Below are 138,309 nucleotides of genomic sequence, written 5' to 3'. Positions count from 1 at the left end.
TAGATTGAATAAGTGAGTTTGGGACCTCAACAGCTGTGCTCCATCCCCAGGACCCCAAAAGTGTAGGCTTTGGCCAGTTCTCCTCTGGCTCTGCCCTCCCTCCCCAGGGCCTCTTACACCTCTCCTCCCACTCCTGGTGGGCTGGGGAAGGGCCTCCAGCAGTCAGGTCAAGTGCTTATTTTAGCTCTTACTTCACAGCCCTCCTCCTCCTCACCCGCCCTTTCTCACTGCTTACTAAAGCGGAGCCAGAAGCAAGAGAGCCACCAGGAAGCCTTTGTGAAAACCGGCTGCTTCTGTGAATATACCTGTGAAGGAGCGAAGCCCCAGATAGCCTGTGACTGTAGGTGGCATGCCCTACTAAAGGCCTTTCTGTGGGCTCAGATAAGCAGGTTCTGCAGGCCCAGGACACTGGCTTTGCCTCTGTCCACACTGCCCTTCCAAGGTACCTCACTAGTTTTTAGATTGCTGCTTTTGGGGTGGGTTCTGCAGGCCAGAGGTGGGGTCAGAGGTTTGTCTGAGGCAGCAAGGGCAGTGGGACACCTCTTTTCCTATACCTTGGCTCTGTGACTCTGTGGTTCTCATGATGGTCCCTCTGAATTGCTCTGCTACTGGTAGGAGCCCATGTCTACACACCCAGGGTGAGCACAATGGAAAAGGAAGGAGTGTCAACGTTGGCGCCCCAGGGGCAAGAGTGAACTGAGCAGTCAGGAGGGGCCTGTTCTGGGCTGGGCTGTAACCTCATTTTCTATCACCCCTTGCAGCCAAGGCAAGGCATCTAATTCTGATCCTAAAAGAGGATCCTGGAAGGACGTATGCCTATCAGCCTAGACCTGCTGCCGGAAGCACCCACTCAGAGATTCTGAGGACTTCACTGCCGGTTCCTATGTCATATTTATCATGGCTTGTTTGGAGCTGTGGGTTCCTGGAAGGGCCTATGTCTATCACATATCTCATCGCAGTGACCAAATCCCTGACAGAGGAACTTACGGGAGGAGAAGTTTGCTTTGACTCATGGTTTAGAGGAGCCATGTTAGCTGGGGTAGCGCTGTTTGAGGCATAGCTTATTTACACCTTGCCAGATCAGGAAGCGGGGAGTTTGATCTGGAACCAGAAGTAGGTATCACCTTCAAAGTCCACCCCTAGTAACTCATTTCTGCTAGTTAGGACCCATGTCCAAAGTTCCTCAACCTCCCAAATAGCTCTATCAGCTACTGGCCAAGTGTTCAAACACGTGAGCCCGTGGGGAACAGTTTACATTCCAACATTAGTGGTGCTGGTCCCCGTTCCTCCATCTTCATCACGACTGTCTTCAGCCTTTAGCCCTGGTCCTGAAACTGCAGGTGGATTTTGAGAGTGGTGGCCGATGATCAAGAACTGATACCACTCCAGCTCTGGAAGGAGCAGGGCTCTTGGTTCAAGGGCCGCCACACACAGTTCTCTATCAGAGGAAGAGTCCAGAGCCCCGGGCACAGAGGAGTCCTCTCTGTGGGGTTCTTTGCTAGCCCTAGACAAGGAGACTTGGGCTAGAAGTGTGAGCAAAGCCCTGACTCCAAACAGGGCTTCACTTAGATGTCTTTCCTGAACCGGAAGTCTGCCCCAGCTGAGCAGAGCCTGGGGAAGGAAATGGCAGGATGGTGTCAGACCCCAGAACAGGAGGCAGGGGAGGGTGGTCCCTCTAGGGACCTGAATGAGAGCCTCTCGGCTGCAGGACCCATAAGGCCCCTGAGTTACAATCCAGTCCTTGAGGCTGGGGCCCTCCATCTCCCGGTGTCGTCCTAAACTTTGTCATTTCTGCGCTTTCTCGTCCTTCCCAGTCTTCCTCCTTTTCTGGCCCAGTGACAATTTCTCTACGGTTAAAGAAGAAAACCTTTTTAACTTGTCATTTGCATTTTGACTGTGTGTATGTCCCTGAGAAGTTTATAACTGGGGGGCAATATACCTGTCAGTTTTCCTCTTTCTGCCTTTGATAGCGTGCTTTGAAAGACAGGCTGGGGGAATGGCTGGTGGTACAGTGTTTAAATCATGCAAGACCAAGAGTGGGGTCTGTCTCCTCCCCAAGACTGGAGAATCATGGAAACACTCTCTGACTGCTCTTGTGTCTTCTGTCTGTTTCCTTCCAGAAAACAGAATGGCTCTGTCTGAACTGCCAAACCAAGCGGCTGCTGGAGGGCAGCCTGGGAGAGCCGGCCCCCATGCCACTGCCCACTTCACAGCAGCCCCCGGCAGGAGCCCCTCACCATGCAGCTGGAGCAGCCCCTCAGAAGCAGAAAGGGCCACAGGGGCTGGGCCAGCCATCAGGCTCCCTGCCTGCCAAGGCCAGCCCTCAGGCCGCCAAGGCCAGCCCTCAGGCTACCAAGGCCAGCCCTCAGGCCACCAAGGCCAGCCCTCAGGCCACCAAGGCCAGCCCTCAGGCCAAGCCACTTAGGGCTTCTGAACCCAGCAAGACCTCTAGCAGTGCCCAGGAAAAGAAGACAGGGATCCCTGTTAAAGCTGAGCCTGTGCCGAAGCCACCTCCAGAGACCACTGTGCCTCCTGGGACTCCTAAAGCAAAAAGTGGGGTGAAAAGGACCGAACCTGTCACCCCAGTCATCAAGCCTGTTCCAGAAGCTCCCAAGGGTGGGGAGGCTGAGGTCAGTTCTATTTAATTTCCAGGGATCCTAGCTTTCAGACAGTTTGAGGATGGGCTTGCATCCCTGAAGGTCTCAGGATGTGAGCCTGAGATAGAACTATTTGGTCCCGCAGAGACACCCCAGCTGAAAGGAGGTCTAGATTAAATTTCAGCAGATTGCTGGGTATGTTGGCTCATGCCTTTAATCTCAGCACTTTAGAGGCAGAGGTAGTCAGATCTCTGTGAGTTTGAGGCTAGCCTGGTCTACATAGTGAGTTCCAGGATAGCCAGAACTATGTAGAGAGACCAGACCCTCTCTCAAAAATAAGAACAAACAACAAACAAAAAGGTCAGCAGGTCTGGAGACTGTGAGAGTGAGACATGTCCCGAGGCTGGCATTTTGCCGATTTCCCACTCTTTGATCCAGTAAAGTTTCTCTTCGAAGACCTAGAGCTTCTTGGAGCTTGCTGTGGATCCGTAAGTTACTCAGAGAGAAAGAAAGCCCTTGGGAAGTGGAGGGCCCCTTCCCTTGTCCCCGGGATTGACAGAGAGGGCTAGGAGTAAGCATCTGCTTCTCACCCTACTGCAGGAACCCGTCAGCAAGCCTTACACTCAGGACCTGTCTCGGAGCCCACAAAGCCTCAGTGACACAGGCTATTCTTCCGATGGCGTCTCCAGCTCCCAGAGTGAGATCACAGGGGTCGTTCAGCACGAAGTGGAGCAGCTCGACAGTGCCGGGGTGACGGGGCCACGTCCACCCAGCCCCTCAGAGCTCCACAAAGTGGGGAGTAGCATGCGCCCTTCACTAGAGGCCCAGGCCGTGGCTCCCAGCGGTGAGTGGAGCAAGCCACCCCGTAGCCATGCTGTTGACGACCAGAAACGGCGTCCCCACTCCTTGTCCATCATGCCCGAGGCCTTCGACTCTGATGAGGAGCTGGGGGATATCCTAGAGGAGGAAGATGACTCCTTGGCATGGGGGCATCAGAGGGAGCAGCAGGACACAGCCGAGTCTTCAGATGACTTTGGCAGCCAGCTGAGGCACGACTACGTGGAGGACAGCAGCGAGGGCGGCCTGTCTCCGCTTCCGCCCCAGCCCCCAGCCCGGGCAGAAATGACAGACGAGGAGTTCATGCGACGTCAGATCCTAGAAATGAGTGCTGAGGAAGACAACTTGGAGGAAGAGGACACTGCTGTCTCCGGGCGAGGCCTGGCCAAACACAGCACCCAGAAGGGGAGTGCCAGGCCCAGGCCTGAGTCGAGCCAAGAGTCAGCAGCGGTGCCCAAGAGACGCCTACCCCATAACGCCACCACGGGCTATGAGGAACTCCTATCCGAGGGAGGCCCGGCAGAGCCCGCTGATGGCAGTGGAGCCCTTCAGGGAGGTCTCCGGCGCTTTAAAACCATAGAGCTCAACAACACAGGTAGCTATGGTCATGAGCTGGACCTGGGCCAAGGTCCTGATCCCAGCCTGGACCGGGAACCCGAGCTGGAGATGGAGAGCCTGACAGGCTCACCCGAAGACCGCTCTCGTGGGGAGCACTCCTCTACCCTGCCTGCTTCCACACCTAGCTACACGTCGGGCACCTCCCCCACCTCCCTGTCCTCACTCGAGGAGGACAGTGACAGCAGCCCCAGCCGCCGGCAGAGGCTAGAGGAAGCGAAGCAGCAGCGCAAGGCCCGACACCGGTCCCACGGGCCCCTGCTGCCCACTATTGAGGACTCTTCCGAGGAGGAGGAGCTCCGGGAGGAAGAGGAGCTGCTGCGCGAGCAGGAGAAGATGCGGGAGGTGGAACAGCAGCGAATTCGCAGCACAGCCCGCAAGACTCGGCGTGACAAGGAAGAGCTTCGGGCTCAGCGGCGACGTGAACGCTCCAAGACACCACCTAGTAACCTGTCACCCATCGAAGATGCGTCCCCCACAGAGGAGCTGAGGCAGGCGGCAGAGATGGAGGAGCTGCACCGCTCTTCCTGCTCCGAGTACTCCCCTTCCCCTTCCCTTGACTCAGAGGCTGAGACCCTGGATGGCGGCCCCACCCGACTCTACAAATCGGGCAGCGAGTACAACCTGCCCGCCTTCATGTCCCTCTACTCACCAACTGAGACACCTTCAGGCAGTTCCACCACACCCAGTTCCGGAAGGCCCCTCAAGAGTGCTGAAGAGGCCTATGAGGATATGATGAGAAAAGCTGAGCTGCTCCAGAGACAGCAGGGTCAGGTGGCGGGGGCCCGGGGGCCCCACGGGGGCCCCTCTCAGCCCACAGGCCCCCGGGGGCAGGGCTCCTTTGACTATCAAGACACCCAAGACCATGACTACGGCAGGGCTTCTCAGCCTGCTGCAGAAGGTACACCTGCAGGCCTCGGGGCAGCTGTCTATGAGGAGATCCTTCAGACGTCACAGAGCATCGCCCGCATGCGGCAAGCCTCGTCGCGGGATCTGGCTTTCACTGAGGACAAAAAGAAGGAGAAGCAGTTTCTGAATGCTGAGAGCGCATACCTGGACCCAATGAAGCAAAATGGTGGCCCACTTACCCCTGGAACTAGCCCTACCCAACTGGCTGCTCCTGTGTCGTTTTCCACGGCCACCTCCTCAGACAGCAGTGGAGGCCGAGTTATTCCCGACGTCCGAGTCACTCAGCATTTTGCAAAAGAGCCTCAGGACGCTCTCAAGCTCCACAGCTCCCCTTTGTCCCCCAGCTTGGCCTCTAAGGAGGTAGGCATGACCTTTTCCCAAGGCCCTGGGACTCCAGCCACCACAGTTATGGCCCCTTGTCCAGCCAGCCTCCCGCGAGGGTATATGACTCCAACCTCCCCAGCTGGCTCAGAGCGGATCCCGTCACCCTCTTCCACAGTACACAGCTATGGACAGACCCCAACCACTGCTAACTATGGGTCCCAAACGGAGGAGCTGCCCCAGGCTCCCAGTGGCCCTACTGCAGGTGGACGGGCCCCCAGAGAGAAGCCTCTGAGTGGGGCTGATGCTGAGGTTGGTACCCCCCAGCCTTCTCGGGGATATTCTTACTTTACAGGCTCTAGCCCACCTCTCTCTCCATCCACACCCTCAGAGAGCCCCACATTCTCACCAGGCAAGCCGGGCTCAAGGGCCACAGCAGAGTTCTCTACACAGACACCAAGCGCAACACCTTCCTCGGACATTCCGCGGAGCCCTGGCACGCCCTCCCCCATGGTAGCCCAAGGCACACAGACACCACACCGACCTAGCACTCCTCGATTGGTGTGGCAGCAGTCTTCCCAGGAGGCTCCTGTCATGGTCATCACGCTGGCATCGGACGCTGCTAGCCAGACCAGAATGGTACATGCCAGTGCCTCTACTTCCCCGCTGTGCTCACCTACTGACGCTCCGCCCACCTCCCACGGCTACAGCCAGACGACACCTCCAAGTGCGTCCCAGATGCCCTCAGAACCAGCTGGGCCACCCGGTTTCCCACGAGCACCCAGTGCTGGTGCAGATGGGCCCCTGGCATTATACGGCTGGGGTGCCCTCCCTGCCGAAAACATCTCATTGTGCCGGATCTCCTCTGTCCCTGGAACATCTAGAGTTGAGCCAGGCCCCAGGCCCCCGGGCAGTGCAGTGGTAGATCTTCGCACAGCTGTCAAGCCCACGCCCATCATCCTCACCGACCAGGGTATGGATCTGACCTCTCTTGCTGTGGAAGCAAGGAAGTACGGCCTTGCCCTGGATCCAATTCCAGGACGTCAGTCAACTGCTGTGCAGCCTCTAGTTATTAACCTCAATGCCCAAGAGCAGACGCACACCTTCCTGGCCACTGCCACCACCGTGAGCATCACCATGGCCTCATCTGTGCTCATGGCTCAGCAAAAGCAACCGGTGGTATATGGAGACCCTTTCCAGAGCCGCCTTGACTTTGGCCAGGGTTCAGGTAGCCCTGTATGCCTGGCCCAGGTCAAGCAAGTAGAACAGGCTGTCCAGACAGCCCCATACCGAGGTGGGCCCCGGGGAAGACCCAGAGAGCCTAAATTTGCCAGGTATAATCTTCCCAACCAGGTAGCACCTCTGGCCAGAAGGGACATTTTGATCACTCAGGTGGGCACCGCCCAGAGTGTTAGTCTCAAGCCAGGACCAGTGCCAGAGCCTGGTGGCGAGCCCCACCGGGCTACTCCTGCAGAGCTCCGGTCACACGCTCTGCCAGGTGCCAGGAAGCCACACACAGTGGTGGTGCAGATGGGAGAGGGTACAGCTGGCACCGTGACTACACTGCTCCCGGAAGAGCCAGCAGGTGCCCTGGACCTCACTGGAATGCGGCCTGAGAGCCAGCTGGCGTGCTGCGACATGGTCTACAAGTTCCCCTTTGGCAGTAGCTGCACTGGGACCTTCCATCCTGCCCCCAGTGCCCCTGACAAGAGTGTGGCAGATGCCACCCTGCCTGGCCAAAGCAGTGGCCCCTTCTACAGTCCCAGAGACCCTGAGCCCCCCGATCCCCTCACCTTCCGGGCACAGGGGGTAGTAGGCCCTGGGCCCCATGAAGAACAGAGGCCTTACCCACAGGGCCTTCCTGGAAGGCTGTATTCCTCCATGTCTGACACCAATTTGGCTGAAGCTGGTCTCAACTACCATGCCCACAGGATCGGGCAGCTCTTCCAGGGCCCTGGAAGAGATTCAGCTGTGGACCTCAGTTCACTGAAGCACTCTTACAGCTTAGGCTTCGCAGATGGGAGCTACTTAGGGCAGGGCTTACAGTACGGCTCATTCACGGACCTGCGTCATCCCACAGACCTTTTGACTCACCCACTTCCCATGCGGCGCTATAGCTCAGTGTCAAACATCTATTCAGACCACCGGTATGGCCCACGGGGAGATGCAGTTGGCTTTCAGGAGGCCAGCCTGGCCCAGTACAGTGCCACCACAGCCCGAGAGATCAGCCGCATGTGTGCTGCCCTCAACTCCATGGACCAGTATGGTGGGCGGCATGGCAGTGGGAGTGGTGGACCTGACCTTGTGCAGTACCAGACCCAGCATGGGGCTCCACAGGGTCTGGCTCCCCTCAGATCTGGCCTCCTTGGCAACCCCACCTTCCCAGAGGGACAACCAAGCCCTGGGAACCTTGCTCAGTATGGGCCTGCGGCAAGCCAGGGAACAGCACTCAGACAGCTGCTCCCATCCACAGCAACAGTGCGTGCGGCCGACGGCATGATCTACTCAACTATCAACACCCCAATTGCTGCAACCCTGCCCATCACCACCCAGCCTGCCTCAGTACTGCGGCCCATGGTGCGTGGTGGCATGTACAGGCCTTACGTATCTGGTGGAGTCACAGCTGTGCCCCTTACCAGCCTGACCCGTGTGCCCATGATTGCTCCTCGGGTACCTCTTGGACCAGCAGGGCTCTACCGATATCCTGCACCAAGTCGATTCCCCATCGCTTCTAGCATCCCACCTGCTGAGGGGCCTGTCTATCTGGGAAAGCCTGCTGCTGCCAAGGCCTCGGGGGCAGGGGGCCCGCCCAGGCCGGAGTTGCCAGCAGGGGCTGCTCGTGAAGAACCTCTTTCCACAGCTGCCCCTGCTGCCGTCAAGGAAGCCCCAGTCGCCCCTGCCCCTGCCCCACCGTCTGGCCAGAAGCCACCAGGAGATGCCGCTGCCGCGGCGGGTGGCAGCGGAGTCCTCAGCCGGCCTGGGGTTGAGAAGGAGGAAGCGTCTCAGGAGGAGCGGCAGCGGAAGCAACAGGAGCAGCTGCTGCAGCTGGAGCGGGAGCGGGTAGAGTTGGAAAAGCTGCGACAGTTGCGGCTGCAGGAGGAGCTGGAGCGAGAGAGGGTGGAGCTGCAGAGGCACCGTGAGGAAGAACAGCTTCTGGTGCAGCGAGAGTTGCAGGAGCTCCAGACCATCAAGCAGCATGTGCTGCAGCAGCAGCAAGAAGAACGCCAGGCCCAGTTTGCACTGCAGCGGGAGCAGCTGGCACAGCAGCGGCTGCAGCTGGAGCAGATCCAGCAACTGCAGCAGCAGCTGCAACAGCAGCTAGAGGAACAGAAACAGCGGCAGAAGGCCCCCTTTCCTGCAACCTGTGAGGCACCTAGCCGAGGGCCTCCCCCGGCTGCCCCTGAGCTGGCTCAGAATGGCCAGTACTGGCCACCACTGACCCACACAGCCTTCATTGCCATGGCAGGGACTGAAGGGCCTGGGCAGCCTCGTGAGCCCGTACTGCACCGGGGTCTCCCCAGCTCGGCCTCGGACATGTCGCTGCAAACCGAGGAGCAGTGGGAGGCAGGCCGCAGTGGCATCAAGAAGCGTCACTCGATGCCACGCCTGAGAGACGCCTGTGAGGCAGAGTCAGGGCCTGACCCCTGCACGGTCAGGAGGATTGCCGACAGCAGCGTTCAGACAGATGAGGAGGAGGGCGAGGGCCGCTACCTTCTGACCCGGAGGCGCAGGACGCGGCGCAGTGCTGACTGTAGTGTGCAGACAGACGATGAAGACAATGCCGAATGGGAGCAACCTGTACGCCGCCGCAGGTCTCGCCTTTCCCGCCACTCAGACTCGGGTTCCGACAGCAAGCACGACAGCACCGCCTCAGCCGCCGCCGCCGCCGCCGCCGCCGCCAGGGCCGTGAGCAGCGTAGGCATCCAGACCATCAGCGACTGCTCTGTACAGACGGAGCCTGACCAGCTGCCCAGGGTCTCTCCAGCCATCCACATCACAGCCGCCACGGACCCCAAGGTGGAGATCGTCAGATACATATCAGCACCAGAAAAGACTGGGCGTGGGGAGAGCCTGGCCTGCCAGACAGAACCAGATGGGCAGGCCCAGGGTGTGGCTGGGCCGCAGCTTGTAGGGCCAACTGCCATCAGCCCCTACCTGCCTGGCATCCAGATAGTCACCCCAGGACCCCTAAGCAGATTTGAAAAGAAGAAGCCGGATCCCCTGGAGATCGGGTACCAGGCCCACCTGCCCCCGGAGTCCCTCTCACAGCTTGTGAGCCGGCAGCCTCCTAAGTCTCCACAAGTGCTCTACTCACCAGTCTCACCCTTGTCCCCACACCGGCTCCTGGACACCTCGTTTGCTTCCAGTGAGAGGCTGAACAAGGCTCACGTGAGTCCCCAGAAGCACTTCATGACTGACAGCACCCTTCCACAGCAGACTCTGCCTCGCCCCATGAAGACCCTGCAGCGGTCCCTGTCTGACCCTAAGCCCCTCAGCCCCACCGCAGAGGAGTCCGCCAAAGAGAGATTCTCCCTCTACCAGCACCAGGGGGGACTAGGTAGCCAGGTATGGGCACAGGGGCTGGTCCAGGGTGGGACAAGGGTCTATTTCTAGCCTGAGGGGCCCCAGAGGGAGGGGTTTCTTCTGGGGTGGGAATGGAATCACCTCTGGCTCCAAAGGCCCAGGGGAAGGATTTGAGGAGTGAAGTTCCTCAGCGCACATCTGATAGAGTCCATAGCCCAGCAAGGCCAGCCTGGACGAATACAGACACACATGGCCCCCACAGCCGTCTACCCAGACACTCCACCAGAAACCTCAGCCTCTCCCCAGCCCCGTCCCTTCACTACCTGTACACTGTCCAGCTCTGTTACCTCCTTCCAATCCTCTTCAGTTCTCACCTCCAGTCTAGACACTTTCCACTCCAAGCCTTATTTATGGATGTTCTGTGAGAAATCAGTAACACGGTTCAGGCTGCCTTGTGCCCCACTTCCCATCTCTAGGTGGCTTCACTGCCCAGCCGTGGCCCAGCACTCCAGTCCCATCTGGAGGGCCACGTGCTTCATTGTAGTCCCTGTCCCACCTTCCTCAGTAACTGCTTCCAAACCTGTCTGTCCCACTAACACAGTAAAGGCTCCTCGTCTATGGCTTCAGTTTCCAGTCACGTATTAGAACCATGAGAGCGAGCCTGGCCATGGGCTGTAGTGGTGGAGAGCTGGAGACTGGGAAGATTTAATGCTAACCACTCTCAGTGCGAGGTTGAGGAAGGCTGGCTTTTCCTGAAGTCTCTGAAGGTTTGGGGAGGTGAACCAGAACATGGTGGGTATTTCAGAGTTCCCAGGATGCAATGCGGGCTGATAGGCCAAAAGAAGAGATCTCAGGGAGAGGAGATAGGAACCAGAGGCACTGTGAGACTTACTTGCTCATTTTCTGGGTGTATACAGAGGAAATTGGAGCACTGGGGTAAGTTTGTGGAGATGGTGATGGTTGTAGAGGTGTGTAGTGAAGGGTCCTGGTAGGGCTGGCAAGGACAGCAGGTCAAAGAGGCAGGTCCTGGTTCCAAGCACACAGGTCCCCATGGGCTAGCCGTGTGGGACCAGGATATTGATGGACACTCAAGGTGTGTGGCCAAAATATGAAAAGATAGATGATGAGGAGTTTAAAAGCTAAATGGATCCCACTAAAGGCTCCATTTGTTTTAAAATTTGAGATCAGGCTGTCATTTTCTCTGTGACACCTGTGAAAGGTGAGGACTTTTCATGGAGCTGCTTGGCAAGGTAATAAGTAGGAATCTTGGGGTCAGTCTCCAGTATATTTGGGGGATTTTGGTGGCATAGGAAATCCAGAAGAGTGGGGCATTCTGGAAGGTTGGGAGCTGGAGGTAAAGAGAATCCAGGGTGAGCACTCCATCAGCAGGGTCTTCAGGCAATGCGAGCGAGCCTCTGCAGCCCCGAGGAGGTGGAGAGAGCGTAGCAGGGGAGCCTGGAGCAGGAAGCTGTGCCGCTGGTACAGAGAGGTCTAACAAGAAACGAGAGGTTGGCTGATGGAGGGTTTGGGGAGCTGGGGCTGGACTGGAGCACAGCTTAGGTGTGGCAGAGGGTGGTGCAGGACGGTTAGGGCAGGACGGTTAGGGCAGGACGGTTAGGGCAGGACGGTTAGGGCAGGACGGTTAGGGCAGGACGGTTAGGGCAGGACGGTTAGGGCAGGACGGTTAGGGCAGGACGGTTAGGGCAGGACGGTTAGGGCAGGACGGTTAGGGCAGGACGGTTAGGGCAGGCAACCCAGCAGCATGCTGCTCGGGAGAGGAGCGAGGCAGGAAGCGTAGACTCGCGCCTATAAACAACCGACGCAGTTAGCACGTGCCCCTCCCTGTCATCCTGTTCCTAAAGGAGCCTGGTGGATCTAGTACCTTCCACTACACTCCTCCTTTCCTTGACTCCCACGGCCCTCAGCCCCCTAGGATGCTAGGTCCTCACCTCAGTGACAGGCAAGCCTACTGGAGATGTGCAGGGCTTCTTACAGCTACTGCGCACAACACAGAACGCAGTCCGACCCTCACCACCTACCTGCCCAAAGCTTTGGAAAGGACTGTAAAATGACCATAGGACTTCCCTTCATGGCAAAGCAGCCCAGACCAGAGGGTGGGCAGGGGAGACCCTGAGGCTGCTTGGTAAGCAGGGCATCAACAGTGTGGAGCCCAGCTCCTGCCTTGGAGAACCTCCAGACCTGGTTCTTCTACCCCATGCCTCAAAGTCACCCACACCTCGGGTCTCAGTGCTGCCCACCTTCCCTCTGTCTCAGGTGTCGGCGCTGCCACCCAACGGCCTGGTCCGCAAGGTGAAGCGGACACTGCCCAGCCCCCCTCCAGAGGAAGCGCACCTTCCCCTGGCTGGCCAGGTACCCTCACAGCTGTATGCAGCCAGTCTGCTGCAGCGAGGGTTGGCGGGGCCCACCACCGTCCCTGCTACCAAGGCCAGCCTGCTCCGGGAGCTGGACCGGGACCTGCGGCTGGTGGAGCATGAGTCCACCAAGCTGCGCAAGAAGCAGGCGGAGCTGGACGAGGAGGAGAAGGAGATTGATGCCAAGCTCAAGTACCTAGAGCTGGGCATCACCCAGCGCAAAGAGTCTTTGGCCAAAGACCGGGGTGGCCGTGACTACCCACCTTTACGTGGCCTTGGTGAGCATCGTGACTACCTGTCTGACAGCGAGCTCAACCAGCTGCGGCTCCAGGGTTGCACCACGCCCGCTGGCCAGTATGTGGACTACCCTGCTTCGGCTGCTGTGCCTGCCACCCCCTCCGGCCCCGCTGCCTTCCAGCAGCCCCGGTTCCCACCTGCAGCCCCACAGTACACCGCAGGCAGTAGTGGACCAACTCAGAACGGATTTCCAGCCCACCAGGCACCCACCTACACTGGCCCTAGCTCGTACCCAGCACCTACTTTCCCTCCTGGAACCAGTTATCCAGCTGAGCCTGGCCTGCCGAGCCAGCAGGCTTTCCACCCCACGGGCCATTATGCAGCCCCAACTCCCATGCCAACCACCCAGAGCACTCTTTTCCCAGTCCAAGCGGACAGTCGTGCCCCCCACCAGAAGCCACGTCAGACCTCACTAGCTGACTTGGAGCAGAAGGTACCCACCAATTATGAGGTGATCACCAGCCCTGCTGTGACCATGTCTTCAGCCCCCTCTGAAACTAGCTACGGTAGTCCAGCAGTGAGCAGCAGCTATGAACAGGGCAAAGCCCCCGAGCATCCGCGGGGCAGTGACCGAAGCAGTGTGAGCCAGAGCCCAGCCCCTGCTTATCCCTCTGACTCCCACTACACCAGTCTGGAGCAGAATGTTCCTCGAAACTATGTGATGATCGATGACATCAGTGAGCTGACGAAGGACAGCGCCCCCACTGCCGCAGAGAGCCAACGGCTGGAGCCTTTGGGGCCAGGGGGAGTCAGTGGGCGTCCTGGGAAAGAGCCTGGAGAACCAGCTGGCCTTGAGGGACCCACACTGCCCTGCTGCTATGGCAGAGGTGAGGAGGAATCTGAGGAGGACTCATATGACCCCCGTGGGAAATCTGGCCATCACCGGAGCCTGGAGAGCAATGGCCGACCAGCCAGCACCCACTATTACGGGGACAGTGACTATAGACATGGGGCTCGAGCAGAGAAGTATGGTCCAGGGCCCATGGGGCCCAAGCATCCCTCTAAGAGCCTGGCCCCAGCTGCTGTCTCCTCAAAGCGTAGCAAGCACCGGAAGCAAGGCATGGAACAGAAGATCTCCAAGTTCTCGCCTATTGAGGAGGCCAAGGATGTGGAGTCAGACCTGGCGTCCTACCCCACACCCGCTGTCAGCAGTAACCTGACCTCTCGGGGCAGAAAGTTCCAGGATGAAATCACCTATGGGCTCAAGAAGAATGTGTATGAACAGCAGAGGTACTACGGGGTGTCCAGCCGGGACACAGCAGAGGAGGATGACCGCATGTATGGTGGTGGCAGCCGGTCCCGGGTGGCATCAGCATACAGTGGGGAGAAGCTGTCTAGCCATGATTTCAGTGGCCGAGGCAAAGGGTATGAGCGGGAACGGGAGGCTGTGGAGCGACTTCAAAAGGGGGGCCCCAAGCCCTCATCCCTGAGCATGGCCCACGGCCGGGCACGGCCCCCCATGAGGAGCCAGGCCTCTGAAGAGGAGAGTCCTGTCAGCCCCTTAGGGCGGCCCCGCCCTGCAGGGGGCACTCTTCCTCCTGGGGATACCTGCCCACAGTTCTGCTCCAGCCACTCCATGCCTGACGTCCAGGAACACGTCAAGGATGGACCACGGGCCCACGCATATAAGCGTGAGGAGGGCTACATCCTGGATGATTCCCACTGCGTGGTTTCTGACAGCGAAGGTAATGGCAGCTGGGGGTGATTTCTGCAAATGCTCAGCACCTGGGGGTCTGCCTGCCTGTGGGACCCCGGGCCCCAAGATGTCCCAGCAGAGTCTGTCTTGGCATCTCATCTGTGGTTCCCGCTGCAGGTGGCCCTGTACCCTGGTTCCTGGTTGTTGGAGGGTGGGGACCTAGTGACCTGCTGGTGGCTGTGGTATCCACTCTTTGGTTCCCTTGCATGGCTTCAGCTAGGTCTCCTCTCCGGCTAGCCAGGGGCTGATGGTGTTCTGTTTTTGGTCTCTGAAGCGTATCACCTGGGCCAGGAGGAGACAGACTGGTTTGATAAGCCCCGAGATGCCCGCTCTGACCGGTTCAGGCACCATGGGGGTCATGCAGTCTCCTCCTCCCAGAAGCGAGGCCCTGCCAGGCACAGCTACCATGACTACGATGAGCCCCCTGAGGAGGGCCTGTGGCCTCACGATGAGGGTGGTCCAGGCCGCCACGCCTCAGCCAAGGAACACCGGCACCACAGTGACCACGGGAGGCACTCAGGCCGCCACGCTGGTGAGGAGCCAGGACGGCGTGCTGCCAAACCACATGCCCGGGACATGGGTCGCCACGAGACCCGACCTCACCCTCAGGCCAGCCCTGCCCCTGCCATGCAGAAGAAGGGTCAGCCTGGGTACCCCAGCTCTGCTGATTACTCACAGCCATCCCGTGCTCCGTCGGCATACCATCATGCCTCGGACAGCAAGAAGGGCTCCCGGCAGGCCCACTCGGGGACCACTGCGCTGCAGCCAAAGCCAGAACCCCAGTCACAGGCACAGATGCAAGGCCGGCAGGCAGCTCCAGGACCGCAACAGTCACAGCCGCAGTCATCCAGGCAGATGCCCTCAGGCACAGCATCACGCCAGCCACAGACACAGCAGCAGCAGCAGCAGCAGCAGCAGCAGCAGCAGCCACAGCAAGGTGTTGGGCAACAAGCTCCCCAGCAAGCTCCATCACAGGCTCGGCTGCAGCAACAGAGCCAGCCAACCCCCCGGGGCTCAGCGCCTGCTGCCAGCCAGCCAGCAGGGAAACCTCAGCCAGGCCCCACCACAGCCCCCGGGCCCCAGCCAGCAGGACTGGTGAGTTAGCTCCTGTGCCTGGGTCCCCGACTCCCCTAGGGCAGATGCTGAAATTCAAGTTTGGATGTCCCTGTGGTTTCAGGGCAGGGGTGGGGGTGAGCAGGATCTCAGCTACAGGTTCTGTGTTGCAGCCACGTGCAGAACAGGCGAGCAGCTCCAAAGCAGCAGCCAAAGCCCCCCAACAGGGAAGGGCTCCTCAGGCCCAGCCAGCTCCAGGACCTGGACCCACAGGTGAGCTATGCCCAGAACACTCAGACTGGTCTTTCCCTACACCAAACCTGTACCTCACTTCCCCCATGTTTTCACGAATCTCCCATAAGTACCCAGTAGACTGTGGAGCTCCTACCCAAAAATGAGCCTGGACCAGTGAGAACTCCATCCTCGAAGGCACTAGAGAGCAAGGACCAGAGCCATGACTTTTTTTTTTAGACAGGGTCCTACTATGCAGCCTTGGCAGACCTGAAACTCACTGTGCAGACCAGGCTGGCCTGGAACTCACTGAGATCTGCCTGCCTCTGCCTCCCGAGTGCTCGGATTAAAGGCGTGCGCCACCACCGCCCAACTGAGCTTCTTATTCTCCCCTTCCTTACCCTTCCCTCCTTTACTCTGTCCCCTCATCTTTCTCCGCCCGTTAACGTCTACAGTCTCCTCTAGTTCCTGCCCCTCCCAGTCTTTCCCCTCCTCTTATTCTCGTCTTCCTCTTTTTATTCCTCTAGCCCACCTTCTTCTACCTCCCAGGTTACCTGTGTTCAGATCCCTCTCCTCAGACCTCGAACAACGAGCCACGGTGTTGTTCACGACAATGCTTTCTTTCTTATAGGGGTGAAACCTGGAGCCAGGCCTGGGGGGACCCCAGGAGCACCTGCGGGTCAGCCAGGGGCAGATGGGGAGAGTGTATTCTCCAAGATCCTCCCCGGTGGAGCAGCAGAGCAAGCTGGGAAACTGACAGAAGGTATATACTGCCTGGGGTCGGGTTCGCATGGAGTGGGCACTTCTCGGGTGGAGGTGGGGGTCGGGTTTGCATGGGGTGGGCACTTCTCGGGTGGAGGTGGGGGTCGGGTTCGCATGGGGTGGGCACTTCTCGGGTGGAGGTGGGGGTCGGGTTCGCATGGGGTGGGCACTTCTCGGGTGGAGGTGGGGGTCGGGTTCGCATGGGGTGGGCACTTCTCGGGTGGAGGTGGGGGGTCGGGTTCGCATGGGGTGGGCACTTCTCGGGTGGAGGTGGGGGGTTGGGTCCACACGGTGGGCACTTCTCGGGTGGAGGTGGGGGTCGGGTTCACATGGGGTGGGCGCTTCTCGGGTGGAGATGGGGGTTGGGTCCACATGGGTGGGCGCTTCTCGGGTGGAGGTGGGGCATCATGTCACCAGGACACAGACCACCTGCTGGTACCCAGTGTTTCCTGGGTAGTCCTCTTTCCCTGGGCCTTACTGTGACCAATGGCCCTGACTAGAAGGAGTCTGGCCCAGTTCCCTGACGTCTCTCTCTGCTTTCTGTGTCACAGCTGTCTCTGCTTTTGGCAAAAAATTTTCCTCGTTCTGGTGATTGTGTCCAGAAGGGTGAGTGCTTTGCACCTGTCATATGTTGGGAAAGGCCTGAGTTACTGGTGGTTGGGGGACCTCTGAAATCCCAAAGCGGGAGTCCTCTGGGAAGAGTCCAGTCTTCAGTGGATGGTACAGTGAGAGCTACAGTGTACTCTCCTGGAGTGTGAAAGAGAAAGAACAAAGACACTCCACAGAGCTGCAGACATGGGGCCAACTCAGTACAGGTCCCCAGCAGAAGGAAATCAGGGCTAATGTCCCTTTGCCCATCCCAGCCCTCCCACAGTACTTTCAAAGTGATGGGCTATCTTGGGCTATAGGAAGCAGGCAATGCTGTGGACCTCACAACCTTCCTCTGTAATGCTCCTCAGGTTTCTGAAGACCTGAAGAAAGATGATATCATTGCTGTGGAAAAATCTCTGGAGTCAAAGACCTGGGCGCAGCTCTGGACTCTGCGTATAACAGTGAGTTTCAGGACCAGGTTAAGATAGCAAGAAAAGTTGCCAGGCGGTGGTGGCGCACATCTTTAATCCCAGCATTCAGGAGGCAGAGGCAGGTAGATCTCTGTGAGTTAGAGGCCAGCCTGGTCTATAGAGTGAGATCCAGGACAGGCACCAAAACTACACAGAGAAACCCTGTTTCAGAAAAAAAAAAAAAAAAAAAAAAAGATAGCAAGAAAAGTGGATGAAGGGCCCCGTTCTTGAAGGTATGAACTAAAAAGGACCTGGTATGCTTCTTCCAGCTGGGATGTGTCTAGCAACCCCCCTCAGAGGCAGTGTGGCTGGCATGGTAGTAAACCAGCTTTCCTTGGGAAAGGGCCCAGTGAAACCAGTTGTACCCCTACAACTTCAGGTCTGTATTCTGGACACTGAGTTCAAAGTCATTCTGGAGGACAGGACAGACTATGGCTCTCATTGTTGACATTAATGCCTGGTGCTGGTGTCTCCAAACCCTGCAGAACTTAGTGGTTTGGGGCACGAAGTCCAGACACTTAGATTCACGGGTTGTGCTTGTGTCTCACAAGATGAAAGAGTGATTGAGGGAGAGAGGCAGACAGAAAAGGAACACAAAGGAACAGCTGTCACTGGTCAGGTAGTCTCAGCCACGTTCTAGGTCAGCTCAGCAAGAGAATGGGAAGGCTCAGTCTACCTAGAGTGTAGTAGCCAAGGAAGATGGGATGCCCCCTCTTGGAGCCTGCCCTGATCCTGGCCTTGGCCCTGCCTCTGTGGACGGAAGAGGAAGTGCCTCATCCAGAATGGGGGAGAACAGCCAGGCTGTTGCCGCTTCTCCTTGCACAGCCAGGAGTCACCTATCATACCATGTGCATGAGGCTTTTCATCTCCTGCTCCTTTTCCAGTCTGGAGTTAAGAATCTGGAGATCTGTGGAGAGCATGGTGGGGGCGCACAGCCAGTCACTCTAAGGGAGCCTTGGAGCAGTAAGTGCCTTCCTTAGATCAGGCCTGCTCGTGGGACAGACGTTCCAAGGACTGCCAGTCATTTCAGGAGCATGGAGGCACTGAAAAGGTCCAATCTCTCCTTTATTTACTCAGCAAATACTTGTCAAGCCCCAGGTATGGCCAAACCCTGTTTTAGACAATGGAGACACACAGGAATCAGAACTCAGTCCCTATCCTTTTGAGACCGCAGTCCATTAAGGGAAACAAAGAGTAAGTTTCAAAATAAAGACAGTAAAAACTTAGCCACGTAAGGTAGCATACACCTTTGATCCAGTACTTGGAGGCAGAAGCAAACCGTCTCTGAATTTGAGGCCAGCCTGGTCTACAGAGCAAGTTCTGGACCAGCCAGGGCCACATAGTGAGTAAGTAAGTAAACAGATAAAATAAATAAATAAAAATCAGTTTGGAAGGAGCTTCTGGAGGTGGCAAGTGGTGTGAAGTTTCTGAAACAGTGAGAGCTGCCCTAAAGAAAGTCGTCAGAGCTAAGGTTTGAGAAGGCACAGTGCCTGCAAAGGCTCTGATATTGAGTGGAGCGGGTAGGCTTCAGGGACAGGCAAAGACAAGCACTAACAAGCCGAAGCAGAGGGGCACAGTGGCAGGGGCCATTTGGGGTGGGTACTGTAGGCCAGTGTAAGGAGCTTGGGCTTTCTGCTAGCGACAACCCCCCAGTGCAGCCAGCCTCCTCCCTGGCTCTGCTCTAGGGCAGTGGACACCGGCCACGTTCCCTCTCAGCTCAGCATTTTCTTAGCCTTCCCTGGAACAAATGTAAAATCTCAGATGGTACTCAGGGCAAGTGGGGGGGGGGGCATCCCATGGCTCAGGCTCAGGGCAGGGCCCAGCCTGGGTTTGGGGCCAGAGAACTACAAGAAGGAGAGGTAGCACAGGTGTACTTTGCTCCACATCTTGCCACGGTGTGGGCGGGCCACTGAGACCACGACTTTGTGGTTAAGATCTCCCTCTGGTTCCAGCACTAGGCCAGCAATTGGGCTAAGTGGTCAAAGCTGCTCTGTGTCCATCTCCTGGTGTCTTTTATGTCAGAGATGAGCTAGGAGATGCTTGTCTTTGAAACAAAATCTCATCTCTCTCACTCTTTTGTTTGTTCTTGTATTTTTGAGACAGGATTTCATTTGTAGGGCCGACTGGTCTATAACTCAATATATGTAGACCAAGCTGATCATCAACTTTTAGTTATTCTCCTGCCTCCATTGCTTAAGGCTAGGATTATGAATGTGCACTATCATACCTGGTTTCCTATACTCTTAAGCAAAACAAGAAGGAACTCTTCTTACAAAATAAATGCCAAGGGTCAGCAAGAGGGCTCAGAGGGTAAAGATGCTTGCTGCCAAAGCCCGATGACCTGAGTTTGAATCCTAGTTTGAATTCCACATGGTAGAAGGTGGAAGAGAACCATCTCCTGCAAGATACCCTCTAATCTACACACACACACACACACACACACACACACACACACACACTAAAAAAGGAAAAAGAAAGGGCAAGTTGGATGTGGTGGCACATGCCTGTGGTCCCAGCTACTCCATAGGCTGAGGTAGGAGGGTCACTCTCGTGTCATCTTGGGCAATACAGTGGGACCCTGTTGTCTCAAATAGGAGAGAGGGAAAGGAGGTCCTGTCTTGGAGGTCCGATTCTTCCTTCTTCTGATCCTTCTTTCTGTGGTCTTTAACTTGCACAAATACTAACCTCTCCATGCCTTGATGGATGGAACCGTCTGGGTGAAGAGGACCCTGGCTGTTGCACATGGCAATGGCTGAGAGCAGTCTGAGGAGGGTGGGAAACTATGCCCAGGGTTCTTAAAAAAAAAAAAATCTTTCTTTCTTCCCTCCCTCTCTCCTCTTTTCAAAGCATCTCCAGTCTGGCAAACCCTTGCCCAAAGCTTCACACCGGGTGGGCCACAGCAGGCAGGCCTCAGCAGAACACGGGATGGTTTCTAACAGCAGCTACCTAGGTGAAGCGTCTGCTGGACCAGTGGGACCGTTGGCTTGGGGGCCCTTCCATTGTCTTTCCAGAGACCTTGCCTTCCTCAGGCCAGCTGTCCTTGGGAGAGAGGAGCCCTCACCAGAACACTGCTGCTGCTGTGGCTTCTGCTCTTCCCACAGCCTCCTGTGGCCTGGCCAGCCAGGCTTCCAATGCGTTATACACAGAGTTTGGGTGCACACTGCCCTCCCTCTAAGATGCCAGAAGTTTTTCCACAGCCTTGGAGAGGGCCTTTGACTGAGGGCTGGGGGCCCTAGGCTCCGTTTCCTTCACATTCCAGCTGGCCCGGATCCCTCTGTGGCCATAAGGCCTTGCCCCCTTCACCCTGCCCTCTGGGTGACATTGGAGCAGACCTCCACATGGCCAGCATGGGTTTGGGAGAACTTTACAAACATTAGGACCTAACACTGTCTCATCGCTGAAGTAAGAGGCCATAGCACCGACAAGCAGCGTGGGCACCGGCTGAGGCTCCTCCCAGCCCGTGGATGGCGGCGTCCTAGGCATGCCTGCCATCATCTTAAAGCCATCCCCCCAGCCATTGTGAGCATCCCAGCAGCACCGCCATTGTCTCGACCAGCCGGCTCCTCGTCTGTACACCTGGGGATTTCTTTTGATTTCAAGAACAGCCTTAATCATTCCAGTTTGATTTACATGTATACCTCATGAACATTTATTTTTGTTTTCTTTTCCTTCCTCTCCCTTTCTTTTCTTTGCTTTTGTTCCCGTGTCTCTCCCCTCCACCACCTTGTGACTGATGGTTTGGTTTCCTCTCTGCTCTGCCCCTGCTCAGCACAGGGAGAAATGTTGATTTAGAAGCAATAGCAGGCAGCAGGCCACCAAGAGCACAAACCCAGGGCGAGGTCTGGGAGGCCCCTCAGCCCGCCTGTTTACTGTGCAATTCCAGTCCTTCTTAAGCCATCAGCAGTGGGTGTGCTCAGAGCAGAGGAGCCAGGACTTACGCACCAGCCAAGGGAAAGGCTCAGAGCCCCGTGGGGTAAGGGGAGTGTGATTCTGTCCATTCACCTGGTGGACTGGGCTGCATGCCTCCCCAAAGCCCTTCCCTTGGAGGCCTCCCTTCATCTCGGGCACAGCCACAGTCTCATCTCTAATGTTCTATGCAATGAAATATAAACCCTCAAAGACAACTGTTAATATTTAATAAATTCCGTGTTACATATAAGGAGTTAATTGCAAACACGCAGTTGAGAACCTGGATAGATCTGCTCATATCACCACCCCAACCAATCCTGGTCCCCACTTTCTGTGTTTGTGAGTGTGTATGTGTGAGACAGAGAAAGTGAGAGCATGCGTGTGTGTGCACGCGCGTGCGTGCGTGCGTGCGTGTGTGTAAATTCTATGTCTGTGGCATGTTTGACCTGTGGCAGGACTCGCTGCTGCCGGGTGAGTCACCGCCTGTCTCTCGCAGTGGAGCATGCCCAGCTCGCAGACTCTTTGCACGATTTCATTTATTTTTAATGCTCGACCCTCTCGCTTGGAGTTCTTTTTGCCTCCAATCCTCTCCTTCAGGAGCACTTCTCCCTGACTTCTGCACAAGCTAGTAAAGACCTGCCAGAACTACCTGAGTATGCCAGGCCATGGAGCAGGCAGTGAGGGCCCTGTACACCTTGCAGTTCTTTATCTGTCTATGATAGCAGATAAAAAGAAACCTCAAAATAGCCAGTGATAGGAGCCTGCATAGGATGTGTGTGTATGAATATTCTGTGGGTTGCTGTAGGATTTCTACTTGTATATCATTTTCCCCTCCTACCCCAGGCCTGAGCCAAAAGACTCCAGCCACCCCTTTGCAGCGGAACACCTGCTCAAGGGCAAAGCTGGGCCACATCTGTGGGAAGGCAGAGGTTGAGAGCAGAGCCTGGGTGTACCCTAGATCTTGACTAAATCTGCTCTATGCCTTTCCTCTGTGATGAGGAGTCTCAAAGGACTGTGACCCAGGAGATCTGGAGCCAGGGTCATAGGGTGCTCAGGAAGAGCTGGCTATGGGCTCTCTGCCTGAAAATATCCAGAACAACTACTCACATAACAGCATCAAGCTGAGCTCAGAAGGTTTCTCAAAAGCAAAACTTACTGAATGGCCTGTGTAGCCCTCTCTGCATCTGTCCCCAGGACTTGCCTACCCTTTCCTCTGAAGCATAAGTATTCCACTGTTATCAGCATCTCTCTGATCCAGGAGTAGGGCAGACAGTAACTGCCTGACCCATCAAGGTCTGACCTTCCTTCAGAGTGCTCTGGTCTGTACCATGCATTTCTCAGGGGTCCACATTTCTCATGCGTTTTTCAAGGCCTACAAATCCTTCAGAGTAGAATCCTGTCCCACCTTTGGCGGCTGTCGATGGGACAGTTGAAGCTGTGTCAAACTTAAGACCTTGAGTATCTGGGATTTGGCTTCCTTCATGCTATGGGACATCTTAGAGATCAGACCTGGGCTCTGCAGAGCCATTTGAGCAAGGGCTGAAAGAAGGCCACATCGAGGAACTCAGCCACACAGGCCCAGGTCTGGATGGGATGTGCCCATTGTTTAGACACTTGGGATTGTGGCTGTCACCCTTTCCACTCATAGGGACTGGACTAGGAGCTGAGAGCAGGCAGGATGTCCGCAGGTCAACCTCTGGCAGGCCCACTAGGCTCTAAAGTATTAACTTTTCAGCAAATTTCTTTTCTGGCCAAACTCTGAGTTTGACATTTCTGATATCTGCCACTACATCTCTGGCTGTGCCCCCAGGACAGATCTTTGCCCCTTTGTGAAGATGACTGCAACAGTCTTCTAGGTCATGGGTATTCTGGCCCTTGTGTTGACTCTGGGGCTATGACAGCCTGAGGCGGGTAGCTGCTGTAGGACATGGTAAGCAATGGGTGCATCTCCAAATGGGTAAGAAGTCTCTGGGTAGAGTCCAGACCTTCTCCATATCCCCTCAGTGTCCTAAGTAAGGGTACCCTCCTCTGCCTACCCAAGGCCTCAACAGGCTCACTTCATAGTGGCAGTTCTACCATTGCCTTCCTAGTTCTTAGGTAGGACAAATGGTCTCAGGGCCCACAATGAGAGAACAGCAGGGCGGCAATTCCGGCCTGTATTCTGGAGCCTTTGGGGAGTTTTTCAGGCAGGTCCTTTGCCATGATGGTACAGTCCTGCCCCATTAGCCCTTCTCCTCCCATGCTGTAAATATTTGTCATCACGGACTCCAACAGGGTCGGAGGGACAGATCTAATCAACTGAAACTCTTTGGAGATGCCATCTTTGTCTCCCTGGGTGCCAGCATCTTGCTACCATATGCACTGGGTGGCACCGGAGAGCCATAGAAGTCGTGAGATACTGTGTGTGTAAGCACGTGTACATGAATGTGTGTGTATGTATGTGTGTGTGTGTTTGTGTGTGCGTGCACGAGACTCATTCAGCCTCTGGGGTCAAATCAGCTCCTCTCCAAGTGTGGAACCCTGGAGAGTAGTGGCCATCTACATTTTTCCTCTAGCTTCCATGTCTTGTTTTTGCTTTTTCTTCCCTCTCTTTCCTTCTCTCCTTCTTTATTTGAGGGGAAGAGTGCTGTACAAAGTCAAACAAACAAGTTTACAGTTGTAAGTGCAATGACCCGAGTCCTCCACATGACCTTGTGAACTGTGTGCCGTCCTTCCGTGCTCTGTGAGAACTCGTGGTACTTCCGTGTCCCTCCCTGTATTGTGACAAGGTATTTCTGTGGTATCAAAATAAAAGGACTTGATATAAACAACCTCCGGACTGTCTTTGGGATGGCTTCTAAAGTGGGAATTCTTAACCAAACAAGCAAATACCCAAATTTGTGACAATATTCTCCATGGTTAAAGAAAAAAAGTGAGAAAGAGCACAATTTCAGAAGTGTTGGTACAACTGGGACTGAGAACACACCAAGCCATTTAAAAATGACCCTCCATGGCCGGGCGGTGGTGGCATATGCCTTTAATCCCAGGAGGCAGAGGCAGGCAAATCTCCGTGAGTTCGAAGTCAGCCTGGACTACAGAGTGAGTTTTAGGAAAGGTTCCAAAGCTACACAGAGAAACTCTGTCTCAACTCCCACCCCCCCACACACACACCCCTCAAGAATGACCCTCCATGAAGGTGCAAAGGTCAGTCCAAAGCCAATGCGTTCCCACGGGGCGGTTTTCAGGATCCTGCTTCTCAGGACCTAGATAAGCAAGTGCTGCCCCCTGGTGCTCCTAAGCAAGCTTTACATCTGCCTGCCTTGTTCCAACCTCAGAATTTTTTCATAGCTGAGAGACCTTAGTTCCCCATATAATCAAGAATAGTTCAAGCTGAATGTGGTGGCGCACACCTTTAATCTCAGCACTTGGGATGCAGAGGCAGGTGGGTCTCTGTGAGTTCGAGGCCAGGACTATGTAGAGAAACTAAATATAATTCAAGCATCACTAGAAAATAAGAAACAGAGATAAAACAAAAAGAATATCAATTTTATGGGCTGGAGAGATGGCTCAGAGGTTAAGAGCACTGACTGCTCTTCCAGAGGTCCTGAGTTCAATTCCCAGCAACCACATGGTGGCTCACAACCATCTATAACGAGATCTGGTGCCCTCTTCTGGCCTGCAGGCATACATGCTGTATACATAATAAAATAAATAAATCTTTAAAAAAAAAGTATCAATTTTGCTTTGGGTAAGAAGGAAAGCACTCATTCAAGGGGACCCGGAGCTGGTTTGAAAGACCAGCCAGGCTCAAGCTGTATGGAGGAGGGGAGAGACCTACTGTTGGCCAACTGCTCTTGCTCTCTGTTGTCACCTAAGTCAACCTAGTCCTGTGTCTGCCTAGGCTCTTCTTTCCACAGCATGCTCGCTGCTCTTCGGTGTAGTCTGACCCCACCAGGACCTCTGCTCTTGGGGTCGCCTGAGACCCAATATGCTCACGATTCGCAGCAATGAGCCACTGAGAAGGGCGGGTTAAGGCTGTGGAAACAGATAACTTTAGGGCAAGTCTGGTCATCGATAAGCCGGGGCAACACCCTGAGAGTTCAACCTCGCCCTTCTTTGCCAGGCGCTCCAGGGCTCCGCCCAGGAACCTGCGTTTTCTCCTCCTATCTGTCTGGCTTACAGTAGATGGGGAGAGAGACCTCATAATCGGCCCCAGATCTAAAAGAAGTCCGTGTGGATGCCCTGCCCCGCAACGTTACGGGTTTCACGGACCCGCTAGTCTCAGTGTTCGGTTCCCACCCTTACTCTCATCCTTAAGGAATCATTGGTGTTCCTCTGAAGCCCCGCCCTTCGAATGCTCAGAGCTTGCTCTCAGACCTTGCCGCTTTCAGCTCACAATCAGTCTTCCTTCGCTCCTCCCAGACCTCGCCTATCCCCGAACATCAGCTCTGTATTCCGCTGCCTCACTTCTCGGATACCCACTGCTCCCCTTCTCTAAAATGCCCCGGTCTCGACTCACAGGTTCCGCCTCCGTTTCCCTAGTCTATTTTCACTAGTTCACCGCCCCGCCCCTCGGGGCGGCTCCTTCGTAGGCCCCGCCCCCTGCCGACTGGCCCAAGCTTGTACAGGGCCCTGCCTGTCCCAGGTCGCCTCCGGGTATAGCGGAAACTGGGGGCCGCCCTAGGCCCCGCCCCCTAAGACTCACTTCCGGGCTTTAGCTGCTCCTGAAAGGAAGGACTATGGAGCGTCAGGTGAGGGCTCGGCCCGCGGCCCCCGTGGCCTCCGTAGCCCGGGCTGAGCCTGACCCTGGTGTGTCCCCTGCGCAGGTGCTGCTGAGTGAGCCCCAGGAGGCGGCAGCGCTGTACCGGGGCCTTAGCCGCCAGCCTACCCTGAGCGCCGCCTGCCTGGGCCCGGAGGTCACCACGCAGTATGGGGGCCTCTATCGGACGGTGCACACTGGTGTGTAGACCGAGGGAAGTGGGTGGCGACGGGCAGTGCGCCCAGATGGCGAGGTGGGGAATGTGGAGGGCTCGCTGCTTGACGGTACACACCAGTACGGGCAGGAAACCCGGCCGTAGTTCCTGCGCACAGGTGTTTTAGGGGGCTGTACTGGCCTTACTGGTTAGTAATGCCCGTGAATCAGTTGAAGGTGTGGGAGTGAAATTCAGACTTGGGTGCAAAGTGTGGACCTCGCAGGGCTCTCCAGCCTGAACACATGTTATGCTGCCCTTAAAATGACACGGTTGGTCCGTGGGTTCTCTCCAAGTGGCTGTCAGCCCAGGCTCTGGAAGCCTAGGCTTAGGTTATGTCAAGTGAAGAGTTGCCCAGGCTTTACTAGGGAAAGGTAGGCCTTGATTGGTGGGCAGTGACCCAAACTGGCCCAGACAAGTTGAGCACCCTCATGCCTCCCTTGCAGAATGGACTCAGAGGGACTTGGAACGAATGGAGAACATCCGATTCTGCCGCCAATATCTAGTGTTCCATGATGGAGACTCGGTGGTGTTTGCTGGGCCTGCAGGCAACAGTGTGGAGACCCGGGGGGAGTAAGTGTGAGAGAAGGCGTTTGGAGACAAGACCACAGCCACCTGCCATGCCAACCTTTCATGAATGCTCACCATGTGTCCTTAGGACGTAGAGCTCTTTACCTGTCCCCTTCAGGGACAACTTTGGGCAGCTTCAGTTCTTCTTCAAAGAAGAACCAGATCCCTGTTCCTTGAGAGCTTGTTTGGTCTCTGGAGATATGGCCTGATAACAACTAGAAGCTTCTTCCAAACTAGGTCCTGGTAATCTGGAGAGAGTCAAGTCACTAACCTAAGGAAGAGAGATAAGGCCAGCTAGCTTGAGGCTGGAAGTGCTTCATGGGCTGTTATGGGATCAGAGCCTCAAGAGTCTTATCAAGGAGTTAGCTGGGAGATAGTCTCCTGTGCTGCCTCCTCTGAGCTTTTAAGACTGATTTAAGGCTTAGAAAGAAAGGAAGGAGAGAGAGTCTCACCTAAGCGGTTGTGACCAGAAAAGGGGCAGCACAGGGCTGTGCTAGGGTTTGGCTTAATCCTGACCTACAACCCTGTACTCAGGCTGCTGAGCAGAGAGTCTCCTTCGGGCACCATGAAAGCTGTACTGCGCAAGGCTGGGGGCCCAGTGTCAGGGGAGGAAAAACAGTTCCTGGAGGTGAGTTTGCAAGGGATAAGGTGGCAGGCTATAGGCGACTTAGCCCCACAGCTAAGGCTCTGTTGAGGGGCAGACAGCCTGATGCCCGGGTGTCCTCAGGTCTGGGAGAAGAACCGGAAGCTCAAGAGCTTCAACCTGTCAGCACTGGAGAAACACGGGCCTGTTTATGAGGATGGTGAGGCACCTGGCTGGTAAGCAGGCAGGGTGGCAAGATGGGTCAACCATAGTGTTGGGCTCCCCCTAACCATCCCTCCCTGCATCCAGACTGCTTTGGCTGCCTTTCCTGGTCATACTCAGAGACACACTTGTTGTATGTGGCGGAGAAGAAGCGCCCCAAGGCTGAATCCTTCTTTCAAACCAAAGCCTTGGATGTCAGTGCCAGCGATGATGAGATGGCCAGGCCGAAGAAGCCAGACCAGGCCATCAAGGTGCTGTGGTGTGGCCAGGCCATGAAGGCCCTGCCAGGCTACCCTGTAACTCAGTGTCCTCCCCGAGCTACACCTGATGAACCTGGGGAGGCGCTAGCTTCCAGGAGGCAGGGCAGGGTTCTGTAGACACTCTGGGCATCGAGTGTCCTCTGTTCTCAGGGGGATCAGTTTGTGTTTTATGAAGACTGGGGAGAAACCATGGTTTCCAAAAGCATCCCTGTTCTCTGCGTGCTGGACATCGAGAGTGGCAACATCTCAGTGCTCGAGGGCGTCCCTGAAAATGTGTCCCCTGGACAGGTCAGCAGTAGCTTAGCCTGCACCCCTCATGTAGTTGGGGTTTCCTGCTTGAGCAGGTACCTCTTGCTTATACCTCCCTGTGGTCTTGTTTTCAGGCTTTCTGGGCCCCTGGAGACACAGGTGTAGTGTTTGTGGGCTGGTGGCATGAACCCTACCGGCTAGGTATCCGCTTCTGCTCCAATCGCAGGTGAGGAGATGGGGCAGGGCAGAGGGCCCTGCAGTCCGTCTGACCCTGGAGCTGAGTGTCTTTCTGACCATTCCAGATCAGCCCTATACTACGTGGACCTGAGCGGGGGAAAGTGTGGTGAGTGACTGGTAACCACATGTGCTTTCCCGACATACATTGCCTTTCCCTGTCTACGTGACACTCATATTTCTGTATGGCCTAGAACTACTCTCGGATGACTCCCTGGCTGTTTGTTCTCCTCGCCTGAGCCCAGACCAGTGTCGCATCGTCTACCTGCGGTACCCATCTCTAGGCCCTCATCATCAGTGTAGCCAGCTCTGCCTGGTGAGCTGGAGGCGGATGGGGGTAGAAGGATGGTTAGCTTCTGCCCTGGGGATAAGAGCTAAAGGATCAGCATCATCTCCCCCTCGGGTCTTCTCCTACCCTTACTGTATTAGTGGCCTGACCTTTCAAGGTAGGACCTTGAGGATTGAGTACTCTGAGGGCTCACCACCTCAAGAGCATCCTCCAACTACAGAGATGTTTGTCTCTTAGTTCCCATCCACAAGGAGCCAGGCTCTACAAGGAGCTAGGATATAGTGGGGAGTTACACAGTCCCAGCCCCTGCCCAAGGAGAGCTCTGAGTGTCTGGTAGAAGCCCAAGGTACATGCCTGTCTGAGACCCTTGTGGATATCTGGTCCGGGATACCATAAAGGAAATATATCAGTCCCACCTTTCCCCAAGGCTGTCCAGAGTTGCCATTGCAAGGGATAGATACAGAGCTCTGTGCCCTGAGATCCATGCTCTGGTGGGTTTGACCACTGTGTTCTCTTGCAGTATGACTGGTACACCAAGATGACTTCAGTGGTGGTGGACATTGTACCTCGGCAGCTAGGAGGTGAGAGGTGCCTGGCAGGGGAAATCAATAGAGCCTACAGTTCTGCTATCTGTTCCTCATCCTCCTTGCTGGTCCAGCCCTGTGCCCAACCCCCACAGGGATAGAAGATACTCCTGTGGGTAATAGTCTAATAGAAAGTTGTTGGCTAGACCAAAACTGAGATCCTAGCAGCCCAAGTTGACTTGGGATGAGTCTCAGGAAGTATACTAGTTTAGCATGTTCTGCCTGAGAAGCACTGGGTCTGAGGGTTTTCTGTGTTGCTCTGTATTCCACCCCACCCCAGCAACCTTTGTCCAGGCTAAGTCAGCTGCTCCTCTGGAAAGGTGGCTCTTGGCTAAGAGGTTTGACATCAGGTATTTACAGCTCTGCTTGCAATCCTAGGCCATCCCAAGGATATGGGGATGAAAGTCACCCAGAAAGTTCCAAGAGTCCAGTAGACAAAGTTGCAGGAATACAGAGGGAATATAGCCCAGTGGTAAAGTACATGGCTAGCATGTGCAAACCCTATATTTTATCCTTAGCACATGTCTTCTTTAGTTTGCAAGGACACAATACTAGAGACCTAGTCTGAATCTCAGTTCTACCCATTATCTATCCTTGGATAGTGCCCTGGCCTCCATGGGCTTCTGTTTCTTCACTTGTGGTTATCTCTACCTTCTGAAGAAGAAGATAGTGAAGGACAGGGCTTATCAAGATTCTATCTATGCTCAGCACTCCAGTGGACAAACACATGTAATCTTAATGTTAAGGCACTTAATGCTGCCAGAGCCCGAAAGAGAACAACTCATAGGAAAACATCCATGTTTGCCTCAGAGGCTTGGGCAGCTCTGCCTCTTCAGGTCCTCAGAAGTCCCTCCCGCTTCCCCTTCCACCTCCTACTTGGTAAACTCCTCATTGTAAGGGTGCCCTCATGTATGGGACTCGTTCTACCACAGATTTTAGGGTCCTGTGTGGATTCCCCAACGTCATAGTCTTGACCCCCAAACCTCCACTCTTAGATGCAACCCAAGCCCTCCTGTCTTTACAGAGAACTTCTCTGGGATCTACTGCAGTCTTCTGCCTCTGGGCTGCTGGTCAGCTGACAGCCAGAGAGTGGTCTTTGACTCAGCACAGCGCAGCCGGCAGGTAAGAACCCCGATTATATCGAGGGAACACCGACATTTGCTCTATGATTTCTGCCAAGGAGCCCAGGACCCGGGGCAGAGTGGATATATGTGCCTAGAGGAATGCCCAGCCCCGAAGTCTTACTGGCCCCTTCCAGCCTTTTCAACCTTCTGCTGGACTTGCTTTTCCTTGAGGGGATCAGATGTCATGGTGCCCCACAGCAGACCCCTAGGCCTGTTTTCCAGGTGGAAAACCTGGGCCTGTCTGAGATGGGTCCCTAAACACTATAAGGCCAGTTGATGGAGACTAGATGAGTTCTTCTTGAAGGATGACTGAGAGTACCCATAGTGTGCCACGGTCTTTTGGGTGTGATGTCATTTGTTCTTACATCCTCAAGTGGGGCTCAGTGGCTTCCTGTACCTTGCCTGGGAATATCCAGAAAGTTATGAAGGAACTGAGATTTGAACCTGGATCCAGTAGCCATCACCATAGGCCAAAGTGTCCCTAAGATTGTAGAAAGAAATAGGGATAGCACCCATAGGGCTGTTGGGTGTGGTACTACATGTGGTCTCCCCTCTGTTTAAGGACCTGTTTGCTGTGGACACCCAGACGGGCAGTGTCACCTCCCTGACAGCTGGTGAGCAGGACTTCTGCAGAGGGGGTGAGGGCAGGGTGGTGGATAGGCAGCCATGTGAGGGCTGGAGCTAGAGCTTGACATGAGGCAGCAGGGGTACTCTCAGTCATTCTTGAAAAAAAAAAAAAAGATTTATTTATTTATTATGTATACAGTATTCTGCCTACACACCAGATCAAATTACAGATGGTTGTGAGCCACCCTGTGGTTGCTGGGAATTGAACTCAGGTCCTCAGGAAGAGCAGCCAGTGCTCTTAACCTCTGAGCCATCCCTCCAGCCCCGCTCAGTCATTCTTAACACTGACTGTTCCACGGCCTTCAGGATCTGAGCGACACACTGCCGCCTTTACTCTGCTGCCCTTTTGCACTCGCCTCCCTAAGCCCTGGCCCCATAGCCCCGCCCCACCCCAGAGTCTGCAGACCTTTCCTGCCAAGCTGTCAGCAGTCATCCACCTCCTTCCCAGACCTTGGAGAAACCTCTGTTGGACTGATTCCCTAGCCTTCCACAAGTAAGCCTATTGTCTGCCTCTGAGACGGCCTTTGAGTGCCTGGCCTGCTCTGACTCTACATCCTCCCCCAGAAAGATGCTGTCTCAGTCAGGGTTTCTATTGCTGTGGAGAGACACCACGACCACGGTGGTGAGGAAAGCATCTAATTGGAGCTGGCTTACAGTTTAGAGGTTTAGTCCATTGTCGTCATGGTGAGGAGCATGGCAGCAGTCAGGCAGACATGGTGCTGGAGAAGGAGCCCAGAGTTCCACATCTGGATCAGCAGGCAGAGACACTGGGCCTGGCTTGAGCTTCTGAAACCTCAAAGCCTACCCCAGTGACACACTTCCTCCAGCAAGGCCACACCTCCCAATAGTGCTACTCCTTGTGAACCTATGGAGGTCATTTTCATTCAAACCACCACAGATGCCAAAATTTTGTTCTAATTCTGTATCTCTGGGTCGGGACATAGCTCATTGCTTAATATACATAAATAAGTAAGTGAATGAATAAACCTTAGATTCCACTATCCAGTCCCCTTTCTTATAGTTTTGGTTGTGAGCCTAGCCTTTAATGGCTGAGCCATCTCTCCAGGCCTCCAGTCCCCTTTCTTCGACCCCGTGTTTTGGGCTAGGCTGCCATCCTTTTTACACTGCAGCCATTGGAGTAGGTAGAGTACCATGGTAGCTTTCTGTGTCCCTAGGTCTGGCAGTTCCTGAGCATAGCCAGTGTCTGTCAGATAAACAAGGGATTGAACAGGAGGCTTACCCAGGACATGTGCAGTTAAGTGTTCATAAGAGGTACATCTCAGGGTTAAAGGCACAAAAGTGGTGGTCCCCACCAGGCACTTACTATCATCTGCTTCCTCTAGGGGGCTCAGGTGGAAGCTGGAAGCTGCTTACAATTGACCAAGACCTTATGGTGGCACAGTTCTCCACGCCCAACCTGCCCCCGAGCCTGGTGAGTATTGGTGAGTCCCAGGCTAGAAGGCAGGAGTTACGAGCTTCCGGGATAATAGAATTGAGCCCAAAGGCAGAACATGGCTGGTCAGCAGGTAGAAGGGCAGAGACTTGGATCCAGCCTAGTCCTATGATTCACTGGGCATGGCACTTGTGAGTAGGAACAAGGGGCTAGCATTTGTGCTGTCCTGAACAATGTGCCCACAGAAGTGCCCAGTCCTGTGGTATTAGAGTACAGGGAGACAGAAGAACCTAGAAGCCAAGAAACGTGGTAGTGGTTGGGAGTGGTTAATATGTGGATGTATACTGGCATATACCACTCACAAGAAGCTATGCTGTGCCCTTTAGAGATGGCTTCCTGAAACCTGGCCACCTGTGACATTTTCCTTCCCCTTGGCAGAAAGTTGGGTTCCTGCCTCCTGCTGGGAAAGAGCAGTCCGTGTCATGGGTGTCCCTGGAGGAGGCTGAACCTATACCTGACATCCATTGGGGCATCCGTGTGCTACATCCACCTCCAGACCAAGAGAATGTGCAATATGGTGAGCTGGGCCAACAGCAGATTTAACACCTTCTCCAGATCCCCAGCACACAGCATGTGTGGTGATCCTTCCAAGCTCAGGGTTTCTAGGATTTCCTTCAAAATGTTTCTGTTTTTATGGTCATGGGGAGTAGCATCCAGAGATCTGAGTACCTGCTGTGGTAATCAGCACTGGGTCCTGCCAAGGCATATTCTCTTTGGTGAGAAAACTAAGACCCAAAGAAAATAGGCCACATACAAGGCTTATGTGACTATATCAGAATGCTCTTTTCAGACATTGGGGTCTCTGACTAGGCAGAAAGATCACAAGCCTTAGGGGGTCCATGTGTCATGGTATGAGCTACCTTGGCCAGGCCTGTTTCTCTTGATCAGACTCATGCCATAGCTCCAGATGGGGCCTTGGCTGGGGAAGCTCTTGTGAAGTAGCCCTGGTCTTGCTGATTACTGCTTTCTCCCTGCAGCTGACCTTGACTTTGAGGCAATCCTTTTGCAGCCCAGCAACCCTCCAGATAAGACCCAGGTGCCCATGGTAGTCATGCCCCACGGTAGGTATCTACCTAAAAGCCCTTGCCTTCCTCCCACCCCTCCTAGCTGGCCCGTTCATCCTCTTTTTCCTGTCGCAGGGGGACCCCATTCGTCCTTTGTCGCTGCCTGGATGCTCTTCCCAGCCATGCTTTGCAAGATGGGCTTTGCAGTGCTGCTGGGTAAGAGAGGACCTGCGGTGTCACTCGGGTCCTGTGACGCACACGCCCGTGGCTGGGGAGTCACTCGTCCTCAGGCTTTTCTATAGCTCTTTCTTTAGAAACCACTACTAGGGCTGGGTGTGGTGGGGCACACCTTTAATTCCAGCACTCGGGAGGCAGAGGCAGACAGATCTCTGAGTTTGAGGCCAGCCTGGACTACAGAGGGAGATCCAAGACAGCCAGGGCCACACAAAGAAACCCTGTCTCAAAAAAATAAAAAAGAAACCACCACTAGAAATTGCCATGACCCAGGCTCTGGCTCCATAACGTGGTGATCATGTGGATTAACTTGATGCTTCCGTGGAAAGGATGCTGTGGACTCTGAGTAGCAACCTCTTATCTCTTGACTACTTCCCCTTGACAGCCTGTGATGCAGCTGGTCCCAGGACCTACTTCACAGATAGATGAATTGGGGTCCAGAGGGCTGAGAAAACTATCTTGTCTCCCACTTTTAGTGAACTATCGTGGCTCCACTGGCTTTGGCCAAGACAACATCCTTTCTCTCCCAGGCAATGTGGGCCACCAGGATGTGAAGGATGTCCAGGTAGCAGGGTGCTGGGGCTCCTGCACAGGGAGGGTGGATCCATGGCTCTAGTCAGCCGACAGGAAGCTAGCTGCAGTACACTCTGCCTACCCTTTAGTTTGCAGTGGAGCAGGTGCTTCAGGAGGAGCATTTTGACGCAAGCCGTGTGGCCCTTATGGGTGGTTCCCATGGTGGTTTCCTCTCCTGCCACCTGATTGGTCAGTACCCAGACACCTACAGTGCCTGTATAGCCCGGAACCCTGTGATCAACATTGCTTCCATGATGGGCTCCACTGACATCCCTGATTGGTGAGTGTGCATCAAAGGTCCCTGTCTGCAGGGCGGTGGTGGCGCACGCCTTTAATCCCAGCACTCGGGAGGCAGAGGCAGGTGGATCTCTGTAAGTTCAAGGCCAGCCCGGTCTTCAAAGTGAGTTCCAGGAAAGGCGCAAAGCTACACAGAGAGACCCTGTCTCGAAAAAACTAAAAAAAAAAAAAGGTCCCTGTCCTTCCTTCTACCCCAAATTCCCGTGGAGATCCTGCAGTCTGCATCAGCTTGGTCTTTTATAGGTGTGTGGTGGAGGCTGGCTTCCGGTATAGCAGTGACTGCCTGCCAGACCTGAATGTGTGGGAGGAGATGCTGGATAAATCACCCATCAAGTACATCCCTCAGGTACCCAGGTATCCTTGTGTGTATGCCACCTAGCCATCCAGAGCTCAGCTCACCATAGCTCCTTGCTCCCCAAAAACCTAGGTAAAGACACCAGTGTTACTGATGCTGGGCCAAGAGGACCGGCGTGTACCCTTCAAGCAGGGTATGGAGTATTACCGTGCCCTCAAGGCCCGGAATGTGCCTGTTCGGTGAGTGTCAGAGGATAGTCCTGGCAGCCCGTGGCAGGTAAGCAGGACAGGATCCTCCAATCTCATGTGTTGCTGCTCACACAGGCTCCTGCTCTATCCCAAAAGCACGCACGCGCTGTCAGAGGTGGAGGTGGAGTCGGACAGCTTCATGAACACTGTGCTCTGGCTGCACACACATTTGGGCAGCTGAAGCTCCACCCTCTGCGTGACTAGCCAGTCCGTTTCGCACTTTGCTCTTGGATCTGGCAGAACAGCCAAGAGGTTTCCTGGGCTCTGGACTCTGGATGAGTGGGCAGAGGAATATGGACTACGTAGTCATAATAAATAAGGACACAGAGCCTGGTTTGTGCTGGTACTTTGTACCAAGCCATCCCCAACCCCAGACCCCACCCTGGGGTTCAGAAACCCTTGGTCTTGGGTTTGATATCCACAGTGGATTCATCTCTGTCATCTGTCAGGAGCCATGAGAGACTCTACCCCATCTGTCCTGGCCGACTGGGACTGGTGCAGACCAACATAGCTCTTTCTGCTACAGTCTCATCTGTTGGAAAATGCTCTGTACTATCCTTGTGTTCCCAGAAGTGCCTCTGGAAGCTGAGTGACACCCTGCCCATCCACAGTACACACACTTTGAAGTTGTTCCAGGATCAGAGCACCTGGCCAAGTGTGTGCTGGTCTTAAACCACCAAGGCTCCTGCAAGGAGTCCCCAGCTCATTCCCTAGAAGCCGAGACTAAGAAGCACTCTGTACAGACAGAGAGAAAGGTTGCTTTATGTTTGAGAAGTCTTGTCATCACTAAGGGATCAAAACCAGGTCTACTCCAGCTGCATGACCTTGTTAATCCAGTCCACAAACACAGATACACGTGTGAAGATAGCTGGCCACTGGGGCCGTGCACACACTCTGTTAGGGATTATAAGTCCCTCTAGGACCCAGCAGTCATGGGTATAGCAGGCAAGTGGTCCCCCGTAGTCACCCTGGCAGGTAGGAGAACTGGTGAAGGCTCTGGACCTTGGCAGTGACTAGCCTCCCGTCACCCCCCACCTTGGTAATCAAATAGTATCATTCCCGCTCCCAATCCTTCCCAAACTGGCCCAAGAGCTCCACCACTGACCTCACAAGCCCCTGTAGGGACCATCAATCCCTCGGTGCATATCTCACTGTCTTGTACATGTCCTCGGTGTCTCACATTGCATTCCTGGTTGGAGATGACCTTCATCGAGGCCACATGAAGGACTGTGTTATTGCTTGTACCTGGAGTGAGGAGAATGGTAAGGGAAGGACCCCTGAGCCAAAACCAGTGCAGGGCCGCCCGGCCTGGAACCATCCCTGTCTATGCGCTGTGCTCTTACCTTTGGATTCACCCCAGCCTGCAACCTCACACTTGGTCCCTGGAGGTACCACATACTGCTCAGGAGGCAGGCAGATCCGGGCCACATGATGGTTCAGGGTCACAGGTCTTTAGCAGGAATGGGGGTATTCAGGACCTATGGCCACAGGGCCAGCCCCACCTCATACCCTCTCAACTTGTCCACACACCTCTCCAGCTTGAGCAGAACAAGATGGGAGCCTGCAGGTCCACAAACTGTCTTGGCCACTGGGACCCTCTGCAGGTTTGCCTCTCCAGGCTGTGGGTTCTGGTTGAGGGTACCCAACCATACCTCATATCCTGTGAGAGGTTCATGGCTGGGAGAAAGAGACTCTGCTAAACCATTCTTGCTCCTAGTCAGCTGTCCCAGTTGGTTTTGCTTGTTGGCCTTCCTAGGGACAGTGGCTGGGGTGGTGGGGACAGTGACAGGGAGAGGTAGGATGAAGGTAAGCTGGGAGACCCAGTCTCTAAACCCAAGGGAGGCTCACCATGACCAGACGCATTGCCGGGCAGTCAGTACCCACTGCTCCATCACTAGGGACCCCCCACAGAAGTGCTGGCCCTGTCTAGAGGAGTAGATTAGGAAAAGCAACAGTGAGTCCTGGGACACACACAAGACCTGCCATTTTGGCAAGGACCTCTGGGTGCAGGGCCAGGCATCCAATTCCCTGCTGGCACAACCACAGAGTTTACAGCCTCAGCTCCTTTCCTGAGGTAAGCACTTCTGCCTCACCTGTTCCGCAAGCTGACTGTCCATGGTGAGCTCCCAGGATGGCCCCCCACCACACGGAGTTTGTTGATATTATCAACCCTCTTGCCACACTTTTCAAACTGCACCTGGTCTGGAGGATGGGGCGGGATGAAGTTTTCAGTGAGGGCCAGGGTCAAAAAAGCTGTACCCACAACTGGCCCAAGCCTGTACCTGGGGGGTCCAGGATGGATGGTGGCTGGTCATCATCTATAAGACCAAGTTCATTCAGGTTAAGGGGGCCTGTCTTTGGAGGTGAAGTCTGAAGCCCAACCAAGGGAAGAGTCTTCAGCACTCACCACAGCGTTGTAGGGCACAGTAGTCAAACAGGGTGGCTGGATCGGAAGTATAGCACCAGGGCCCATGGCTATCCCCATCTGGGTTCCGGCAGAAGTTTGCCTCCAGCCCGGCCTGCGGTGCTGAGGTGGGTGTGAATCTAAGGGGTGGTCCATAGCAGGTCAGTCAGATCCTCTTCAGGCTCACAAACAAGAAGCCAAGGCATTTTGCCCTAGAGTTGGCATCCAATCTGGGTTGTGGGTGCACACTCACTGAGGCTTGTGTGGTGTCTCCAAGGACCAGTGCTGGCACTGAACGCCCTTGCGGGTCTTGCTGACGAAGCCGCGATACTGTTCACCTGAACCGTGATAGCAGCCTGCCATGGGTGTGCAAGGGCAGTGGTTAGCCCCATGGTCGGTTCCTGATTCCTGTCCCAGCTCTGTACCACCTGCTCCAGCCTCACCCTCTGGCACCACTTCCTCTGTACAGCGTGGGATCTGGTAGCAAAAGGCCACTCGCAAACCAGGTCGAGAGGTGAAGCACCAAGGCGCCTCGGAGCCATCAGGATTCCGGCAGAAATTCTCCCGAAGGTCCCTGAGCAAGCACTTCCCTTATGGTAGATGGAGTCCCACCTAGCCCGCCAGCCAACCGGCAGCAGACTGGAAACAGCTGACTCCACCCCCAGGTCGCACCTTCCCAAGAGCTCCACCCCCACCCAGGCGCACTCTCCTTGCTCCAGCCTGTCACCTCACTTGCAAGCATATTTCTCGGGCACAAAGCGGTGCTGGTGCGGACTCTGTGCATCCCACCGCTGGCAGGGCACACCCGCGGAGGTGGTGTTGGTTGTGCCTCGGTAATCTTCGCCTTTCCCGCGAAAGCAGTTAAAAGTTTTGCCCTTGTTGCGCCGGTGTGACTTGGATCCTCTGAGAGTCGGTGGCAGGTTGGGTCCTGCCCAGGAAAGCTGAAATTGGAGCTGCGCTTGCCTGTCGAGGGTGTCAGGCTTTGCTTTCTACACATGCCTAACTTCTCTACTACCTCCCCCAGTTGAGCCACGCCTGCCAGTTTTTGCCAAGTTCCTTCCTAGGCCCTGTCCCTGCAGCCTACCGCAACTGGGAAGGTCGCAGAATTCTCGTTTGATGTTTGGGTCTGTGGTGTAGCACCAGGGCCGCTCAGATCCATCCGGATTACGACAGTAGTTGTCGTTCAGAGCTTTGTCGAGGAACCTGAAGGTAGTAACAAGACTCTGGGACTCAGGCCCCTCCGCAGTAGGGCTGAGCCCCACCCTCAGCGTAAGGATTCTGCCCATATACTTGTTAGGATGGAAAGGGTGTGGGTGAGGGTGCTGCAGGTCCCAGCGTTGACACTCGCGTCCCGACTCTGTAACATCTACCTGGCCACGGTAATCCTCGCCATTGCACCAAACACAAACAGCTGGAAACATAGGGCCAGTGCGTTTCTGGGTGGGAACAGGCCTGTCCTTCCCTCCGTCCCTAGTCTTGACACTAGCTGCTTACCCTCCCTGCAGGACTGGATGCCGCAGCTCTGGAACCGCACACTACGGTTTGTTGTGTAGCACCAGGGACCTTTGGAGTCCCCATCAGGGTTTCGACAGAAGTTCTCTTCCAGGCCATTCTTTGGTGTGGGTGTATACCTGTAAGCAGAGAACCTCACTATGTGGTATGCTGGGGGAATTCTGCTTCAGGTCTAGTGGCAAGGTATCTGTCTCACTTGTGGTCATTGGGGAACCGGCGGCTCCAGGCTTGGCAGGGCAGGCGATCAGCTGTCCTGGCCACAGTGCCCCGGTAGCTGACCCCATTGCCCATAATGCAGGTTCGTACATAGTCTGGAAGCAAGAGAGGAAAGATCAGCAGGGGCTGAAGATTCACGCCTCTTATGCCTCTTATACTCACCCTGTTCCTTCTCACTCCCACTTGCCTTTCTTCTGGAAAAGGTCACACAGACTTGAATGGTGGAGCTGTGTGTGGGGCGAGTACTGAGTCCATGGCAGCAGCTGGCACCGGTGGCTACTCGTGTTGTAGTGGAAGGCTCTGGGAGCAGACGCAGGTTAACTGGCAACCCAGATTCTCATACCCTCGTCCATATCTAGGCTACTTAGCCACTCACCGACAGTCCAGAAGAGGCTCACAGCGCCTTGCACACTCCTCAGGATCCACCACGTCCTCCTGCCACGGTCCTGGCACCGCTGTGTGCAGGAGGTTCTTTAACTCTGTGGCCCGGAGCAGCTGGAAGTCATTCAATGGTGAGCGCTGCCCTGTGGGGTGGGTTCAGGAAAATGACTGGCATATTGGTACACGGATTTTAACAGACCCTATGTTTTGTTCACTTAGGGGCTCAAATAAAAGGTCTTTGGTGTGGGCCCTGTGTGTATTTTCAAGGGCCAACCTAATCCCCCCATATCCATTGAGTTGGGGAGGCAGGCCCAGACACAGTGATTTTATTACTAGTCTGATAGGCCTGGCATGGGGCTTAGGTCTAATACATTGGCTCCAGGAGAATTTGGGTGATGGTGTTTGCCCCCTGACACTTGCCCCATCGCATCCTTCAGATGAGAATGCTTGGACTCAGAGCTAAGACACTATCTAGGGAAGGCTCTCTCTTCAGCATTCTGACTCCCAAGTCTGGGCTTTCACCAGTATAAAGACTTACGTTAAGCTATAGTGATAGGTTAGGGTTAGGAGCCATGCCTTCTGTGTCTGTTAGCCTCTGTGGTCCCAAGACTGCCTCAGTGCTACAGCATGTATTCTAATGTAAACCTGATCAGACAGTGTGTATTGGAATTCGCAAGCCTTCTCAGCTCTGCTCAGCAGGCCAAGGTCACTGATCCCTGCCCAACCGAAAAGTAAACTCTTGAAGAGAATAGTCCTATGGGCTTGGGGTGAACTGTCGGAAAGGCAAATAGGGATCAGGGTGGGTGACACTCACCAAGGGCCCTCGAACACTGTGTCAGAAGCAGCAAAAGTGGGACACACCCGATACTCATAGCTGGAGGTGGCACTGTGACCCATCACAGCCCCATCCCGGAAATTGTGAAATGTGTCCCTACAGGATTGGGTGGCTCTGACCCCACACTCCCTCTCTGAACCTGCTTGGGCTTGACTGACACCAGGCCACAGTTGCTAGGTGGGGTCAGGCCTCAGGCTCTTGGGTCAACTGCAAGGGCCCTTTTAATGCAGCGAGATCCCCAGAGGCCTCAGTTTAGCAGGCAGGGCTTAGGAAGGTTCTGTGGGGACACAGTAGCATCCCTGAGGCAGAGCCCCTACCCTGTGCGGTCACCACCACAGCCAAGAGCACTCCATTGGTCTTCCTACTGCTGTCTATCCCTGAGGTAGCATGTTGTTGCTGCAGCTGCTCTGGAAACCGCATGGAAGTCCCCGGTGCCTGCCTCACTGTAGAGGTCAGACTATACAGGTGATTGAGTTTACAAAGTCGAAAACTGAAATTTTCAATTGCACTAGCCACATTTCAAGAGTCCAGGGATTACAGTGGCCTTACTAGACTACAAGGCACAGGTGTGCCGTCCGTCACCACGGACACTTCTATGCCAAAGACACTGCTGGCAGGAGCTGCCAGGATTTTCCAGCCCCTGTAGTATACTTTCTGGGCCTCAGTTCTCCCTGTAAGCGAGGAACATAAGTTCCCCAACCCTAGCACTGCCTCTCCCCTTTCTAACTGCCTTATCTGCTGAGTCCCAGCTGTAGGCTGGTCGGCCCACACCCCAGCAGCAGAGCCTAGGAACATCTACTACCTACTGGAAGTGTCATTCCGAGTTAGGTGAGCAAACTCTCCTATTGGATCTGGTGCAGGGAGGGAGTGTGCACGGGTGTGACAGCAAGTTTGCTGACAGAAGTGGCTTTTCAGGTATCCTAGGCTGCGTGTGAGTCAGGCCTCCAAGCAAGGTAGGCATTGAGACAGGTGACCTAGGGACCAATTAGAACATAGTCCCCTGCTACGGTTGGGCTAGGGAAGGCGGGGGTCGGAAACAGTTGGACCGGCAGGTGAAACAGAGGTGAATACTTCGGTGGGAGTCGGGGGAGGGCTTTCTGCCAGCAAGGGCCTGTTGAGGTCTGTGCGTATGCGCGTGCGCGGCTGGAGGAGCGGCGCGCGAGCGGGCACGCGGTTTGGCCCTGGACGGGTGCCGTAGCCGAAAAGCTGGGCGGATGTTGTGAGCCGGTCGCGGAGGCTGAGGCTGGGGGTGAGTGAGAGGCCGCCTGGCTGTGAGCCGGGTGGGTCCGGTGGCTCCCCTCGAGGCCCCGGGCCGTTCCAGTGCGACAGCGCTTGCCCCTGGGAGTACCGCGGCCTGCGGTCTAGGACTCCCGGCGGTAGCTGGCCTGACAGGTCCTCCAGAGCTCGGGGCCAGGCGGGAGCGACCTGGGGGAGCATGCGCTGCCCTTGGCGTCCTTGGCCACTCAGACCTAGTCGGTTCGGTTCCGAGCCTGGATCTCTTGGGAGGGCTGGGCAATAATGGAGTGACAAGGGAGCCCCGGGGCAGGCGCAGGTTCCGCCTCTAAATCCTCTACACCTGACACCCAGAATGGGCGTCTGGAAGGCTGCCTTCCAGATCTTCATAACTGCGTCCAATAAGTCCTGCAACTGTTCCGATATAAGGGGGACCCGTTGTGGATGTCCTTCGTGGGTCTCCGTAGGGAGGCACAGCCGCAGAATCTCCTTCCCGAGCCTGGCGTGGTGCAGGCAGGCAAGGGTTTGTGGCAGGAGCTGAGGGCCTCCTTGGGGTGCGGGAAGAGTGGGCTGCAGAAAAGAAATACTGGCTCAGGCAGTGACTGAAGGCCACGCTCCGGACAGGCGCTAATACAACTTTCTGCGTCGGTGGCGATGGCACACCTGTGCCTTGCAGTTAGTACAGTCACGCGTGGTCGCCGGACTCTTGAAACTGAAAATTTCAGTTTTTGACTTGGTACACTTAAGCACTCCTGTCTCCTGACTACAGTGTTGTGCAGCACACCGCTATAGTGAGGCAGGCACCAGGGACTTAGTGTAGTTTCCGAAGCAGCTGCTTCAGTTACTCAAGGGATAAGACAGTGGCGGGAAGACCAGTGGAGTGATCTTGGCTAGGGTGGTGATTGCATAGAGTAGAAGCTTGTGTGTGTGTGTGTGTGTGTGTGTGTGTGTGTGTGTGTGTGAGAGAGAGAGAGAGAGAGAGAGAGAGAGAGAGAGAGAGAGAGAGAACAAGAAAGCTAATGAGACTGGAGATAAGAAAAGAGAGGAAACCCGAGCTAAATAAGACATCTCTTACCTCCACTTACCTCTTACTTTCTTGGGGAGTAAGAGGGACTTGTGGCTGCAGGTGGCCAGACTGGTCTGGTCTATACTTGAGGGAATATGGTATAGGGTCTTGTTTTCTGGATATGAGCTGGGCTCCATGACTAAGGTGGGTGGATAAAGGAGTTTTCACTCCAGGCCACCTCACTTTGGACATGTTTATCTGATTTCCCCAGAACCAAGGCATTTAGTTATGGTTCAACAAACATACTTTGCACCTGGTCTCTGCTAGGTCCTGCATGGGGCACTGAGATAGTGTGGGACACCTTATTCCTGGCATCAGCCTAGATCCCATCTAACATTCCTGTGTGGAAAGCTGGAGCCCTTGCTTACCCCTGCCCTAGGTTAGAATGTGTGTGAATGTGTATGGTTCAGTCTCACCTGCTCCCAAGCCTTCCTACCATTGCAGGACTTAGGTCTGTGTGGGCTTTGACTAGCCTGGAGTAGACACACTCTGCATCTGGCTCAGCCTCCAGGACCACTGGCTGCCCATGAGTGACGAAAGATGGCATCCAAGGGGGCTGGCATGTCTTTTTCCCGAAAGAGCTATAGGCTGACCTCAGATACTGAGAAGTCCAGGGTCACAGGTAAGGGCTGGCAGGGCAGGGAGGCTGCTCTTTGTATTGGGGGAAGGAGAAGGAAGGGACAAATGGGCCAGGTCCGGCGAAACTACCTCTTGTTCCTGTGACAGGTTCTTCACCAGCACCCATGGAGCTGTACACCCTGTGTGGTTGCTCTCCTGACCCTTGTGGCTGGCCAAAGACTAGCTGTGTGTGGGAACAGCAGGGACCAAGAGCTGGTCTGACCATCTGCCTCTTTTCTCTCTTCTCCTCTGTGACCCAGGCATTGTGCAGGAGAAACTACTGAGTGACTACCTGGACCGCATCTTTTCCTCTCCTGACCATGGGCCCCCTGCAGCCACCAGCAGGTATGGTTGGGTGTGTAGCCCTGCTCCTCCCAGTTGGGCCTGATCAGAGGCTGGAAACTGCAGTGACGGGGAAGGGCAGCCTGGCTTGGGTTCTTTTCTCACTCTGTTCCCTGCTGTGAGACCTGTGCCTCCAGTCTGGACTCTGTTCCTCTCTCCAGACAGAGATAGCTTCTTCCTCCTGAGGATCTAGGGAAGGGTTCATGTGCACTTGACCTCCCTCATGCTCAGCATCTGGCCTGATGTGTATTTCTCTGTGTCTCTGCTCTGCCCTGGCCACTTGTGACCCCTGCCTGAACTTAACATAATAGAAACCTCAGTTGGATACATTTATTTTTAATCTCCATAAAAGTTACAAGTAGCAGAAACTTGAAAGCAAATAGAAGCCATGCCCCTGTTCTGTTGTTAGTTAGATGTGACCATTTGAATGTGATTCCTTTCTGGTTTCTTTATCTCACAGTGAGAGTTCACATTCTACAGAATATCAGACTTTAAAAAACCCTCAGAGCCCTTAGGGGTGGTGGCTCATGAATGTAACCCCAACATTCGGGACACTGAAAGGCAGGAGGACCCAAGTTAAGACTGATCGACAAAAGGAGAGGAAACACTGTTTTTCTTATTATTGTGTAATTGAAACAGTTAACTACATGCTTCTTAAATGTTCAAGATGACAAATTGCTTTTGTTTTTGTTTTTGAGACTGGGTCTCCCCATGTAAGACAGGTTGGTCTGGAACTCTCAATTTAGACCAAGCACCCTGGAGCTTGGAGGGGGTGGGGGTTCCAGCCTCTACCACATAAGTATTCAGATTATTCAGATTATACTGCCACCAGGCCCATAGTGCCACTAGGCCCTGCCCTTTTTTTTTTTTTTTTTTTTCTTTTCTTTTCTTTTTTTTTTTTTTTTTTTTTGGTTTTTCGAGACAGGGTTTCTCTGTGTAGCTTTGTGCCTCTCCTGGAACTCACTTGGTAGCCCAGGCTGGCCTCGAACTCACAGAGATCCGCCTGGCTCTGCCTCCCGAGTGCTGGGATTAAAGGCGTGCGCCACCACCGCCCGGCTTTTTTTTTTTTTTTTTTTTTTGAGACAGGGTTTCTTTGTGATCAGGCTGGCCTCGAACTCACAGAGATCCACTTGCCTCTGTCTCCCAAGTGCTGGGATTAAAGGTGTGTGCCACCACTGCCCAGCAAGCCCAGGTTTTTAAAATAGCAGGTTATAGTGTGTGTGTGTGTGTGTGTGTGTGTGTGTGTGTGTGTGTGTGTTTAAAACCCACGAAACAATCACTAGCGTCAAACTAATAAACATATTATTCATTTCTAAATGTTTATGGAAACTAGAATTCCTTTTTTTTTTTTTTTTGAGGCAGCGTCCCTCTGTGTAGCTCTAGATGTCTTAGAACTCACTGTGTAGACCAGGCTGGCCTTGAACTCACAGAGATCCATGCCTGCTTCTGCCCAGCTTTAGAATTCTATTTTTATCATCATGTTTATCCATAAATATTTTTCCATTTTATGACTTGATTTTAGTGGACACCTTGAGGGCAGAGTTCTTCCGTGGCCTATACCACTGTGCACGATGGGGAGGGTACGTTTACTTGTGTACACATGCTTTGAGGGTGCCCAGGGATGCTAAACTATTTGGCCTGTGACTCCTTTTTTTTAAAGAAGTGATTTTGTGGAGCAGTGGTCCCTCATACCTTTAATCTCAGCACTCTAGAAGGTAGATTCTGTGAGTTTGAGGCTAACCTGGTCTACAGAGTGAGTTCCAGGACAGCCAGGACTGTTACACAGAGAAACCCTGTCTGGAAAAAAAATTGTTTTTGATTTTGCTATATAGCCCAGGCTGTCCCCAAATTGGTAAACTTCCCGTCTTAGCTTCCCAGGCAACGGAAATACCATGCCTATTTTGCAATGTTTTTTAAGATTATTGCTACCTTAATTTATTTATGGGGCCATATAGGCTTTTCCTGCTGTGAAGCATGGATGTCCCTACCTGTGTGTTCCCAGACCATGTGGCTGTTCTATTTTTCACAATCTCTCCTCTTTGGGAAGCCCAGAAGACAGCCTTGTTACTGTTCTGTTTAAGTAGCAGGGTGGGCAGCAAGTCCCTGCTTCTGGAGGCCTACCTTCACTCCTGCTCTCATCCTGGCTTCTTCTAAGGGCCGTCTGATTCCTACCCCATGGGACCACTAGCAGATGCTCCTGCTGGTGCTGTGCTCACCAGGGGACAGAGCCGCCAGTCACTTGGTTGTGGAGATGTAGGATTCTAGACTACAACTGGGAAATCCCAGAAAGGGCAGGCAGGGTCTGCCCGGTGGGCAGTGCCTCAGTGGAGGCTCTGCGGTGTCAGAGCAGCTGCCCAGAGCTGTGTACTGTGTGCTGTTGGCACAGGCACAGGTGTGCATACACCTCCTGAACCATGGGCCTGTGAGAACTCTTGGACTATTCAGACATCAAGTTGCCTTCAACCTTCCCTGTTCCTGGCTAGGTAACTGTATTGATGGCTCCTGGTCTTGGCTTAGGGCTCAGCAAGGGTGAGAAGGGGCCTTTGCACATATCCACCTCCTGCAGTTTGGGTTCAGTCCTGTCTTGCAGCAGGGAAGCATGTGGTCTGTGAACCTGGGTCACGGCTACCTGGTGGGAGTTGGTGCTTTGGTTCATCTCGGACCCTTCCAGAGCCTACTGTTGGTAGACAGATGAGTAGTGCAGGTTCTGAGATTAGAGGAGGAAGAACAGGTGCTGCCAGTCTGTGAACTGGATCCAGATGGGTGTCAGCCCTCTGCCCTGCCAAGTCCTGCTGGTTGTTAATACACTGCCTGCTATTCTTAGGAGCTGAGCTCAGGTCAGGTCTTTTCACACGCATATACCAGGATCTTGCTGTGTGGCCCAGTCTGGCCTCAAACTGGCAATTTTCCTGCCTCAGCCTCCTGAGTGCTGGGATTAAAGGTATGGGCAACTATGCCCAGCCTAGTAGGCCCTTTGAACTCGGGGCATGTGTGCTGAGTAATCTTCTGGGCAACTGCCCACACAAACTTGCCCAGCCCTTTTAGCTGCAAAAGATTGTGGGCAGATGGGTCGTGTATTCTGCTGGCCATCCAAAGACAGGAAGGTAGAGGATAGGGCCAGGCAGCCCCTCAGAGGGCGAGCCCTGTGTACTCCCAGGGCATGACTGATCACCACTGTCTCCTTTGGCTGAGTAGGGGGGAGGTTGCTGCCAAAAGAACCATAGGTTTAGGGTTAAGGACTAGATTAGATAATCCTGGTGCTGGCCCACTTGGCAGCTGGAATTCCTCCCAGCCTCATCTTCTCAGCCAGAATCAACACAGATGTGTTTGAGAGAAGGTAGGTTAGGTCAGGAGCTACATGGGAGCACATGCTTTTTGTGGGAATCTTCTTGACAACTTGATGGACAGCTGGTTGTTTTCTTTTTGTTGTTGTTATTGTTTTGCATGTTTACAGATGAGGGAATTAAGACTTAGAGGGTTGGTGTGTGTGTGTGTGTGTGTGTGTGTGCTCACGCTGCACTTGGAGCGTGTGGTACGTGTGGAGACTACAGGATAGACTTCTGTATCAGTCCTTAGTTACTGTCCTCTCTGTGTTTGGTTTGAGGCAGGGTCTCTTACTAGCCAGGAACTTGCTAAGCAGGCTAGTTGGCTCACCAGTGAGACCCAGGGACCCCCTGTATCCTCTTCCCCAGTCCTGAACAGTGCTGAAATTATACACACATACCATAAGAGCCAACTTTTTTTTTCTTACATGGGTTCTTACTCTGGTCCTTTTGGTTGCAAGACAAGTACCTTCCTGACTGTGCTGTGCCCCTGAAGCTGATGATTTTTGATTTTTAAACAGTCCTGAGGTACACGTGCTTGTAAGTTTTAGCTTAGTGGCTAACGCCATCTGTTAGCTCCTAGAGTAGCTCCTGTTAGCTTACCAGAGTCTAGAGCCAGGTAAGTCCTGCCTCCAGAGCTTGCCAGCCACCAGCAGGGCTCAGGGTGATTGTTGTTTGGCCGATCTCAAGGACTTGTGGGCCCCCAGCATCCTCTCACTCTCCAGGAAACCCCTGAACTTCCATAACCTGCCAGAGCATGTGGAGCAGCTGCTACAGGTGGACAGTGAAGATGAGGAGAGCCAGGGTATGAGGCATTCTCTGGAGTGGGGTTGAGAGTGTGGTGCCAAGTCCTGGAGTTCTCTGCTGAACTCACGCCTCCCTTGTGTCTGTAAGACCCTTTGCCCTCCCTGACCTCACACATCTCCCCTTCTCAGAACAAGTTGAAGGGCGACTTGGACCATCTACTGTAGTCCTAGACCACACAGGAGGCTTTGAGGGGCTTCTCCTTGTGGATGATGACCTCCTGGGGGTGAGTGAAATGTGCAGTGGGCCCCTAGTTCCGCTCCTCCTAACAGTCCCAAGCTCTCCTGATTGGCCCTGTCGTCTGTGTTCATCCTGACGGAGCTAGCCTTACACCCATCTTGACACCGCTCCAGACCATGCTGTCCTTAGCCCTTCAGCCTTCCTGACATAGTCCCGAAACCTTGATACAGTCACTACTTCAGCCCCTTTCAACAAAGCCCTGGGTCCCATCATGCTTCTGCCCCAGAAGCTCTTGTCGTGGATACAGTCTCTCCCATCTCAGCCAGACACAGTGCCATGCTGGCCATGACAGACTTGTGCCACCAATGCTAACTCAGCTGGGGACAAAATGTGTGCCTGGAGAGAAACACTGCTTTCTTTGTCCAGGTGATTGGACACAGCAACTTTGGTACGATCCGTTCTACCACATGTGTGTACAAAGGTGAGCTCACACTCCGCTGAGGCTCAGAGAGTTGGGAGGAAATGGGCGAGAGGCAGCCTTCATTCACTTTCTGGGCCTCCCTCTGCTCTTCCTAGGGAAGTGGGTCTACGAGGTGCTCATCTCCTCCCAGGGGCTTATGCAGATCGGCTGGTGCACCATCAACTGCCGCTTTAATCAGGAGGTACACACAAGGAGAGGACTCTCCAGAGAGGTCTTGTGGTGCAGGCACCCTCAGAGCAGGAACAGCCCCTAGACCCGCTCAGGAGCCTGATCTGGGTTGCCCACTGGAGATGGAATATGCTTCATTTTACTCGAGGGCACCTAGTATAGAACCCTTCACTTCTGGCTCCTTTGCAAACACATCACACCCTTTCTCTAGAGCCATGAGGGCACTAGCTTAGTAACTGGTGGGCTCTGGCCTGCCCTTCCCCACCTTCCCCAGGCCTCACAAGCAGTTCCTTCCTAGGAAGGGGTTGGAGATACACACAACTCCTATGCCTATGATGGGAACCGGGTGCGCAAATGGAACGTGACCACAACGAATTATGGCAAGGTGAGGGCTAGGCTTCCGTGGATCACCAACCTCATAACCACCCTGTAGCTTGTGGTCTGGAGCCACAGGCTAGCCACGAAGGACTCTAGGTCCCAGGGAAGGGTCAGGGGTTTGGAGACTCCTGTCTCCTTGTGACCAGTCTTCCCTGGGTGGTCCTAGAAGTGCAACTGGGATGCAGGCAGGCAGGCTGCTCCGCTTCTTTGTGTCTGTAAAGCTTCCTTTCCTGGCAGGCGTGGGCAGCGGGGGACATCGTGAGCTGCCTGATTGATCTGGACGATGGTACTCTATCCTTTTGCCTGTGAGTCTCCTCTCTATCTACAGACTGGCCAGACTGCCCATTTCCTGCTCCCTCTAGGGGAGCCAGGCCAAGTTCAGTAGGCCAAGGGTGGGCAGCCATACCCGTCCTAGCACTGGCTTATAGATCTCCTTTTCCTCCCCAGGAATGGTGTGTCACTGGGCACTGCCTTTGAGAACCTCTCCAGGGGCCTAGGAATGGCCTACTTCCCAGCCATCAGCCTGTCGTTCAAGGAGTCGGTGGCTTTCAACTTCGGCAGCCGTCCTTTGCGATATCATTTTGGGAAGGTGGCTGTGGGTGGCTTAGCATCTAAAATGAGGGTCTCCTACCCCAGGAGCACTGGGGGCTGGTGGCAGGCCTCGCTGCTGCAGCGTGTACACAAGATGCATCTTAGTTAGGTTGGTCCAAGGACAAAAGTCCTTTCAAGGTGGGTGCCATTCACTGTCTTCATTGAGCAGGTGAAGAACAGGAAGGAGTTTTACCCCCTCAGAGACTGAGTGGGAGAATTGTGACGTAGACTGGGCCCCTGCTGTGCAGCTTGGGCCTCAGTTAGGCTCTCTGTGGACGGGAGGGAGCGGGGAGGGGTGTGTCTAAGCCTCAGGGTAGGCGTTGCTGGCTTAACTCTGTGGCACCTACCCAGTTGCGGGCTTCCGGCCCCTGCAGGACCCTCCATTCGCTGACCTGGTGCGGGCACAGAGATTGCTGGGTTGCTTCCAGGCAGTGCTGAGTGTGGAGCTGGACCCTGTGGTGAGCCAGAGTCTGGGCTGGGTGAACAGGGGTCTTAGCCCAGCCCACCTCCTCTCACAGTCTTCTCCCCCCCACAGGAAGGGCGGTTGGTGGAGAAGGAGAGCTCTGAGTGGCAGCTGCAGGGGCGGCCCACGGTCCTCCTCACCCTGGCCCACATCTTCCATCACTTCGCACCGCTGCTGGTGAGGGAGGAGCTGGCGGGAGGGAAGAGGGGAGCGTGCAGATGCGTCCGTCCATGGTAGATGCTAGGGGCTCACGTGAGAGCCATAGCATTTCCTGCCAGGGTTCTGTATAGCCACAGGCTCAGACCTTAAGGACAGCATCCTGGGGAGGAAGGGTCTTGATGTCACAGGGCTAAGGAAATGGCGTGACAAAGCCCTAGAGAGATTGTGGGCCAGCAGCTCCTCTTGTTCCTCAGTCAGACTCTGGAAAGGGCTCATCTCTGTGGTAAAATTGCTTGAAAGGCTCAAGATTTGGTGTCTGAGGCCTGCTTCTTGAGCATGAGAAGGTCTCCTGAGTAGAGCAGGAGGCCACAGCTTTACTGGTGCCCGCCCTCTGGTGCAGCGCAAGGTGTACCTAGTGGAGGCTGTGCTCATGAGCTTCCTGCTGGGCATCACGGAGAAGGGCGCGCCTGAGCAGGCACAGGCTGCGGTACACCAGATCCTGGACCTCTTGTGGCTCTTCATGGAGGTAAGACTTTGACTCCAGGCTCAGGCCAGCCTGTCAGACTCCATCAGGGCGAGGGAGGTATGGTTGGGTCTTGGAAAAGGCCCCTGTCATGGCTGCCCTAGCATCTCTTCCCAGGACTACGAGGTACAGGATTGCCTCAAGCAGTTGATGATGTCTCTGCTGCGTCTCTACCGGTTCTCGCCCATTGTCCCAGACCTGGGTCTACAGGTGGGAGCATCCGTCCCCGCCCCCAAACCCCCGAACCTTGCTTGCCTCTTCTGAGCACCGCTTCTCCACAGATCCACTACCTGCGCCTCACTATTTCTATCCTGAGACACGAGAAGTCCCGCAAGTTTCTGCTTAGCAACGTCCTGTATCCTCTTGGTGCTAGGCAGACCTGCTGTGTAGTGCCTCCTAAGGCCAGCAGAGGGCAGTGCTCATCAGGCCAGGAGTCTCCGGGAAGGTTCAGGAGGATCACAGCTGAGTCCTGACAGAACCGTGAAGGCAAAGGGGAGGGCTGCCCTTCAGTGCAGCTGAGTGGAGGTGGGGGGGCCCCTGCTGTCTTCAGCCTCATCTCTACCTTTGTCTGTGTGCACAGACAAGGTCTTCTCTGAAGAGGCGCAGCTCCTCCTGCTCCCCAGTGTTGTGAGCTGGCTGAGAAGCCTAAGCACAAGGCACCTTAGGCTGGTGTCTTTCAGCCTCCAGGAAGCAGAAACCATGGGACATAGGAACCAAAACTGGGGCCTGAGATGGACCAGCAGACCCATCCCATCTCTCTGTTCCTTTGACAAGTTTTTAATCAGACCTTTGCTGATTTGATAACTGATCTTTCGTGAGGTTCACACCCTAGGAGACAGTTACATGGTGAAATCGGCATCTTTGATGATGGGAGAGTTATGGCAGGCACATCAAGGTGGGCTTCTGAGAGAGGGCTCGTGAGGGTGTACAGCAGGTTCTTTGGGGAGCCAAGCTCTTCCTTGACAATTACCAGTTTCGACATGCTCCGGTCCGTGGTCTTCTTTTATATTAAGAGTCCCCTGCGTGTGGAGGAGGCTGGCCTGCAGGAACTCATTCCCACCACCTGGTGGCCCCATCGCTCCAGCAGGGAGGTGAGCGGACCTGGGATGGGAGCTGGTATAGTGAGGGACTGCCCAGTGTGCCTGGGCACCTGGACCAAGTACCTGAGGCCTCTTTTGCCCTGGTTCCTGAAGTCCTCGGGTGAGAGCTCTTCTGTGTGAAGTGGTCCTGGGTAAGTCAGTGCCCAGGAAACCTTGCTCTCGTCTGCCCTCTGCCCCTGCCTAGGGCAGAGACGGTAAGGAGGCAAAGGAGGAGACCACTGAGGAGCGGCAGCGGCGGCGAGCCTATGAGCGTGGCTGCCAAAGACTCAAGAAGCGCATTGAAGGTTAGGCCAGCCTCGGGCCTCGGGTAGGGACGGATTTGTGCATGCACACTTAGGAGCAGTTGGTGGGGACCATACCGAGGGTAGGCTTGGGGAACCCTGGTGGTGGGGGCCTGACACAAAGTTCTGCCTGTTCCCGTTCCTGGGAGCCTAAGGACTGTATTTCCTGCCCCATCCCAGTGGTGGAAGGACTACAGGTCCAGATCCTGAAGCTGCTGTTGGACAATAAAGATGACAATGGTGTAAGTGACTCAAGACTCCTGTGTGGACCCCTGGCTGGGAGGGATGCTGTTTCGGGCCCCGAGCCCCAGATAGCAGGGCCGGTTCGTGTTCCTATAGTAGAGCTCCCAGTAAGGTGAAGAATCGTCAGCTCCGCACAGTCTTACTTTCCCATTCCTTGAAGGGTGAAGCTTCTAGGTACATCTTTCTGACAAAATTCCGAAAGTTTCTGCAGGAGAATGCCAGCGGCCGGGGGGTAGGTATTGGTGTCTCCAGGGCGGCCACTGTGGGCTCCAGGCTGTGTTGCAGGGCTGTGCTCTGGGCATTTGGCACCTCTCAGCTGCCTGTTTGACACACTTCGTTATCACTGCCTTTTCCTCCCGGGTCCTGGGGCACAGCCTTGGATGAGGAATGAGCTGGACTCTGGCCTGGCACCAATGTGTTTTCTGTCATCCGCCGCAGAACATGCCCATGCTCTGCCCTCCTGAGTACATGGTCTGCTTCTTACACCGCCTGGTGTCTGCCCTGCGCTTCTATTGGGATGAATACAAAGCTTCCAACCCCCATGCTTCCTTCAGTGAGGGTAAGCACCAGACCCCAGGTTGGCAAGGCTGGGTGGAACCAGGTCTGTGGTAGCTCCTGGTGGTGGTGTAGAGAGCTGAGATGGATGTGAGGATAACTAGGCCTCCTGCCCAGGTGAGTCCATTTCAGGAGCCCTGCACTCCGGGGCCCTTGGGCCTGTGCTGGCTGGCTGCTTCCACAGGCTCCTGCTCATGATAGCCGTTGTTTCTCAGCCCTGGTGCCTAGATCTCTCTGCAGTCATTTGTGGGGCTGCCTGGGATGGGTCCTGGGGCTCCTGTGTTTAGGCAGACAGAGTTCCCAGGTCAGTAGGAGACTTAGGCACTCTGGGTTGGGGGATATCCCATAGTTTGTTCTTCTGTTCTCTTGAGGAGCCAGCTGCCAAGAATTCTCCCTCCACCCCAAGTTCTGCACTTGTTGGCATTAACCTAAAACAGCAAAGCGTGGGAGAGACAGGGAGGCCTGGGCTCTGGCTCTCCAGTCTGCCTGGGCTGGTGGATGACCTAGGTCAGAAGGCTAGAGTGTAGGCTATGGCTCTGGAGAGTTCTACTGAGCACCGATTGCTGACCCTACACCCCTGACTTCTTGCAGAGGCTTACATCCCACCCCAGATCTTCTATAATGGCAAGGTGGATTACTTTGACCTTCAGCGCCTTGGGGGCCTCCTCTCACACCTTCGAAAGACCCTGAAAGGTGAGTGGAGGCTGTGGCCGTCAACAGCCCCGGCGCCTCTGAGCCGGCAGTGCCGTGGGTGCCGAGCCACCCTGTGTCCACTAGAGGGCGCCCAAGTCTGTCTTACCTGCTTAGTCAGGGGCTGTTGACCTGATAGGCTGCATCTGATCTTGGGTTTAGCCACTGTGCCTTCCCTGGGCACCAGAGACAGGCTCGGAATGCCCTGATGAAATAGGGGCCAGATGTGTTGACGGGATTTAGCAGCCTGGTGAGGGATATGCCAGTGCTCTCTGAACTGCCTTCATTGGTGAGCACGGCTCCCTTTGGTACTGTGAACCCAGGGCAAGAATGTCAAATACGGACTGAGTGTGGTGGTACACACTGTAAATAACAGCACTCAGAGGCAGGTAGATCTCTGTGAGGTCCAGCCATGGCTACACAGTGAGACCTTCCTTTAAAAAACAACACACAGGGCCCTTGGAGAGCTGGCTCAGCAGTTATGAGCACTTGTTAGTTTTATTGAGAGTCTAGGTGTGATTCCCAACACCTACAGGGCAGCTCACTTGATCTCTAACTCCAGTCCCAGGGAATCCACCCTCTTTTGATCTCTCTGGCCACCAGGCATGCACATGGTACATGTACAGAACCACTCATACAAGTACAAAAATAAATCTTAAAATAAGCATCAACTCTGGGCATGGTGGCGCATGCCTTTTATCCCAGCACCCAGGAGGCAGGGGCAGGTGGATCTCTGAGTTTAAGGCCAGCCTGATCTACAAGAGCGAGTTCTAGGACAGCCAGGGCTGTTACACAGAGAAATCCTGTCTCAAAAAACAAAAACAAAATGAAAGGCAACAATGAAAGTCAGAAGCAGTTCAGTTGTGGCCTGTAGACTCACTGGGAAGTAAGTAAAGTCTGCAGCAGGGAACTGTGAGGAGTGAGGCCAGTCTGAGGCTTTTACAGGCCACACAGAAGATGCAAACCCTCCAGGGACAGCTTTGGAAGGCCTGGGTGAGGCTGGGGAGTGAAGGTAGGCCTACATGATGAGACGCCCCTCTGGCTGCTGCAGCGGGGAAAATGGACTGCAGGGGTCAGTTATCCAGGTGATGATGACGGAGGCTAAGGGCCTGTACTAGGAAAGTAGGCTGTTGTAGAGCAGTGGGTAACCTCGATCATGCCAGAAGTTCTGCAGCTGGGCGTCATCAGGGTGAGGGCTGCGGAAGCTGGGATATCAAGTCCAGTATGTTGGAGAGACCCACAAGCCCAGCCAGCGAGAGGCAAAGCCTGAGCTGGAGACGTGTTTGGGTTGTCTGTGCAAAGTGAGGTGCGCCTGTGATATGGAGTAGTCTTGCAGGAAACTGTAGAGCCACAGGAATGCTGTGATGAGGGTGCCTCTGCTGCTAGTTGTAGCTGGAGGAGGAGCCCTGAGCTGTAGAGAGAAGGCCGGGTTGGAGTAGGAGGGGAAAGGAGGAGTAAGGACAGTGGAGGGAGGCTGTGCGAGCCACCCCCCCATCCTCCCAACCCCCTCCACCCCCCCAGCCTGCCTGCCACCCTCAGAGCAGTTCCATCGAGGGTCCCTCTTCTGTAGTTGGCCTAAGTCTCCTACCCTGCCATGTCTCTTAGATGACCTTGCTTCCAAAGCCAATATCGTGATCGACCCCCTGGAGCTCCAGGCAGCTACCATGGATGACCTGGATGAGGACGAAGAGCCAGCCCCCACGGCGGCCCAGGTGTGGCAGTAAGGGCAGGCAGAGGCTTCATGATGGGCTTTTCCTTCATCTCGTAGGCAGGGGTATGACACAGGTCCAGCTTCTCTCCCTGTAGGAAAGGACCTTCTCACAGGGAAGCTCCCTGGCTGCAGATGGAGCGTGACCCCTCCCTGTCCATCCCCCCGACCCTGTGCATCCAGAGCATCCTTCACAGGCCCCAGTCATGGGGAGCCGATTAGCTTCTGACCCCCTTTCTCCACTGCAGCGTCCCATGCAAGCCCTGGCCATGGGAGGAGCACTGCCCCTGCCCCGGGCAGGCTGGCTCAGTTCTCCAACCCTGGGCCGGGCCAACCGCTTCCTCAGCACAGCAGCTGTGAGCCTCATGACCCCACGGCGGCCTCTGAGCACCGTAGAGAAAGTAAAGGTCCGCTCGCTGAATGTGGAGCAGAGGACTCGTGAGGACAGTACGTGCTGGGCAGGGCTGCTGAGGGAGGGACCTTCTGCTGTGTGGAACCCCTTCCTTATCTTCGGCAAAGCCGGAGTAGTCCCCTCCTCCCCCCACTCCCTACCACCTTGGGGCCTGGCCACCTCCCAAGGGCACAGGAAGCGCAATCTGAAGACATGAAATCAATATTACAAAAATAGGTCCTGGTGCTGCAGGGCCTTGCCCTGCACCCCACCTTCCCTTGACCCGTTCTCCCTGAAGCTTCCTTCCTAGACAAGGAAGAGAGAGGGAATCCCCTCTCCTCCTGGAAGGCCCAGATAGCCTGTGCGTGTTGAGGAGAAAATCAGAAGCTGGGTGTGGTGCTACCACCTCTAACCCCAGTCCCAGGAAGCAGAGGTAGTCAGCTCTCTGAGTTCAAGGGCAGCCTGGTCTACATCGTGAGACCCTGTCTCAAAACAACAAACAGAAAAGCCTGGTTCTCATTCTGTCTTCTGCTCCCCAGTTGAGGGCAGCCACTGGAATGAGGGCCTGCTGTTGGGGAGACCCCCTGAGGAGCCTGAGCAGCCCCTCACTGAGAACTCACTGCTGGAAGTCCTGGATGGCACAGTCATGATGTATAACCTCAGCGTTCACCAGCAGCTGGGCAAGGTCTTGCACTGTCAAGCGTGTTTGTTGTGAGGGGTGTTGTGCGTGGTGGGGTGCCTGAGAGCTTCCACACCTGCCTGCTTGGGTTGGTGCACACGAGCATTACCACACAGCAGGACTTTGCTGCTGCTGCCGCCTCTGGCCTCTTGTTTTTGTCGAAAGAGGCCAAGCTTTGGGAACTTTGCAAGCTGGGTCGAGACTGTGTTTTAAAAAGCCTGGTTAAGGTACCTAAGGGTCACCTGGATGTGTGGTGTTCGATACTGTAGATGGTGGGTGTGTCTGATGATGTCAACGAGTACGCAATGGCCCTGAGAGACACAGAGGACAAGCTCCGCCGGTGCCCCAAGAGGGTAAGGCCTGGGCGGGCAGGTGGGTACTGGGACAGTGTGCTTGGGGGTCCCTGGGATACGAGGGTATCCCACCAAGGAAATCTTGTTCTGGGAATGCCCCCAACATTTCCCCTTGTCCCTGCCCTGACCGCACCAAGTGGCGAGAGCAAGTCTGGCTGAGGGGCCTGTGTATCCTGAGCCCATCGACCAGCTGCAGCCCATGCCAAGGTTCCCCCGGCCCTGCCCACTAAGTGCTGATGCACACACATCACCTTCATTAATAATGGATGGACCCTGAGTGCCTTCTCAGCTTCTCAGAGTCAGCAGGAAGCAGGCCCCAGCTCTCCCAGTCCCCTGGAGCCCCTCTGCCATGGCGTGCCTCGCCTGGGCTGGGCCTCCCTAGCCGGCCTTCTCTTCCCTCTGTCACCAAAGCCTTGGGCCTACCCAGCCATTGAAGCTGCAGTCTGGCCCTGTGTCCCTGGATGCCCACTCCAGGGGCTCACAGCGCGCTTAGCCAGGGCCCTGTTGTGGGGCTTGCTGGGTCTCCTCAATCACCACTGCCAGAAGTGAGCTTTGAAAGTGGAGCCCCGCTGGGCGGGGGTGGCGCACACCTAATCCCAGCACTTGGGAGGCAGAGGCAGGCGGATCTCTGTGAGTTCGAGGCCAGCCTGGGCTACAGAGCAAGTTCCAGGAAAGGAGCAAAGCTACACAGAGAAACCCTGTCTCGGAAAAAAAAAAAAAAAAAAAAAGAAAGAAAGAAAGAAAGAAAGAAAGAAAGAAAGAAAAAAGGAAAAAAAAGAAGGTGGAGCCCCACTCCTCATCTTCCCTGGGCACTAGTAGGGCCCATATCAGACTGCCTAGTGGGATATGGGCATGAGGCCATATTCTGATTGTCTTTTGTTCTCCCTGGGGATCAGAGGAAGGACATCCTTGCAGAGCTGACCAAGAGCCAGAAAGTTTTCTCAGAAAAGCTGGACCACCTGAGCCGCCGGCTTGCTTGGGTCCATGCCACCGTCTACTCCCAGGTGAGCAGCCCGGCCCTGCCCGGCGTGACCCCTTTTCAGCACCTCTGTTTGACCGTGGCCTGGGCAAGGTTGTACAGGCCCTTAAGGACCCGTCTTCCGTCTCCGTCAGGCTGTCTTCTCCTGTCACAGCAGGCCGTTTCTCCTGTGCCTGTGGACTCAGGCAGGGCTCGTTTCTGGGCACCTCAGCCCTTCAGCCCTGCCTCCTGCCTCCTCTCCTACCCCTCCCCTCAGGCATTAACCACTCCACCCCTGCCAGCGTGTTGGGGCTTTATGGCCTCCCTGAACTTTGCTTTCTTGCATCTGCTTCTGGCTAACTCACCTGCTGCCTCTTGAGTCTGGACTCTCTTCTTCCCATTCTCTTTCATTCTTTGATTCATTCATTCATTCATTCATTCATTCAGTAAAGGCTCAGGTGTCCAGGCACTGTCCAGACCACTTGTTACACACAGACAACCTGAAAGAGGGGTCTCTGCCCTCCCATGCCAGTGGGGCACAGGCAGGGCTGACTCTGTACCCTAGGAGACTGAAAGTTGGCCCTTGACCCTGGCCCCTCCCAACTAGTTTCTTCTACCATCCCTCCTGGCAGCTCCCTCTCGGTAGTGGTGCTCTGGGGTTGCTCCTAGGTACCCTTGGAGAGAGGCCCACTCCTCCCCTGGAGCTGGGGAGTCACGGTATTGGCATTTACCTCTGCTCAGTGTGTCTCCTAATAGCTCCTACTCCATACCTAAACCACCACCACCTTTTGCCTATTCCTCCTCCTGCTGTCCAAGCCAGCCAAAGACATTATGTTGGAAGCTTCCTGCCACTGGGATTTCACACTTACCCCGCTCTCTGGCAGTCTGGCTGCTCCCTTCCACACCACCTTCCCTGGACCCTGGTCTCCAACACCTCGGCCTTGTTGTTGTTGTTGTTGACTATTTTCATTAAGAGTTGTAGACTTTGGAGTCTTTTTTTATTGTTTTTTTTTTTTTAAGATTTATTTATTTATTATGTGTACAGTGTTGTGTGTTCTGTCTTCATGTATGCCTGCATGCCAGAAGAGGACACCATATCTCATTACAGATGGTTGTGAGCCACCATGTGGTTGCTGGGAATTGAACTCGGGACCTCTGAAAGAACAGCCAGTGCTCTTAACCTCTGAGCCATCTCTCCAGCCCTTTTTGTTTGTTTTTTTGTTCTGTTTTTTTTTTTTATTTTTTTTATTTTTTTTATTTTTGAGACAGAGTTTCTTTGCCTTGGCTGTCCTGGAACTCGCTCTGTAGACCAGGCTGGCCTTGAGTTCACAGAGATCTGCCTGCCTCTGCCTCCCGGGATTAAAGGTGTGCGCCACCACATCCAGGCTTACTTTTGAGTCTTAAGTTTATGGTTCTGATCCACTTTGAGTTAATTTTTGTAGATGGCATAAAGCAAGGTCCAGTTTTATTCTTTTGAGGCTGCAGTATCCTAAATTCATTGTTGGAAAGGACCAGTCTTTCCCTGCTGATTGACATATGGAAGGGTTACCCTGAATCCCTCACTCTGTCTCATTGGTCTTGTACATGTACCATACTTTTTTGATTTTTGTAGTTGTTTTTAACAATAAGTTTTGAAGTCAGTAGGTTGGAAGATGGCCCAGTGAGTAAGGGCACTTGCCACTACGTCATTTTCTTTGCTGTGAAGAGACAGCATGACCAAGGCAACTCTTATAAAGAAAGTGTTTAACTGGGGCTTGCATACCGTTTTAGAGGGTTAGTCCATGGCCATCATGGCAGGGAGCATGGCGGCACACAGGCAGACATGGTGCTGGAGAAGGAGCTGAGCGCTGTACATTCACTGGCAGCCAGGCAAAGAAACATCAAAGCCCATTCCCATTGACACACCTCCGAGGCCACACCTATTCCCTCCCAAACAGTCTACCAACTGCTGACTAAGCATTTAAATCTGTGAGCCTATGGGGGCCATTCTCATTTAAACCCTCCCAGCCACCAAGGCGAGAACTGACTCCTGCAAGGTGTCCTCTGACATCTACTTGTTCGCCATGGCATGCATGCATGTGTGTGCACAAATAAATAAGTGTAAAAAGAAAGAAAGGAACTGGAGAGATGGAGCAGTGGTTAAGAATGGGTACTGGCCGGGCGGTGGTGGCGCACGCCTTTAATCCCAGCACTCGGGAGGCAGAGCCAGGTGAATCTCTGTGAGTTCGAGGCCAGCCTGGGCTACCAAGTGAGTTCCAGGAGAGGCGCAAAGCTACACAGAGAAACCCTGTCTCGAAAAACCAAAAAAAAAAAAAAAAAAAAAGAATGGGTACTGCTCTTACAGAAGACTGGCATTTGATCCCCAGCACCCACACCAGGAGGCTCACTGCTGCATGTAACTCCAACTCTAGAGGATCCAGTGTTTCTGCTCTCCATGGCACCTGTACTCATGTGCACATGCAACACACACGCACATAACTAAAAATATTAAGTCTTAAGAAAAAGAAGGGCCGGGTGGTGGTGGCGCACGCCTTTAATCCCAGCACTCGGGAGGCAGAGCCAGGTGGATCTCTGTGAGTTCGAGGCCAGCCTGGGCTACAGAGTGAGTTCCAGGAAAGGCACAAAGCTACACAGAGAAACCCTGTCTCGAAAAACCAAAAAAAAAAAAAAAAAAAAAAAAAAAGAAAGAAAAGGAAGGAAAGAAATAGGGAGGTATGAGTAACTTTGTTTCCTGCTAGAGTATTTTGGCTACTTCATAGGAATGTCTGAATGGATTTCTCCTTTCTTAAAAAGATTGTTGAAAATACTCTGGAGCTAGAGCTACAGTTAGCTGTGAGTCTTTATGTGGATGCTGGGAATCAAACCTGGGTCTTCTGGAAGAGCAGCAAGTGCTCTATTAACTACTGAGCCATTTCTCCAGTCCAAGTTTTCTATTTTGTCAATCACATTGTTGGAAGCAGTAGATTTTTTGGTCAGTATCAATATTGTAGCAATATTATTTTATTTACCCTTTTTTTTTTTTTTTTTTTTTGGTTTTTCGAGACAGGGTTTCTCTGTGTAGCTTTGCGCCTTTTCCTGGAACTCACTTGGTAGCCCAGGCTGGCCTCGAACTCACAGAGATCCGCCTGGCTCTGCCTCCTGAGTGCTGGGATTAAAGGCGTGCGCCACCACCGCCCGGCTATTGTAGCAATATTAAGCCTGAACAGAGATGTCTCCGATTATAGCAATATCTACTAGTTTTCATTTTCTTTCCTTCAACTTTGTTTCTTCCTCTTTTTTTTTATACAATTGTGGGTTTTTTTGAAGATTTATTTATTTTATGTGCATTGGTGGTTTGCCTGTGTGCCTGTCTATGTGAGGATGTTGGATCCTCTGGAACTGGAATTACAGACAGCTGTGAACTGTATTATGGTTGCTGGGAATTGAACCCAGGTCCTCTGGAAGAGCAGCCATTGCTCTTTCTTAACCACTGAGCCACTTTCCAACTCTATAATTGTGTCTTTTTAATAACTTATTTATTTGTATTTCATGTACATTGGTGTTTGGCCTGCATGTATGTTTGTGTGATAGGGTTGGGTCCCCTGGAACTGGAGTTACAGACAGTTGTGAGCTGCCATGTGGGTGCTGGGAATTGAACCTGGGCCCTCTGGAAGAGCAGCCAGTGCTCTTAACTGCTGAACCATCTCTCCAGCACCCCTAGAATTTGTTACTAATTCTCTCTCCCTGTGTGTGTGTGACCTTTAGGATTTCTAAACATAAGATAGTGTTTGTGAACAGAGGTGACTTTACTGCTCCCATCCCAGTTGGGATGCCTTTTGTTTTTCTTACCTAATTCCCCTGGCTCTGATCCCCAATAATGTGTTGGAAAAAAGTGATAAAAATGGGCATCTTTGACTTGCTCTGAATCTGAGACAAACATGGGCCCCTGAGCACGATGTTAGATGCAGGCTTTTCTTTACTGGCCTCATATTGTTGAGGCGCCTCCTTTTCCTGCGTCCTGCGTCCCTCCTGTGTGCTCTGAGAAGTGTCTCCTGTTATTAAGGGCGAGTGTGAGCGTTTCCCTGGACTGCACCTGCCCACAGGACTCCATCCTCTCTGCTGTCTTAGCTACCTCCTCTCCTCAATGCTTGGTCAAGCACAGGCTCCTCTACCTCTCTGAGACAGTGCTCACAGAGTTTCGGCCCTGTCCCCAGCCTCAGTGACACATCTCCATCATTTGGGCCCTTGACTAAAATGGTGCCATTGTCATCTTGCCTCAGGCTCATCTTCCCGAGTCTTCTGTGGTGACAGCGTACCCACTGCCCCTGTGTGGGCTCAGGCCCCTCCTCACCCCTCTGTGTATTTTCTCTGGTCCTGGGATTTGGGAGCACCTCAGAGAGCTAGTGTTGAGTGCAGATTCTGTCCGTCTGAACTGGCACCTTCTTAGGTCTGTGTCCTTTCACTGAATCCTGAAGGAGACTCTAGGAGCCACACGGTGGGAATAAGGCCCTTTTTTATGGCTTCCCGTCCTACAGCACTCATGCGTCTTCCCTTTCCCACCAGCTTCTCGGAGCTCTAGCCGGAAAGTGCCTGCTTCTTCCACACAGGTTCTTTGCGAGCATGGTGCCCACGCTCTTTCTGCCGGGCTGCACTCCCTCTTCCGGCTTCTCCATGCCGTCACCTTCAGAAATGGGGACACCATTCTTTTTCTTTTTCAGTAACAGCTGTTATCTTTATTTATTCTTTTCTCATCCATTACATCCCAACCACAGTTTCCCCTCCCTCTATTCTTCCCAGCTCCCTCCACCTCCCCTCTCCCCAGATCCACTCCTTCTCCGTTGGGGACACCGTTCTGGGTGTGTGGGCCACACAGCCTGTCTTGTCTTCCCAGTCCTGGCTCTCTAGTTAGGCCTGGCCACTGCTGTGGCTCCCTTACAGTTCTGTCCCCATTTGTCCCCACTTGTCCCTACAGCCTCTCTCTGGACCGCTCTCTACCCTTTGCTAACTGGTTCTCATTTGGGTCATAGAACTGCCCTGGCCTTGCTGGACCCCTGCCTGCTGAGGACTTCATTCCTTCAGCTTAGGCCACTGCTCACACTTCCATAGCCCAGGTCCCAGCTCTGATGTCATTGTCATGGGGAGGCCTTCCTGATCCCTAGACCAGACCTTCACAGTACATGGCCCAGCAGTATTCTGTGTGCCTCCTGCAGGAGAAAATGCTGGATATCTACTGGCTGTTGCGTGTCTGCCTACGGACCATCGAGCATGGGGATCGCACAGGATCTCTTTTTGCCTTCATGCCCGAGTTCTACCTAAGCGTGGCCATCAACAGCTACAGTGCTCTCAAGAATTATTTTGGCCCCGTGCACAGCATGGAAGAGCTCCCAGGTGATGGGACTACTACAGTCTAGGGAGGGGAGTGCAGAAAAGAGACCTTTAGAATGAACTTGGCAAGCCCCAAGTTCACTGTCACCACCCAGCCGCACACGTCAAGCTTTTGTACCGAACTCGTGCCTGCCGGCTCAGAAGTAGCAACAGAGAGGTACACCGAGGACAGCAGATGGGTGGGGACCCCTAGCCTGCTCTCCTTTGCTGATAGCTGCTGTGGCCCCCACCCTGCCGCCTGGTTATTGGTCTCACAGTGGCAGAGGGACAGGCACAGTAGCGTTTTGTAAAACATAAGAACAGGTGAGCCCTGCTGGGGCTCAGGACCAGCCTTGGTTTCATCCAGACCACTGATCCAAGCTGGCCCTGCAGTGGGTATCCAGAGTAGGCTGTAAGCTGGCAGCCCCTCACTTACCTTGTGCCTACCCAGTCCTTGGTGATGCTCTGTCTTCAGAGATCTGGGGACCAAGCAGCTTTGACTGCCAAGCCATCAGGTGTATTCCAGAATGAGCTGGAGCCTGGGTCGGAGCTCTCTTCCGAATCTGTCCACTCCCCACAGTGGATCTATGCCTTAATCCCCTCCCCAATTGCCAGTGGATTGTGTTGCCTTGCCCAGTATCTGTAGATGCGAGCATGGGTCCAGACTGGCCCCCACCGCCAGCTCTAGGTCCTGCTACACAAAACCTGCCCACCCTGACAAAGGACATGCCTTCTCTGGACCCCTTACTCCTGGCCAGATGTCCTCACTGCCCTCCTTTGCAGGCTATGAAGAGACCCTGACCCGCTTGGCTGCCACCCTTGCCAAGCACTTCGCTGACCCACGAATCGTAGGCACTGGTAAGGTGTCTTCCAGAGGGCCATGGGAATGGGGGTGAATGGCATGTCTGGCAAACTGTTTTCTACCTAAACTGTGGCCATGTGGGCATTAGGCTGGGGGTCCCAGCCCATGCCAGAGACTTGCTGAGGCATGGCATATCCTGACAGACATTCGAGACTCACTGATGCAGGCCCTGGCCAGCTACGTGTGCTACCCACACTCCCTGCGGGCTGTGGAACGGATCCCTGAGGAGCAGTAAGTGGGAGCCTGGGGGTCCACATCCCACTCTGTACAGCACCATGCCCAGCCTCACCCTGCACCCTGCTAACCCTTACCGTCATAGGCGTATTGCCATGGTGAGGAACCTTTTGGCACCCTATGAGCAACGGCCCTGGGCCCAGACCAACTGGATCCTGGTGCGGCTTTGGAGGGTAAGCCTGACCTGCGGGGAATGGCTAAGGCCAGCTGGAGGGAAGGGTCACCCTGCACTTCTGATCCCTGCTGTTTCACCCCCAGGGCTGTGGGTTTGGGTACCGCTATACACGGCTGCCACATCTGCTGAAAACCAAACCAGAGGATGCCAATTTGCCCAGCCTCCAAAGTGAGTATCCAGGTTGGACAGGTCCCAGCGGCGGCCCTAGACAAGCTGGTAGCCCTTTTCTGCTGCTCTCAGAGTCTCTTTGAGATGCCGTACCTCCAATCCTATCTCCTGCGCTTCTTTCAGGCTCCTAACCTTTGCCCTGGGTCCCATTTTTGCTACTCCCTCCTAGCCCGGGAATGTGCTGGGACAAGTCCTTTTGTTCCCTTGGGCTTGTAGTGAAGGGCTCACGGCACAAGGAGCGCCACGCCTCTCCAGGTCGCTGCGGCTTCTGTAGGGTACACACTCTATTCCTTCCCTGTGCCGGCTGCCATATCCCCGGATGGTGGCTTCCTTTGTTGTTATCTTCTGGTCTTAGACCCTTGACCCGAGGGGTACAAGCTAGAAACTGATCAGGACCCAAATGGGCTTCAGACTTGGCTAGGAACAGAAGCTGTGCTGTCTCCTGTGCCTGTCAAAGTCTTCACCTGGGCCTGGCCAAGACCTTGAGCTGTGCAGCTTACCAAGGGCTTACCACATTCCTCAGCTCGCTCACCAGCGTTTCTGCCCTTCAGCCAGTGTCACTTGGTCTCTGGGTGTCCCAGAGAGGCCAGAAGTCTTGTGCAGACTCACACAGCAAGTCCTTGCTAAATGCCTTCGTCTGGACTCTAGGACGGAACTGAACTGCGGGTGGGGAGGGGCAGTGGGGGCAGATACTCTCCCTGTGTGCGGGAACTATTGATTTGCATCAGAGGGTTGGAGAGGTATGTTGGACCAGCTGCAGCTGAGAGCTCTGGTTACTGCTGCCCTTCCAGCCCAGACTTGGCACTCACCATCTAAGCCATATGCCAAGGCCAGGCCAAGGGCAGCAGAGGACAGCAGGCCCCAGTCTGGGCTCTTGCAGAAGCTGGCCTTGATACTAGTGGGAACGGTCTAAGTTGTCTTGTCTATATCTGACACTTTCCGGCACACATGTGATTCAGAATTTGCTTCGGGTCGGGCCAACAGCGTCTGGCAGCTTCGGCCTCTGGTATGGCAGTGCTGGAAACACCTGTAGCCTGTGGCTTGCTCAGCGGGAGGGAGGCACACTTGCTCCTAACTCCCGAGCAGCTCCGTGCCGTTCCTCTACTTTCATGGTCTGAATATTCTTAGAGGGCCATCTTTTCGTTCTTGCATCCATGTTCCAGTATATGACAGACGGGGCTCCTGTCGGGGAGTGCCTGGTAATGTTGCTGTCATCTGCCCCCAGAACCCTGCCCTTCCACCCTGCTGCAGCAGCACATGGCGGACCTGCTTCGACAGGGTCCCGGTGTGGCACCTGGCTTCCTCAACAGTGTCCTTAACCAGCTCAACTGGGCCTTTTCCGAGTTCATCGGCATGATCCAGGAGGTGGGCTGTGGCGTGTTGGGGTGGGCTGGGCAGAGGCCAAGGCCAGCAGTGTTGCAGGGCCTCTGACTGCTACCTGCCTTCCTGTTGGTGACTTAGATTCAACAGGCTGCTGAACGCCTAGAGCGAAACTTCGTGGACAGTCGGCAACTCAAGGTCTGTGCCACGTGCTTTGACCTCTCGGTCAGCCTGTTGCGTGTCCTGGAAATGACCATCACGCTGGTGCCTGAGATATTCCTGGACTGGTCCCGCCCTACCTCTGAGATGCTGCTGCGGCGGCTTGCACAGGTGTGTCCATCTGGCCAAGGAGGGTAGGACCCCGGGGATAACTCAGGTGGTGCGCTTGCCCATCCACCAATAGGCTCCTGCCCTCACAGCTGCTGAACCAGGTGCTGAACCGGGTGACAGCTGAGAGGAACCTGTTTGACCGAGTAGTCACCCTGCGGCTTCCCGGTAAGGGTCCAGATGCCCTGCACCTCAGCACACCAAGGCCCTGGCTTCTGGGCCAGGGGCAGTGGCGCTGCTCTTCTCCGTTCAGTCCAGGACAGCCGTGCTGTGCACTCCCAGCCTCGGCTTGCCTTTATGTAGGAGGAGTAGTGGGAGAAGTCAGTGGTATCAGCCAGGCCCGGAGCTCCTGCCACAGAACTGTATGAGCACTTCATCTTCCTTCCCTCCCCTTAGGCCTGGAGAGTGTGGACCACTACCCTATCCTGGTGGCAGTGACCGGCATCCTGGTACGCCTCCTGGTGCATGGTCCAGCCTCAGAGTGAGTGTTGGGGACTGTTGGCCCCCATGGGAACTGGGCGTGCCCTCTGAGGAGGGGCTGATAGGGCAGGGCCTTGTTATATGTGTTTCTTTGTCTCAAAATGACCCTCAGACTCCAGTTGGGGACACTGAGGCAAAGGGTAGGCCAGCGGTGAGGTGTAAACTCTGGCTGGGTAGGAGGTCTTAGCTTGCAGCCACGCCTCTTGCAGGGGCATCCATGCCAAAACTTGGAAGATGTACCATCCTCTAATGGTCAGGGCCACCCTGCTGGATCAAGAGCTGAGCACACAAAGCTACCATTTGGGGAGGCCCAGCAATGAACATGTACTGCCTTTATTACAAAATGCCTTCAGAGTCATCGAGGACAGACTAAGCTGCCAGCTCATCCTGGGAGGGGCTGCGACCCTTTCCCTACCCGCCTCTAGGAGTGGTAGAGACATGGTTTCGGGATACTGCCTCAGCCATTAGGCTGAGAGGAGTTCCAGTCCTTAAGAGGCCTCCTGCCCTCCGGGGACATGAATCCCAGATTAGTCATATTCACCAGGCTTTTTCCTGCTGGGTTATGAGCCCATGGAAATGGCTCCCCCTTTAGCTGAAGACATCAGGGCTACTCTTGCAGGAGTATCCTGAAGGAGGTATGCACGCCCACCAGACTCCACAGGAGTTGTATAGCTTTCCGGCGGCTGGATAGTGTGGTAGACTGGGTCTTCTTTCAGCAGAGGAAGGGCTCATTTATTCCTTCCATCCTAAGAGTGGGAGCTGGATCTTCTGAACTGCCTTCTCCCTCCTTGGCAAGCTCCCTGGTGGGGAAGGGAAGGTGGTATGCTTGACTTCTATGCTGCACCTAACATCTGCATTAACTCCTGAAGTGGTCCCAGAGCTCTAATGCAAGCGCTCTTACCAGATGGTGGTCTTGGTCCCTGATCTTCATGGGACGTTTGGTCACTCAGAGGTCCTAGGGGAAGCAGGATCTAGTAGTCTGAGGCCTTATCCTGAGCTAGGCAGAGCAAGAGGCAAGTCGGGGAGCCTCAACCCCTTTACCAGTGAGTAGAACTATTACAGTACAGGTCAAGGCTCACATGCAGTTGTAGGATCAGGCACAGTGCATCCCACCAGCATCTGTCAGTTCTCTAGACTGCAGCAGCAAACAGGGCAAGCAGCCGGAGTTCTATGGCCTGTGTGGGGCACCCAGGCAGTCTAGGTCATCACGAGACCCTCGGAGCCTGTGGAACTGGCTGACTCAGAGCCAGCCTTGAGTTGCACCTCCACGGGGTTGCACAGGTCGAAGTCTTCAGCTACTGCTAGCTGCACACGGCCATTGAGACCTTTCTTGCCCGGCTCCAGGAAGACCACATGCTTGTGGACACTGGCCTTGCGGCTAGGTGCATCCGGTGGTGTAGTGCTGAGGACTGAGGACTGTGCACTCAACTCCTGGAGTGGACTGGGTGCTCGGGGCCAGCAGCCATTACGGCACGCTCTCCGGCAGCAGTGGCAGCAGCCACGACAGGGGGGTGCAAACAAGTAGAACAGCACCAGCACCAGGCCCACGATGCAGCCCAGCAGTGTGGTGAAGCCTGTGTTGAAAGCCTCCGGCTCGGGGCGAGGTTTATGCACGCTCACGTTGAACTCCAGTGTCTGGTTGTGGTGCAGGCGGGGCCCAGTTGCCAGGCACACAAAGATGCCTGCGTGTTGCTCTTGCACCCTGCGTATGGCTAAGCTGCCATCAGCCAACACAGCAATGCTGCCATCCTGAGAGCCTGGTGGGACAAGCAGCTCGTTTTTCGGTGAAACCCAGGCCACTCGTGCAGCAGGCACGCTGGTGTTGCAGGAGAGCCTCAGGGACTCTCCCACCTGTATGTCCAGCTGCTGTTCAGGCAGTTCCAAGCCTAGAGCTGCAGCAGCTGAACAGTTCTCAAACACCCGGCTGTGCTCAAAGAAGCGTACCCTGGATCCTGAAACCTTAAAGGCCAAGCATGTGTACTCACGTGCAAAATCCCGCAGGGCACTTAGACCCCGCTGGTGCCAGCGCTGGAGCAGGTGGTAGAGGCGGCAGTCACAGGGCAGTGGGTTGTTGTGCAGGTAGAGCCCATTCTTGAGGAAGGCCGGCAGTGAGGCCAACCCCGAGACAGAGACGTGTCCCAGCCAGTTGGAGGACAGGTCTAGAGTGCGCAGGTGGGTTGTCCCCAGACCATGCAGGTGGTTGAACGAAAAAGAGGCAAGTTCATTGTAGCCAAGATAGAGGTGGCTGAGCGTGCTCAGGCCCTGGAAGGCGTCCAGGTCTAAGTGCACCAGGCGGTTATTGAACAGAAGCAATCTCTCCAGCCCCCCTAGTCCATCCAGGTCATGGGTATGGAGTATCCTCAACATATTAGATGATAGATCAAGTGTCCTCAGGCCACTGGCATTGGTGAAGACACCATGGCCCAGCACATCCAATTTATTGTAGCCTAGATGCAGGGCACGCAGCCGGGAGAAGGGTGCTAACCAGCCAGGGTGCAGGCGTTTGAGCGCATTGTGGCTCAAGTCGAGTTCTGCAGCAGTGGCAGGTAACACCGGCACGTCCTCTAACCCATGGCCCGCGCAGCTCAACACATCGGCAGCACAGATGCATTTATTGGGGCAGTTGTGGGGAGCAGGGGGCAGAACGTCCTCCAAATCCGAGGTGCCTAATCCAGCACCCAACATGCACAGTAGTATGCCTGGCACCACCAGCCAGGCCATGGCAGTGACCACCAGGTTAGAGATGGGGGCAGCTTAGTGCTGGTCAACAGCTCCAGGACTCACCTGCTTCTGTACAGGCTTGCCGACTGTAGTTCCCAACGGCTCATGGCTTGAGAGGCACAATGCCGGCTCCACCCGCCCAGCTAGCTTCTCCTGCTCTTCTGGTCTGGGATTATGAGGTGGGGCCCCAGCCCTTCCTTCAGTTCCGCTAGCTTCTCCAAGCGCTTTTCTGACTGGATTCTAAGTACTCGCTAGGAAGGGACTGCTCAGGGGTGGGGACCCAAGCTCCCATTGGCTCCCGCTATTGAGGGGTGGAGCAGCCACATGCCCTGGCACTTGAAGACTCAGCGCGGCCACCAGAGGGCCCCAGCGTTCCCGTTCTCTTGGCTGGAAGCCGGCTTCCCTCTTGAAGAGCAAAAGGCCCCAAGTCTGGGGAGAATGTCTTTTTGTAGCTAATGTTCTCTAAGTGATTTTGAAGGAGTAATGTATTATGGGTTAGGTGGAATCCTCACCCTTCTCCCTTTAGATTGACTTCTTTGTGTGCATGTGGGTGCTCATGCAGAAGTCGGAAGACAACTGGTGGGAGTGGGTTTTTTCCTTCCATTCTGTGGGTCCTGGGGATCAGATTCAAGCTGGTCGTGTTTGGTAGCCAGCATCTTTTACTCTATGAGCCCCCAGCAGCACCCTCTTCCCTTTAACTGGAATGTAGGTCGTTTGGGACCCACTGGGACCCAGGACTTGAGAGTGTTGGTAAAAGCAACAAGATGCCAAGAACGAAGACATAAAAATGAGGCCTCGGGATTAGCACCCAGCCCCACCATGGAGACGATTTTCACATAGGCTCAAGCTTTCCCACTCACTACCTGTGCACCTTCCCCTGTCTAGGACAGAGCAAGCCACCTCTGTGCTCCTGGCTGACCCCTGCTTCCAGCTCCGTTCCATATGCTATCTCCTGGGGCAGCCAGAGCCCCTAGCACCTGGCACAGCCTTGCCTGCCCCTGACCGGAAACGCTTCTCTCTACAAAGTTGTAAGTGGGCCAGGGGTGGGTCAGGAAAGAGTTTCAGGATTTCCTGAGCTCAGGATCCTCAGGAATAGCAAATTCCCTGCCCGGGAGTATTCAAGAGGCACTGAGTTCTAGGCCTACAAGGGACTGACCCCACCTCCCACTAACCCAGATACAGATTATATCAGTGCTGAGGAGCTGGCCCAGGTGGAGCAGATGCTGGCACACCTGACTGCTGCGTCTGCCCAGGCAGCAGCTGCCTCCTTGGTGAGTGGGGCTAGACCACACAGGCTCATGCCATTTTAATACATTTGTACACACCAGAGTAGGTACAGGTAGAGCCCCAACCCACTCTCCCGTCTCCACCCCCTAGCCCACCAGTGAAGAGGACCTCTGCCCAATCTGCTATGCCCATCCCATCTCCGCTGTGTTCCAGCCTTGTGGCCACAAGTCCTGCAAGTAAGTGGGCCCCATGGACTTGGGGAGGCAACTAGGGCACAAGGCAGGGCTCACCCCCGCCCCCCTCTCGTAGAGCCTGCATCAACCAGCACCTGATGAACAACAAGGACTGCTTCTTCTGCAAAACCACCATTACATCTGTAGAGGACTGGGACAAGGCAGCCAACACAAGTGCCACCTCCTCGGCTGCCTAGGCCAGCCTAATGCACACAGCTTGCACCGTCCTGGAACCTCCACCAGCAGACCCAGACCGAGCTCCAGTTATGAGCTCTTTTGGCCCCATTTCCCATCACCCTCACTCACTCTTACCACCTCCATCCATCTGCCTGGGTGTAGCCTCGTTGGTGGGAGCCCAGCCACGGCCCTAATCATGCCTGAGCTTGACTTGCAATCCAGGCTACAGTGAGCATTAAATTATTATTCCATACAGCCCTGGCCCCAGCTCTTCTTGTGGGAGTGGGGCTTGTGGGTTATGCCCAGCAGGATCCTGTCAGTTTCTGGCCCCAACAGAAGCAGATGTCCAACAGCTTCAGACTCCCCCATTCCTCCCTGGACAGATGGCACCATGTCCAGGGTCCTGTGAAGTGTTGAGTGACTGCTACACCACTGCTGGTCAAGAGGGGCGTGGCCAGCCCTGTGTGTCCCTCACATGATAATACGAGGCTCTGGCACCGACTCCCCAATAGACTTGTGGGGCAGCACACTGGCTCCGTTGAGGTAGAGTTCATCATTAACTATGACATCTTCGCCCAGCACTGTTATGTTCTCCATGCGTACCTGGGGGTGGGGGAAGTAAGCCTTGTTAATGGGGCACACAGATTCCCTGGTCCTGTCCCCACCCAGCCCAGCTCACACTTACCCACTGACCCACACGGCAGCGCCAGCCCACGATACATGACTCGAGCCACGAGTGGGAGCGGATGTGAGCATCCCGAAGCACTGTGCACCGCCGGATGCACACGCCATCCTCCACCACCACACCAGGACCCAGGCTTACATTGGGGCCAATGCTGCAGTTCTGACCAATACGGGCACTTGGGTCCTGAGAGTGTTGAGGAAAGTGAGAGTGGGTCATTTGTCTCCCGGACCTGAGAGGATTAGTGACAGGCTGGGCAGGGGCCTCACCACAAGTACATTCCCCACAATGCCGGGGCCTGAGCACAGTCTCTCTGGATGCTTCTGTCTCAGCGACTGCAGGAAGAGGCACATGCCAGTGAGGAAGTCCTTGGGCTGGCCAATGTCCATCCAGAAACCTGTAGGGAGAGATGAATGAGAGGGCTCTGCCTGGCCACAGACTACCCCTCACCCTATGGCCTCTCTGCCTCACCCTGAAGCTCCATGGCATATAGCTGCCCCTCCTGGGCCATAACTGGGAAGATCTCCTTCTCAATGGATGTAGGCTTCAGCTGTGGAAGTGGGCAACTCGTGAGCAGGTCATCCAACAGAGGCCTGCCCCACCCTACCCACCCGGCCGTCCTCTCCTACACACCTGGATGCGCTGCAGTACAGCAGGGCTCAGGATGTACATGCCTGCGTTGATCTTATTGGATACAAATACCTGCGGCTTCTCAACAAAACGGTGAATGCGGCCTGTGTCAGCCTCACATACCACCACACCATACTTGGAAGGCTCTTCCACCTTGGTTACCTGAATATGAAGGTGGAGTGGACCTTAGGCCTAGTCCAGTAGTGTTCTTTATCCTTGAGACACATGCCTAGCCCACCTCTCAAAGGCTTTGCCCCCAAAATATTCTGCGCAGCTTTGCACAACACGGAGCGTTTAAGACTGAGGGTTAGGAGCAACTGGGTATGAGGGTGGGGATGTCAGAGAAGGAAAGCCTGGTCTCTTACCAAGATGGAGCCCTCTTGGCCATGGTGTCGATGAAACTGCACCATGGCTCGGAAAGGAAAATCACAGATCACATCACTGTTGAGAACGAAGAAAGGGTCTGCGGTCTCAGAGAGTAGGTCTCGGGCCAGTGCCAGAGGCCCAGCTAGAGAAGGGGACAAGTCATATGTTACCACCGTGCTAGAGGCCTAGGACCTTGAGTCCAGACTCCGGAGACACTCATTCAGATTGGATCATACCCCTTTACTGACCCTAAATCTTGCCCCAAAGCCTTCCTTTTTCTACTGACCTGTCCCCAAAGGCTCTTCTTCATGAGACATGGAGATTCGGATTCCAAGCTAAAAGGAAAAAGCCATCTGGTTATATTGTCCCTCAATAGTCAGCCAAGCCCCAGGGACCAAAAGAAAGGACTAAGTCCATGCATGCCTCACCCTCTGCTCCTGTGCCTTCATTTCTTTTTCCAACATCTGTGACATGTAGCTCACTGCCAGGATCACGTGGTCCACACCTGCCTGTCAGACACAATAAGGTGGGCTAATTGACGGGCTCGGTCACACGGTATGACCACCCCTGGCCTCCTAGTCACTATCTGCCCGTCTTCCCGCCATAGCTGACCCAGGACCTTACCGCGACAAGCGCCTCCACTTGATGCAGCAAAATAGGCTTATTGCAGAAGTCCACCAATGGCTTCGGGGTGCTCAGCGTCAGCGGCCGCAACCGTGTCCCATACCCACCTACCAAGATCAGTGCTTTCATCGCGCCTGCGGGTGATAGGAGTGGGTCCCTGGCTCCGAACTACCTACAGGCCGCCTGACGGACGCCTGCCGCGCACTCCCGCCGCCGTGCCCTGCCTCGTGTCCTTCACCAGCCAGACTGACCGACTCTGGCCTCACCTCGTCCTCCTGCTCTACCTTGATGTGGGGTCTAGGGGCAGCCAGAACACCGGAGGAGGAACTGGTTGGAGACCGGCTGGCCCGGAGTTCCGGCCGGAGGCGGCGCAGCCAGTGACGTAACCTGGAAGAGCCAATCGGCTGCTGTCTACGTGGCAGGGCCGTCCGCAGCCGACCGCCCGGCGTTACGCTACGGCAGACGTAGCCAATTAGATTCCCAACGCGCTGGGCTGCCATGGGGACCCGGAGAACTCGCGGGTCAGATGCCCATTGGCGGATCTAAAGGCGGAACTGGAGGAGTCAGCTTGGCTTCCTATCGGAACTGGGTCCGCCACGAGGCAGCCGCCTTCCGCCCCGCCCAGCAGGTGCTGCCTTCTCCACCCCACCCCACGCCCGCTCCGGGTCCACCCTGACGACCCCCACCTCCAGCCGCTCGGGTGCTGACCCAAGCTCCGGCCCCGCCCTTCAGCACCCGTCCTGACCCAGCTCACTCGGTCCCCCAGCTCTGACTCGGCACCTCCCCTCAGGTGGAGACCAAGACGTGTGAGCTACTAGCTGGGTCAGCCCACCCGGAGGCTGAGAAAGTTTCACGACTTGGACAGAGTTCAGTTTCTAGAGGCTTTATTTTGACATATACGACCTGACACAAGCGGGCGGGTAGCGCAGGGTGTACAGAAAGGAGCCGGCTCGTGCCAAGTACTCCTCTCCATCACACTCAAGACCCGGGGAAACGCAAGCGCGCCTAAACGCCAATGGAGCCACGTGTGTATCCAGGCGCAGGTCTTAGGGTATGTAGGCAGGTGTGTAGCTTCCAGGAAAGAGGAGCAGAGAACAATTTCCAGAATTCGAAGTCTTACATTTCCTCCACAAGAGCAAAGGAACTTTCCCCAGGTTCTCATTTTTCCTCATTAAAATGCAGTTTTTTAAAATGGGCACACACACAACCAACTTACACAGCTGTAAAGTTCAAAGCAGTTTGCATCTAGGGAACGTGCACGTGGCCAGATGTGAGCGAATGAGCAGCGGATACTGAACTAGCCCAGGCCCTGGCCTTTAGGAGAGAATCCTCAGGCCCATTGCACAGGCCCAAAGCTGGGGGGGGGGGGGGGGGGGTCCCAGGCAAGTTAGTTACTACACTGGTCCCTTTCCTCTTTAAGCACCACCCATCCCATTTCACTCCCACCCATCTCCCGGGGCTGGTGTGGGCTTAGCCCAGGGAAATACTATGGAGAGGGGCAGGCAATCTGAGCTCCCCAACCCATGATCCCGAGTTGCACTTTGGTCCCAAATTGGGGCTGGGAAGGCAGGGCCTCGGGCAGGTAGAAGAACAATGGCAGAAAGTGTTATTACACACCTGCCACCACCTATCAGATAAAGGAGCTGGCCCTCCAGATATCAAAGGTGCTGAAAAGTGGGGCCCTGCCCTTAAGGAGAAGCAGCAAATCCCAGCCTTTCCACGCTGTATTGGCAGAACTCGCAATGTAAGTGGGTACCGTCTCCCTTGCTACATGAGAAGCAGCAGAATGGGGCAGTGCCTCCCCAAATCTGGTAACTACGGAAGTACAGCACATTCCTAGGAGGTCATTCATGGCCCCAAACCTCTCTTAGCCTCTATCCTGGCAGAGAAGATGTGTCTACACTAATGAACACTTACTGCCCCCATGGCTGAAGCAACAGAATACTACTGGACAGAAGACAGTTGTTACTAACCAGAAATGGGCAAAGCTGGGCCTCCCAGCCCTAAGGAATGGGAACCTGCCCACCACTGGCACCAGGGTCAGACGACCAAGACTGGGGTCCATCAAGGAGCCCTTTCCAGAGCTGTATCTCTATGAACCAGGATATTATGCCATTAGGTACCAGTATCTCTCAAAGGTTGGCAGGATTATCTTCCAATGCCAAAACAGACCTGTCCGAAGTGCTGACCACTGGCCACAGACTTGGCAATGGCTAAGTGTAGTGTGACCTGCAGGACACCTACACTACGGGCAGCAGGTCTCTACCATCAAGGGGCTGGTAGCAAAACGAAAGCAATGGGTCAGGATCAGCCCTGAGCCTTCACTGCCTCACTGCTGGTGTTGACGGCCACACCCCAGTCCCACAAGAAGGCCACCAGGCCAGCAGGTGAACACCACTATTGGTCATTCTGCTAACAGCTTTGTAAGACAGCAGAACCTGCTAAGGAAGGGCACAGGAGCAAAGGCTCACCTCAGAAAAGGGAAAGAATACTCTGCTGAGGCGAGCATGAACAAGATCAATATCTACTAATCAACACGGCTATCCCCCAGAAAGCTCACCACAAAACAGGCTGGCAGGCAGACAAATGAACTGACAGACCCAGGATTAACCAGACAAAGCTCTCAGCAGACTCTGGGCACCTGTACCCAGGGTCCTATGTCCATAAAAGCAGACAAGTTCAAAGTTCTCCCTCCAAGCCTAGAGCCTGGAATACCACAGAACAGGCTGCTGCCTTGAGCTTGGCCTGGAGAAGACAAGACCCTGAGCAGAGCACAGACCCTGAGCCCTGGGAGGAACAGCCCATCCAGAGGCAGCACAGCTGCCCAAACTAGAGGGAGGGGCACCACCCAAAGCCCAAGAACTGCAAATACTGTCTAGGCAAGAGCCATTACAGGCCCCTAGGCCTACTGGGACACTCACTCTCCTCAGCAAACAGAACTGTGCCCACCTCACTGGGACAGGAGGCTATGTGGCCTCCTTAGGCAAGCAATCGAGGCGAGAAGCTGGCTGGGGTTGTGGACAGAAGAGCAAGTTTACATGCCAGTGGGTGCCTAGGGAGCCCAGGGCCTGCCCTTTGCTGTGAGTTGGCCTTAGCTCAGCTTCACAAATCTAGCCCCATGCCAAAATCAGACCCAAGAATGAGTCCATCTGCGCAGTCAGCCCTGTAATGTCTTGAGGCAGCTGATCAAGCACTGGCACACGACTGGAAAGGCCCCAAGACACGGGCACTTACCCTTCCCCAACTCTGGGAAGTAAGGGATGAGTAGCATGGAGAGACCCTGTGCCAGCCAAGGGCTTCACCTCACAATCAGCAGAGCCCTGTAACCACAGATCCCAAAAACCTTAGGCAAGGGAACCAAAGTTCAAAGGCATTCTGTCTCTGCTGCCGAGCCCACTGGGGTCATCTCTTCCTTCCTGAGTCAGCCTGGACACAGCAGAGCCACAAAGCTAAGGAGCCTGGCTGAGAGGACATATGTTCTGCCCTCCTTTACTTTTATATATATATGTATATATATATATATATAGATTCCAGGCTACAGCTAAAAACATTTCTTTTAGTTTACACCAAAGAGAAATATAACCCTTTAAAAGCAAGTCAGTGTGTCCTCACAGCAAGTTCAGAGCAATGGTCCCTGCCTGTGGGTGGAGAGGAGCGGGTCTTAGGGCCCAGAACTGGGCCTACTGGTTCTCGTCCCGCATCTGTTCCATGATGCTGATAAGATTCTCCAAACCAAACACATAGCCTCTGTCCGGCCCATCGTGAACAGTGGGGTCATCCCGGAAGCCCTTGAATGTGCTGTGTGCAAAGTCAATCATGCGGACATCCACCTTGGGCGGAGAAGAGGGACCAGCCTCAAGGTTGGTGCTGCTAGGGCTAGTGCTGGGGCCACAGGGTGGTGGCACCTCCGGGAGCCCCATGTCCACGTGCTTGAGTCGGAGCTCAGAGCGGCACTCCTTGCCATCATAGATGACGAGCAGAGAGCTGGAGTAGAAGCGGTAGGAGGCCTGCCGCTCCAGCACGGCCTTGAGGCCCCGGAGTTTGCTCAGGATAGGTTCAAAGAGGTCACGGCGCAGGTCCAGGCCATTGTGCAGGTATTGATACAGCGCATTGCGGAAGCCTTCAATGGAGAGTCCACGACCATAGTACTTGTTCCTGCAGAGGTAATGACCTGTGTCCAGCTGGTAGACCTGAAACCCCAGGAGACAAGACCGGGTTGAGTACCAGGAAGGTTTGATGGCCACAAAGTGCCCCCAAGCAAAAAAATTACAAAAACAAGAAAACAGAAACCCGACCAAACGAACAAACAAACAGTCTGCAAGGCACTGTGACCAACCTGAGCTCTTCAGCTCCTCCTACTGGAGCAGGGAGGCCACATTCACCCCAGGTTTTCGTCATGGAGCAGTGAAAGCCAACACCAGGCCTATAGCCATCACTTTAGAAGCCTGCCTCCAGCTGTCCCGGGGCCCGGCTAACTCTGACTAGGAATGCACTGCTGACGGACAAGTCTTCCTTGCCCAGTGATAAGGCAACAGGCTCTCTCCATGACCCTGCACATGGAGCTCAATCTCAGTCAAGTGAGGAGAGCAGGGCTCAGCGAACCCAGTTGTAAAGACACACTCAGCAGCACCCTGTGGGTGACTCACCCTTTCAGAGGAGATTCTGGAACAGTGCAGGCCAGGAGGACCCGGGTGTCAGGCAGGTATGGGCACAAGCTAAACCATGCACTCTGCAGCACCTGGGCTCCCGCCAGTGGTGACTCACCTGCATGCCGCAGACCCTGACCCCCAGCGTGGCAGACGTGCTCTGCTCACACTTGCGCATCTGCCGGGCTGCCTTCTCAGCTGACGCGTCATCCCCATGCTGCCGGGTACCCATCTTCAGGTCCAGCACACAGGGGTACTTGAAGTGGTGCACCACGTTCTCAAGCAGGAGGAACTCTGGGCCAGAGTCAAGGATGACAGCCAGACTCACTGCCAGCTCCCCAGGAAGGCACAATGGAAACGTTCTAGAAAAGCGGCATTCTGGCTGGCTTGGGGAACCTATTCCTCAGACTGGGTTGCTTTGCCCAGCCTTAATACAAGGGGAGGTACTCAGTCTCACTGCAACTAGGTGAGCTATGCTTTGTTGACGCCCATGGGAGACCAGCCCCTTTCTGCACAGAAACAGAGGTGTAGGGGGAGTAGAGGGGAGAAGGAAATGGAAGGAGAAGAGAGACGGGGAAACTGCTGTCAGGATGTAAAATAAATACATTTTTTAAAAAGTGGCATTCTGGTCCACTGTAAACTATATGTGCCTCACAAATTCTTAAGTGGCAGTTTTCAAATTACTGGCTTCAACAAATTTTGGTAGAATATACGTCACATACAATCTTAGAGGCACATGCCTTTAATCCCAACATCCACACTTACAAGACACAGGCAGATGGATCTCTGGAGTTGGAGGCCAGCCTGGTCTACACAGTGAGTTCCAGGCTGGCCCAGGACTACACAGTCAGATCCTATCTCAAAAAAAAAAAAAAAAAAAAAATAGTAATAATAATAATAATTAAAAAGATTGGGGCTGGGCATAGTGGTGCACACCTTTCCTTAATGCCAGCACTCTGTGGAGGCAGAGGCAGGCAGGCCATCACCACTGGCCACCTCCCCGTGCTGAATCTCTACACACTGAACACTCACCTCCATCTGCCCTTTCTACGCTCCAGGAAACCTCTACTTTCTGTGTCTAGGAATTTATCTACTGGTGGCAGCTCATTTACTAGAATCTTCCAGCATTAATCCTTTTATGTCAGGCTTAGTAAAATGCTTTTAAGATTCACTCATGTCATACAATACATCAGAACTTCATTCCTGGGTGCTGAAGAGGTGACTGAACAGTTTAGAGCACTTGTTGCTTTTGCAGAGGACCTGGGTTCAATTCCCAGCACCTACATGGTAGCTCAAAACCATCTCTAACTCCAGTTCCGGGGATCTGAAACCCTCTTCTGGCCCCCACAGGCACCTGGCAGACACATGGTACACATACATACCTACAGGCAAAACATTCATACACATGAAATTAAATTAAAAAAAAAAAAAATTTCAGCCTGGCATGGTGGTGCACACCTTTAATCCCAGCACTTGGGAAGCAAAGGCAGGCAGATCTCTGTGAGTTCAAGGCCAACCAGTGCTATGTAGAGACCCTGTCTCAAAAATAAAACAAACAAATTTCTTGTACACCTATGACCTATATAATTTTCCATATGTATACAAGACACCTACTGATTAGTGTTTTTAAAGGTTGGGGTGTGTTAGGTTGTATGTCTGGTATACATACTTGATGGATGTAGGTGTGTGGATATGAATGTGGGTACACATGTGTGGAGGGCAGAGGTCAACATCAGGTATCTTTGCTTAATTGCTCTCTACCTTTAGTTTTTGAGACAAGATTTCTCACTGGACTTAAAGCTCACTCATCAAGCTAAGCTGGCTAGCCAATGAACTTGAGGGATCTGTCCATCTCTGGCTCTACCCTCTCAGCACTGTGATCACAGGCACCAAAAAATAAATAGATGATAGATAGATAGATAGATAGATAGATAGATAGATAGATAGATAGATAGATAGACAGACAGACAGATAGATAGATAGATAAAGCCTGGCCCTTTTTTGAGTTCTGTGGATCTGAACTCAGATCATCAGGCTTCATAACAGATGTTCTGCTGACTTGGGTACCTCCCTATCCCTTTATTTTGACATTCTCTTGATCCCAGGATAGTCTTAAACAGCCTGGAGAACATAAGGATGACTTTGAACTTCTGGTTCTCCTGTCTCCAGCTACAGAGAACAGAGACAACAGGCATACTCCACCACACCCAGTTTTATTATTATTTTCTCTTCTTTAGACCTACCATACACATAATAAGGCAAAGACTATTTGGCCACATCCCTGCCACCATTAGTAAACCAAGGCCACCCAAGACCTAAGAAGAAAGAAAGACATCTTTGCAGCATTATTACAAAAAAAAAAAAAAAAAAAAAAAAAAAAAAGGAAATCAAATTCTAACATTCCCAACAGGAATTTTCAGGAAATGCTGGACTTAAAATCTATCCTGGTGAGAATAAGAAGCTGTCCAATGTCCAGCCATAAACAGGATGTGTATCACCTTTCTAAGGTTTAGGGCACGTTGTGGAAAAGAGTGTAAAATCAGGAGGGCAAGGAGTGTGTACCACACTGTCTTCTGAACATAACATGGATACTGTACTCATGATGATCCACACCTTTTTTTTTTTTTTTTTTTTTTTGTCGGAGCTAAGGACCGAACCCAGGGCCTTGTGCTTGCTAGGCAAACACTCTACCACTGAGCTAAATCCCCAACCTGGATACTGTACTCATGACCTCACAGCAGCTGCTGTTCCTGACTTAAGGCTCCACAAGATCAGGTTAAGACTGAGCATGCCAACATCCCAGCCTGGGAGGGGAAAGAACGCACGCTGTTGCACTCACGAACTAACTCATGGCAGCTGTGGTCACTACACACAAGACCTGCACAGGATCTGGCCCAGCAGCGTCCCAGCATGGACTGGAGAGGGGCACATGTGGCATTCCTACTAGCTGAAGGGCTACTGGTAATTAAAGGCTGCTAGGGCAGGGGTATGGCTGCCACTAAGTGACCATAATCTAGTGTACAACCCTATACCCATGCATATGGCAGCACTCTACTTAAGTTCAGTGGTTTTGTTTTTGTTTTTTTGTGTTTTTTTTTTTTTTTTAGATTTATTTATTACATATAGTGTTCTGCCTGCATATGTCCCTGCAGGCCAGAAGAGGGCACCAGATCTCATTACATGTGGTTGTGAGCCACCATGTGGTTGCTGGGAATTGAACTCAGGACCTCTGGAAGAGCAGTCAGTGCTCTTAACCTCTGAGCCATCTCTCCAGCCCTTGTTTTTGTTTTTTAAATGAAGGCAGGAAGAGCACAGGTTCCAGTAGAAGGAGAAGGGAACAGAATGGGCATGTGAACACATACACTATACACACAAGAAACTGTCTAAGAATAAAAAATCATGGTAAGGTTGGGCAGTGGTGGCACATACCTTTTTTTTTCTTTTCTTTTCAAGACAGGATTTCTCTGTGTAGCTTTGGTGCCTGTCCTGGATCTAGGATGGCCTCGAACTCACAGAGATCTGCCTGGCTCTGCCTCTCAAGTACCGGGATTAAAGACATACACCAACGCCACCCACCTGGCACACACCTTTAATACCAGCACTCGGGAGGCAGAGATAGGTGGATTTCTTTGTTCAAGGCCAGCCTGGACCACAGAGTGAGTTGCTACACAGAGAAACCCTGTCTTGAAAAAAAAAGAGAGAGAGAAAGAGAGAGAGAGAGAGAGAGAGAGAGAGAGAAGGAGAAGAAAGAAAGGAGAAGAAAGAAAGAAAGAAAGAAAGAAAAGAAAAGAAAGAAAGAATGAACAATCAAAGCAGAGAAAGGGCACAATGCATGACATGACATGGTGGCTGTCCTCTTCTCTTTAACACTTGAGACAGCTATCATCACCCGTGCGAGACCAGTCCTATCCACAAACACCATGTCATGGAAGGAAGGAAGAGGGGTTCAGAGGGCCATCTCCCTGAGGCTTTACACTCAGTCAATGGTTGAGAGGGAGAAAAAGACTCCCCCCACCCCCACCCCTGTGGTGTACGGTACCCAGATTCCTGCAAATAACACCGTGCAACTTCCTGGACACACAACAGGGAGCAGAAGGGGAGCTAGTCGGGAAGAGGAAGGTTAGTGGGAGACACTAGAGACCACAAGGGGTGCACGGGATCAAAAGACACTATGTGCACATATAAAAATCTCACAATAAAACCTATTATGTCACCGGGTGGCGGTGAGTTCTACAGAGCGAGATCCAGGACAGGTACCAAAACTACACAGAGAAACCCTGTCTCAAAAAACCAACCAAACAAACAAAAAAACTATTATGTCTAATATATGCTAATTAAAAAAAAACACTTAAAAATACCTGTCTTGAGAGTAAGAGGGTAGAGCAAATGCTTGGGCATGAATGAAGCCCTAGATTCAGTCCCCAGACCAAAACACAAGATTAAGAACGAAACGACCTCGCCATTTTCTCACACACTTTCCGATCGGTGGACGAGGATACTGTAGAGCTTTCGGTCCTTGGACTCGGAGCGCATGCGGCTTAGCTGCTGCTTGTGGCAGCGCAGGCTCCAGGGGTTGTAGCTGATCTTCTCAGAACTCAGACCGCTATTGCTGTCTAGCATCTGGAAAGGGACATCCGAGTGGCTGTGTAGCTCCACCTTTGGACTCTTTGCCTCCTGGGAGCTAAGAAGAAAGAACACACACACCACTAAGAGATAGAGAAGAAGTCCTCTTTAGGGACACAGGTAGAGAAGATTCGAACAAGCCTAGCCTGTCACTCAGAACCTACTTACAGGTGACACTGGCCCCGGGTAAAGTGAGTGAACAGAATAAGAGCTATCCTCCTGGGCCTCAGAAAACTGCCTGAAAAATAATCATGTCGATTATAGCATATGATAACACTTCCCATTTAATTAGCATCAAAAGAAAAATCTGGACCCTGGCAGCATGGGCCAGTGGGTAAAGGCCCTTGCTGCACAAACCTGGCAACCCAAGTTGGATCCCCAGGAACTAACTATAAGGTAGACGGGAAGAACCAACTTCACAAATTCGTCCTCTGACCTCTAGGCACACATAAGGGACATGCACACTCACACTCACATACCCAATAATAAATGGTACTTAATTTAAATAGTTAAAAAAAAAAAAAAGGCCAGGTGTGGTGGCTCACACCTTTGATCTCAGCACTCAGGAGGCAGAGGCAGGCAGATCTCTGAGAGTTCAGGCCAGCCTGGGCTACAGAGTGAGTTCCAGGACAGTCAGGGATACAGAGAGACCCCGTGTGTGTTTAGGGGGGGAGGGGGGAACAGTTGGGAAAAAAAAAAGAAAACACTAGGTACTGGAGACATGGTTCAGTAGTTAAGAGTACCTACAGCTTTTGCAGAGAACTGGAGCTTGGTTCCCGGCACCAACATGAGGGGCTCATGACTGCTTGGACTGTGCCAGGGGCCAGGAAGATCTAACACCCCTGTATTTTTTGCAGGCATCTAAACTCAGGCATACATACCCACACACAGACAAACATATATACATATAATTAAAAATAAAAATATAAATAAATCTTTAAAAGAAAAGGTAAAAACTAGAACAAGTGCCACGTAGGATGTAAAGAGGCTGGAGGCTTCCTGGTACACTGCCGGTGCAAATATCAACACTACAGCCCCTGACAAAGTACTTTGGTGTCTTCACAGGCTAGGTGCAGAGCGTGCCAGTAGTCCCAGATGCTCAGGAGGCTAATGTGGCAGAACTGTTTGAGCACAGAAGTTTAAGACCAGACTATCATGGGCAACCCAGAGAAATCCTACCTAAAAAACAGGATTGACTCCCAGCACTTGGGAGGAAGAGGCTTGCAGATCTGAGTTCGAGGCCATCCTGGTCTACAGAGAAAGTCCCAGGACAGGCTCCAAAGCCACACACAGAAACCCTGTCTCGAAAAGCAAAAAAACAAAACCAAACCAGGATTGGCTAGGTGGTAAAGATGGCTTAAGGGGTTAGCCGGGCGGTGGTGGCTAACAGTGGCACACATCTTTAATGTCAGCACTCAGGAAGCAGAGGTAGAAGAATCTCTGTGAGTCTGAGGTTAGCCTGGTCTACAGAGCTAGTTCCAGGACAGTCAGGACTATACAGAGAAATCCTATCTAGAAAAACAAGCAAACAAACAAATGAAAAGATAGCTCAGTGGTAAAGCACTCACCGCACAAGCCTGAGAACTGGAGTTTGGATCCCAGAGCCTGTGTTATGCTGGATGAGTGCAGTAGCTAGGCTGGAATTCCAACCTTCAGAAGGCAAAGACAGGATGTGATGGCTATTCTTGGTTGTCAATTTGACTGCATCTGAAATGAACTAAAACCCAAGCAGCTGGGTACATCTGTGAGGGAGTGTTCTTTAACCATTTTAAGTGGGAAGACCCACCTTCAATCTGGCCCAGACTGTCTGCTGGGAGCCTATATAAAGAACATGGGAGAAGGAAGCTTTTGCTTTATGCCTGCTTGCCCTCACACTAGATGACAAGTTCATTACTTCACTAGCATTAGAGCCTACTTCTTCAGGATTCCGGCTTATACCGAAGACTAAACTGAGACATATAGACTCACAGACTAAACAACTATTGGATTCTCTAACTTTCTATTGGGAGATAGTCATTGTTGGAGTAGCTGGACCACATCTGGTAAGCCATTCTAATAAATCACGGTGTGTGTGTGTGTGTGTGTGTGTGTGTGTGTGTGTGTGTGTGTGTGATATCAGTTCTATTCCTCTAGAGAACTCTGACCAATACACAGGGGATTCCCAGAAGAGCCTAGTATGAGTATCGAGACAAGCCACACTGGTGAACTGGTGAGCTCTGAATTTGACTGAGAGACATTGCTTCAATGAATAAGGCAGAGTGATTGAGAATGATTTCTGATTTCAACCTTGGCCTCCAAATGCATGCACACCCACGTGCACACACACCCTCCTACACACACACAAATGGAGGAACAGTGTCTGAAAAAAAATTCCTGGAGTTAAAAGAGGATTACTTGATTGCAACTTCCCATCTAGGTATATACTCAAAAAGGCGCTAAGGATGTAGCTTAGTCAGTAGAGTGCTTGCCTACCATGTATAAGGTCATGGGCTTGATCCCCACCAGACATTGTAGTGTGTGGTGATATTGTGTTCCCCAAAATATTGTACACCCTAATAAACTTATCTGGGGTCAGAGAACAGAACAGCCACTAGACATAGAGGCCAGAAAATGGTGGCACACACGCCTTTAATCCTATCACTTGGGAGGCAGAGATCCATCTGGATCTCTGTGAGTTTAAAGCCACACTGGAAACAGCCAGGCATGGTGACTCGCGCCTTTAATCCCAGGAAGTGAGGGCAGAAAGCAGAAAGGTATATAAGGCGTGAAAACCAGAAGCTAGGCAGGTTAAGCTTTTAGGCTTTTGAGCAGCACAGTTCAGCTGAGAGGCATCCAGTCTGAGGAAACAGGATCAGCTGAGGAATTGGCAAGGAGAGGTGGCTGTGGTTTGTTCTGCTTCTGTGATCTTCCAGCATTCACCCCAATATCTGGCTTCAGGTTTGATTTTATTAATAAGACCTGTTAAGATTCCTGCTACAGTAGTGCATGCCTGTAATCCTGACAGGAGGTAGAGGCAGGAGGATCAAGAATCTCAAGGCTACCTAGTGAGGTCCAGGCGCGCCTGGCAATATAACTTTTCACACTCACAAGTCCACAAAGCCTCACTGCTAGTGAAGCCATACACTCTAGGAATGTAGACAAAGTCTGTGGCATACAGCAGAGGCAGAACACCACTGCAATTTCAAATGTTATCTTCCTTTCCAGAAATGCTCTTCTCCAATTGTGCTATGACACACACAACCCAGCAGGTCTAGTGTGTGCTCAAACTGCTGCCTCTCCTCTAGGCACCAAGCATTCGGGATACCTCTGTGACGGTTGTTAAAAGGCCCCCATGCAAAGACCTCACTTCTCCTGAACTGAACTACAGGAGTCCAACAATGCCTGCAACCCTTCCCCAACTTCCCAAAAGCAGATGCAGGTCCACTTTAGAAATCACTTGCCAAGGAAACCCAGACAAGTTGCAGGTCTGGATGGGGCCCCTGTAGGACTTGGCATTACCTCTGGAGTTATAGTCCTGGCCCTGGGGAGTGATCTCCACCTTTGGTATGACTCAGAATCTCTAACAGGCCAGACAGGCATCTAGTTGATGCAGACAGAGCTGGCACCTTCACAGCAGACCCTGAAGCTAACCTACACTCACTAGCTTCTCACCATGATTCATAAAGCAAAGGCTGTCGCCTTGAAAAACAAAACAATTCCCCCTCTAAAAACTGCTAAAAGAGAATCATCAGTCACTACCTACTGACTGGAATGTCTGTCTCCCAAATGCCCGAGTTAGGTCCTACAGTTGTTAGTCAAGAGGAAGCCCCTTGTGGATGATGGAGACCAAGTAAAGGAAGTGCTCTTGCAGGCAGAAGCCCTCAGAATATCCAACACCAAAACATGCATCTTCACTACGGTGTGGGTGTGCAGCCCTCTCCTTGCAGCACAGATGAAGACTTAGCCTAAAGGACGGGGGAGGAACAGGCATACAAGGTTTCAGTATTAACATGAACAGGACCTCTTAATGCCTAAGTGAGGAGAGTGGACTGCCCTGGGCCCTGAACAAGCCTCTGGGAGCTCATGTGGGCAGCATGTTCCAGAGAAGTGATCTGATGCCAGGGGTGAAAAGTTTACTGCCCCATCTAAAAACTTCCCTATGGGGTTGGAGAGATGGCTTAGCAGTTAAGAGCACTGCCTGCTCTTCCAGAGGTCCCAAGTTCAATTCCAAGCAACCACATGGTTGCTCATAACCACCTGTAATAGGATCTGATGCCCTCTTCTGTATTGCAGGTATACATGTAGATAGAACACTTATATACATCTTTAAAAAAAAAAAAAACAAAAACAAAAACAAAAAACGAAAAACAAAAACCTTCCTTATGGCTAGGGATATAGCTTGGTCAGTAGAATCTATGTTTGGCATGCAAGAAAGCCCTGAGTTCTCTCCTCAATACTACGTAAACCAGGCATGGCCGTAAATGCCTGTAATCCCAGCACTAGAGAGGCGGGGACAGGAGGAACAGAAATTTAAGACGGTACCATTTGCAACTCTCCCCACAAGCAATGTAAGAAGTTCCAATTTCTCCACATCCCTGTGAACATCTCTATCTATGTCTATCTATCTCTATCTATGTAAACATACACAGAGAACTCCATATATCTGTATCTATAGAGAGATACACAGAAAGTTTTCAACAACAGGGGTGGAGGATGGCCAGTGTTCGTGGACCACTTCCACAGGTATAGCCTCCCTTACATGTTCATCACAACCTGATGAATGGAGAAAACAAAAGATGGTATATCTATAGGATGGAATATTCAGCTAGGAATATTCAGAAAGGAACACATGGTTGGGCATGGTGGCATACTCCTGTGATCCCAGCATTTGAGAGGTAAAGATGGGAAATTACTGTATGTTTGAGGCGAGCCTGGTCTACATGTGAATTCTATGCCAGCCAAAGTACATAGTGAAGCTTGTCTAACAACAAAATAGTACTGACAACATGGATGTGAGTGTGTGCATATCTATCCATCCATCCATCCATCCATCCATCCACCCACCCATCCATCCATCCACCCATCCATCCATCTATCTATCTAGAGACAAGGTCTTACTACTTACTACTTACTTACAGGAACTCTATGTAAACCAGGCTAGCCTTGAACTCACAGAGATCCGCCTGCTTTTGCCTACCAAGTGCTGGGATTAAAGTCATGTGTCACCACACCTGCCAACTTTTTTTTTTAAATATATGCCTGTGTATGCCATGTATGTGGAGGTGCCTGCAGAGACCAGAAGACATTGAAAGCCCTGAAGTTGGAGTTAAAAGCAGTTGTGAGGGTGCTGGGAACTGAACGTGGGTCCTCTTGAAGTTCAGGAAGCATTCTTTTTTTTTTTTTAAAGTTATTAATTTTTTTCTTTTTTCTTTTGGCCAAGCATAGTGATGTACAACTTTAACCCCAGCACTCTGGATTCAAATGCATGTGAATCTCTGAATTCGAAGCCAGTCTGGTCTATCCAGAGAACATTTTGGCCTCATTTTTCACAGTATCCAATCACCACCCATATTTTATTGTTTCAGGAAGCATTCTTAACCCCACTTTTTTTTCTTCCCCAAGGTCTCACTATGTAGCCCAGGTTATTCTGGAACTTGTTATGCAGCACAGGCTGTGTTCAAACATGCAATGATCCTCCTGCCTCAGCTTGGTGAGTGCTGTGATTACAACCAGGCTTCGATTGTCAACTTCAATTATACTCAACTCATTAAAAATTAACTAATGCCTGCATGGAATATCAAGAGACACAATCCTGCCCAGCAGTGGTGGTGCACACCTTTAATCCCAGCACTGGGAAGGAAGAGGCAGGCAGATTTCTGTGAGTTCAAGGCCACCCTGTTCTACAGAGCGAGTTCCAGGATAGCCAATGCTGTAAAACCCTGTCTTGAGACAGAGAGAGAAAGAAGAGAGAGAAACATAATCTTGAGAAAAATAATACCCAATGTAAATTTTAGGAGCAGGGAAAAGATACCAGATTCTCAGTCTGAACAAAAACCACTAGGGCACTCTAGTCTGTATGAACTATCAATACTCCATGCTCAGACATCCTATAGGTAAGAAAGTAGCTAATCAGTGCAATTCAACTTCTGACTTCTGAGCATGAGACTTAAAAGCAAGCTAAATAACCTATCGCCATGAGCATAGGCATCCCTGCTTCTGAAGGACTGACAGAGCTCCCATCTCTCTTAACTGGGTTTAGCCATACTCAGAAGGAGCATCACTGAGGTGGTGGAACACACCTGTGGGAGGGCCCCACGAACACCAGCCAGCCCTACCCCACCACCACCCTGTTGTTGAGAACTACTTTCTCATCATGTGTCAGGACTCCAACACTGTCCTGTGTGTGTCATTAGGATGCAGCATGTGCCAACAGCTCTGCATGCTGTTCTCTTACCTCTCAGAGGTCTCAAAGGACAGGCTGGCTTTCTCCTCCTTGTGGTCACTACCACTGCCTGACCGATGCAGGCTCCGGCGGGAGTGTTTACGTCGAGGTTGCTCCCGTTCTGGTGTGTCATCTTGCTCTACAGTCTCACTCTCCACATAAGGGTAGGCTACCAAGTTGATATAACCATCACTGTCTCCCTCAAAACAGACAGAAACCACGCCTGTTGGAGAAAAAGCAGCTGATTAACAAATATCAACACTGGTGGGGGGTCCGTGTCTGCTCCTGCTTTCCCATAGCACATGGACATCACCTGTCCTGACCCAGCTGTGAATCAATTAGGGATCATAGCCAGCAGACATCCGTTTTGCAAAGACAGACAACCATCTTTACCCTCAATCTGCTGCTTACTTTTGAGGATAAATCTATAATTATTTTTGATTCTTACTTCTCCCTTCTGCTTTCAGTGAATGATTTCTGTACCACTCACAAAGAATCTTCTCTAGGTGACATCAAACCAGACAAATTTTAATGCTCTAGGGGTCAGGGACATGGCTCGGCAGTCAAGAGCATTTGTTGCTCTTGCAGAGGACCCAGGCTCATTTCCAGCACGGTGGCTCACAACCGTCTGTTAACTCTGGCTCCAGGGGATCGGAGACCCTCGTCTGGCTCCATAGGCACCAGGGATGCAGGTGGTACACAGACATACCTGCAAACACTCATGCACATAACATAAAAATAAAATTTTTTTCAAAGTGGGGTGGTGGTGACCCACATCTTTAATCTCAGTACTCGGAAGGCAGAGGCAGGTAGATCTCTGTGAATTCAAGGCTGGCTTGGTCTACAGAGTAAGTTCTAGAACAGCCATGACCACACCAAGAAATCCTGTCTCTAAAGGAAAAAAAAAATTTTTTTCAGAAGATACTTTATGAAAAAAATGTAACCCTCCTTCTTTTCAACAGCTTTGAGATGATCCTATCTCATGTCAGTGACATCATTGATCTGTTTTTCTTTTGCCTGACATGTCACCCAAAGAAACAAACTGTCTAGTCCATTAACATTTGATAAACTCAGACAAAAAATTTTCATTACTTATCCTATGTAAAACTAGTTCCTTTTAAAAAGTAGATTCAATAATCTCCCTTTTTATCTTATCATACCCATATCCTCTCTTTTTTCTTGTCATAATAGATTAAATAATCTACCTTTTGTCATTTTTATATCTTCCCCTTTTTCTTTTTAGAGTAGATTCAACTATCTACCCATTTATCCTATTATTTCTTTATCTTTTTTCCTCAGAGTAGATTCAATGATCTACCTCATATCTATATTCTCTCTTTTTTTAAACAAAAACTCTGAATCTAATCTCCTTGTTCAGTTTTTTCCCTGACCATTAACAATTAACTTGTAAACAACCATCATAAACAATGACAATATCTCTAAGTCATGGAACGACCAAAAAAAACACCCACCCCACCTCTTGGGAATGTGGGCATCGTTTTCTTAAAATTACTTCCTGCTTTCTAGGGGTGAAGGCATCTTTAGGGAATCCTGAAAAGAAAATTTTTTGGGTTAACTGTCAAGTCCTGAGAGATTTAGCTGTATCATTTGTCCAGTATTTGCATAATGGGAAAATGTAGGGCTTATCTCAAGTCCTTGCTCGAGTTGTCTATGAATCTGAATCATCTCAGCTAGTCATCTTGAAATTGTCCTGAACAGTTTGTAGTCCAAAGTCAATCTTTCCGTGGTGTTAATCAGCTTAATGGCTTTATCATAGTCCATGTGGAATCATCTTTGTGGGGTCTCATCATCCTTTTGAACATTTCAAAGTTGCTGTTAGGCGTGGTCATGGTTCCCTGCAGAATTTTTGCTTTTTTTGGGGTTTTTGTTTTGTTTTGTTTTGTTTTGTTTTGTTTTGTTTTGTGCCTCCTCTGTGGTTTGGAGCAATCACAGTCTGATAAATGTCTGTCTCTCGGAACTATGAATGTTCTTCCCTAGAAGAGAAAATCTTCACAGCAATTTCTCCCCACCATCCGTCTTGCAAAACTTTTCCAAACTGACCTTTGCCGATGCTTTCTTGTAACACGATGGTCCTGGCAATTCTTCTCTGAACAAGCAGCGGGTAGCAGCATCACTGCAGTCACCAACACGATGAGAAGGAGCCAGCAACTTGGAGCAGCAGCCGCTGCCTCCATGGTCCCACTGCCACTGTTTGTGGCTCAGCTTGGCCCTGCCCGCAGCTTCTCCTTAGCAAGCCTCCTAGGCCGGCCTCAAACTTGGGATCCTCCTGCCTCTGCCTCCTTCAGTAAATCTAACCAGTGTGCTCCACCACAACTGGCTGAGGGTAGCTCAGGTCTGAGCAGGGGCCCACAAGGCCACAGGCAAGTAGCTTTTTCAAGAATTTGTACCACGAATGTTGGGCGCCAGATGTAGCATGAATCTTGTTTTGTTTTATTTTGTTTTTTTTTTTTTTTTTTTGGTTTTTCGAGACAGGGTTTCTCTGTGTAGCTTTGCGCCTTTCCTGGAACTCACTCTGTAGCCCAGGCTGGCCTCGAACTCATAGAGATCCGCCTGGCTCTGCCTCCCGAGTGCTGGGATTAAAGGCGTGCACCACCACCGCCCGGCGTAGCATGAATCTTAAATGGTCTTATTAATAAGAACAAACCTGAAGCCAGGTATTGGGGTGAATGCTGGAAGATCAGAGAAGCAGAACAAGCCACAGCTTCCTCGCCTCGCCAATTCCTCAGCTGATCCTGTTTCCTCAGACTGGAAGCTTCTGTGTCCTTATCCGAATAGATCTCAGCTGAACTGCTTCTCAAAAGCCTGAAAGCTTAACCAGCTCTAGTTCCTGGTCCTCACACCTTATATACCTTTCTGCTTTCTGTCATCACTTCCTGGGATTAAAGGTGTGAGTCACCATGCCTGGCTGTTTCCAGTGTGGCTTTAAACTCACAGAGATCCAGATGGATCTCTGCCTCCCAAGTGATAGGATTAAAGGTGTGTGTGCCACCGTTTTTTTTCTGGCCTCTGTATCTAGTGGCTGTTCTGTTCTCTGACCCCAGATAAGTTTATTAGGGTGCACAATATTTTGGGGAACACAATATCACCACATTTCCCCTTTTTTGTCTAAAATAATAAAAGGTTACAGTCAAGAATTATGTTAACAATGTAATGTGAATTAACATTTGATAAACTCAGACAAAAAATTTTCATTTCTTATCCTATATTAAACAAGTAGTTCCTTTTAAGAAGTAGATTCAATAATCTCCCTTTTTATCTTATCATATCCAACAAACTACCTCCAAGACAGTGCTCATACCAAGTCCTTTCTTTCCATACTGAGCACAGTGCTTTCCTAGCTTCCCATACACAACTTCTACCCTGGAATCTCCAAGGTGAAATGCCTTCCTCTATTTCCCTACTATATCCCATGGAATAATTTGTTCTCTCCCTTTTTTTATTTTTGTTGGGTAGCCCAGGTGGACCTCAAACTCACTATGAAGTGGATGATGACCTTAAACTGTCCTTCCTGCCTCCACTTTCCAAGTGCTAGGGTTGTAACCTGTAGGTGTGCTCGACCACGTCTTTAACTCTCACTAAGTAACCCTGGCCTCTTCCGAATCACAGAGCACAGAGACCCACCTGCTTCTGCCTCCCAGGTGCCAGTATCAAAGGTGTGCGCCACCGCGGCCAGCGACTCTCACTTTTAGTATGCACAAGTGTTCTGCCTGCATGTACGCAGGTGTTTCGCACAAAGCCAGGCAAGGGCATCAGATCCCTGGAACTGGAGTTACAGGTGGTCGAGAGCCTTCGTGTAAAGAACAGGGACCAAACCTTTGCAAGAACAGGAAGTACTCTTAACTGCTAAGCCAATTCTCTAGCTCCTAGTCTATTTGTCAACCAAATTAGTTTCTTCCAGATCATGACCAAAAGAGATAAAACAGAAACAATACCCAGAAATGTAATCAAGAAGGTTTTTGTTTTTTGGTTTTTTTTTGTTGTTTTTGGGGTTTTTTTGCAGCTGAGGATTGAACCCAGGGCCTTGAGCTTGCCTAGCAAGCGCTCTACCACTGAGCAAAATCCCAACCCTAAGACGTTTTTTAAAAAACGAAAAGCCAACAATAAAGCAACTCTCTGTCTAACTTCCATATCTCATCTAGGGTCCATCCAGGGCACTCTACTTTTACCCTCTTGCTGTGTACAACTGGCTCTGTACTCTACAATGAGCGAATGAGATACACTTACAAACGTGTCAATATGCCAGACCAAGAGTGTTCTCATCCACTCATTTCCTTCTCTAGGCCAGCACTGTACCAGTCTCTGGGGCCTATTAGAAGAAAACTCCTTCCAAATCAAAGGAATGGATTATTTCCTCTTTACATCTTATATATTGCTCAAACTCATGCCTCAGAGCGTTTCCCATGCACAATCTGTCCATGTATATTATTACATGACTGTCTCTCTGGCAGGCTGTCACCACTGTCTTTGGAATTGGTTCAAGGTTAAACACCCTCCAGTGTACAGTCTTACCTTCTGGGAGTTCCCTCACACTCTACTCTTGACTGTCCCTAGCACTATCACACACTTTGAGAGAAGAACCACTCTATCAGTCTCCATTTTCCCATCTTGATTTATTCTTTGTGTGGCTAGAACATATCTTCAGGAATTCCCTAAGAAAATTCTGCGACGTCAATTCTCTGAATCCTTTGTTCAAGTAATAGTTTAGCTGAAGAAAGAGTTCTATGCTTGCTGCAAATGCAATTTTATGTTTTCCTTTCCAACTCAGATGTATCAGCACAGGCTAGAACTCCCAGTAAAGTGCTGACTAGGAATGGAGGGGCGTAGACAAGCTTGTCTCAGTCCTTGGTATCAAGGGAGGTGTTGCTTCAACACTATGTACAAAGGTAGCCACAGATGCCTCCATCATGAGAAAGATACTTCCTTCCATATCTATCTTTAGCTTTTGCCAAGTAAATAAACATATACAAAACAATTACAAATTGCAAGAAGTGAAGAAACTAGATGAGGGTCTGTAATTGCAAATGATGATACCTCCAGAGCACAGCATTTAGCACATTTAGCATTGAGGGATGAGAAGAGCTGTGGACAAGAGGAAACACAATCCCAAGTACAAGTAAACGCAGGGTCAAAACAAAACACCACCATAAAAACCCAAGCCAGAACTGTCTAAAAACTGCCTTAACTCTTTTTACCAATCAAAAAACAGGCTCTGGAGATCAGTGGGTAGAATGCTTCCTAGCATTCTCAAAAAACAAAGGAATAGAAAAATGATTCAGTGGTCGAGTGCTTGCCTAGTCCATTCAAAGCCCTAGGATCAATCCCCAGTACTGTAAAAAACAAAACAAAACAGAAAAGGTAAATACAGAATTGCCATAAAATCTTAAGTATGCACATCAGAACTGAACAGTAGGACTCAGATCTTTGTACACAGCACCATTAGTCACAACAGCCAAAAGAAGGAAGCAACATGAATGTTACTAAACCTGCCATTTTTTTTTTTTTTTTTTGGTTTTTCGAGACAGGGTTTCTCTGTGTAGCTTTGCGCCTTTCCTGGGATTCACTTGGTAGTCCAGGCTGGCCTCGAACTCACAGAGATCCTCCTGGCTCTGCCTCCCGAGTGCTGGGATTAAAGGCGTGCGCCACCACCGCCCGGCTAACCTGCCATTTTTTAATTTTTATTTTATGTATATGTATGTGTTTGTGCCTGAGTGCATGTTGATGCACCACATGCATGCAGTACCCACAGAGGTCAGAAGAGGATGTCAGATCTTCTGAAACTGGAGTTACAGATGGTTATAGCCTCCACGTGGGTGCTGGGAATTGAACCTGGGTCCTCTAAAAGAGCAACAAGCACTCTTAACCACCAAGCCATCTCTCCACCTCTCATTAAAAAATTTTAAGAGGGCCTGCGATGGCTCAGTGGGTAAAGGAACCTGTGGCCAGGTCTGATGGCATAAGCTCAATCCCTGGAGCCCACATGGTGGCAGGAGAAAAGCCATTCCTGAAAGCTGCCTTCTGTCTTCTGCATGTATACCATGGTACAAAAGTTTTGTTTTGCTATTAAATTTTGTTTTATTTGTGGCCCTGGGAATCAAACCTAGGACCTCACTCACATTACACAAGCACTCTATCACTGAGCTACAACCCTAGCCCCCATATGCAATTCACACACATGCTATGAAATAGATGGACCTTAAATACACACTAAGTGAAATTAGCCAGGTACAAAATGACAATAAGTGTACAATTTCATTTCTATGAAAAAGCTACATTATTTTGTAGAGAAAGTAGACTCAGGGTTACCAGGGCTCAGTTACAGGCAGAACAGGGAGGGGTTTTTTTTGTTGTTGTTTTTAAAGATTTTATTTATTTATTATGTATATAGCATGTATGACTGCATGCCAGAAGAGGGCACCAGATCTCATTACAGATGGCTGTGAGCCACCATGTGGTTGCTGGGAATTGAACTCAGGACCTCTGGAAGAGCAGTCAGTGCTCTTAACCTCTGAGCCATCTCTCCAGCCCGAGGTTTTTATTTAGTATGTTCTGAGTATTTGTTTCACAATGAACAGTTGTTATAGCTACACAACCTTGTGAATGTAACTAATGCCATTAAATTATACATTAAAATGGTAAACTTTATATTATGTATTTTCCCATAATAGTTTTTCAGAGTTAAAGAATCAAAAGTCAGCCAGGTGGTGGTGGCAAACACCTTTAATCCCAGCACTCGAGAGACAGAAGCAGATAGATCTCTGTGAGTTCAAGGCCAGCCTGGTCTACAGAATAAGTTCCCAGACAGCAAGGGCTACACAAAGAAATCCTGTCTCAAAAAACCAAAAAAAAGAAAAAAGAAAAAAAAAAATCAAAATCAAAACTCAACTCTTACTTGGCTTGTTCTAAATTGAAATTCCCCTAAATAAAACATGTTAACATGATTAAAATCATAATTAAATTATTTAATTTTTGAAAGACATATTCACTTTTATGTGTATGAATGTTTTGACAACATGTATTTATGTATTTAAGTACACCCAATGCATGCAGTACTGAGAAGAGTAACATTAAATTCCCTGGAACTGGAGTTACAGGCAGTTGTGAGCCACCATGTGGGAGCCACCAGGTGTCTGCAAGAGCAGCCCATGCTCATATTCCCTAAGCCATCTCTCCACTCTGGTTTTAAACAATATTACAAGGACTGGAAGAGATAGCTTAGCAATTAAGAGTGTCTACTGTACATCAGGAGGATCAAAGTTCAGATCTCAGCACCCACATAACAAGCCTGGAGTCCCACAAACACTTATTAGTTCAGAGTAATACAACACCCGTTGGTAAGCATACACACACACACACACCCCTGTAATGACAAGAGCCTCAATGGTCTATATCTATCAATTTATTAAGGGGTTCTACAGGGAAAACAGACTCACTGATACAGGATAGGTAAATCTAGTTGCAGAGTCCTTGGAAAGCTGGGGACCGATCACACACTGCTTTGTGACACCTTCATCACCCAAAGAGCGCAACCCCCTTTCTTCTCCCCGATATCTGGTCTGATATGTGGCCTGATAGAGGTAGTGCTTAAAAGGGAGGAGAAAGGGGGTCGAGCTCTTTTGGTGGTGAAGACTGATCAGGTGTCGTGAAGCAGCATACCATGTCTGTCGGCACACCTCCATGTCCCACCATGATGATAAAGGACTAAACCTCTGAAACTGTAAGTCATCCGCAATTAAATGCTTTCCTTTTTAAGAGTTGCAGTGGTCATGGTCTCTTCACAGCAATAGAACACCGACTAAGACAACTGGATAGGCCAAGTATAGTGATGCATGCCTTTGATCCTGGCATTCAGGAGGCAGAGGCAGGTGGATCTCTGTGAGTTCAAGGTCAGCCTGTCCTACATAGTGAGTTCTAGGACATCTAGAGCTACATAACAGATAACAGAACCTTGTCTTAAAAAATAAGAAAGAAAAACGAAAAAACGGGCCAGATAGTAATTAATGTACATACAGATAGTAATTAATGTACATACAGATAGTAATTAATGTACATACAGAACGCAAAGATCAGATGCTAAGAGGGAGAGAGACGGCTCAGGGGTTAAGAGCACTGACTGATGTTACAAAGGACCCAGGTTCAATTCCCAGGCTGTCCAGTGTCTGATCATGCCAAGATTAAAAAAAAAAAAAGATGCTAAAGTGGCCTGACTCCAATAGTCACTGAGTTCTTTCTGTTTGATAAAATTAGCTCTTACTTTTTTTTTTTCCCCAAGACAGGGTTTCTCTGAAGCTTTGGTGCCTTTCCTGAAACTCGTTCTGTAGACCAGGTTGGCCTCGACCTCACAGAGATCTACCTGCCTCTGCCTCCTGAGTGCTGAGATTAAAGGTATGTGCCACTATGCCCAGCTAAAATTAGCTCTTATCTTAAAACAGTTCCACATGTTAAAACTTCAGAGCATCAGAATATTCCATAAACACAGTATTCCATAAACACATTTCTCCAGCACACACAGACACAGCACTGCACCATGCCCTTGCCAGCTGTCCAATTACTTTAAAGCCTGGAAAGTACCCCTCTATCCTCCTCAGGGACCAAAGACTGTCCCTTTCTCCCCTAGATTTGTGTGGCAAACAAGGGACTCCTTGACCACGGGCTTTTCTCTATCAACGGTCTTCTTGCTGTGAATGTTTCTCAGCTTTACTATCAATTAACTCAATTTTCATGATCTAAAAACCTTCCTGAGAATTTCAGTTTCTAATCTTGCCTAAGAGAATTGAGATAACAGAGAACTACCAACACATCACAGGGCAAACAAGACAAGGACAACTGAGCCCAAAGCCTGTCAAAGATTGCTAGGCTCACAAAAAGGACCACTGACTGACCTTTGTACTCAGGGGTGAATTCCTTCATTTCAGGAGGGAGAGACTCATAGAAGCGCTGTTCCCGGGAGATGAGAGGTTTGCACACAGTGTGATCGTCGTACCGCATCATGCTGCTGTGTCCGCCCACCTGATGGATGAAGGGCTCCAGGAGGACTCCTCGGTCTCCGGCCCGACTTGCGTTCTTGCCATACTGCCCCACTTCCATGGTTTGACAAACACACATTGCGTTGGGGGCCGGTTGCACACTGATGGCAGACGATGCAGCTCATGGACCACAGAAGGAGAGCTAGTTGATCCTGGCTAGTGGGAGGCCAATGGTCAGAGTCCGCTTAGCTTATTTTTCTGTTCTAGAAAGAAGAAGACAGGAAATCAAGAAAAGGAATCAAAACATCTGGCGAGTCAGTGTCCCTGCTGTGTCTCATGCCACTACCGGCGGGTAACAGACAGCTGGAAACTTCCTAAAGTGACGCAGCTTTGGTCTCTTCCACCCACTATTCTGTGTGCACAAGCTCTCCTACAACTCCAAGCACTCTGAGAATTTTACTTCAGAGATATACCATGTCACAACCATCAAGATGACAACAAACCCAGTTAGGTACCCTTCCAAGAGGAAAGGATCAGAAAAACAGTCACAGCAGTATGCTCTGTTCAGGGTCTCATCCTGACTCAAGGGAAGGGTTTGGGTTCTGTTTGCATTCTAAACATGAAGCGCACAACTCAGTGGCATTAAGTGCATTCACACTGCTGCACAACCACTGCCATCATCCATCCACCTAAAGAGCATGGGCGTCCATCATCCACACTGAAATCTGAGCCAGTTTCATTTTTATGTTTATTTTTCTAGGAAAGAGTTTCCCCACATCACCCAGGATGGCCCTAAATTTGCTCTTCTCAAGAGAAGAGTTTTTACCTCAAACACCAGGTCATGCTAGTTTCAAAACTTCTCTGCTGAAGGTACAAGGGAAAAGCCTTTCTGACAGGTTGTAAAAATAATTTAAAATAATTTTTGTTTGTTTTTTTCCGGGGGGGGGGGGGGGTGTCCTCTCTGTGTAGCTCTGGCTGTCTTGGAACTAGCTCTGTAGATCAGCCTAGTCTGGAATTCAGAAATCTGTCTGCCTCTACCTCCTCAGTGCTAGAATTTAAAGGTATGCACCACCATGCCTGACCGTTTAAAACAATTTTTAAAGATATTTTATTTGCCGGGCAGTGGTGGCGCACACCTTTAATCCCAGCACTAGGGAGGCAGAAGCAGGTGGATCTCTGTGAGTTTGAAGTTCGAGGACAGCCTGGTCTACAGAGCGAGATCGAGAACAGGCACCAAAACTACACAGAGAAACCCTGTCTTGAAAAACAAAACAAAAACAAAACAAAATATTTTTTTTTTTGCTTTCCCCCAAAGGAATTCAGATTTCAGATTCTTCTATTTTAAATCTGGGGCTGCTGATCTATGGCCATGTCTAGTACCACAGCATTTCCCTTGCCACTGTACCAACCACTGGAACAGAGAGTTCTTTGTATTCGACTAGCTTCTCTCTAAAGTTAGTTTTTCTTTCCCTCAAGAAAGTTAAAATCCAGGGCTGGAGAGATGGCTCAGAGGTTAAGAGCACAGGCTGCTCTTAAAGAGGACCCAAGTTCAATTCCCAGCACCCACATGGCAGCTCACAACTGTCTGTAACTCCAGTTCCAGGGGATGAGACTCCCTTACATAGCCATAAATGTAGGCAAAAACACCAATGCACATAAAAATAAAATAAAATTTTTAAAAAAGTTAAAATCGGGCTGGAGAGATGGCTCAAAGGTTAAGAGCACTGGCTGTTCTTCCAGAGGTCCTGAGTTAATTCCCAGCAACCACATGATGGCTCACAACCATCTGTAATGAGATCTGGTGCCCTCTTCTGGCCTGCAGGTATACATGCAGACAGAACACTGTATACATAATAAATAAATAAATCTTAAAAAAAAAAAAGGGTATGTGTGCATAATAAAAAGTAAAAGTTCCTTAAAAAAAGAAGTTAAAATCCTTTCCACTTCCTTAATACCAAATTTCCTTTTTTTTTAATGCTCTTATTCTTTTTCACACACTACATCCAAACTGAAGCTCTACAGCCTCCACTCCTCCTAGCCCCTCCAACTCTCCTTCCCCCAGATCAACTCCTCCATTTTCCTTCAAAAGAAAAGCCAGTCTCCCAGGGATAGCCACCAAATATGGCCTAACAAGGCACAGTAATACTGGGCACAAACCCTCCTATCAATATTGGATGAGGCACGCCCTCCCCCCAGCAGGAGAAAAAAGAGAGCCCCAGGCAAGAGTCCACCTAAGAGTAAGGCTGACATGCTAAGGTAGTCATGGTAAGTAAGAGCAGCATTCAGAGGGCTTGAGAGTCCTAGGAAATCACAGACCATCTCTGCTTCTATGCTAGAGATTAGTCATCTGCCACACAGAAGAGACAGCATAGTTTGTTCCAATCATCACTTCCGTCCCTGGGATTTATATTAAAATAGCTGAAATCTTGTCAGTGTTTAGGAATGGATTGTGGTCGTAGACTTCCACTGTTCTGCCTCTGAGCTTATTATGTACCTTGAACTACAAAAGATACAACAGAGTCCATTTGTCCTGTGTTTGTTTTAAAACACTTTGAGTTTACATTTTAAGATAAATGCTAGGTGTGATGGCTTACACCTGCAATCCCCACACTCTGGAGGCTGAGGCTGGAGATCACAGTCAACCTGGCCAGAGTAAAATTCTGCCTCCAAAAAACCCAAAAAAGGCCAGGGGGTTAGCCTCCACTAGGAGTTTAAGAAGCCAGTCTGACTGTATACGACCTATTTTTGTTGTTTTAGACTATCAGTATATATTATAGGAAAGGCTCTGGTTCCCAAGAGGACTAAAATTACCATCACAATCCTCTAGGTCAGCGGTTCTCAACCTTCTTAATGCTGTGACCCTTTAACACTGTTCCTCATGTCTTGGTAACTCCCAACCACAAAATTCTTTTCTTGCTGTGGGATGTTCTGTATGGCAAATGTGTTGCTCTGATTGGTTGGTAAATAAAACACTAATTGGCCAGTAGTCAGGCAGGAGGAAGTGTAGGCGGGACAAGGAGGAGAATAAAGCTGGGAAGTGGAAGGCTGAGTGAGAGACACTGCCAGCCGCCACGATGACAAATAGCATGTGAAGATGCTGGTAAGCCACGAGCCACGTGGCAAGGTATAGATTAATGGAAATGGATTAATTTAAACTGTAAGAACAGTTAGCAAGAAGCCTGCCACGGCCATACAGTTTGTAACCAATATAAGTCTCTTGTGTTTACTTGGTCGGGTCTGAGGCTGTGGGACTGGCAGGTGAGAGAGATTCGTCCTGACTGTGGGCCAGGCAGGAAAACTCTAGCTACATTTTCTTTCTCTCTCTTTTTTTTTTTTTTTTTTTTTTACAAAATTCTTTTCGAGTTCCAGGACAGGCTCCAAAGATACACAAAGAAACTCTGCCTCAAAAAAAAAAAAAAAAAATCTTTTCATTGCTACTTCATAGCTGTAATTTGCTACTGTTATGAATCATAATGTAAATATGATATGCAAATGATCTTAGGTGGCCCCCATGAAAGGGTCCTTAAACCAACCCCTCAAATGGGTCGCAACCCACAGGTTGAGAACCGCTGCTCTAGGGAGGTACAAAGAAACTTACATTTCCTTGGTTTATTTATCTTTTTCTGTCTGTCCCTGAGCACCACTCTTCTCACCTTCCTGTTTCTGTCTGCTTTGGTATTTCCTCCTTGTCACCTCCTCTCTCAATTTTGCAGTCTCAAGACTCAGGCCTCTGTCATCTTTCACCCAACACCACACTCCCACCCACCAGCCTATTACCATAGGAAAACTTACCAGGAACAAAACACAGCTCAACGCTCACCTCTCTCCTCACTAGAACCCGTTACCTGCAGTCTGCCCAATCTCAACTCCGCTTTTACAGGTGCTCGCATCAAAACCTAACGGTTGTCTCCTCCTAGCCTTCCATGAGGTGCTCTTCCGGATCCACCCTCAGAGAACACGAGGTCTCAACAGCTTCGTACTTCCAATGCTACAGTCCTGGTATGATCAATAGCTCTCATTTCTAAATGTTCTGACTGTATTGTGCCAGCCTTTCAGATGTCTTGTTCTCAAAACAGCAACCCTAGTTATTATAGTAAAATAGGAGTAAGAACATGTGAGTTCTATATTGAAAATGCTGCAATTAGAGGTGGTAGCCCACTCTAATTCCAACACTTGAGAGGCAGAGGCAGGTGGATCTCTGAGTTCAAGGCCAGCCTGGTCTACACAGTGAGTTCCAAGACAGCCAGGACTTTTACAAAGAGAAACCCTGTCTCAAAACAAAAACAAAAACCAAACAAAAAAAACTCATCTCAAAACAAAACAAAAAACAAAAGAAAAAAAGAAAATGCTGCAATGGTCTCCATCTCATACAGAATAAAAGCACAATTTACTATACCTAACCAGAGCCCATAGACAGCCACTCCCTCATCACCCCCACTTTTCATACTTCATATCCTACCCCTCTTGTATTTACTCATCCCATTCTAGCCATACTGGTCCATGGTGTTCCTCAAACACACAAAACTTATTAGCACTAGCTATTCCCTCTACCCAAACATCCTGCCAAGCTTAACCCCCTACCACCTTCAAGTGTTTGAACTGGGGAACCAATAGCTCAGCAGTTAAGAGTGTGCAATGTTCTTGGAAAGAACTGGAGAGTCCCAGCATCCAGGTCAGCTGGCTCCCAACTGCCTGTGCCTCCAGCTCCAGGAGGGTCTGACACTGCTGATCTACACTGTATCCTGCATTCATTTGCACAGAACCACACACACACATACACACAAAGACCAACCATTTTTAAATCTTTGAACTGGGCAAGAGAGCTCAGTGGGTAAAGGGCTTGACAACCTGTGTTCAATACCCAGAAACCTCATAAAGATCCAAGGAGGGAAACCACACCAGAGCTGTCCTCTGACTTACACACACACACACACACACACACACACGCGCGCGCGCGCGCGCGCGCGCGTCTCTCCTCTCTCTCTCTCTCTCTCTCTCTCTCTCTCTATCTCTCTCTCTCTCTCTCTCTCATGCACACACATACTCGGTGGTATGTACCCTGCTCCATCATACAATAAATTTCTTAAGAATTTAGTTTTTAAACTGTTTGGCATGGTGGCACATGTAGTGGTAGGGCCTTTAATCCCAACACTGGGGAGGCTGTGGCAGGAAGATATCAAATCTGAGATTAGTCTAGGCAGTTTACCAATACCTTCTTTTCTTTCTCCTCTCTCTCTCTCTCTCTCTCTCTCTCTCTCTCTCTCTCTTTTTTTTTTTTCCGAGACAGGGCTTCTCCAAACAGTTCTGGCTATCCTGGATCTCACTCTGTAGTCCAGGCTGGCCTCAAACTCACAGAGATCCACCTGCCTCTGTCTCCCAAGTGCTAGGACTAAAGGCATGTGCTACCACCGCCCAGCTACCAAGACTTTTTTTCAAACAAATACTTTAAAAGGGGCTAAAGGTAGGCGGGGAGATGGTCAGAGGGTAAAGTAGCATGTGTCTAACCCCAGTGCTCCTAAGGACACAGCCACAGAAATGGCAGGCAGACAGGAGAAGGCCTGGAAGCTCACGGTGGCCAGCTAATTGGGTGTACACAACAGCAAACAAGAACCTGTCTCAAACAAGGTAGGAGGTAGGACCAACACCAGAAATTTTACTCTAACTTCTCTAACCTCCACACAAGCACCATAATATGAACACATGTGCCCATACTCAACACATACACACATGTATCATACACACATACATGACACGCACCTAATTTTTTTAAAGACTGGAGGGAGTCGAGTTGCAGCTCATTCAGCAGAGTGCCTGCCTAGTATTCACGGAGCCCTGTTTATGTAATCCAGGCTTGGTGGCTCATGCCTGTAATCGCAGCACCCAGGAGATTGAGGCAGCAGGTTAACTTTGTTAACTTTGTCATCAAAGTTAACCTGAGATATATAAGAACCCCATCTCAAATTAGGGGCAGAGGGCTGGGAATATACCTCAGTGATAGAGTGCTTGTCTAGCATACGTAAGATCTTAGGTTTCCCGGGCGGTGGTGGCGCACGCCTTTAATCCCAGCACTCGGGAGGCAGAGCCAGGCGGATCTCTGTGAGTTCGAGGCCAGCCTGGGCTACCAAGTGAGTTCCAGGAAAAAGGCGCAAAGCTACACAGAGAAACCCTGTCTCGAAAAACAAAAAAAACAAAAAAAACAAAAACAAAACAAAACAAAACAAAACAAAAAAAAAACAAAAAAAACAAAAAAAAAGATCTTAGGTTCAATCCTTACTACTACAGAAAGACTTTGATTAATGTCTCTTTCATAATAAGATATACCAGTACCTTGCCAACTTAACCATAACTTACCTGCATTCTACTTTCCATTTAAGCGTGTTTTTCCTTTGTTCTGGGCTGGGTGGTGGTCCTGAAGACTAAAGTCAGGACGATGTATGCTAGGCAAGCACTCTAGCCATGGATCTGCACCCCAACCCCTTTCTCATGGCTTCATCTCCTATCCTACATATTGTACACTGAAGATACCTACTGTCTTATTACCTGTTATTATAGGGCAAGCTCCATGAAGGTAAGGCCCTTTGTCTATTTTGTTCATTACGTATTATTCTAAGTATGCAGAGCAATTCCTGGCACAGGACAGTTACATAATAAATATAGCTAAGTAAACAAACATATATTTATACATGATCACAGCCCAAAGGCTGAGAAGTGATAAAAAAAAAATGTGTGTGCTTATAAAGTATAAATAGGTATATGCAACAGAATAAGTATATAACATGAAAAATGTTTATGGAGGAGTAAAAATTATTTTTTGTTTTTAATATTAGGGCTTACTGCCTGGCTTGGTGGCACGATCATTTAATCTCAGTACTCAGAGGCAGAGACAGGCAGATTTCTGTGGACTGGAGCCCAGCCTGGTCTATATAGGGAGTTCCAGGTCAGCCAGGGTTACATAGTAAGGCTTGGTCTCAAAAAAAGACAACAACAAAACATTAGAGACAATAAAACATTTTGTTTGAGACAGTCTTAGTCTGTAACCAAGGCCAGGCTGGCCTGGAACTTACTACGAAGTCCAGGATGGCCTTAAACTAAGGGACTATTCCTCCTACCCTAGACTCCTGAGAACTAGAGTATAGACATCACCCATCTCTACCAAAACCAGAACAAAAAAGTAAAATGGCTTTTACAAAGAACAAAGTATATCGGCTATGTGACAAAATTCCAAACCAGCAACAAAGGAAATATAAAATTCTGTGCAGACTCTAAAAAAGATTTGATAAGTGAATCAAAAACAAGTTTAAATGTAGCCAGATAAGAATAGCATAAAGAACAAAAGCTGTAACAAAATATGTTTCAAACAAGGAGCCATATAAAAGATCCTACTGAACAAAACTTAGGAGACACAAAGGAAATGATTGGGAGTTTTTGTTTTGGGTGTTTTTAGCTTTTATTTTTCTTGTCTGATTTCATTCAACAACAGACAAGCCTAGAAAGTGGCAGTGAATAAAAAGTCCTGGCAAACAACAGAAACTGTGATGAGCTTTGGTTGCAAACAAGGTCAGGGTATTTTAAGAACCAGGAAAACAGTCTCCACTGCAATCGCAAGGCTAATACCTGGTCCCAGCATTCCTAGTCAGAGGACAGACTCAGAGCAGCAGGCTTATACTCAAAGCTCAGAATTTGGAACTCTGTGGCCAAATATTTTTTATGGTCTCAGATTAACCCCTATATTTGCTAGGCAATACTTTTTATTAACCGAAGCATGCTTGGTCTCTTCATATTTTACAGGCAAATTTGCAAATCACACCAAAAATTTATTCATAAATCCAGCATTTCTATTACTTCTTTTAAAACAAAATGCATCAGGGCTAGAGGTACATGTGGCTCATTTGGTAAAGTACATGCCTAGCATGTGTGAGTCCCTGGGGTCAATCCCTAGCACAACAAAGTAAATTAACTATATCACTTAGGCAGTGAAAGTATCATGACAGATTATCACATTCTTTTAAAGAATGACTTGTTGGCCATGCGGCGGTGGCACACGCCTTTAATCCCAGCACTCGGGAGGCAGAGCCAGGTGGATCTCTGTGAGTTCCAGGCCAGCCTGGTCTACAGAGTGAAATCCAGGACAGGCATCAAAACTACACAGAGAAAACCTATCTCGAAAAAACAAAAGAATGACTTGTTCCTTCTTTTTTTTTTTTTTTTTCCCCAGATAGAGTCTGGCTATTACCCAGGGTAGGTAGCCTTGAATTTGTACTCCAGCAACTCTTCTGCCTGCTTCTGTCTTCCAAGTAGTTGGGACTGGAACACCATAACACCCAAGCATTATTATTAATTGAAACAAGGTGTCACTATGTGACCTTGGTTGGCCTCAAACTCAGAGATCCGCCTGCCTCTGTCTCCCTAGTGCTGGGATTAAAGACATATGCTACTACCACCTGGCTTAAACTATTCTCTCTTTTTTTTTTTTTAATTATTAATAGACCTAGGTGTAGTGGAATACACTTTAATCCCAACACTTGGAATGCAGAGGCAATCAGGATCACTGTGATTCTGAAGCCACCATGGTTTATATACCAATTTCTAAGTCAGCCAAGACTTACAAAGTGAGATCCTGCCTCAAAAAGAAAAGGAAAAACTTGGGCTGAAGAGATAGTTCAGTGATTAGGAGCACTGGCTGCTCTTTCAGAGGAAATCAGTTCAATTCCCAGCAACCACTTGTGGCTCACAACCATCCCTAATGAGATCTGGTGCCCTCTTCTGGCCTGCAGGCAGAACATTGCATACATAATAAATAAATAAACCTTTAAAAAAAAAGAAAAAAGAAAAATGTAAGAAAACAATCACCAAACAAGCAAATAAAGACAAGACTTTACAATAAATGTTAACAATACTTGCACAACCTGATATCCACAAGGATAAAAGAAAACAAACCTCATCTCTAATCTCAACATACAATTCAAGATAAATCAAACACCTAAATGTAAAGACTAAAACTATAAAATTTCTAGGTGAAATTATAAAGTTATATGATTTGCATGGTGGTGCACTCTGTTGATCCCAGCACTTGGGAGGTGGAGGCAGGTGGATCTCTGTGAGTTTGAGGCCAGCCTGGTCTACAGAGTTATAGGCCAGCTAGGGATACACAGTGAAAAACAAAATGAAACAAACAAACAAACAAATAGAATTGCTGTAAATTAGGTCAACAAGATGGCACAATAAGTAAAAACACTTTTGAGGACTTGAGTTCAATTCCCAGCACCCATAGTAGGAGAACAGATTCCTCAAAGTTGGCCTTTGACCTTCACATGTGGCCATGACACACATGCATGTGCATGCACAAACACACATACAGTAATAACTAAAACATCAATTTTAGGAACTGGAGAGATGGTTCAGCTGTTAGGACTGGCTGATCTTCCAGAGGAGCCTGGTTTGATGGCTTACACACATCTGTAACTCCAGTTCCAGGGGATCCAACACCTCTGACCTCTGCACATCCACACACACAGTGCATACACTTAATATGCAGCAAAACACCCATATACATAAAGTCTAAAATTTTTAATTAAAAAAATGAATTTAGGGGTTGGGGATTCAGCTCAGTGGTAGAGCCCTTGCCTAGCAAGCACAAGGCTCTGGGTTCGGTCCTCAGCTCTGAAAAAAAAAAATTATTTTTAATTATGTGCATGTGTGTGTCCATGTGTGGGTATGTACAAATGAGTGCAGGTGCCTACAGAGGCCAGAGGCACCAGATTCCCCCAGAGCTGGGCTACAGGTGGTGGCAAGCCACCCGATATGGGTGCTAGGACTCAAGCTCAAGAAATCACAAAAGCAGTATATGTTCTTCAACAGTCATTTCTCCAGCCTCTAGAGCCCACATTTAAAGACTTTACCTTTTATGTGTATGGATGTTTTGCCTGTATGTATATAGATGTACCATACATGCCTACAAAGGGCATCAGATTCCCCAGAACTGAATTACAGATGGTTCAAAGCACGTGCTAGAAAGTGAACCCAAGCCTTCTGGAAGAGCAGCAAGTACTCTTGACCACTAAACCATCTCTACAGGCCCTAAAGCCTACATTTTAAAAAAATAAATGAGCTGGGCATGGTGGCCCACATCTTTATTCCCAGTCTCAAGAGACAGAGGCAGGAGGATCTCTGTGAGTTTGAGGACAGCCTGGTTTACACAAGTTCCAGGACAGCCAAGGCCTGTATAGTGAGATCCTTTCTCAAAAACCAGTAAATAAAAACAAAGGGGCTAGGTGTGGTGGTACAGACCTTTAATTCCACTCTTACAAGGCAGATCTCTGTGAGTCTAAGGCCAGCCAAAGACACAAGGTTAAGACCAAGTCTCAAAACAACTAATGAAGCCGGGCGGTGGTGGCGCACGCCTTTAATCCCAGCACTCAGGAGGCAGAGCCAGGCGGATCTCTGTGAGTTCGAGGCCAGCCTGGGCTACCAAGTGAGTTCCAGGAAAAAGGCGCAAAGCTACACAGAGAAACCCTGTCTCGAAAAACCAAAAAAAAAAAAAAAAAAAAACTAATGAAGGAATAACAAATGGGCATGGTGACAGGTGTTCCCAGCACTGACAAGGTAGAAATAAGTAGATCCTTGGGGCTTGCTGGCCATTCAGCCTAGCCTACTTGGTGAGTTCTAGGCCAGTAAGAACGCTTTCTCAAAAAGAATGTGAACGTCATGTGAAGAAATGAACCTAAGGCTGTCCTCTGGCCTTCACCCAAATAGGCATGTAAGTATGTCTGCATGAGTACACACACACAGAATACATAGAGTAAATGAAGGGTTCTGGTTTGGTTTGGTTTTTGAGACAGGGTGCATAACCCTGGCTGTCCTAGAACTCACTCTACAGACCAAGCTGGCTTTGAACTCAAGAGATCTACCTACTTCTGCCTCCTGAGGGCTGAGAGTAAAGGTGTGCAGCACCACTGCCAGGCCTCAAAGGAAGTTTTAAAACAACCCAAATATATCTAGGATGAGAAAAACCAAAGCACAGGTTATCCTAGGCTAGAATAGGACAGCAGTTTAAATCAACCTCTTGTTAAAGAAACAAACTAAAGTTGGGCATGGTTGTACACACCTGTAATCCCAGCACTCAGAAGGCTAAGGCAGGTAGATTGAGTTCAAAGCCAGGCTGGGTTAAATAGTGAAACCCTGTCCTCAAAAATAATGGGTTAGGGATCTGGTGGTAATCATCAACTCTATTCAGAAATATACTAGTTGATGTAACTCTAACAGCACTTTACCAGTTTCCAGTAAATTTAGCCCAAACCCACCCTCCATTGCCTACTTGGCAAAAACAGAGATGAAATCATTCTTTTCCCTTTCTAGCTGATATTACACTTTGTCAGTAGACATTAAAGAGATGCTAGTGCAAAAGGAAGGAGCTTTTCATTCTGGTTCCATTATGTAACTCTCACCAGGCCCCCACCACTTAGCCAGCTTTCCTAGAGCCCAATCACAGCTGTTCTGACTCCCACGATGCATCGCATACAGGCCAGCAGCTTCCTCTAACACCTCACCCAAGAACTTCACAGTATAGAGCTTTTGGTGATAAATTTCCTTGTAAATGGAATCTACCCACTAAGTTCTAGGATGTTGATTTCTAACATGTTCTGCCAACATAACCCCACAATAATTTTCTCTGCTATCTTGTTAGGCAAAGCTGTGCCCCATCTAACAAGGTAGAGACCTGAGCCTACAAACAGGGTCTTTCTTAAGCATGTTTATTTGGTCTAGGGACCACAGCCACCTACCCACTCCCAAAAGTAGGTTTTCTATTCTTTTCTTGAGTTCTCTCTACTTCTGACTAGCCAAGTCCTCCATTACTCCAATCTCTTACACTTACTAATGTATATATATTCACAGTTGGCTGGGATTAGCTCAGTGGTAGAACCATTGGGCTAGCATGTGCAAGACCTTGAACTGAGTTCAGTCCCCCGATCAAAAGCAAAAAAAAAAAAAAAAAAAATTAACACAAACAAAAATCCAATTGAGCCAGGCACAGTGACACAGGCCTTTAATCCCAGCACTCAGGAGGCAGAGGCAGGGATCTCTGAGTTCAAGGCCAGCCTGGTCTACATAGAGAGTTCCAGAAAAGCTAGGGAAAAAAAAAAAAAAAAAAGACCCTGTCTTAAAAAAAAAAAAGGAAAAGAAAAAGAAAAGAGAAAAAGAAACCCCTCTAATTTAATATTTGCTCACCAAGGTCAGGATTTTCCTAGGAGACACTCATGAAATATCTAATGGAATCATATATATATATATATATATATATATATATATATATTTTTTTTTTTTTTTTTTTTTTTTTTTTCCCCGAGACAGGGTTTCTCCGTGTAGCTTTGCGCCTTTTCCTGGAACTCACTTGGTAGCCCAGGCTGGCCTCGAACTCACAGAGATCCGCCTGGCTCTGCCTCCCGAGTGCTGGGATTAAAGGCGTGCGCTACCACCGCCCGGCGGAATCATATATTTTATCATTTATCTTCCCAGACTGGTTAGAAACTTCCTGGTATTCATGTCTATTTTCTGTGCTATTTTTAACTTTAGCAAAAGTACCAAAAATCATCAAAACCTAGCCTGGTAAAGTAGGCATGTAATCCCAGCTGAGTCAGGAAAACCATAAATTCAAGACCTACCAGACACTACAACTTACCTGAACAACTAGTAAGACCCTGTCTCAACAGAGAAAAATAAAATCAGAACTGGAGATACAACTCAGTGTACATGTTTGCAGAGCATACTGAAGGCGCAGGTTTGATCCCCAGCACTGTAAAACTCTGAATAACTAACCGGGCGGGGGTGGCACATGCCTTTAATCCCACAGAGGCAGGTGGATCTCTGTGAGTTCGAGGCCAGCCTGGTCTACAGAGTGAGTTCCAGAACAAACTCCAAAGCTACAAAGAGAAACTCTGTCTCGAAAAAAACAAAAAGAAAAAACTTATGAACTAAAGGCAAAAAATACAAAGTCTTCACTCTCTAAGAAATGTCTGTAATTCACTATTTCATCTAAAGAAAAAAATGGTATCCCAGAAACCCTCACATTATAGCTTGTGTTTGGCAAGGGTGGTAATATAATCTTCTGGGACTTTTTTAGTATATACTCATTATACAAAATGATGGGTTTCATTATGATATTTTCATACATGCATATCATGAGCTCTGTTCATATTCAACCTGGATTAGCCTCTCTTGTGCCTTTCATCCCTCCCGCTTGTCCCTTTCTTGTGGCTAAATAATCTACCTTCTACTTTCATATTTTAATTTAAATACCTTTTAAAAATAAAGATTCTGGCCAGGCAGTGGTGCTGCATGCCTTTAATCCCAGGTGGGCAGAGGCAGGTGGATCTCTGAGTTCGAGGCCAGACTGGTCTACAGATAGTTCCATGATAGCCAAGGCTACATAGAGAAACCCTGTCTCAAAAAAAAAAACAAAAAATAAAAAAATAAAAGACTCTGCTATGGAGAAATATGCAGTATTTGTCTTTCTGAATTTCGTTTATTTCATTTAACATGACGATCTCAAACTTCCATCTACCACACAATTTACACACTTCTTCCTGTTTGGTTTTTTGAGACAGTGTCTTTCTAGCTAATTTCCTTCTTCATGACTGAATAAAACTCCATTGTGTACATATACCGGTTCTTATTCAATTCGTCTGCTGATGATTGCCAGGCTGACTCCATACCTTGGTTATTGTGAATGGTGCCACAATGAACGAGTGCGTAGGTGTCTGTCAGACACTTGAGATTCTTTCGGGTCTACAGGAGCACTATGGCTGGCTCACATGGGAGTTCTAGCTTCCTTTTTTTTTTTTAGAAACTCGGGAAGCAGGGGTAAATCCCTCAGAAAATCTCTAATAACATCCATGCTCAAGCAAAACCTTTCTAACAAAGTCAGCTGAAAAGGTTTCCTTAGGCAATAAAGACAGTGATAACATCAAAATCTAAGACTGGGGATGGAGTTCAGTTGGTAGACTATTATCTGTCTAGCATGTACAAAGGGCCTCCATTTGACACCCAGCACAGCATAAGACTGAGCAAAGTGGTATAAAACTAACTCCAGTACTCAAGAGGTGAAGGCTGGAGGACCGGAAGTTTAAAGTTATCCTTGACCACACAGAGTCGGAGCTACAAGAAACTCTACCTCAGAAAACAGAACAAAGGGGCTATAGGATTAGTCAAGTAAGAGCACTTGCTCTTGCAGAGGGCCCAGGCTTGGTTCCTAGCACCCGCAGCTCACAATCTCATGACCGGAAAAAAATCCATCTGCTCTATTAAAGTTATGGCTCGCTGGGCAGTGGTGGCGTACGCCTTTAATCCCAGCGCTTGCGAGGTAGGGCCAGGCGGATCTCTGCGAGTTCGAGGCCAGCCTGGTCTACCGAGCGAGATCCGGGACAGGCACCCAAACTATATGGAGAAAGCCTGTCTCAAAAAACAAAACAAACAAACAAACAAAAAAGTTATGGCTCTATGGTGGACACAGTGGTGCATGCCTTTAATCCTAGCACTTGGGAGGCAGAAGCAGGCAATCTTTGTGAGTTCATGGTTAGGCCAGCTTGATTTACATAGTGAGTTCCAAAACAGCCAGAGCTATATAATGAGACCCTGTCTCAAAAAAAGTTATAGCTCTAACTATAATCTTATGCTTAAAAAGATTAAAAAAAAAAAAAAAAAAGAAAGAAAAAAGAAAAAAGAAAAGGTTAAAAACTGGTGGTGGTAGCACAAAGATTATGGGATAATTAATGCTTAAAGAAAAAAAAAAGCTAAAAGCCAGGCGGTAGCACTCCCAAGGCAGAGGCAGGTGGATCCTGGTGAGTTCGAGGCTAGCCTAGTCTACAAAGCAAGTTCCAGGACAGCCAGTGCTGAAACACAGAGAAACCCTATCTCAAAAAACCAAGGGGGAAAAAAAAGAAGCTAAAAAGCCCTTTAAAGATATGGAGGAATAGATGCACATTAGTAAGTGAATGAAGCCACCTAAAATGGACACCAGGACTGGGGTACATACCTCAGTTGGTAGAGTACTGGCCCAACACTGTGACTGAGCATGGGGGTACAAACCTGTAGTCCTAGCACTTGAGGTGGAAGCAGGAGATCAGAAGTTCAAGGTCATGCTCAGCTGCAGAGCAAGTTGAAAACCAGCCAGGCTATATGACAACCTGTCTAAAAGGATAAAAACTGATGAGGAGATATAGATAAAGATATAGATAGATGTAAGTTCCCAACTATACATTCTGAAAAGGCAAATCTATGGAGACAGTTAAAAAGAAAACAAACAAACCAACAAAGCCAACCAAGTGACTGCCATGGGAAAGCTGAACAGATTTTTAGAGGATTTCTTAGGGCTGTGAAATCATTCCATACAATATATATACATATATATGTGTATATATATGTATATATGTGTATATATATACATATATATATATATATATATATATATATATATATATATATATATATACCTGTAACCAGAATGTAAGAGTCTGAGGCAGGAGGACTGCCAAGAGTTGAAGGCTAGTCTGAGCTACAGAGCGAGTTTTAGGCCACCTGGGGCCTGTCTCAAAAACAACAAAATATTCTGCTTATACACAAAAATACTAAAAGTGACATCACAGTTTATTTTTCTCGTTTAACTAGCAAATATATATTTAAATATTTTTTACTGAACGACACTAAGTTTTTCACAATTTTCAAATGACATTTTTTTTTTGTGTCTGCATATATGTGTGTGGGTACACATGCTACATACCATACAGTTGTGGAGGTCAGAGGACAACTTGCAAGATTCAGTTTTTCCTTCTACCAGGTGGGTCCTGGGGATGGAACCTGAGTCATGAAGCTTGATGGCAAAACCCTTTACCCAATGAGCCGTCTTGGCCTCAGCCAGCCCATGTTTCAAATAACAGCTTTAGTGAGATGACTCACATCACACAAGTCACCCATCATAGTGTACCATTCAGTGGTTCTTAGCAGAGTCTCAAACATGCAACTATCGCCACAACTTCAAAACATTTAATTATCTCAAAAAGAAATACTGTACACTTTTGTTATCACTTCCCTACCCTTACCACCACCTGAAAGCACTCAGTAACCACAGATCTACTTGCTGTCTTTATAAAATGATTTGTTCTGGATACTGCCTTAGAAATAAAATCGTACAAATACAGCCTTTTATACCTGGATTTTTAAACTCTACACATTTCTGAGGCTAAAATATAATATATACTAGTATTTGTTTACTTGGGTTTTTTGTTTTAAGACAAGTCCCTCTGTTGTGTAGCTCCAGCTGTCCTGGAACTCACTCTGTAGACCAGGCTGGCCTTGAATTCTCAGAGACCCGCCTGCCTCTGCCTCCTGAGTGCGGAGATCGAAGGTGTGCACTACCAAAACCAGCCTCCTTTCCTTTTTTGAGTAACATCCACTGCATGAACACATTTGACTTATCTACTTATCATGTGATGCTGATGGACACTTCAGGCGTTTCCCTCTTTTGTTATTAAGATTTTAATTATGTGTAAGGGGGTGGGTAGGTGTCTGCATGTGGATATGTGAATGTGAGTGTGTGCCTGCAGAGGCCCCAGATGTCAGAGCTAGAGCTACAGACAACTGTAAGCCACCTGACTTGAGTGCTGGGAACCTAACTCACGTCCTCTGTAAGACCAGCAAGAACTCTCAACTGCAGAGCTATCTCATCCCTCCTCCTTTGTTATTAATGCTGATGCTATAAATATTTACAATCAGTCAAAGAACTGTCTAAAGCTAGGCATGGTGGCACATGCCTTTAGTCCCAGAATTCAGCAGAATTGTGAGTTCAGGGCCAGCCTGACTACATAGTCAGAGAGGGAGGAGAGAGGCGGCAGAGAGAGAAAAGGGAGGGAGGATTGCCATACTGTTTCCCAAAGCTGCTGCACTGTTTTCCATTCCCATTAGTGAGGTACGTATGGTCTCCAATTTTTCCACATCCCCACCAAAACCGTCATTATGAGCTTAATGACTGTTCATTCAATCATAATACATCCAGATTTTTATCAACTGCAAGGTGTTCTTATTCAACTGACATCAAATTTTAGATCTGAAGAGTGCAGTCTGGTCAGGCATGATGGTGCACACCTGTAATTGTAGGGAGGCAGAGGCAGGAGGATCAGGAAATTCAAAGTCAACCTGGGCTACATGAGACCCTGTGGAGGGTCAGTGAGATGGTCCAGTGGGTAGATACTTGCTGTCAAGCCTGATGACTTGGGTTCAACCCTTAGAACCCACATGACAGAGAGAACTGATTCCTGCAAGTTGTCTTCTGGCCTCCACATGCACACCACAGCATGTGTACTCCCCCCCACACACATAAAATAAAATGGAAAAAAGTTCCTTCAGAGCCAGAGAGACAGACAGTTCTAGCCCCATTCTCCTAGCTTACTCTCTCCTTTCATATAATGAACAGGAATAACTGTACAAGTAAAACTTTTATAAAGGGATTCAGAAATTCAGAAGCCTTCTCTTCCCGCCTCTTCCTCTCTTCCCCTCTCTCTCTCCTCCCTCCCTCCCTCTCTCTCTCTCTCTCTCTCTCTCTCTCTCTCTCTCTCTCTAGCGCGCGCGCGCGCGCGCGCGCGCGCAGTCATGGTGATGGTGGACTAGTCCTAAGTGTGTGTGTGTGTGTGTGTGTGTGTGTGTGTGTGTGTGTGTGGTCATGGTGATGGTGGACTAGTCCTAAGTGTGTGTGTGTGTGTGTGTGTGTGTGTGTGTGTGTGTGTGTGGTCATGGTGATGGTGGACTAGTCCTAAGTGTGTGTGTGTGTGTGTGTGTGTGTGTGTGTGTGTGTGGTCATGGTGATGGTGGACTAGTCCTAAGTGTGTGTGTGTGTGTGTGTGTGTGTGTGTGTGTGGTCATGGTGATGGTGGACTAGTCCTAAGTGTGTGTGTGTGTGTGTGTGTGTGTGTGTGTGTGGTCATGGTGATGGTGGACTAGTCCTAAGTGTGTGTGTGTGTGTGTGTGTGTGTGTGGTCATGGTGATGGTGGACTAGTCCTAAGTGTGTGTGTGTGTGTGTGTGTGTGTGTGTGTGTGGTCATGGTGATGGTGGACTAGTCCTAAGTGTGTGTGTGTGTGTGTGTGTGTGTGTGTGGTCATGGTGATGGTGGACTAGTCCTAAGTGTGTGTGTGTGTGTGTGTGTGTGTGTGTGTGTGTGTGTGTGGTCATGGTGATGGTGGACTAGTCCTAAATGTAATTTCAAACCATAGCAGCAAATATAAGAATCTTAACCTAGGGGCTAGAGCGATGGATCAGCAATTAAGAGTGCTTTCTGTTCTACAGAGGACATAAGTGCAGAGTCCATGGCTCACGAAAGATTGTCACTCCAGTAAGGATTCCATGCCCTACACGTCTAACCTCCATGGGTATACATGTACATACATACACATAAGTAAATCTTTTAAAAAAGAAAAGAACTGGGCGGTGGTGGTGCACACCTTTAATGCCAGCACTTGGGAGGCAGAGGCAGGCAGATCTTTGTGAGTTTGAGGCCAGCCTGGTCCTGGTCAACAGATCGAGTTCCAGGACAGCCAGGGTTATGCAGAAAAACCAGGAAGGAAGGTCAGGCATAGTGACATAGCAGTCAGAAGGCAGAAGCAAGTGGATCTCTGTGCGTTCAAGGCCAGCCTGGTCTATATAGTACTGAATTCCAGGATAGCCAGGGAAACACAATGAGACCCTGCCTCAAAAAAAATTAAAAAAATAAAAATCTTGATCTATCATCTTTCATAAAAGAACCAAGCGAATGCCAGGCAGTTGTGGCACATACTTTTAATCCCAGCACTTGGGAGGCAGAAGCAGGTGGATCTCTGTGAGTTCGAGGCCAGCCTGGTCTACAGAGTGAGATCCAGGACAGCCAGGACTATTACACACAGAAGGGAAGAGAAAGAAAAAAGAAAGAAAGCAGCAGTTGTAGTCTCACCTCCAAATGCACACCATGATGTAGGTATGCACAAAATAAACAAACGTAAAAACAAGAACATGGGCTGGAGAGATGGCTCAGAGGTTAAGAGCACTGCTTGCTCTTCCAAAGGTCCTGAGTTCAATTCCCAGCAACCACATGGTGGCTCACAACCATCTGTAATGAGATCTGGTGCCCTCTTCTGTATACATAATAAATAAATAAATCTTAAAAAAAAAAAAAAAAAAAAAAAAAAGAACATTTTTTAAAGAACTAAGATAACCGGCTTCTTAGTTCAGTTGAAACTCATTACTCAAAGTCTGCTGAAGCAGAAATGAACATCTACTTTTAAAAATGTGTACATACTGCCAGGCATGGTGGTACACTTTAATCCCAGCACTTGAGAGCCAGAGAGCAGAAAGAACTCTTGTGAGTTGGAGCTCAAACTGGTGTACATAGTGAGTTCCAGGCCAGCCAGGGGTACACATTGATAACCTGTCTAAAATAAAATAAAATAAAAGAGGGGTTGAGTTGTGTATGTGCTGAACACAGTGACTCATTCCTCTAAGTCTGGGGGCCTAAGGCAGGAGGATCACTGAGAGTGAAGCCAGCAGGGGCTACATGGTGATTTCCAAGCCAGTCTGGACTACAGAGTACGAACTTGTCTTAAAAAATAAGAATAAACCTACAACAGCAGCATAATGCCACAAACATACAAAATACCTAACTGCTTTCTTGTTCCAAGCCAAAAAAAAAAAAAAAAAGAAAGAAAGAAAGAAAGAAAGAAAGAAAGAAAGAGGAGAAAGGGAGGGAGAGAGAGCACCGTGTAAGCCTCCCCCAGCTCTGCCTGTCACTGCTCCTGTGCCAGGCAAAGGATGGGAAGAGGAAGTCCTAGGCTGTCAAAAGGAGGGCCTAGGGCTGTCAGCACCAGTACGGGACTATCAGAACCAGTGTGCTTGTCTAACACTCTCTCTCCGAGCCAACACTGGCATTGGCCAGGAAGAGTGGGCCACACAGGCCCTTCTGAGATAGGCAACTTTTTTTTTTCAGGCCTTAGTTCTGAGCTTTGGGCAAGTTCGGATGCACTGTGGCTGGGCCTGAACCCAGAGAGCACTAGAGTCGGTATGTGCAAGCACTTCAGGTATGGCAAGAGGTGGCGACCCATGACCACCAAGTTCCCATTTCTACTTGTCCACTCCCTTGCATTTCCCTGTGTAATTATATTCCATTTCCAACTCAGACAAATTTAGCACATCTTTATAAACATTTAGTTCTTCTCATCTAAATTCAAGTGCAAAAAGACCAAAAAAAAAAGTGTCCCAGCCAGAAAGCAGTTATTGTCCCACTAAAATAAACATTTGTGTGTGTGTGGTAATGTGGGGGTTACTGAAACAAGGGCCTTTTTTTTTTAATGCATATGGCTATTTTGCCTGAATGTCTGTGCATCACATGTATGTAGTGACCGAGAGGCTAGAAGAGGTAAAAGAGGGGCCAGATCTCCTGGGACTGGAGTTGTATGCAGCTGTCTGTTGAGCTGTCTGTCATGTAGGCACTCGGAACTGAACCTGGGTTCTCTGGAAGAGCAGCCAGTGCTCTTAACTCCCAAGCCGTCTCTCCAGCCCCAGAAACTAGGGCCTTAGGCATGAGACAGGCACTCTACCAAGTTTTCCCCTAGAACATTTTTTGGGTGGGTATGGGGACTTGTACATATGCAGTAGTCATTCCCTACAAGTCTTCCACCTTCTTCTGATGCTGTGTATGTTGTGCCTTTGTCTGCCATGTACACACTGTATACAGGGTCCAACGAAGGGCATCTGTATCTTACTCTATCACTCTGTCTTCTTCCTTTGAGTTAGGGTCTCTCATTAAACCTACAGCTAATGGTTTTCAGATAGGCAGTCAGCAAGCCCCAGTGATCCTACGGATACAAACTCATACTTGTAGTGGGTAGCCATTCCAGCTTTGATCTGGAAGTTCCAACCCCCATTGAGGCTTTGGTAACTGTCATGCCTTCAAGGCAGGGCCAAGAGAGGACCATGAAGACCCGAGATCCAGATGTGCCAGCTCTCTTGGTTCCTGGACCCTGGACGCTGGAGGTAGACCGAGCAGAGTTCTCCAGAGAACACCGCCAGACTGCACTGCGTCTTTCCCAGACCCTGCAACCTATCCCTTCACTTGTAAGTTACCCCACAAAATAAACCTCCCTTTTAACTACGTGGAGTGGCCTTAATAATTTCACCAATACACACTCTTCATGTTTGCATAACAAGCACTCCTATTAACCACTGAGCTATCTCTCTGGCCCCCTTGTTTTTTGAGACAGGGCCTCTCACTGGTGCCTGGGGCTTGCATTTATCAACTAGACTGGCCAACTGGTAAACTATAGGGATCTGTCTCCATCCCCCGCCCCCAAATCCCACTGGGATTAAAAACCTGTGCCACTACATGAAGATATTCTTTTGTTTTTTTAAAGCTTATTTTTTTGTATACCTGTATTTTGCCCATATGTATGTATGTGTACCATGTATGTGCTTGGTGCCTAAAAAAACCAGAAGAGGGCATCAGAGCCAGGCATAGTGGTACAGGTATGTAGCTGGAAGATTTCCTGTGTCCTGGCCTGCTGACAGTTGGGTCAAATCTCTCCCACTCGCGTCCCCCAAGTAAACACACAGAGGCTTATATTAATTATAACTGCATGGCTCAAGCTTTTTGCTAGTAGCTCTTATATCTTAAATTAGCCCATAGCTATTAATCTATGTATTGCCACATGTTCCATGGCTTTACCTGAGTCCCATTACATGTTGCTCCTTGTGGGGATCGCTGGCAACTAGATAGTATAACTGTTAATTCTTGCTTAATTACTGTTTTGTTGTATGTAATTTTACTATGTTAAAGTTAAAACCTTCCTTTTTTGATTAGACAGAAGGGGGGTGCTGTGGGATGTTCTGTATGCTGTGAATGTGTTGCTCTGACTGGTTGATAAATAAAATGCTGATTGGCCAGTAGCCAGGCAGGAAGTATAGAGGGGATAAACAGACAAGGAGAATTCTGAGAAGTAGAAGGCTGAGTCAGTAGACACCAGCCCACCGTCCAGGAAGCAACAAGTAATGCACACAGGTAAAGTCACGGAACACATGGCAACATATAGATTTACAGAAATGGGCTGAGTTTAAATGTAAGAACTAGTCAGTGGAAAGCCTGAGCTAATGGCTGAGCAGTTTAATTAATATAAGCCTCTGTGTGTTTACTTGGGTATGAGCAGCTACAGGACCAAGGGAGCCAGGTGGGACCAGGAAAACTTCAGCTACACAGGTAGATCTCTGAGTTAGAGGCTAGCCTGGTCTAAGTTCCAGGACAGCCAAGGCTACAAAGAAACCTTGTCTTGGGGGGAAAAAAATCAGATTTCCTAGAACTAAAGTTATAGATGATTGTTGAGTAGCCATGTGGGTACTGGGAACTGAACCTAGGTCCTCTGCAAGAACAGTAAATACCCTTAACTTCTGAGTCCCCTCTCCAGCCCTACAGTAGACTTTCTATGGGTACTAGGAATCAAATTCAAGTCCTAATGCTTGTGGCAAACACTTACAGAGCCATTTCCTCAGATCCCTCCTTCCTTTATTACAATATTGAGTTGGAGTTTAATTAAGTTGCATAGACTGGTCTTAAACTCAACTTTATAGTTTACACAGGCCTTGAACATGTGATTCTCCTATCTCAGCCTCTGGGCTAGCTAAAATTACAGGCCCACGACACTAGGCAGGACTAAAAAATATTATAATTACTACTAAGACAGGGTCTTACATTAGAGACCAGGGTGGTCTTGAACTCATGTTGATCCTCCTGCCTCAGCCTCCCAAATACTTGGACTACAGGGGTGCTACTACACCTGGCTCCAAAGTTTTTTTTTTTTTTTTTTTTTTGAGACAGAACTCACAGAGATCTGCCTGCCTCTGTCTCCTGAGTTCAAGGATTAAAGGCATGTGCCATGACCTCTGGACAAAAATTATTCTTAAAAAAAAGCAAATATTGCTGGGTGGTGGCGGTGCATGCCTTTAATCCCAGCACTCGGGAGGCAGAGGCAGGCGGATCTCTAAGAGTTTAAGGCCAGCCTGGTCTACAGAGTGAGTTCCAGGATAGGCACTAAAAGCTACACAGAGAAAAAAAAAAACCAAAAAACCAAAAACAACAATAACAAAAAGCAAATATTGGGCTGGAGAGATGGCCCGGTGGTTACTGCTCTTCCAGAGGACCAGGTTCAATTCCCAGCACCCATACAGTCGCTTACAACTGTAACTAGAGTTCCAGAGGAGCCAATGCCCTCTTCTGAACTCTGTGGGTGCCAGACTTGCATGCGGTGCACAGATACACATTTAAACAAAATATCCATACACATTAAATAAATAAGGCAAATATCAAACCAATTGTGATTGTGAACATCTATAATCCTAGCACTTAGGTGGCTTAAGAAATAAGATCAAGAGTTAGATGTCAACCTGGATTACAAAACAAGCTGGTGACCTGCTTAGGCTACACAATCCGTCTGTCTGTCTCAAAAAACAAAACAGGGCTGGCAAAACGCTCAGGGTTGGATACGGTGCTGCCACACTACCATGACAATGAAGTTGGACCCCTGAGACCCACGGTGAAAGGGGAGGAAGTCGTCCTCTGACTTCTATACACTCTGTGATGCGCGCGCGCGCGCGCACACACACACACACACACACACACACACAGCAAAAAAGACAAAAACAAACAAACAAACAAACAAACAGAGCAAACCCTATTCTTTTGTTTAAGGGTTATAATGCTTTTGCAGTTCAAAAAGAGTGGAATATGCTCCAGGAATTGAAAATGTTTGAGAGAGGTTTTAGAAAGCCAGGGAGGACTTGAACTGGACTCTGGAGATAAGCAAGGAGGGAAAAGTAACAGAATCCTGAACAGGGGCGAAGGTCATGGGATTCGGCAAGCAAGAGACACCAGGAGGGGAGCGAAAGACATGTGGAATGCTGAGCAAGCTGTTTAGTTAGTGGATGATAAGGATAAACCTGAGGCAGTGGGCTGGGCCTGGCTGGGCAGCAACACTTTGGACGCCACATTAGGACCTCAGATCTCATCCTATAATCCTGTTTCTTATAATCCTGCTTTGTCTTTTTTCCCCTCGAGACAGGGTTTCTCTTCTAGCCCTCCCTGGCTGTCTTGGAATTCGATTTGTAGACCAGGGTGGCCTCAAACTCAGAGATCTCCCTGCCTCCTGGGCCTGTGTCAATTTCTGGCCAGTGTAGAATAACCACCATCTACGATATCTAGCTGTTCTTAATAGTTTAAAAGTGCTAAACTGGCCCATGCCTTGGTGGATCTCTGTGATTTCCAGGCCAGCCTCGTCTACATAGTGAGTTCCAGGACAGCCAGGGTTATGTATAGAGACACCATTCCAAGAAAAAAATAAAGTGCTAAGCCAGGTATATATACACTTGAAGTCCCTGCACTCTTGAGTTTCCACAACAGCCTAGGTAGGATACACAAGGAACACGATCTCAAAAAAACCGAAAGTACTAAAGTTTACAAATGAATTATGCAAAGACAAAGAAGACAGAGGGCCTATCACCATAATGGTCTTTATGATGCAGCCCTTAAAATACCCAGCACAGAAATCATGTTACTGTCTTTGGGTTAACTGTTGAATCAAGTATCATACCCTATTCATAAATATCCATGAGCTAGTAAACAAAGCATAAAACAAATATTAAACAAAGACAATGAAAGTTCATGTGTTTTCTGATCTTCCTTGGGACAGCAGTCCTAACAAAGGATTACGCCAAGGAGAGACTTTAATGGACCCTTGAACTCCCTGAGATTGTATGCAGAAGTCAATGCTGACAACTTGATTAATCATCTCCTTCTAGATATCTAAGAGATCCAATACCCAAAATGAGATAAGAGTCTAACTTACGGTTAGCTATTTTAGCAGAAATAGCAAAAATTTAACCCTGTGGCTGATTTAATTTTCAAAATAAAGAAATAAGAGCAATGGGAGCTTGGGAGGAGCAATTTTGAGAAGCTAATATTTTAGTATCTCCCTCCTATTTCACGAAGGCCAAAATGTTATTAATCATTCAAAAAACGGCCCTGTGGAAGGGCAATGAAATAAATAACAAAAGTACTCAACTCCTCTCTTCTCCTCACAAGCATAACAACCAGCTAACAGCAACAACCTGCCACCTGCGCAGGCTTCATTCAGCTCTGGCTTCCCAGAGGCATCTCCAGACCAAGATGCTGGTTTCTTTCAAAATTAAACATTCAGAGATGAGTGACATGAGCCTGCTTGACCTCCTTAATCATCTCTTGTAGGTTTCGTATGACGACAACATACAAGACACCTGTGTGGAGAAGCTAAGGGCCCTGGGTAAAATGTGTTTTGCAGCAACCAGGAGGACCGTTTCTAGAGATGCACACTCTTCTGGAGATCGCCAGCCCCACCTCCATCAAAAGAAACAGGCCTGCAGCCGTTTTCATCCAGCATCAATAACATTTAGCACTGCTTTTATTTCGAGACAGGGTCTTGCTATGTAGCTCCGGCTGGCCTGCAACCCATTGGCAATCCTCCTGCCTCAGTAGAGTGCATGAGCTCCCATACCGGTTTCAGTTCTGTTAGTAGTTCAAGACCATCCACAATAAAAACATTTTTAATAGTCTTATCATACGCCTACATTTCCTAACGGACTGTCTTTTTAGGAGACAAAATTAGTCAAATCATCACCATCCTTATCTCCTCCTAAAACACACTCCCCAAAAAGAGTGGTGGTCAAGCACTACAGAACTTATACCCCCAAATAAAACTCAGCCAATATGAACATTTAACCAGGTTCTTCAAGAAGCAGTAAACAGTGAATCCAGAAGAGCACGGAAGGCTCCGTGGGGTCTTCCAAGGAAAGAGACAGGCGGATGACCATCGTCCAACCAAAAACACAGGGCCTTGATACCACCCTGCTTGGCTCATAAGGCATTTTAGGCCTGTTTCTTCTCATCTTTAGTCTCAAGCGGCCTGAAAAATTACAAGAGTGTGATATCTAAGAGCGACGACGTACGTTTATCACTGGTGTGGAGGAACGTTACGGCCGGGAGAACAAGCGGGCAGTGACCACGTCCTCAGCACTCCTGGTCAGAGGCATCCAGTGATTTAGGCAGGAAAGGCAGGTTTCACCCGCTATCCCGCCGGCCGACCGGTCCTAGGGCACAGGGCTCTCCGACCTCCACCCGGGGCTGCCCTCCCCAGCCTCCGTGCCAGCATCTGGGAGGCTCCGCGGAAGGCCAACCAGGACGCTCCAATGATGTTCCAGTGATGCTCGGCCTAAGTCCCGACCCTGCCCTACGCGCGCCTGCTACAACCCCGCGCCCGCCGCCACCCTAGCCTTGGGTGTCGGGCGGGTCTTTTGGCCCGACTCCTGTCACTCACCGGCCCGACCTGGGCAGCGGGCGCCCAAGGCTCCCCACGGGAGCTGGGCCCCCCGGGCCTCCAGGTTTCGGCCCGCCCCCTGGCAGGCAGCGCAGGTGGCTGAGCCCCGCAGCAGCGGCCCCGCACCGGCCGCTCGGTCCAGCTCCTGGCGCTGCCCACTGGGTACGGATCAACAACAAGATGGCGGCCAGCCGAGGGGGCGGGGGCCGGGCGTCATAGTAACCAAGGACAGCAAAGAACCCGCCCCCGACTGAGGTTCTCTCCAATCAACAGCCTCTCTTCCAGATGTCTGCAGGAGTTCTTCCCGCCGATTCGTCAAGTGTCCCGTCTGTCAGAGTGTGCCTCGCGTGCAGAATGCCTGGGGCACGTGACTGTGACGGCATGAATTGACGCATGCGCGCCATTCTCAGATTTGCTGGCGGCGGCGCTTTTGCTCGCGACCGGGGAAGGTAGAGCGCCCTTGGTTTTCTCACCTGCGCAACCCTTTCGGTTTTGAGCAGCGTTTAATCATACTTCTCGCACACACTTAGGGAATGTCAGCGGTGCGGTGTTTGCTTTGTCGTCTGCCTGTGGTAGGGGTCTACCCTAGTTCACTGGTGAGGAAACTGAGGCGCAGCAGAGAGGCTGAGCCAAGGTCACACAGTCTTAGGAAGTAGTGGTGATGAGTCCCTCGCCTCTTGTGGCTCCCGAGTTAACGAGTGTTTTCTAAGCGTCTCCCAGCCACAGCCCTCAGTGCTACCTTCTCAGTTTCTGGCTTCCCCTCTCCGCAGTTTATTTTGCATAGAGTTAAATATGCATCCAGCACAAGTCCCAGCATATAGTCTCAGCAATGGCTACTCTTCATTGCCCGAGAGCATCAGTTAAATTCCTATGACACTATCTTTTGCCCTTGGCTGTCATGACCTGTCTCTGAGGCAAACTGAGTCCCATGAAGATGGCCATCCTTTGTTCTCCATAGTAGGCCCCTAACCCTGGACTTGGCTTCAAGGTTAGGCCACCACAGGCACCAAAGTACCTGGTCCCACACCCAAATATCCTGATTAGTTAACTCTAGAACTTTTTTTAAAAAACCTTTTATATATATATATATAAAGGACAGCCAAGGTTATATAGGGAGATCCTGTCTCAATAAACACATTAAAAAAATTTTTTTTTCTGGGTGGTGGTGGCAGCGCTCACTTTTAGTCCCAGCACAGGCAGAGGCATGCGGGCCTCTGAGTTTGAGGCCAGCTTGGTTTACAAAGCAAGTTCTAGGACCTCCAGGACTGTTACACAGAGAAACTCTGTTTCTAAAAGCCAAACCAAAACAAAAAATCAAGTCTTGCTGGGTATGGTGGAACACACCTTTAATCCCAGCACTGAGGAGGCAAAAGGTGGATCTATGAGTTTGAAGCCAGCCTGGTCCACATAGAGAGTTCCAGGCCAGCCAGGGCAACAGAGCAGGACCCTGCCTCAAAAAATAAATAAATAAATAAATAAATAAATAAATAAATAAAATAAAATAAAAATAAAAACCTCCAAGTATACAGGACAACTGGAGACCCATCAATCACTAGCAAGATAAGAGCCTCTTCTACAAAGTGCCAGCAGCTGTCCGAGCATCAGACAATGCTTCTTCAAAGAAAAACAATCTACCGTTCCATAGGGTGCCCACAGGGAGGTGGCACTTTCTCCAAGTAAGAACAGGGAAAGAGATCTCAGAGCTTCTCCCACACAAAGATTACAAGGTGGGTAGTGTTCCGTTTGTAATCTTTATTGCTAAGTCAGCTTGGAAGTGTAGGCTAGGATCACGTGAGAAGGGAATTCCACACATAGGAAAGCAGCTGCTTGGCCTCAGAGCCAACGCCGTGCTCCAGTGCGCGAGCTGAACAGGTAATCTCTCCCTGTGCCTGAGCCCAGCCGAGCAGGGGAGAGAAGGGTGAGAAGGGAGGTGCTGGCCTCAGCCCTGTAACCACCCCTTCCCTAGGGTCCAGTTCACCACCTCCCTCCCTTCTCAGCAAAGAACCCTGAGGTTCAGCGCAGGTGAACAGAAAGCCAGTGGATACCGGTTCCCCTCCAGCAGCCAATGTCAGATCACTCTGCTACAATTTTACTGGTGAAAACTGGACTATCTAGGGAGCTCTCCCCTGAGAGCTGGGACAAGACCAGGTCTGAGTCACCTGGCCCTATTGGTGTTTGACAGAAGTTGGCTGAAGGGTGAGGGGGTGACAGAGGGTGAGTGGGGGGTCAGAGAGAAAGAGCTCAGTCAGTGAAAATGTAGATGCTGGATGCTTAGTGGTAACAGCAAAAATGGAGATGGGTAAAGGGAAGAGAAAATTCTGGGAAAGGGTGAGGGCCCAGGCAGAGAAGAGTTATAAAAAGCAGAGACTTACGGACATCGTGGGCTCTGCCATCAAAATGCTTCTGAAAAAAAATAAAGGGCACAGTGAGTTGAACCTTGCCCACAGGGAGCAGATGGAAGGGCTGGGTGCCCACCTGCCTCCGCTATCTTGGTGGTGGTGTGGGCATTCTCACAGGGGTGGCCACTCACAGGGAGGAAGGCAGGCTTTGCAGGGATAGGCAGTACCCTAGAGCAGCCTCAGTGCCCTCAACTTGGGATATGGCATACCAGACTCATGGAAGTTCTGGTTACCTGGGGACATCTCCATTCTGGTGCCTCCATGAGTCTCTCAACGGATCCTTCATTTCCCGGGATGCTATAGCAAGTTGGAGTAGAAGCACGTACAAGAAGTACAAGAGTCTGGGCCCCAGCCTGGGTTTAGTGGCTGTGTTCCCCGAGGCATAGAGGTAAGCGAAGGAGACTGACCTGTTTAGCAGCAGAGCTCTGGCTGGTTTGCTCGGTGCCTGTAGTAGCTGGGCAAACCTAAAAGGCCAGAAGGAGGAAGCAACCCGTCAAAGTAGCAGGGCCTGCTGACTCTAAGGAGTGTCATTATCTGTCCCCTTTATATTAGAAACAGCCTATGTGAGATGCCCACGCCGTCATCTGTCCTACCCCTAGACTCGGAGGATTCAATTTACAGAAGCAGGGCAGATATCCGGTAGAAAACAGAGGTTGGGAACAGGGAAATTTCAGACTCTGAACCATCTGTGTCCATCCGATTTCAAGACTGGACTCCACCAATGATGGAGACCACTTCCAGTGTCTCTCAGTCTGAACACTTCTGGAAAGACAGCGGCAGCCCTCCTCAACCTGTTTGCCCACCAGTGTTGGCAGTGTCATCGAATACTGAGTAAGACTACCCATTCCAGCCAGTGTCTGTGTATAGGCTGGGAAGCGGGAAGCACAGAGATGGGAACGTACCCCCGGAGGATCCTGCTGAGGAGCCAGCCCAGAGCCAGGAGGAGAACTGCGCCAGTCGCTGTCAGCACTACCACAAACCAAGGCTCTGGCTTCCAGAAAGCCTCTACCTCTGTCACAATCAGGGGCGTCATTGTTGAGGACACCTGAAAGGAGGGTCACTACCATTGACAGTCAGCTTTCAAATTCCCTATGAACTGAAGCACCTCACACCCCAAACTGATTTTTTTCACCCAGCAGTTTTCTCTAAAATGTCTTCTCTCATAATTCCATCTAAAAAACTAGGTGTCTTCCCCCTTCAAGATCCTCTCTCCCAACCTCAAGGGCCTGAGGAGCCCCTCACTGTGCTTCTGTGGGTGCTGGTGGCCACCGTGCCGGCCCTCCAAGGAACTAGATGCACAATGATGGTGGTTGTGGTGCTGAGGTGGGGGGTGGAAGGGCCCACATCAGCAACATGGATCAATAGCTCATAGGTGCAGGGCTGCTCTGGCCACGGAGGCCCCAACACAGTGTCATTGTGCATCAGGATGGTCCCTTGCAGTCTAAACCGGCTCTGGCTATTCCCTGAAAGCAGAGTAGTAAGAGAAGAAGGTATTGCTACCTTAGCCGGACCCTCACCAACAGCCTGGTGGCCCCCACATATTCACACCTCCCACGATGCTGTAGGAGAGTGCCAAGCGCTGTGGCTCTTGAGGGATCCAGCATGACACCTTGGTCACCTCCATGCTACAGCCCAAGGGAGTGTAGATGGTGAGTTCCTGAAATGGAGGCTCACACTCGGGGGCATGGTCATTCACATCCTGGAGAAAGGCCACCATGTTAGGAGTGGCTACAGTCCATCCCTCAAACTCCCAGGCTAGCCCTTCAACTTCCTTTGAAAACACTGAACCTAGGTGGCATCACCACAACGGTGATGTTTTCCACAGTGAGCCCCTCCCCTCGACCAGCCCATATAAGAAACACACATCTGCACAGAAAAGCAAAAGGCCAGAGGGAAGTCTGTCTTTCCCAGGCCCCGGAGGTCAATTACCTCAACCTCAATGGTTACAGTACATGAACCTGAGCGATGGCGGTTGAGGTCCCAGTCTTGGCTGTGATCAATCAGGAGAATAATGATCTTGTACCACCTTTGCTGCTCATAGTCCAAAGGCCCCAGGAGGTGAATCTCTCCTAGAAGGGATGGTCACAGCCTTCGCCTGCAGAGTCAACTCTGGCCCCATCCCTCCTTCCCAGCCCTGGGGGTTAAGTACCACTGAGACGATCCACAGCAAAGGTGGAGGGTCCACCAGAGATGTAGTACTCAAGGCTGTTATGAGGGTAATCAGTATCCGTGCCCACTACGGAGCCCAGCGGAGTGTGGGGCCCCGCATCCTCCCGAACCCGGAACGTGCGTGGGACACAGGCTGGGGAGAACTCATTGACGGGCGTTACCATCACCAGTACTGGAACCTCAGCTGGGGACGATTTGGCAGTTAAGAAGCTGTCCTGAGGTACCCAGGCCTACCCTAGGGTTCTTCTATTGTTTTGTTTTTTTGAGACAGGGTTTCTCTGTGCAGCTTTGGTGCCTGTCCCGGAACTCATTTTGTAGACCTGGCTGGCCTCGAACTCACAGAGATCCGCCTGCCTCTGTCTCCGAGTGCTGGGATTAAAGATATGCACCACCACCGCCCAGCCTGCCCTAGAGTTCTTAATAAGTAAACATGGCCCTATATTGGAGAGAGGGTTTTCTGGGGAATGGTGGGGGGAATCTTAAGAGAGACATCTTAGGGATCTTAAACTGAGACAACCCTGACCTAGTTTTTGAGGGAAGAAAGCTGTCTATGTCAGGGGGATGGAAAGGAGTGGGCTAAATAGCCCTGTCCTGAATGTTCAGGCCTAAGTATGGTCACTCACTGGTCATCTGGGGCTGGCCATCATCCAAAACCAAGATGGACGCTGCATGCTGGAAGCAAGCCCCAGGAGTGTCACAATCCAATGTAGTATTTACCTGGCCAAGGGGACAGAGAGTAAGATGAAGCCAGGATCTGGAAGAACTTGAGGCCTGTCACAGTGCCTCAATCCAGGGTCTCCACGTATATTCTACCTTGACCCAGTTTTCCAGACCCCATCTCACCTCCGTGGTCTCAATGCCAATAAACCTTGGCCCACCCACCTTGTCTGCATGGGAGTTTAGGAGTGGGTGTTGGGCACCTCAAGGACTCTGTCACGAAGATGGAGGCTGGCAGAGTCGGGAGGGTTGTGGAACTGCAGCTGGAAGTCGAGGGGGGCGCCAGCAGAGTCTGGGTCAACGCAAGTGAGCTTGCTCAGCACCGTGCCCACAGGTGTAGTCTCTGGGACTTGAGTCCTGGGAGTGGAGGGCAGGAGGCAAGACAGAAAGGGAGTCTGGACCAATGGTGAGCCAGGGGATCTCACCCCAACAAGCCTGGCATGGCTTCAGGGTACTCACACCAGTAGCGCGGGATGGCAGCGTGGGGGCCACTGGTTGACTGCTCGCACGTTAACCGTGAGATCGAACTCGGCACTGGCCCAAGGCTGGAGCCTCTCAAAGGCCCTCACCTGCAGTTTCGTGACCGCTGCACCCTGAGCGCGAGCCAAATCCAGGGGCGCGGTGGTCCTCACTACCCCGTCAGCTGGAGGGTGTAAGAAACAAAGCTCCGCCCTGCCCCAGCTCAGTCCCGCTCTCCACCAACTGCCCCAAAGCGGGCAGATAGATGGTCCTGACCACTTCCACCTCCTCCTCTAAGGTCAAGGCTCTCAACCCAATTTTTCTGGTAGGAGTTACCTCTGTGCCCCGACCCTTTCCCCACTACAGATCCCAGGACCCATCCTCTTCCTTCCCTCACCTTGTCCAATGGAGTAGAGTGGGCTGGGCAATGGGGAGATGATTTCATAGAGTAAGTTGGATCCCCTAGCCTGGACCTGAATCACCTTGCTCCCAGGGACCAGATCCTCTGGGATGGTGATACTCTGGGCCTTCTGCCTGAACAAAAAAAAAAAAAAAAATGCAAACCTTTCTCCTGCTTATTACAGCCGGGTCCCCAGGTCCCTCCCTAGGGCTCCCCTCCTATGGGAACTAGAATGCTCCAGCAGCCCTGCAGCCTACCCCAACTGTTTCCCAGGGGATAAATGCAGAATCCTCCAGTGTCCCAGGGCAGGGGAGCCTTACGGGAAGGAGACTTGGCTGGAGGGCGCAGGCAAAACCTTCACTGTTAGCATCCCTTTGCAGCTTTGGCCTTTTCCTAAAGACACTAAAATGTGCAGCTGGAAGGTCTGTCGGCACATATATGACAGGAAAGAAACCATGTTACGTGTCCACTGCTGTATCCATGCCTAGTCCTCTCTTCAAATAGGCAGTCCTCAAGACCTCCACAAGGAACCCTGTGACTTACCACGCTGCTGACAGTATCCCTTTGAACCCTATAACTCTGGGCCACCAATTCTTCTGAGTCAAAGTGTGAATTAGGTTAGAGTTGCTGAGAGCCAGTTACTAAGAGGTGGAAGTGTGTTTGTTTTTGTGGTGCTGGGGATGGAACCCAGGGAATTGCAGAAATGACCATTTTAAAGAGGGGACTTCCTTCTTGCTAGCCACCTTACCCAAAGTTTTCTCTTCAAGTTTGACTGCCACACTGCACTCTACATTAGAGGACCTGTGAGGTCTCAGAACGCAGGCCTGCCCTCTTTCTGGACCTCCAGACCTCTGTCTGGAAGAAAGCCAGACTGAGAGGTCAGTCAGCAGGGGGCAGCAAGTGGGCTGAGACAAGCAAATTAGTCAAAGTAGGCAAGGACAATTGTTCAGGAGGTGGCGGTCCTACCTAATCCATAGCTATCCCCAGGTCCGAAGCCATGCTTACCTTTAGAGCCTGACCTCTGAGGCCCTGGGATGGTGCCCGCAGCAATCCCTGCTCATCAATGGAGAAAGGCCCGGGGAAGAGTGGAGGGTCTTGGGCACTGGTAATGTTCATCTAACAGAACAGAGATATTAGTGGTCCTCTACAGTCCCCAGGGCCCCAAGCACCCCTGTCAACATCCTTCAGTACCCAGCAGGCTGCTGCTTCTAACTGGCGGTTGGTTCTGGATCCTGCCCTTGGCTGTTACCCCAGCCTAGGCCTTCTGCCTTCCATGTGACCCCTGGGTCTGAGCCTCAGAACTTTCTGCTAGAACAAACAAATGCCCTTCAGGATTTAAAAAAAAAAAACAAACAAAAAAAAAAAAAAACTCTTTTAGACAGGATCTATGTAACCCTGGCTGTCTTGAAAACAAACAAGCAAACAACACTAACAAAGACCTGTGAGCTATGTACCAGGCTTTTTCTTTGGGGCCACCAATCAGCTCCCAAATCATGACACAGAGACTTATTACTAGTATTGAATGCTCAGCCTAGCTTAGACAGGTTCCTGGCTCTTTCTTTTCACTTAAATTAACCTGTTTTCTCTTTATTTACCTTTTGCCCCAGGGCTTATTGCCTTACTTTTGTATGTCTTACTTTCACTGTTTATCTGCCTGGCTTCTTCTGTCGGGACTGTCCCTCATCCTCTTCTTCTTCTCTTCTTCTCTCTCAAGCATAGATGTCTCCTATTTATTTTCTCTCTCTGCCAGCCCCACCTATCCTTTCTCCTGCCTAGTTATTGGTTCAGCTCTTCACTGAACCATTTCAGGTACCTTAGGCAGGCAAGGTGAAACAGAGGCACCACATCTTTACATAATTAAACAAATGCAGTATAAACAAAAGTAACACGCCTTTCCACAGTTAGAGTAATATTCTGCAGCATAAACAGATGTAACACATCTTTGCCTAGTTAAAACATCCCACAACAGAGTTAGTTGGCTCATGCCTTTGCTGTCAGCCTGAGTTTGACCCTGGGACCCCAGGTGGTGGAAGGAGAGAACCAACACCCAGAAGTTGTCCTCCAAACTCCACATGCATGCCTTAGCATGTGGGTGCTCATGCACACCCATGTGCATACACTCACAATAAAAAAAAAAGTGGTGGGGGGGGAAGCCGGCGGTGGTGGTGCACACCTTTAATCCCAGCACTCAGGAGGCAGAGCCAGGCAGATCTCTGTGAGTTCAAGGCCAGCCTGGGCTACAGAGCGAGTTCCAGGACAGGCACCAAAACTACATAGAGAAACCCTGTCTCGAAAAACCAAAAGAAAAAAAAAAGGGGGGGGGGACCTCATACAGTTCTTTCTAGAGTTACAAAAAGTGACTTAAAAACAAAGAAAAGGTCATGTAGAACTCAGAATACATAGAACTCAGAAGATTTGGTCCCTGTGGGAAACTGCCCTCATCGATGGGAAGGTAGGCAGCTCTTAGTGGCCCTCTCCAAGAACAGGAATCATTCAGAGGTTCAGCTATCTACTTCAGGGTCTTGGATGCTATGCCTGACCTGGCAGGAACTGAGATTTCTCTCCCTGTGACCTCCTCCCACATGCTGCACTCACCGCCCTGTGTTCTGAGCTCACCTGGGCTCTCTGGACTCCTAGGCCTGGCAGCAACAGAGTGTACAGCAAGGCCCCAGGTGTGACTGTCTCTGGCACGTAGATGAATTCTCCAGCTGTCCAGAGAAGTCAGGGAGGCTCTAGTGAGGTCATGCCTTTCCTCTCCCAACCTGCCACCCCTAGCCTTACCTGGGCTGGCAAATGGACCAGCACACCGGAAACGACCAGGGTCCCTCTGCACGTGAACAAAGAGTGGTCCCGATACCACGAAATTGCCACATTTGTACTGCAGCTGAAGTTCATAGCGGTTTACTGCGAGAGCATCCAGCCGAGCAGAGCTACTCAAGGTCACCTGGTGTAGGGTAGCAACAATATGTAGGGCCTGAACTTTCTGTCACTTCTGTCTTGGGTCCCCACAATCCCTAGTTGTACCATGCCCTTACCTTTCCTACATAGACCCCCTTATGCCTGTGCAGGCTGGGGTTGTTGAAGAAGCTGGTGGGTGGTCTCACACTGAGTAACTCCAGGGTGGGCATGTAGGAGGAGCAGTTGAAGGAAAAAGACTGAAGGGTGGTGCCAGGGCCTTGGCTCTCAGAGATATCTATGGACCAGGGCAAGCTGTGGAAGGCTAGAAGAAAGCCACATGTAGAAACATAGCAATGCCTTTTTTTCTTCAGGGCCTGACCACATCTGGAGGCCAAGCAGCCGAAGTCCTCCATGCCTCCCACATCTGACATTTTACAGGTAGAGAGAGAGAACATGGTCGAAGAAACAGCCAAGATAAGGAACAAGGGTCAGGGTTCCCTCGGCCTCCACATTAGCTTACCTAAAGGTCAGAAATTCACTGGAAAACTGGAGTCCCCCGCCCCCACCCCTACCTGCTCCTCACCAGAGATAAATAAAGCAAAAAGAATCGCCAGGAGCCTGAACAGCACCATGGTAGCCTGAAGAAATGGCAGAGGGAGCTGTTTGTCAGGCTAACTCTGTTGCCAGGTTAGTTGCTTAGACATAGCTTAACATAGCTGGCAGGCGGGCGGGCGGGCTTCCCAGACTGTAGCTCCTCCCACGCCGCAGACAGCGCTTTGGACCCCTGGCAGGCTCCAGGAGGGGCTGGCAAATCCCTTCTTCCGCTGTTTCCAGTGAATTCTTCCATTCATTACCCCAACCCTAAGGGGATACAAGGGGAGGAGGCTCAAGCTACAGATGGTGAAACTGGTCATATTGTCCTTGGAGACAGAGCTAGTACAGTGCCCAGGAAAATTAGCCCCAAGACCAGCCACCCCACAGCGTCTCCATTCCAGCTGCCTCCGCCCATCATTAGAACACGATCTGCCTATAAAATCTAAGCCCAGCCACCAAGAAAATCTCTCAGAAGTTGTCTACATTCAACAAACAAAAGAATTCTTTGTAGATGAAATAAAAGTAGTGGTTATGGCCAGGCATGATGGATGGTATAGGCCTTTGAAAATCCCAGCATTCAGAGGGCAGAGGCAGGCAGAGCTCTGTGAGTTTGAGGTCAGCCTGGTCTACAGAATGAGTTCCAGGACAGCCAAGGCTACACAAAGAAACCTTGTCTCAAGGGGGAAAGAAAAGTAATGGTTACTTGTGGGGATATCAACCGGAGGGTACAAAGACAGCTTCTGAGAGGGACTGAAGAGGTGCTAGGTATTAATCTGGGAGGCAACTGCACAAATCTCTGTAGTCTAAGACTTCCTGAGCCAGTAGCTTTGAGATTTGTCAGTTTATTATCTTTTTTATTTAAAAAAAAAAAATCTCCTTGAGACAAGGTCTCTCTATGCAGTCTGGAGTGGCCTCATTTATTATCCCCTCACTCTCCCACCTCTTGTGCAGGAATTCCAGGGCTACACCAACATTTTTACCATTTTTTCAACTTTTCTTCACTTGCTCTCTCTAGCTGTTTATCACTCTTTTGTCTGTCCACATGAGTTAGGCTCCTCCCTCTCCCCACAAAGATTCTGTTGCTGGACACAGAATCTCTCACTGGCCTGGAGACCTTAATGATCAGTCGTTTTCTTTTGCCAATTTAATTTTTTAACATTTCATTACTTTATTTTCTATGTGAGTGTTTTGCCTGCATACATTGTGTGCATCATATGCATGCCTTGGGCCCAAGGGGCTAGAAGAGAGTATCAGTTACCCTGGAATCAGAGTTACATATGGTTCCTGAGAATCAAACCCAGGTCCTCTAAAAGAGCAGCAAATGTTCTTGAGGACTGAGCTATCTCTCCAATCTTGTTATTTTGTTAATTTTAATTATTATTGGTAAATTTTAATTATTATTGGTATGTGTGAGTATGTGTGTGTGTGATGTGTGTGGTGTGTGTATGTGAATGTGTGTGAATGTGGGTGTTGTGTGTATGTGAATGTGTGTGGTGTGTGTATGTGAATGTGTGTGGTGTGTGTATGTGAATGTGTGATGTGTGTGGTGTGTGAATGTGAATGTGTGTGATGTGTGTGGTGTGTGAATGTGAATGTGTGTGATGTGTGTGGTGTGTGAATGTGAATGTGTGATGTGTGTGGTGTGTGAATGTGAATGTGTGTAATGTGTATGGTGTGTGAATGTGAATGTGTGTAATGTGTATGTTGTGTGTATGTGAATGTGTGTGATGTGTGTGGTGTGTGAATGTGGACAAATACCATAGCACTTACACAGAAGTCAGAGAACAACTTTTCAGGAGTCAGCTCTCTCTTACTGTGGGATCCAGGGGTTGGATTTGGGGTCTTAGTTTTTTTTATACAATGAGTTATCTCAACAGCCCTATTTTGAGACAGGGTTTCATTATGTTGCCCAGACTACTCCTGCCTCTGCCACCCAAGTAGATGAGACTGCAGGCACATGCCACTGCACACTCTTAAGCCAGCAGTTTCTTCTCTTGTGTGTAAGTGGAGGTGAGTGTTTGGATTGGTACACATTGGGGGTCAGAGGTCAGCCTCCACTATCATTGCTCAGGAGCTGTTCACCTTCATTTGTTCTGTTGCTGGACACAGAATCTCTCACTGGCCTGGAGACCATCAGCTAGGCTGGCTCACCTGCCAGTAAGTCTCAGCGATCAGCCTGTCTCGACTTCTCACACTGGGGTTACAACCCTTGCTACCACACTTGGCTTTTCCACATGGGTCCTGAGTAGCCTCAGGTCTTCATCCTTGTATGGGAAGCACTTCACTGAACTGTTTCCCAGACTTCTAGCCTTTGCCTTACTCCTCCACAGTGCTTGACGCTTGCTCCCTTCGGCTCTAAAATACCCGTGCTCTTTCAGATTCTCTCACTCTCTACGATGGTCAGGCTTCTCTGCAGCCTCTGCTTCATCTTTCCTACCTCCATCCAATGAAAGATTCCAGGGCCTGAACACTGCTCCCCTCCTTCACACCCATCACCTCCATCTCCTGCAAGGCCATGGCCTAAAACACCACGCACTGGCTTTACCTCCCAGTTCAGTCCTCCAGTGTTAATCTCTCCTGGATCTCCACAGTCGTACACCTACCCGCTGATCCTGCATCTCCCCAAGGCTCACATGTTCACAATGATCATTTGCTTTTCTCCTAGTCTTTCAGACTTTTTTAAAAAAAGATTTAATTTTTTATTTTTCAAGACAAGTTGTACCAGACTTTTTCTTTTGGGCCACCAATCATCTCCCAAATCATGACATAAAGACTTATTAATTATGAATGTTCAGTCTTAGCTCTTATTTTAATGTTTTTCTTGGGGGGTGGAGGGAGAGAGGAGGGGGGATCTGTGGGTGGTATGTGGAGTGAGTAGAAAATTTCTTAATAAAGAAAAATGAAGGAAAAAAATGTTTTTCTTTATCTACATTTTGCTTTTTACCTTTCGTTCTTTCTGTATATCTATTCCACATGCTTCCTGGCTTCTGGCCCAGCACATATTCCTCTCTTTCTCCCTCATTCTCTTCTCTTTCAAGCCTAGATTTCTCTTCCTACTTAGTCTCTCTGGCAGCCAGCCCCACCTATCCCTCTCCTGCCCAGCTATTGGCTGGTCACCTTTTTATTAGACCAATCAGGTGTCTTAGGCAGGCAAGGTGAAACAAATGTAACACACTTTTACACAGTTAAAGTAATATTCCATAACACTAACAAATGTAATAATCTTTGCTTAGTTAAAGTAATATTCCACAAGTCTCTTTTTCTTTTCATTTAAAAAAAATGTATCTATCTATCTATCTATCTATCTGGGTGTTTTGCCTGCATGTGTTTCTGTGAAGCATGTTTGTGTAGTGCCTGCAGAATCCAGAAGAAGGCATCAGATGCTCTGGAACTAGAGTTATAGACAGCTGTGAGCTGCCATGTGGGTACTGAGAATCAAATGGGGTCCTCTACAAGCACAGCCAGTGCTCTTAGCTGCTGAGCCATCTCTCCGGCCTCTCTTTCCATTTTTACTAGATTGAAAAAAAAAACTTTATTGCTCTAGTTACATGTGTGTAAATCATACAACCGAAAGTTTCTGCTTTCAGAGCTGTCCTTTTACCTGCCTGTCCCTTCCAGGGATGTTTTTCCAACTGTAGGCCAGATCACAGATGAGGGCCCCTTCACAGATGAGGGCCCCTTCACAGATGAGGGCCCCTTCACAGATGAGGGCCCCTTCACAGATGAGGGCCCCTTCACAGATGAGGGTCCTCCATAGATGAGGGCCCCTTCACAGATGAGGGCCCCTTCACAGATGAGGGCCCCTTCACAGATGAGGGCCCCTTCACAGATGAGGGCCCTTTCATAGATGAGGGCCCTTTCATAGATGAGGGCCCCTTCATTTGTTACATAGCCCTTTAAAAACCAAAACAAAATTCAAAAATAAGAAAGACTTCCCCAAGTATTTAGCAGCAACTGCTATAACCGACCATAGCTTCACATTCATCTTTTTAATTCTCCAATTATCCCATTTTTACATAGAGAATTCAGGCCTGCTGGAGCCTGGCCCATGTGCCTATAGCAGACTACATGGCTGTGACGTCTGTCAGCTTCAGTGTACTCTTCTGTCTTTGTGACCGTCAAGACCAGCAAAACAAGATTTGATGAGGAAAGGAACAAGAAGATTCTACTGGATATTTTTAATGGCAGTTTCATCCAGCCTGCTGTTCAGGCTGGAACTTGGAATCCATGCCTCATGTTTTGCTTTCCCTGACTGCATCTACATATCAATCAGGCTAGATTTCAGCTCCAAAACATACTTTATAACAGCAGTTCTCAACATGTGGGGCATGACCCTGTTAGGGGACCCATGTCAGATATTTACATTACAATTCATAACAGTAGCAAAATTACAGTTATGGCCAGGTGTGGTGACA

The 138,309-nt window shown here is 50.5% G+C and overlaps 8 protein-coding genes across 19 annotated transcripts in view; 3 read left to right on the top strand and 5 right to left on the bottom strand.

Moving 5' to 3' along the window:
• The window catches only part of Bsn (bassoon presynaptic cytomatrix protein), an 86,322-nt gene extending 69,516 nt beyond the window's left edge, over positions 1-16,806 (top strand). Inside the window, exons 4-10 of the mRNA XM_059269088.1 lie at positions 2,121-2,630; positions 3,198-9,845; positions 12,078-14,157; positions 14,443-15,263; positions 15,395-15,494; positions 16,084-16,215; positions 16,766-16,806. Of these exons, the coding sequence (XP_059125071.1) occupies positions 2,121-2,630; positions 3,198-9,845; positions 12,078-14,157; positions 14,443-15,263; positions 15,395-15,494; positions 16,084-16,215; positions 16,766-16,806 (10,332 nt within the window). The remainder of the gene's footprint in view (positions 1-2,120; positions 2,631-3,197; positions 9,846-12,077; positions 14,158-14,442; positions 15,264-15,394; positions 15,495-16,083; positions 16,216-16,765) is intronic.
• Positions 16,807-25,806: 9,000 nt separating this feature from the next.
• On the top strand, positions 25,807-35,307 carry Apeh (acylaminoacyl-peptide hydrolase). The gene is made up of 22 exons (XM_059268629.1): positions 25,807-25,914; positions 25,990-26,122; positions 26,580-26,706; positions 27,238-27,331; positions 27,431-27,506; positions 27,596-27,759; positions 27,919-28,056; positions 28,152-28,243; positions 28,320-28,360; positions 28,446-28,567; positions 29,061-29,121; positions 30,149-30,246; positions 30,811-30,862; positions 32,219-32,307; positions 32,707-32,845; positions 33,306-33,389; positions 33,468-33,548; positions 34,043-34,131; positions 34,229-34,419; positions 34,680-34,782; positions 34,864-34,970; positions 35,055-35,307. The coding sequence occupies exons 1-22, from the start codon at positions 25,903-25,905 to the stop codon at positions 35,158-35,160; spliced, it is 2,199 nt and encodes a 732-aa protein (XP_059124612.1). The 5' UTR covers positions 25,807-25,902; the 3' UTR covers positions 35,161-35,307.
• Positions 35,308-35,721: 414 nt separating this feature from the next.
• On the bottom strand, positions 35,722-40,400 carry Mst1 (macrophage stimulating 1). Its single transcript, XM_059268634.1, is given in 18 exon segments — positions 35,722-35,947; positions 36,085-36,224; positions 36,323-36,429; positions 36,510-36,656; positions 36,828-36,905; positions 37,073-37,181; positions 37,262-37,297; positions 37,387-37,523; positions 37,637-37,739; positions 37,827-37,957; positions 38,116-38,311; positions 38,468-38,586; positions 38,674-38,794; positions 38,878-39,014; positions 39,092-39,206; positions 39,299-39,411; positions 39,488-39,635; positions 40,307-40,400. Coding segments are annotated over 18 exon segments (2,193 nt in total). The 3' UTR covers positions 35,722-35,785.
• Positions 40,401-41,478: 1,078 nt separating this feature from the next.
• Rnf123 (ring finger protein 123) lies at positions 41,479-71,136 on the top strand. The gene is made up of 39 exons (XM_059268633.1): positions 41,479-41,576; positions 43,071-43,248; positions 43,505-43,589; positions 47,635-47,714; positions 47,845-47,939; positions 48,320-48,374; positions 48,470-48,555; positions 48,841-48,927; positions 49,158-49,225; positions 49,368-49,493; positions 49,855-49,969; positions 50,047-50,151; positions 50,534-50,659; positions 50,774-50,866; positions 50,938-51,011; positions 51,630-51,747; positions 51,941-52,040; positions 52,218-52,279; positions 52,441-52,512; positions 52,719-52,839; positions 53,427-53,528; positions 55,131-55,237; positions 55,482-55,680; positions 56,164-56,309; positions 56,573-56,656; positions 57,553-57,660; positions 62,804-62,981; positions 63,741-63,815; positions 63,963-64,050; positions 64,139-64,226; positions 64,312-64,396; positions 65,622-65,761; positions 65,858-66,046; positions 66,136-66,211; positions 66,440-66,524; positions 70,130-70,272; positions 70,421-70,515; positions 70,622-70,707; positions 70,781-71,136. Exons 2-39 carry the CDS (start codon positions 43,167-43,169, stop codon positions 70,899-70,901), a joined length of 3,945 nt encoding a protein of 1,314 aa, XP_059124616.1. The 5' UTR covers positions 41,479-41,576; positions 43,071-43,166; the 3' UTR covers positions 70,902-71,136.
• On the bottom strand, positions 67,326-70,677 carry Amigo3 (adhesion molecule with Ig like domain 3). Its single transcript, XM_059268630.1, has one exon. The coding sequence runs from the start codon at positions 69,242-69,244 to the stop codon at positions 67,721-67,723; it is 1,524 nt and encodes a 507-aa protein (XP_059124613.1). The 5' UTR covers positions 69,245-70,677; the 3' UTR covers positions 67,326-67,720.
• Gmppb (GDP-mannose pyrophosphorylase B) lies at positions 71,093-73,559 on the bottom strand. The gene is made up of 9 exons (XM_059268632.1): positions 73,184-73,559; positions 72,988-73,068; positions 72,846-72,894; positions 72,559-72,701; positions 72,197-72,355; positions 72,035-72,113; positions 71,833-71,960; positions 71,567-71,749; positions 71,093-71,484 (listed from the first exon to the last, which is right to left on the bottom strand). The coding sequence occupies exons 1-9, from the start codon at positions 73,310-73,312 to the stop codon at positions 71,353-71,355; spliced, it is 1,083 nt and encodes a 360-aa protein (XP_059124615.1). The 5' UTR covers positions 73,313-73,559; the 3' UTR covers positions 71,093-71,352.
• A 491-nt stretch (positions 73,560-74,050) lies between these two features.
• Ip6k1 (inositol hexakisphosphate kinase 1) lies at positions 74,051-126,664 on the bottom strand. 5 transcript variants are annotated; one of them, XM_059268626.1, is made up of 6 exons: positions 126,631-126,664; positions 97,901-98,120; positions 88,886-89,096; positions 82,329-82,510; positions 77,948-78,123; positions 74,051-77,373 (listed from the first exon to the last, which is right to left on the bottom strand). In XM_059268626.1, the coding sequence occupies exons 2-6, from the start codon at positions 98,040-98,042 to the stop codon at positions 76,864-76,866; spliced, it is 1,221 nt and encodes a 406-aa protein (XP_059124609.1). In that variant the 5' UTR covers positions 98,043-98,120; positions 126,631-126,664; the 3' UTR covers positions 74,051-76,863. The 5 variants fall into 5 exon arrangements, with proteins under 5 accessions (XP_059124609.1, XP_059124608.1, XP_059124611.1 ...); XM_059268625.1 differs by lacking the exon at positions 126,631-126,664 and adding an exon at positions 124,259-124,578; XM_059268628.1 differs by lacking the exon at positions 126,631-126,664 and adding an exon at positions 124,259-124,578 and having other exon boundaries at positions 97,901-98,115.
• Cdhr4 (cadherin related family member 4) lies at positions 125,991-131,533 on the bottom strand. 8 transcript variants are annotated; one of them, XM_059268615.1, is made up of 14 exons: positions 131,408-131,533; positions 130,723-130,826; positions 130,400-130,536; positions 130,003-130,186; positions 129,747-129,900; positions 129,450-129,543; positions 128,807-129,010; positions 128,587-128,726; positions 128,206-128,356; positions 127,900-128,120; positions 127,560-127,702; positions 127,065-127,121; positions 126,631-126,661; positions 125,991-126,147 (listed from the first exon to the last, which is right to left on the bottom strand). In XM_059268615.1, the coding sequence occupies exons 1-14, from the start codon at positions 131,516-131,518 to the stop codon at positions 126,046-126,048; spliced, it is 1,833 nt and encodes a 610-aa protein (XP_059124598.1). In that variant the 5' UTR covers positions 131,519-131,533; the 3' UTR covers positions 125,991-126,045. The 8 variants fall into 8 exon arrangements, with proteins under 8 accessions (XP_059124598.1, XP_059124599.1, XP_059124602.1 ...); XM_059268616.1 differs by having other exon boundaries at positions 126,631-126,658; XM_059268619.1 differs by lacking the exon at positions 127,900-128,120.
• Between the last annotated feature and the right edge of the window lie 6,776 nt (positions 131,534-138,309).

This window comes from Peromyscus eremicus, chromosome 7 (genome assembly GCF_949786415.1).
Source record: "Peromyscus eremicus chromosome 7, PerEre_H2_v1, whole genome shotgun sequence".
Classification (NCBI taxonomy): Eukaryota; Metazoa; Chordata; class Mammalia; order Rodentia; family Cricetidae; genus Peromyscus; species Peromyscus eremicus.
The sequence above is the reverse complement of the archived record's forward strand: the minus strand, read 5'-3'. Positions and strand labels throughout refer to the sequence as shown.

Bases quoted from the DNA above. Each gene is read 5' to 3' on its own strand.
- Apeh (XM_059268629.1), top strand. The intron at 28,361-28,445 runs GTGAGTGACTGG...TGTATGGCCTAG, and splicing joins CCTGAGCGGGGGAAAGTGTG to AACTACTCTCGGATGACTCC. The intron at 29,122-30,148 runs GTGAGAGGTGCC...CTGTCTTTACAG, and splicing joins TGTACCTCGGCAGCTAGGAG to AGAACTTCTCTGGGATCTAC.
- Cdhr4 (XM_059268615.1), bottom strand. From the start codon at position 131,518: ATGAACATTACCAGTGCCCAAGACCCTCCACTCTTCCCCGGGCCTTTC. The intron at 130,827-131,407 runs GTAAGCATGGCT...ATGTGCCGACAG, and splicing joins TCAGAGGTCAGGCTCTAAAG to ACCTTCCAGCTGCACATTTT. The intron at 128,727-128,806 runs GTACTTAACCCC...CATCCCTTCTAG, and splicing joins TGCTGTGGATCGTCTCAGTG to GAGAGATTCACCTCCTGGGG.
- Amigo3 (XM_059268630.1), bottom strand. From the start codon at position 69,244: ATGGCCTGGCTGGTGGTGCCAGGCATACTACTGTGCATGTTGGGTGCT.
- Gmppb (XM_059268632.1), bottom strand. From the start codon at position 73,312: ATGAAAGCACTGATCTTGGTAGGTGGGTATGGGACACGGTTGCGGCCG. The intron at 73,069-73,183 runs GTAAGGTCCTGG...TGTGTCTGACAG, and splicing joins AAGTGGAGGCGCTTGTCGCG to GCAGGTGTGGACCACGTGAT. The intron at 71,961-72,034 runs GTGAGGCAGAGA...CTCTCCCTACAG, and splicing joins ATATGCCATGGAGCTTCAGG to GTTTCTGGATGGACATTGGC.
- Rnf123 (XM_059268633.1), top strand. From the start codon at position 43,167: ATGGCATCCAAGGGGGCTGGCATGTCTTTTTCCCGAAAGAGCTATAGG. The intron at 66,212-66,439 runs GTAAGGGTCCAG...CCCTCCCCTTAG, and splicing joins AGTCACCCTGCGGCTTCCCG to GCCTGGAGAGTGTGGACCAC. The intron at 66,525-70,129 runs GTGAGTGTTGGG...TCCCCTGTCTAG, and splicing joins GTGCATGGTCCAGCCTCAGA to GACAGAGCAAGCCACCTCTG.
- Ip6k1 (XM_059268624.1), bottom strand. From the start codon at position 97,996: ATGTGTGTTTGTCAAACCATGGAAGTGGGGCAGTATGGCAAGAACGCA. The intron at 89,097-97,773 runs GTCAGTCAGTGG...TTTCTCCAACAG, and splicing joins ATTCACCCCTGAGTACAAAG to GCGTGGTTTCTGTCTGTTTT. The intron at 82,511-88,885 runs GTAAGAGAACAG...CTTTCTTCTTAG, and splicing joins TCCTTTGAGACCTCTGAGAG to CTCCCAGGAGGCAAAGAGTC.